Source organism: Dama dama, chromosome 1 (assembly GCF_033118175.1).
Source record: "Dama dama isolate Ldn47 chromosome 1, ASM3311817v1, whole genome shotgun sequence".
Lineage (NCBI taxonomy): Eukaryota > Metazoa > Chordata > Mammalia > Artiodactyla > Cervidae > Dama > Dama dama.
Window position 1 is genome coordinate 80,018,576 of NC_083681.1, and position 144,179 is coordinate 80,162,754.

Consider the following 144,179-nt stretch of genomic DNA (forward strand, 5'->3'; position numbering starts at 1 on the left):
TTATTCACTACCTCTACAATTTTACATACTATGATGACAGAGTTATAGGGTGATACAAGTACATAAAACATGTACAAAAAAACTATTTGACCTACTAATATTCCCTTATTGCTTAGCAACTTTATTAAACCTGTTGTTTAAAAAATGTACTGGAATCATAGGATGGTAATTTGAATTGACATAGGTGGAGGGATTGCTCGGTGAGTGCTATCTCACAGGAGGCTTACCCAAGGAAAGAGGTATAAAAAGACCCTCTCTGAAAAACAGCAAAGTGACCATATTGCTCCCCTTTCTTAGTCTGAAGACATTAAGATAACTGATGACTACTTTCAACACTCAATTTAGGCACAGAGGTAAGTAATTGGGAATATCCAGAAGACTGTAATGATGAGACCACAAGCATCTATCAGTACCTGAGCTTCCGCTCTCAGAATCTTTACATATGTAGTTTCGGTTGAAAACACTGTATCACTCAGAACACAATTTAGTACTGATTACTTTTTCTATGGCAACTTTCACATCCTTATTTCTTAAACTGTAAATCAGTGGGTTTAGCATGGGGATGACAACTGTGTAGAAGACAGAGGCTATTTTGTCTGTGTCCATGGAGTAACTCGAGCTGGGTCTGAAATACATGAACAGGAGTGTGCCATGAAATACAGCCACAGCAGTTAAATGGGAGGCACAGGTAGAGAAAGCTTTGCGTCGCCCCTCGGCTGAATTCATCCTAAGGATGGTTGCTATGATGTAGGTGTAGGAGAGGAGGACAGTGATAATGCTGGTCCCCACAACACAGCTACTGGATATGAACAGCATTATCTCATTGATGGATGTATCTGAGGACGAGAGGGCTAGCAAGGCTGGGAAGTCACAGAAAAAGTGATCGATGACATTAGAACTGCAAAATGATAATCGAAATGTACAACAGGTGTGGATTGCTGAATCTACCAAACCTTTGACATAGACAACAGATATTAGCTGGGTACAGAGTTTTCTGGACATGGAAACTGTATAAAGAAGTGGATTACAAATGGCTACATAACAGTCATAAGCCATGACAGCCAACATGAGACATTCCACATCTCCAAAAATCCCCCAGAAATACATCTGCATGGCACACAAGTCAAATGGAATCCTTTTATGCTCAGAGAGGAAATCAGCCAGCATCTTGGGAGAGACAGCAGAGGAGTAGCAGACATCACAGAAGGACAGATTGCTCAGGAAATGATACATGGGTGTGTGCAGTCTGGGGTCCACCTTGATCAGCAGGATCATCCCCACATTGGCAACCACAGTCACACCATAAACCAGCAGGAAGAGCAGGAAGAGGCCCTGCTGCACGTGCCTGTTGTCTGAAAGTCCTCGGAATGTGAAGTCAGGAGCCACACTGCAGTTCTCAGCAGTCATCACTCAGGTATGTCGGGAAATTCCTGGCTGTGAAAGAGGAAATGGAAATGGAGGGTAAATATATCAATTTACCAGTTTTATAGATAAACTCCTGGTCCTTTTGCAGATTTCAGTAATCAAGAAAAGAGACAGACCTTCCTAGGACTGCATGAGGCCAACAGACTGAGAAATATTCTCCAGTTTTATATAAATGAAAAAATAATGTTGACAACAATACATTTGCAAAGCACTGTACCCTTGCAGTGCCCTTGCAACCGAACTAAATCAGACTGTTTCCAATCCAACTTGTGTAGTATTTATGACCATGTTTGTGGTTTTCCTGATGGCTGAGATGTAAAGAATTTGCCTGCAATGCAGGTGACCTGGGTTTGATCCCTGGGTCAGGAAGATATCCTGGAGAAGGGAATGGCTATCCACTCCAGTATTCTTGCCTGGAGAATTTCATGAACAGAGGATCCTGGTGGGCTCTACAGTCCATGGGGTCGCAGAGTCAGGCACGACAGGGTGACTAACACTTTGCTGCTTCTGTCTAACACTAACAAAATGATGTGCTCTAAGCGAAGCAAGGGTCTAACAATTAGGTGGTTCACATAACTTGTCTTCTGACAAGATTGCTGGGTGTTTTGGTTTGTTTTGTTTTTCAATGATGTAGAAATGTTGTTCAGAGAAGGCACTGGCACCCCACTCCAGTCCTCTCGCCTGGAAAATCCCATGGACAGAGGAGCCTGGTAGTCTGCAGTCCATGGGGTGGCTAGGAGTCTGACGAGACTTCACTTTCACTTATCACTTTCACGCATTGGAGAAGAAAATGGCAACTCACTCCAGTGTTCTTGCCTGGAGAATCCCAGGGACGGGGGAGCCTGGTGGGCTGCCGTCTCTGGGGTCGCACAGAGTTGGACACGACTGAAGCGACTTAGCGGCAGCAGAAATGTTATGTCCTGTGTTAGAGAAGAGTAGTAAGTAAGAAGCACAGGTGATGAATATATTGTTTTATTATTCCCCCTTTGGAGAGGGCAGGACTATAGCCAGTTTCTGAATGTAAGACGTCTTCACTTCCCCATTAACCTCTCAAGTCCCTCCAACCTCAGCATAGGAGGGATAGATGGTTCATGATTCAGGACCTGCTGGGACAGAGAGGGTGGTGATTTTTGGAAAAGAGGGTGCAAGGGTCTCTGTGAACTAAATGCTGAAATGCTGACCATTCTTCTGTTTGGAAGTTGCAGTTATACCAGGGAGATGATGAAGAGCATTTGAGGTCCAGTTGCAGAGATGCTGGTAGCAAGTGTCATAGAGGCGAGAAAGAAGGCTTGGTTTGCTGCATGAGTCCTTTCTGCCCTAACCTACCCTCTTCCACACTTTGTATTCTGCCATAATGGTTTTGTAAGACACATAACATAAATACTGTCATGGTCAGGATTCTGTAACCTCAGAGACATTCACATCTGAGCTGTGGCCCCACTCCAATTCCCTAAAAATTTTAATATTGTTTGATTATTTTACTTGAGCCACATTTCTCTTCAGTATCACTGAGTTCTGCCTTTCTTTGGTTTAAGAATTATTTGTCTTTGGAAGGACAATGGAATTTATGTCCCACTGTTATATTTTACCCAAACCAATTATGTGGTATATAATGTCATCAGTTAGTCAGTTCAGTCACTCAGTTGGGTCTGACTCTTTGTGACCCCACGGACTGCAGCACACCAGGCCTCCCTGTCCATCACCAACTCCCAGAGCTTGCTCAAACTCATGTCCACTGAGTCGGAGATGTCATCCAGCCATCTCATCCTCTGTCATTCCCTTCTCCTCCACTTGTCCTCTTATGTTCTAGGAGAATTTAAAAAATAGGAGTTGAATGTAGATGAGGGATCGAGAAGAGCATTGGAACAGTGGTCTAGTAATCACTGTGCAGGTTTCCAACCCTAGGACTTAACTCGTATATCTGCTTAGAAAGACATAATTAAGCAAAAATACTTTCCTTTAAAGCTTAAAGCATTTATAGAAATATAATAGACATGTTATATATAATGCATAATATAACAGGTAAATTTTTAAAATAGTAAAAACATCTGACCATTTCCATAATGCATGTTTGCTCCTTTTTTATTCCTTATTTATATGTATTTAAAATAAACAAGTTGTACAACTAGCTAAAATAAAAATGTGTGTACTATTTCATATGTTCCTTTGTTTATATAAAATACCTTCTTTCAAAAAAGCATTAAAAAATAAGGAAATCTCAAATATAAATCAAAGAAACAGCAAAGATACCAGTACCTGTCCCAGAACTCCTGACTTGTTCGTTGCGTGCAGTTCTGTCTGCAGGAGGGTTCCGCATTGCCTCCTGCCTGACCCAGATTATATAATCATCTCTGAGTCTGGTCCCTGGGTGGTGAACCCTTAGTCTCTCAGGAATAAGTAACAGATATGATGTAATTTATCATCTGATATTTCATACAAGTGAGCTGATTGCACATGGAACATAGACCTTTAGAGTAGTATGTCTTTGTTCCCCCTCTACCTTAATGCCCCGTATTGTACTTATTCAGAAACAGTGAATGCCTCTGATCCGCAAGCACTCCTAATTTCCAGTTCATCAATCCTTACACAGCCACTTAGTTTTCATTCACTACATTAGAAAACAAATGCACACCCATTCACCCTCACACACTTACACAGACCACACAACCACCAACACTCTCCATTAAACACATTCATGAAACAAAGATTTTGCAAAAACATCAAAAATCTCAACATATGTACATTCCGTAGGGATAACTAGATGCTTCCTACACTATTTCACTTTTAGTTTTTAAATAAAAATGTTAGGATTATGTGTGTGTACAGGGAAGCCTGACGTGCTTAAATGCATGGGGTCACAAAGAGTTGGACACAATGATTGATTAACAGCAAGGCTTTTTATATTATGTCATAATTACAGTCTGTTAGAAATAGTTTTAATAATTATTTAATTGACAGTGGTCACTTCCATTATAAGGCAAGATTCATTAGTATAAAAGCAGATGGAGTCACCATGAAAGAAAGCCCACATAGAGTGCAACAGCAACTTAGAAAACACTAATTTTCAGAAAATTAAAAAAAAAAAAATTAACACATATAAGTACTGAAGAAACACAAATTTGACAAATGAAGAGTCTGAGAATGTTCCACAAATAAGGAGTATTAAACAGAAGTTTAAGATATAAAATGAAACTTGTGGCATTTAGGAAATCATACATATTGCTAGGATTGGAAGATAGGATAAATACAAATGGAATCACACAACATTAGCCAAACCAATTTTGATTTTCATAAATTATTGTGTATACAAGCAAATTTTCAATGGAATCATTTTTTATTTTTACGTTTCATCAGAGCCTCTTTCACATCTTTGATCCATAGGCTGTAAATCAGAGGATTTAACATGGGAATCACAAGGGTATAAAGCAAGGAGGTCATTTTGTCTTCGTCTAGAGAGTAGGAAGTACTTGACCTGAAATACATGAAGAGCAGGGTTCCCTGGAAAATTGCCACAGCAGTTAGGTGGGAGGTGCAGGTGGAGAAAGCCTTGAACCTCCCTTCAGCAGAGTGGATCTTTATCACTGCTAGGATGATGTAACAGTAAGACACGAAGAGACCTGAACGGGTAATTGGTTCAACGAAGCCCCAAATGAGAAATATGACTAACTCACTGACCTGTGTATCTGAGCAAGATAGCAAGAGGAGAGGAGGAACGTCACAAAAGAAATGGTTAATTTCATTTGACCCACAGAAGCATAAGTGGAAGGTTAATATTCTATTTATCAAAGCATCTATAATTTCCACCATATAAACTCCAGCCATCAGCAGTGAGCACACCTTGCCAGACATCCTGACTGTATAAAGCAAGGGGTTGCTAATAGCCATGTACCGATCATAGGCCATGACTGCCAACAGTAGCCACTCAGAACCTGCCAAGGTACAGAAGATCAGGAATTGCAGAGCACAGCCATAGAAGGAGATTGATTTGTTCTTGATGAGGAAGCCTGCCAGCATCCTGGGTTCAATGTCTGTGGAATAGCAGAGGTCACTGAAGGAGAGGTGGCTGAGGAAAAAGTACATGGGTGTGTGCAGCTGGGGGTCTGTTCTAACTAAAACAGTCACACTGATATTTGCAACAAGAATAATGAGATAAACAACCAGAAACGTGGTAAATAGAATCACTTTGATTACAGGGCTACTACTAATTCCCAAGAGAAGGAGTGCAATTTTCCCCATCCATTCTTCTTTATTCTTCTTGTAAAAATGCTCCAGAAATGACTGAGACAATGACAGATCAATGTTTTCACTCCTTTTGAGACAAAGTATTATCTGTAAACCAGATATAATTCATTTCAGTACATTTTATTATGAGAACATAGCCCATACAAATTTCCTCACTGTCTGATTTTATTTATTTATTTATTTTTTATTTTTTTTTTTATTTTTTTTTTTCCCAGTGGGTTTTGTCATACATTGATACGAATCAGCCATGGATTTACATGTATTCCCAATCCCGATCCCCCCTCCCACCTCCCTCTCCACCCGATTCCTCTCGGTCTTCCCAGTGCACCAGGCCGGAGCACTTGTCTCGTGCATCCCACCTGGGCTGGTGATCTGTTTCACCATAGATAGTATACATGCTGTTCTTTTGAAATATCCCACCCTCACATTCTCCCACAAAGTTCAAAAGTCTGTTCTGTATTTCTGTGTCTCTTTTTCTGTTCTGCATATAGGGTTATCGTTATCACCTTTCTAAATTCCATATACATGTGTCAGTATGCTGTAATGTTCTTTATCTTTCTGGCTTACTTCACTCTGTATAAGAGGCTCCAGCTTCATCCATCTCATTAGGACTGGTTCAAATGAATTCTTTTTAATGGCTGAGTAATATTCCATGGTGTATATGTACCACAGCTTCCTTATCCATTCATCTGCTGATGGGCATCTAGGTTGCTTCCATGTCCTGGCTATTATAAACAGAGCTGCGATGAACATTGGGGTGCACGTGTCTCTTTCAGATCTGGTTTCCTCAGTGTGTATGCCCAGAAGTGGGATTGCTGGGTCATATGGCAGTTCTATTTCCAGTTTTTTAAGAAATCTCCACACTGTTTTCCATAGCGGTTGTACTAGTTTGCATTCCCACCAACAGTGTAAGAGGGTTCCCTTTTCTCCACACCCTCTCCAGCATTTATTGCTTGTAGACTTTTGGATAGCAGCCATCCTGACTGGCATGTAATGGTACCTCTTTGTGGTTTTGATTTGCATTTCTCTAATAATGAGTGATGTTGAGCATCTTTTCATGTGTTTGTTAGCCATCTGTATGTCTTCTTTGGAGAAATGTCTGTTTAGTTCTTTGGCCCATTTTTTGATTGGGTCATTTATTTTTCTGGAATTGAGCTGCAGGAGTTGCTTGTATATTTTTGAGATTAATCCTTTGTCTGTTTCTTCATTTGTTATTATTTTCTCCCAGTCTGAGGGCTGTCTTTTCACCTTACTTATAGTTTCCTTTGTTGTGCAAAAGCTTTTAAGTTTAATTAGGTCCCATTTGTTTAGTTTTGCTTTTATTTCCAATATTCTGGGAGGTGGGTCATAGAGGATCTTGCTGTGATTTATGTCGGAGAGTGTTTTGCCTATGTTCTCCTCTAGGAGTTTTATAGTTTCTGGTCTTACATTTAGATCTTTAATCCATTTTGAGTTTATTTTTGTGTATGGTGTTAGAAAGTGTTCTAGTTTCACTCTTTTACAAGTGGTTGACCAGTTTTCCCAGCACCACTTGTTAAAGAGGTTGTCTTTTTTCCATTGTATATCCTTGCCTCCTTTGTCAAAGATAAGGTGTCCATAGGTTCGTGGATTTATCTCTGGGCTTTCTATTCTGTTCCATTGATCTATATTTCTGTCTTTGTGCCAGTACCATACTGTCTTGATGACTGTGGCTTTGTAGTAGAGTCTGAAGTCAGGCAGGTTGATTCCTCCAGTTCCATTCTTCTTTCTCAAGATTGCTTTGGCTATTCAAGGTTTTTTGTATTTCCATACACATTGTGAAATTCTTTGGTCTAGTTCTGTGAAAAATACCGTTGGTAGCTTGATAGGGATTGCATTGAATCTATAGATTGCTTTGGGTAGAATAGCCATTTTGACAATATTGATTCTTCCAATCCATGAACACGGTATGTTTCTCCATCTGTTTGTGTCCTCTTTGATTTCTTTCATCAGTGTTTGATAGTTTTCTATGTATAGGTCTTTTGTTTCTTTAGGTAGATATACTCCTAAATATTTTATTCTTTTTGTTGCAATGGTGAATGGTATTGTTTCCTTAATTTCTCTTTCTGTTTTTTCATTATTAGTATATAGGAATGGAAGGGATTTCTGTGTGTTAATTTTATATGCTGCAACTTTACTATATTTATTGATTAGCTCTAGTAATTTTCTGGTAGAGTATTTAGGGTCTTCTATGTAGAGGATCATGTCATCTGCAAACAGTGAGAGTTTCACTTCTTCTTTTCCTATCTGGATTCCTTTTACTTCTTTTTCTGCTCTGATTGCTGTGGCCAAAACTTCCAACACTATGTTGAATAGTAGTGGTGAGAGTGGGCACCCTTGTCTTGTTCCTGATTTCAGGGGAAATGATTTCAATTTTTCACCATTGAGGGTGATGCTTGCTATGGGTTTGTCATATGTAGCTTTTATTATGTCGAGGTATGTTCCTTCTATTCCTGCTTTTTGGAGAGTTTTAATCATAAATGAGTGTTGAATTTTGTCAAAGGCTTTCTCTGCATCTATTGAGGTAATCATATGGTTTTTATCTTTCAATTTGTTAATGTGGTGTATTACATTGATTGATTTGCAGATATGGAGGCTAAATAACACGCTTCTGAATAACCAACAAATCATAGAAGAAATCAAAAAAGAAATCAAAATATGTATAGAAATGAATGAAAATGAAAACACAACAACCCAAAACCTATGGGACACTGTAAAAGCAGTGCTAAGGGGAAGGTTCATAGCATTACAGGCTTACATCAAGAAACAAGAAAAAAACCAAATAAATAACCTAACTCTACACCTAAAGCAATTAGAGAAGGAAGAAATGAAGAACCCCAGGGTTAACAGAAGGAAAGAAATCTTAAAAATCAGGGCAGAAATAAATGCAAAAGAAACTAAAGAGACCATAGCAAAAATCAACAAAGCAAAAAGCTGGTTTTTTGAAAAAATAAACAAAATTGACAAGCCATTAGCAAGACTCATTAAGAAACAAAGAGAGAAGAACCAAATTAACAAAATTAGAAATGAAACTGGAGAGATCACAACAGACAACACTGAAATACAAAGGATCATAAGAGACTACTACCAGCAGCTCTATGCCAATAAAATGGACAACTTGGATGAAATGGACAAATTCTTAGAAAAGTATAACTTTCCAAAACTGAACCAGGAAGAAATAGAAGATCTTAACAGACCCATCACAAGCAAGGAAATCGAAACTGTAATCAAAAATCTTCCAGCAAACAAAAGCCCCGGACCAGATGGCTTCACAGCTGAATTCTACCAAAAATTTAGAGAAGAGCTAACACCTATCTTACTCAAACTCTTCCAGAAAATTGCAGATGAAGGTAAGCTTCCAAACTCATTCTATGAGGCCACCATCACCCTAATTCCAAAACCAGACAAAGATGCCACAAAAAAAGAAAACTACAGGCCAATATCACTGATAAACATAGATGCAAAAATCCTTAACAAAATTCTAGCAAACAGGATCCAACAAAATATTAAAAAAATCATACACCATGACCAAGTGGGCTTTATCCCAGGAATTTTTTTCTTTTTTATACCATAAAGTATATCTAATAAAATGGGCCCATTTTAGATGAAATTAGTCTTTAGATACTATAATAAATTTACATCATATAGGTGAAAGTTGGTTTTTCACAGCAATCTATTGACATTCTATTTTGCTTGGAATTTAATATACTTCAATGTTTTTCTGTCATATTTTTGCTCATAAGCAGCAATTCCAAAAGAGTTTGCACAAATCAATGAAATACATTAGAGATAGATTTGAAACTTTTATCTGAAACAAGAACTTTCTGTAGGTTTTTATTCACTGTGTGATCTTTGCCTAAAATGCCATAATGTAGAACAAAGGCCTCCCTGAGTAACAGAGGCATTTTTTAGACTTTACTTATAACTAGAATATTTTCACATTATAGGGCAGTTTGAAAACCTAAGACATCAGTGGCTTTTAGCTTTATAATTTTAATAGATAATTAAGAATGTCTTTCAGTCTTGTAAGGTTGTTCAAATATATGACCACATCCACACTTTCTCAACAAAAAGATTTAGCTCTAGCCTTCAAGAAACAAAAACAAAAAGGTCAACACTCAGAAAACTAAGATCATAGCATCTGGTCCCATCACTTCATGGCAAATAGATGGGGAAACAGTGGAAACAGTGGCTGACTATATTTTTGGGGGCTCCAAAATCACTGCAGATGGTGATTGCAGCCATGAAATTAAAAGACACTTACTCTTTGGAAGGAAAGTTATGACCAACCTAGACAGCATATTAAAAAGTAGAGACATTACTTTACCAATAAAGGTCTGTCTAGTCAAGGCTATCGTTTTTCCAGTGGTCATGTATGGATGTGAGAGTTGGACTATAAAGAAAGCTGAGTGCCGAAGAATTGATGCTTTTGAACCGTGGTGTTGGAGAAGACTCTTGAGAGTCCCTTGGACTGCAAGGAGATCCAACCAGTCCATCCTAAAGGAGATCAGTCCTGGGTGTTCATTGGAAGGACTGATGCTGAAGCTGAAACTCCAATACTTTGGCCACCTGATGTGAAGAGCTGACTCATTTGAAAATACCCTGATGCTGGGAAACATTGAAGGCAGGAGGAGAAGGGGATGACAGAGGATGAGATGGTTGGATGGCATCACTGACTTGATGGACATGGGTTTGGGTGGACTCTGGGAGTTTTTGATGGACAGGGAAGCCTGGCGTGCTGCGGTTCATGGGGTCACAGAGAGTCAGACATGACTGAGCGACTGAACTAAACTGAAATATAAAAAAAAAAAAAAAAAAAACAAAGCTAAACCGATGGCATCTAGCCCCATTACTGCAAGGTGAATAGAAGGGGAAAATGTGGAAGCAGTGACAGATTTCCTCTTCTTGGGCTCCAAATCACTGTGGATGGTGACTGCAGCCATGATAGCAGAAGACACCTGAATCTTGGCAGGAAAGCATTGACAAACCTAGATAGTGTATAGAAAAGCAGAGATATTGTTCTGCCAACAAAGGTCCATATGATCAAGGATATGATCTTCCCAGTGGTCACATATGGTTGTGGGAGCTGGACTGTAAAGAAGGCAGAATGACAAAGAATTGAAGCCCTGGAACTGTGGTGCTGGAGAAGACTCCTGAAGGTCCCTTGGACAGCAAGGATACCAAGCCTGTCAATCTTAAGTGAGATCAACCCTGAATATTCACTATAGAAGGACTGATGCTGAAGCGGAAGCTCCAATATTTTGGCCATCTGATGCGAACAGATGACTCATTGGAAAAGCCCCTGATGTTGGAGAAAATTGAGAGCAGAAGGAAAAGGGGACATCAGAGGATGAGATGGCTGGATAGCATCACTGATGCCATGAATGTGAACTTGTGCAAACTCTGGGAGATGGTGAGGGACAGGGAGGCCTGGTGTGCTACAGACCATGGGGCTGCAAAGAGTCGGACACGACTGAGTGACTGAACAACAACAATAATGACAGCATGATGATGCACGATACTAATGTCCTGTCCTTTGGTCTTTATAACGATACTAATGTCCTGTCCGTTGATCCTTATAGCCTTCTTTCCTTCCTTTTATCCAAGCTTTATTCAGTTAAAATTGACAAATAGTATGTATAAGGTATTGAAAATGAAGCTCTGATATATTGTGAAATGGTCACCACAGTATGGTTAGTAAATGATTCATTAATTTATACAGTTAACATTTTGAGTGTGTGCATAATGAGGACCATTAAGGTCTACTCTCCTGGCAAATTTCAAGTTTATAACACAGAATTAGTACCTAGAGTTGTCATATACATTGAATCTCCAGAACTTATTCACTGAATAATAGTAAGTTTGGTCATTACTACTGATTTTGCCCACCTTTGAGACCCTGGAAAAAGCGACCAATCTACTCTCTAATTCTATGAGTTTGAACTTTTAAGATTCAACATATATGTGAAACTCTAAAGTATTTACCTTTATCTGTCTGCCTATTTTAGTCAGCATAATGCATTTATGGTTCTTCCATATGTAGGAAACAAAGCTTCTTGAATTCTAAAAGACACAGTCTTGTCCCTCTCAAGACCCATCTAATTGTCAGATCCTCTGCCCACTATCATTTTATCTCTCAAGTAGAATAATTATTAGATCTAAGACTGAATATATTGATCAAAAGATACACTAGTTTTAGATTTCATCTTGGATTTAAAATCCTCATTTTTTTCTTTCATAATGATTTTGAAATTTCTTATAAGTTATATAGCTATTTAATCAATTAATTATTTTTATTAACATTAGCTTATATTCATTAGTATAGAAAGTACAGTGTATGCCATAGAACATAAAGAGACTCAAAGATTTCTCAGGAAATACAATAATTCTTAAGGTAGCTGAAATATTATTCAAACAAAAGAATAAGTCAGCAAAATTTGACAAAAGTAGAAAATTCTGGAAAATTTTCATCAAAGGGAAAGTGCCATATGCAAATTCTTGATACAAGAAGTATGCAATATTTCAAAACTAAATTATTTCTAAAACTTAGACTTAATAACAACAAATTCTCATCTGAACTATTTAAAACAACTTTGTTTCTCTTGCATCACGCAGTATAAGTTTATAAAAACAAAAACCACAATATGTGTGTACTTGTGACTATAAGAGTGTGTGAAATATAAACCTTTAAAATCATATTTAAAGTTTCAGTTTTTCCAGGGCCTGTTTCACATCCTTGTTCCTTAGGCTGTAAATCAGAGGGTTTAACATGGGAATCACGAGGGTGTAAAACAAAGAGGACATTTTGTCTTCATCTAGAGAGTAGGATGAACTCGGCCTGAAATACATGAAAAATACAGTTCCCTGGAAAATTGCCACAGCAGTTAGGTGGGAGGCGCAGGTGGAGAAAGCTTTGAACCTCCCTTCAGCAGAGTGGATCTTCAAGACTGATAGGATGATATAACAATAAGAGACAAGGACTCCTGAAATGGAGGTCAGTTCAACACAGCCAAAAAAAATGAATAATGCCAATTCATTGACCCTTGTATCAGAGCAGGAAAGGGAGAGAAGTGGAGGTAAGTTACAAAAAAAGTGGCTAATCACATTTGACCCACAGAAACATAAGCGGAATGCTAATGCCGTGTGTATCAAAGTATCTGTCATTCCCAGCAAGTAAACCCCCGCCATGAGCAGGGAGCACAGCCTGCTGGACATGCTGACCGCATAGAGCAAGGGGCTGCTGATGGCCTTGTACCGGTCATAGGCCATCACTGCCAGCAGGAGACACTCACAATCTATAAAGCTAGAGAAGACTAAAAATTGCAGAGCACAACCATAGAAGGAGATTGATCTCTTTTTGGCTAAAAGGTCCAACAGCATCTTGGGGCCAATAGCTGTGGAATAGCAGAGGTCACAGAAGGAGAGGTGGCTGAGGAAAAAGTACATGGGTGTGTGAAGCTGGGGATCCATCCTAATTAAAATAATCATTCCGAGGTTTGCCAAAAGGTTAATGAGATAGATAATAAAAACCAGGATAAATAAGATCATCTTAACTTCAGGCTTATCCGTAATTCCCCACAATATGAACTCAGTTAAGGATGAGCAGTTTCCTCTTTTCATTCTCCTGTCTTCTTGTCTAAACTTTTGAGGAAATGATCAAGAAAATGATACACGTAAGGGAACCACTTCGGGACATTCACAAAATATCTGCAGGGAAGAACACAATTTATTTTTGCAATGGTCTTTTTAAAATATGTTCAGCCTGGTGTTTCTAACATCAGTGTTTTTTGCACACTATTTTGAAGATGTGATGAGATATCAATTCATGCAAATATCCTTCTTGATACAAGGAAGGTAGCGCTCAGAGAAACTGAAGAGCTCATGACAGCAACCAGTCAATCCTAAAGGAAACCGGCCCTGCTTATTCATTGGAAGGACCGACTGATGCTGAAGCTGAAGCTCCAATACTTTGGCCACCTGTTGTGAAGAACCAACTCATTAGAAAAGATCCTATTGCTGGGAAAGATGGAAGGCAAAAGAAGAGGCAGCAGAAGATGCGATGGTTAGATCGCATCACCAACTCAGCTGACATAGATTTGAACAAACTCTGAGAGACAGTGAACGACAAGGAAGCCTAGAGTGCTGCAGTCCATGGGGTCACAAAGAGATATGACTTAGTGACGGCACAACAACAACATAGACAGTAACATACCTCAGAAATCACATCTGGGTTTACACAGAAGTTTCTCAACTGCCTAGCTCGGATATTTTCATTATTATCAGATTGATAGCAATACCTCTTTAGAGAATGCCAGTTGATCAAGTCATTTTCTGAGTGTGTGCCCGCATGCGTTCCCTGACGCTAAACTCTGTTTGACTCGTTGCGTCCTCATGGACTGCAGCCCTCCAGGCTCCCTGTCCACGGGATTTTCCAGGCAAGATTCTCATCCCATGGAGAAGGAAGTCTGGTGAGCTGCAGTTCGTGAGGTCGCAACGAGTGAGACAGGACTTAGCGACAGAGCATACACTCAGAAAATGACTAAGTCAGTGGGCATTCTTTAAGGAGGGATTGCTATCTACCTGATAATATTAAGAAATATCCGAGATAGATAGCTGAGAAACTTCTATTTCTAGATGTTGTTCCTGACTTAACTACTGCCATAAGCTCTTTAATTTCTCTGAGCACTGTATTCTTTGTATTGAGAAGGATATTTAGATGAATTGACATCTCATTGCATTGCCAAGGCAGTGTGGAAAAAAACACTGACGCTAGAGACAGCAGGCTGAAAGCATATGTATAACCATTTACTATGCTGGAAAAGTTCCTTGGATACAAACATTTATTTTCATCATCATATTGCACATAAAACATAATTTAAAATATTAATTATTAGTTTTACAATCTATTAGTACACCATACACTGATAACAATGAAAATAATTGTTAGTGATCCTAGTCTTTAGTATTTAGTGAGACATGAAATAAGTAACATTGAAACCTTTCTCTAAAAATCCATCACTGCTTTGCCACAGAACTTATTATCTATTTATAGAGTTTCTGCTGCCAAAGGAGGAGTCTCTTGAACAAAGAAAAATGCTAAAATGAAGTGAAAACCACAGAATCTAACACCTACTATTGCATCTCTTTGGATTTTAATGGACTTCTGTATTATAAGAGTGGAAATAGTTTTAGGGACAATAAATGCCTCTGTGACACATAGGTTTCTCTGTCTAGGATGTATGCATTATGTGTCTGTCATACATTTGCATGCAGATTACATGTCTCTGATGTATATGAGAACAGTGCGTGCGTAAGGAATTCTTTCTTTTGACCTTAGTAGCTATGGGGCTTCACATGAAGATGAATGTGCACATTTTAATTTTTAAATTCACTCATACATTATATTTTAAATAAAAGAGAACAAATCCACCAAGCTCCCTTTAAATTCACCTATATGCTACTCTGATTATAAAAGGAGTAATATCTTTCCTATAAACCAGAATCAAAATAAATTAATTTAATAGTTATATTATGGATATTAACAAGCACAGAATCTGCCAGCTCTGAGAAGAAAATATTGTTCCTGAACATTAAATTACAGAATGTATTCAACTGAGTAAACAGGTATAAAATGTTTTATTTATAAATTGATTTTCCTCCAAATGGGAATGTTTTTGTCCTATGTTCTTTAAATCAGGACCTCAAAACTTACCTGAGATGAGCTGGTCTTAGGTAGCTGAGCAGTAAGCAGATAGCATTTTATTTTACCAGGTACTTTGGGACTTAAATCCCTGAGCCACTGCCTCTGGGTATTGGTGTTGTACAAACATGTCATTAATTATGTTTCTGCTTCTGCATATTGGCTCATGAATTCAGGGACAAATTTAACACAGGATGACCTTGTATACATCAACATTGTTACTAAATTAATCTAGCAAAAGGGGGGCTTCCCTCATAGTTCAGTTTGGTAAAGAATCTGCCTGCAATGCAGGAGACCTGGGTTTGATTTCTGGGTTGGGAAGATCCCTGGAGAAGGAAATGGCAACCCACTCCAGTACTCTTGTCTGGAAAATCCCGTGGACAGGGGAGCCTGGCAAGCTACAGTCCAAGGGGTCCCAGGGGTTGTAAATGACTTAGTGACTAAACCACCACCACCAAGGATGAAGCAATGTGAGCTAATATAAAGAGAAATGTTTCCATAATATATGAAGAAAATATTTAAAATATTTAGAAACCTTGTATATATGACAAAGAACTTGTATCCAAAATATATGAACTTTAATCAATAGTAAAAAAATAAAAAACAAACAAAAAAAGTGAGCAAAAAAAAAAAACTTGAATAAATACTCAACAAGATAACAAATAAGCAAGAGGTTAATGCTTAAGAATTTCATTCTTATGTGAATCAGTAGGTATTAAGGCAATGGCAATAAAGCCACAATAAGATAAGATGACCTAAATGTTAATGGACTGAAATTAAATACTGATCATAACTAATTTTCTGTTTCATCTGAATTCTCATTTGTGAAATACACAGGATTTCTTATCGGTTTGGGTATTTTCTCAGTTCTTTTCAATTTTTTTGTTTGTTTGTTTTTCTACTTTTTTCCTTATAAATCTGAGAAATTATTTATGCTAAAATCCATAAATGTAGTACATATATAATTTTGTAAAAGTGATTCTTAATGTCAATTTTTAAAAATGCCTTTGTATATGTCATTTTCATTCTTGCCTATGAGGAACTCAACACTAAAATGTCACCTGTAACCTGTGGAGTTTTCATTGAGGCAAATCTCAAACCACAGTATAATTGCTAATAATTTTCGACTAAAATTAAGAAGGGCTCCCAGGTGGCTCAGTGGTAAAGAATCCAACTACCAATGCAGGAGACTCAGGAGACATATGTTCGATCCCTGGGTCAGGAAGACCCCCAGAGGAGGAAATGGCACCCCACTCCAGTATTCTTGCCTGGAAAACTCCATGGACAGAGGAGCCTGGCAGGCTACAATCCAGTGGTTGCAAAGAGTCGGACATGACTGAGCATGCACACACACACACATACACACAGAATCAAGAAACTATGTTTCAAAAGTGTTTTTCTATCATTATTTACTTCTCTGTTACACATATGGTGTATGTGCAGTTGTTCTCAATCCCCTAATTCTACTCCTATCTAAATTAATTTTTCCCTCAGGTACATCCCTGTCTTCAGGGATGCAAAAATCCCTTGGGTTATATTTTGTTCAGCCAGAAGCAAGTGTTAATTTTTTAACAGGCCTGCTCCTCAAAAGCACGTGAACTAACATCCTTTCTATCTTCCCCCATATAACAATTTAAACCTGAGTTTGGGTAGCTACATTATTAATTGCAAGGTGGGTAACCTAAAATAGCTCCCAATGGGATTGGTGCTTCATTAAAAATGGAGATTTTAAGTAATCAAAAAGCTTCTTAAGGAGAAAATGTATGCTTCAGATACAAATGAGGGAAAAAATGGTCATTATTTAGGTTTTTCCTGGTGCCTCTGCTGACATGAAAACAATTTTATGTCAGCCAACACTACCCAAAGATGACCTTTTTCAGAATATAATGGTCAGTTCCTCCAACCTTGAGTAGAATGACAGAGAGCTCACTGCATGGTCCAATACAAAGTCCAGGAGCGCTCCCCGCTGCTGAGAGAGTGACCGGGAGGGTCAGGGGGTGGACGAATGCAGTGCTGTCCTACAAGCAAGGCAGCGCTTTCAGTGATACGGAGATGGAGGATGTCCTGAGATGCTCTGGTGATTATGCTCCACCTCAGTTTCATTGTTGTAGCCACGCGTTCAGGGAAACAAACTCACTCAGAAGGACAATGCAGATCGTGGAGGGCAGTTTATTACACCGGCCGACCCAAGGCAGAGTCTGCTCTTAGCCAAGGGCCCTGACCAGCATTTGTGAAAACCTTTTCTACCCCATGTGTACGTGTCCAAACCCACCAGCCCAAATTCCTTGAGACTTACATAAACTAAGGAAGGGTAAATACAATCCCAATAACCCCATCATTCATGTGCCATGTGCTCAGACAGTTAAACAGTTAGCCAATAATCAATAAATCCAAAGTTACACTCCGATAGGTACAGAAAAATTTATGGCCTGTCTGGAGGAAGGGGTGATTAGTGTATGTGTTCTCTTAGGCGAGGAGTAACCTGGATACGATCTTCAAGGTTCCCGTGTCCGGGGCGGGGGGCTAGGGGTGGGGGGGCGGGTCTTATCTTTCTGTTGTCGTTTCCATAGACATTAAACTCAGAGTTCAGAGTCCATTGGAGAGGTGGCCGAGCATGATCAGCATGGACAGGCCTACGATGGAGGCCAGGCCCTATGAATTCCTTCTTCATCATAAATCTATATGAACAATCATTTTATATAAGAAAATTTTAGACTTAAAAATAAATATAAATGTTTTTTGCAATCTCATAGAGAAAACAATAAAGAGGGTGATTTTAAAGTATAATATACATACAGAAAAAATTTCCATCTAAAAATGTAGACTGCAAAAAATCTTTCAAAAATAGAAAAATTCTTGCACCCAGAACCTAATTAAAAAAAGAAAAATTACTAGAGTCTCAGAAACTGTCCCTACATCCATCAGAAATTGATTTTCCATATGATATGTGAGTTTGTTTATTTTTATGGTACATAGTATTGAGACCATACAGATTTTACACTTTTATGTCTGACACATTTCACTCAAGATTATGTTTGTGTAGTTTTCCCCTGCTCTTGTATGAAGTTATTCTTTCTCATTGCTGTGTACTTTTCCAGCATACAAACTTATCATAAACTCATTTGTCTAATCTAAAGCAGGAGTCAGTAAACTTGACCTGTTAAGTTTTATTGGAGCTGTGACACACCATTTATTCATGTATTATGGATGGCTGCTTTTGTGATAGAGGACAAAACAGTTTTTATGTACCAAGATTTTATGGTCTACAAACCCTAAAATATACACTATTAAGTACTTTAAGAAAAGTATGTCAAGTCTTGATCTAACATGTTAAAAGAAATGAGTTGCTTTTGGTATTACACTACTGTAATTAATACAACATTTCTATACATGTTTTTTGGGTGCATATTCACTCTGTACTCTTGGACATACTTCTAGGAATAATATTTTTGGTCCTAGGACATTTATGTGTCCAGCTATATGAGATTCAGACATAGAATTTTACCAAGTGCAGTGTCAAATCTCAATCTACTGTCAAGGCATAAAAACCAGTTGTTTCACATCCTCAACAGTAGTAGACACTTGTTTACTATTTGGTATGTAAACAAGTACTTTTGCCATTTGGTAAATTTCAACACAACTCTTAACATTTTATTTCACTTCTGTTTACTTCAGCACTAATAAAGTTGGATATCTATCCACTTCTATAAGTGAAAGTTTCCTGTCTGGGGCCATGAGCTACTCCAGGATTCGTGACCTCCAGAGGAGAGGGTTTTGATCTGGAGTCAGAGAGGAGGCTTGATCACTTGAAGTTTTTGTGTCATAAAGTTTTATTAATGTATAAAGGGATGGAGGAAGCTCTGACATAGACTCCATAAGGGGGCAGAAAGAGTGCCCCACTTGCTAGCTTTTAGCAAGGAGTTATATATCTGTTAAAGAATCACCTCAAAACTGAGAGAGTTGCATCAGCCCTCTCTCCCACGACATGCATTTTGAGACAGCACGGGATGCAAGGTGAGTCATCCCCAACCATAAAACAATTGACATGAACCCTAAAGAAAGGCAGATTTCCAAACAAATACATAGCTTCATTAGCATAGCTTAAGAGAACATTTCCATGACTAAGACAGACGGATATGTTGAGCCATTATCAGTTCAAGGTTTGAGAAAAGTTAAGCCCAGGCTGAACCAGGGGTCTTCCTGACAACACAGAATTTAAAACAAACCTTCTTTTAATTTTGTATAGAGAAGGAACAGACAAAACAAACAAACAAAAAGCATCTGCCACTTGTAGTTTATTTCCTCTGCTTGGGGATCCCTAGCCTTCCTGCCTGTTACCCTCTCATAAGGAGTCCATGAGATGTTGAACTTGGATAACAGGGCATGTAAAACAGCTGTTTTTAAAAGTTTTTGGCCTACTAAAACTCACACTGTCTTCATGGCTTCATGTAACTGACAATTCAGATTGAGTGAGTGAGTGAAACTCACTCAGTCGTGTCCAACTCTTTGCAACCCCATGTACCATACAGTCCATGGAATTCTCCAGGCAGAATACTGGAGTGGGTAGCCATTCCCTTCTCCAGGGAATCTTCTCAACCCAGGGATCAAACCCACGTCTCCCTCATTGCAGGCAGGTTCTTTACCAACTGAGACACAAGGGAAGCCCTAAAATACTGAAATGGATAGCCTATCTCTTCTCCAGGTGATCTTCCCGACCCGGGAATTGAACTGGGGTCTCCTGAACTGCAAGCGGATTCTTTACCAACTGAGATACCCGCTTATATGTTCAGATCAGTTCTTTGACTGAATGTAAAGTGACTCTTTTTTCTTTTTTTTCATATTCTTTCCATTGATATAGATGGATTTATGCTACAGTAAAGCCATAGTTTATAGAGGCAGATCATATCACCTGAAAAGAGCCTTAGAGGTAATATAGCTTAAATCCCTCTTCTATACAGGGTGATCTGAGGGATAGAAAGCAAGAATGAGGTATTTAGAGTGGTGTTCCTGTGTGGTTCATAGCATGATTCTAACTAAAGAGAAAGACATCCAGGGTGGTTAAATATTTCTGCCTCTAGCTTTAACCCAGATCCTCCTACTTACTGGTGTGTTGACCATTACTGCTTTTCTACCTGTAACGAGTATACTTGTACAAGTATGAGTGTGTCTGTCCTCTGCATTAGACATTTACCAAATCTAACATTTCTTTGCCATGTTTCAGTTCAGTCCAGTCTCTCAGTCGTGTCTGACTCTTTGTGACCCCATGGACGGCAGCACGCCAGACTTCCCTGTCCATCCTCAACTCCCAGAGTTTGCTCAAACTCATGCCATTGAGTTGGTGATTGCTATGTTTATGCTAAAGAATTTCAGTGGCAAGGATGAAGAAAGAGGTCAAGATACAGGAATTTGACTGTAGTATTAAAATATTACATATGTCATTGATAAATTGCATTTGCACAATATTTTCCATGAGTCATTTGTGCATGTATAAGGATAATGTGATGTGAAGACATTAAAATGGTAAAGAATGAAGAATACTGAAATTTACAGGCTAGAATAAAGTTTTTGATAAATTGTTCCCATTTTTTCACAGATTACTATCAAGAAAGAAGAAACATTTTGCCCAAATTCCTATCTGAGTTAGAAATTATCTAAAAAAAGAAAATTTCCGTAATTTCTCATTAATTTCTTCAATTTGAGGAGAGCAAGCCTACAATTAACTGAATCAATCAGTTCTATTTTAGGAATTCCATTTAATGGGCTAAAAATTTTCTTTTATTTACATATTCCTCACTAGATACAATGAAATGGGCTAGTATTCATGTTGAATTAGTCTTTAGATGCTGACATAAAACTGATCATATATATGAAGATGGATTAATTAGATCCATGTTTATTAATCTCTGAATTAATGGTAGTCCACTGACACCCTATTTTAACTATATTTCTGACTATATTTGCTGCCATTTTGCTGCTCATAAGCAACAAGTCAAAACAAGTCTGAGTGAATTGACAAAGTATGCCAGGAGCACACATATTTAAGTCTTTCATATTATGCAAGAATTATCCTAATTTTTTCACTACGATAATTTTTCTTAACATGGCATAGTGCTTTACAAATACCACCCTGAACAACAGAGGAATTATATAGGCTTTATTTTTCCATTCTGAAATATTGTCACATAAGAACATTTTACAATGGCAGCAAGAAAATTGAAGACCATCAGAGGTTTTTAATTTTATAATTGCAATGGATAATATGCCTCTTTCAGTACATTATGGTATTTTAAATACATGGTCCCATCCTAGCTTTCTTAACAAACTAATTTAGTGCTTTAGCCTTCAGGAAACCAGATCAAAAGCAGATGAAATAGTCAACTAGCAAGAACTTAGAGCTTATTCTTTCTAGTGAAATTAATAGGAATGTCTTATCACTCATGGGAAATAGATGGGGAAACAGTGGAAACAGTGTCAGATTTTATTTTGGGGGGCTCCAAAATCACTGCAGATGGTGATTGCAACCATGAAATTAAAAGATGTTTACTCCTTGGAAGTAAAGTTATGACCAACCGAGATAGCATATTAAAAAGCAGAGACATTTCTTTGCCAACAAAGGTCCATCTAGTCAAGGCTATGGTTTTTCCAGTGGTCATGTATGGATGTGAGAGTTGGACTGTGAAGAAAGCTGAGTGCTGAAAAATGGGTGCTTTTGAACTGTGGCATTGGAGAAGACTCTTGAGAGTCTCTTGGACTGCAAGGAGTTCCAATCAGTCCATCCTAAAGGAAATCAGTCCTGAATATTCATTGGAAGGACTGATGTTGAAGCTGAAACTCCAATACTTTGGCCAACTCATATGAAGAGTTGACTCATTGGAAAAGACCCTGATGCTGGGAGGGATTGGGGGCAGGAGGAGAAGGGGGTGACAGAGGATGAGATGGCTGGATTGCATCACCGACTCGATGGACATGAGTTTGAGTAAACTCGGGGAGCTAGTGATGGACAGGGAGGCCTGGTGTGCTGCGATTCATGGGGTTGCAAAGAGTTGGACACGACTGAGTGACTGAACTGAACTGAACTTATAGTATATTATCTTAATGTTCAAAGCCATTTTATGGACCGTCCAAACAAGCATGTGGATATGTGTTCAATATGTTAACTATATTCTGATATACATTTGTAAGCTACTTATCAAACCCTCATTTAATTTTGCACTACTGACATATAATTAGCAGTGAAAAAGTGTTGTTTTCTATTTTTAGTTTATTATATATTTGTTTATTTGATCTTCCAGAAAACATGTAGTGCTTTGTTTATATAATGCAATGCTCAAAAGCAAAGAATTCTGATAAACAGGGTGATATAAAGTAATCTTTTAAATAGGTGGTTTTTTGTGAACAACAAAGAGACAAAGAGGTGTATTTAACCAGAGCTAAGAGTAAGGAAAATGGGAAGGAAATTGGTATGCAGAGAGTCACAGAAGAATCTACAGCTGATAATGAAGCACAATTATGTACTTTACTATGATTCTGTCCACTGTCCCTTAACTTCTTTTACTCTTTTTTTTCAAACTGTATTCAGATAAAATTGACAACATGCTTATGATATAGGGCATGAAGATTTAATATATGTGTACATTGTGAAATAACTACTACAATAAAGTTAGTTAACACATTCATCAATTTACATAGTTATCATATTGAGTGTGCATACCATGAAAACCTTTAAGAACTACTCTCTCAGCAAATGTCAGTCTTACAATACACAATTTTAACTAGAGTCACAGTGCACATTAGACCCCCAGAACTTATTCATTGAGTAACAGAAAGTTTGTAAACTTTGATCAGCATCACCCATTGCTCCCACTGTTCAGCCCATAGCAATATCCAATCTATTCTCTAGTTCTGTGTGATTGATCAGTTGGATTCTACGTGTTTGTGAGACCCGTACAGTACTTGTCTTCCTCTGTATGAATTATTTCACTTAGCATATGCTCCTCATGGTTCTTCCATGTTGTAGCCAACATGACTTCTTCTAACAGGCATGGACTTGTACACTTCAAGATCTGAGTAACTGTCACATCCTCTGCCTGCTATTTTTTCATCTCCCAAATTGAATCCTTTTCTGATTTGACTGAATATCCAAAAATGCCTTTTCTTTAGACTGGTTTTAGATATTTTTACTTTTGAATAATAGACCACTATGTGTTATCTTATGATGAATTTCAGGCTTATTATGAATTACTTGACTATTTAGTTAATACATTATTAATACTAGCTTATATTTAATTGTATTTAAACTACAAGATGTATTGTAATACATAAAGAACTGAAAAGCTCAAAGATCAATTAACAAAATGCACTATATATCTTAGTGCAATTTAAACAGTGCTTGACTAAAAACTGAACAAAATTAATATATTGAAAAAGTCAGAAAAGTTTTTTCCAGAAATTGATGCCATATACAAATTTGGGAAATATAAAGCAGCATGACAGGTGGGGGAAATAGCAATATACTTAAAATAGAAATTATGTTTCTCATGTAACCTACTATTTAATTTTAATAAATCAACAATCACCATTTATGTATGGATGTGTATGTGTGCACATACACAAAATATAAATTTTTAAAACCACTTATTCTTCAATTTTTTCAGGGTTTGTTTCACATCCTTATTCCTTAGGCTGTAAATCAGAGGGTTTAACATGGGAATCACAAGGGTGTAAAACAAAGAGGTCATTTTGTCTTCATCTAGAGAGTAGGAAGAACTTGACCTGAAATACATGAAGAACATTGTTCCCTGGAAAATTGCCACAGAAGTTAGGTGAGAGATGCAGGTAGAGAAAGCTTTGATTCCCCCTTTGGCAGAGTGGATCTTCAAGACTGATAGGATAATATAACAATAAGAGACAAGAACTCCTGAAATTGTACTCAGTTCAATGAAGCCAAAAACAGTAAATATCAGTAACTCATTGACCTGTGTATCTGAGCAAGATAGCAATAGAAGAGGAGCAACATCACAAAAAAAGTGATTAATCTCATTTGACCCACAGAAACACAAGCGGAAGGCTAATGTCAAGTGTATCAAAGTCTCTGCTATGCTCACCAGGTAAACCCCCGCCATGAGCAGGGAGCACAGCCTGCTGGACTTGCTGACCGCATAGAGCAAGGGGCTGCTGATGGCCTTGTACCGGTCATAGGCCATCACTGCCAGCAGGAGACACTCAGAATCTATAAAGGTATAGAGCACCAGTAATTGCAGGGCACAGCCATAGAAGGGAATCGATCTGTTCTTAGCAAATATGTCCACCAGCATCTTGGGGCCGACGGCTGTGGAAATGCTGAGGTCACAGAAGGAGAGGTGGCTGAGGAAGAAGTACATAGGTGTGTGCAGCTGGGGATCCATCCGAATCAGGGTTATCATTCCGAGATTTGCCAGAAGAGTAACGAGATAAACAAGGAGAAACATGGTAAATAGAATCACTTTGTTCTCAGTGTTATCCGTAATTCCCAGGAAAATGAATTCAGTTAAGGAGGAGCAATTCCCCGTGTCCATTCTTCTTTGTTCTTGTGTAAACTTTTGGAGAAAATGATCAAGAAAATGATACTTGTATGTGTAACACTTTTTGGCATCTACAAAATGTCAAAAGATAGAATATCTTCTCTGTAAGTGTCTTTTTATACTTAGAAAATTATTCAGTCATGCACCCACTCTTTAAAGAGGCATGACTATTCTGCAATAATAAAAATGTACCTGAGAAAGACCTTTGAGAAATTGGATGTAAATCTAGATGTCATTCATGAGGTTTTTTACTTTCTGTAAGCTCTTCTCTGAGTGTTAGTTTCTTCATCCCAGGGAGTAGATTTAGGGAAATTTAACTCTTTACCTCTTGAGAAAAACCTAGAAGAGACACCAGTGTTAGAGAGACCAAACTGTAAGACATAGGACTGAGCATCTATGATGGCTGAAAATAGTCACTTAGATACAAAAACAATAACAATTTTTACGTTTCTCAAAAAAGAATGATTGGTTTCAGAGAATTTGACTTAGTTCGAGAAACAGTGAGTATATCAATGGCTAGTAATAAAAAATAATTATATTCCTGGTTTTAGTTTATGTTATGTTCAGTATTTGCTTAGACATGAATTAAGTATTATTGACCTGATTTTCTAGAAATGTATTCTTGCTTCCCTACAATGCTAATTACCTCTTTGTGGAGAGGTAGCTGTCAAAAGGTAAATCTCTTAACAAGTGGAAAAAAAGAGCTAAAAGGAAGTGAAAACAACAGAATTTATTGTATGATTCGCATCATTTTAGATTTTAAATGGCCTGTTAGTTACTAAAGTGGAAATAAGATGAGGGACAATAATGTTTCTAAAATGCATAGACTTTCCTCTTTGTTATATGTGTGTATGTGTATACATTTTAATGTTTATAAGAATAGAATGGAAGCAATGAACTTTTTTTCCCCTCAGACCTAAGTAAACATGGCATGTGGTTCACATAGAGATGAATTTGTTCATTTTTTATTTTTATTGCAGTACCTACTCTGTTTTAATAAAGCAAAAGATATTTTAAATTCATGTATACATTTTTCCAATGATAAAAAGAGTAAATATTTCCTGTGAAGAAACAGCAAAATAAAATAAATAAACAGTTGCATTATGGATATTAACCAGTTCAGATTCTTGTGATTCTGAGATTGAAATATGCCTAGTCATTGATTTCAGATTTTAATGAAGAGGCAGGCACAATATGGTTCATTTACAATTTTTTTTCCCTCAAAATGTTAAGTATTTTCTTCTATATTCTTTGAGTTAGGAACTGGAAACCTACCTGAGGTGAGCAGGTCTTAGCTAGCTGAACAAAAGGCAGATGGCCTCTTATTTTACCAGGTACGTCGGGACTTAAATCCCTGGGCCACTGCCCCCTGCTTTGATCTGACGCAAACATTTCATTAATTATGTTTCTGCTGCTGTGTTTTCTCCTGAGAATTCAGAAGCCACTTAGCACAGGCTGAATTTTCATGCTTCACTAATGTCATCAAATTGATCTATGGTAAAGAGAAAACTGCAATTTAGTTTTTTTTTTTTGTATGATGTGCTTCACAGTTACCCTGAAATGGTTTCATCCTTCTTTAGGTAAAGAGTAAACCTACTGAAACTCAAAAAGATCCTCCCTCCATTATTTCTGTTTTGATAGATTTGTTCATAGTGTTTTAGAGTCTCTTCACATTTCATTTAAGGATATTACCACACTTGGTTCATGTTTTCTTTTTTACAGAAATGCAATGTGTACCTCATAGAATTCACCCTTCTAATGTATACAGTTCTTTGTTTTTACTATATTTTTAAGGTTCTTAGGTTGTCACCAGTATTTTCTGCCACAACATTTTCATCATTACAATAAGAAATCCATATTTATTAGCTGTCACTTTCCCTTCCTTCCTCCCTGATCCCTGGCAACTACTAATTTACTTTCTGATTCTTTGCTTTCCAATTCTTGGCCTCCTTTTAAACAGAATTATGCAACATGCTTTTTTGTTTGTTTTTTTTGCTTGCTTGTTTTTCTTTTTTTTTTTTTTGTTATTCTTTTCATCAGCCTTCTTGTCTTCATTGAAATATTTTCAAGGTTCATCTATATTGCATATTTATAGTTCTTTGAATTTTTGCCATACTTCATCTGTTTTGACCAACAACATTAGCAGAAATATTGTAAGTCACTTCTGGGTCTTGTCTTGAAGAAGACAATATGTGAAAGCCATGAATTACTATTACAACTAGCCATCTGATTAAACAGTGTGGCACATTCTGAGATTACATGAACTGAAAGGGGAGAATTTGGGTTCATCTTTCTAAACATTCTCATCAAGTGTCAATAATTAAAGAACTTGAAACCTAGCCAATCTTTCCACTGAATATTTCATGCAACCTCAGTAAACACTAGAAAGAACAAAATAAGGAGTCGGTGGTCATTCTCTTAAGTGATTTAGTTTTGAAATACAGTATAGGTAGGAAGAGATAACTAGAACAGTGTGCAAAAATAAATCAGAGAAACAAGCATTTGAAGATATATAAATGCATGTATATTCAAGGGTTTCCCAGGTGGCTCAGTAGGAAAGAATCTGACTGCCTAACAGAAGATGTGAGTTTGATCCCTAGGTCCAGAAGAGCCCCTGGAGTAGAAAATGGCAACCCACCCAAGTATTCTTGCCTGGGAACTTTGGGCAGAGGAGCCTGGCAGGCTACCATCCATGGGGTCACAAAGAGTCAGACATGATTGAGCACACATGGTCAGTGGTCATTCTCAAGTTATCTAGTTTTGAAATGCAGTTTATGTAGCAAGAGATAAGTGGAGCAGTGTGCAAAAATAAATCAGAGAAGCAAGCTTTTGAATATATATATAAGTACATGCATATTCAAATATTGAGGGAAAATGCTTGAAAACTATATATATCTGACAAAGAACATGTAGCCAAAGTATATGAAGAGTCCACACAGACAGTAAGAAAACAAACAATCTAATAAAAATTGAACAAAGAATTTCAACAAATTAAGTCTTATCAAGAAGATATATACAAAGAAACCCACTTCAGACCTAGAGACACATACAGACTGAAAATGAGGGAAAGTAAGAAGATATTCCATGCAAATGAAAATCAAAAGAAAGCTGGAAAAGCAATACTTTTATCAGATAAGATAGACTTTAAAATAAAGAATGTTAAAAGACACAAGGAAAGACATTATACAATGACCACGGGATCAATCCATGAAGAAGACATAATAATTATAAATATATATGCACTCAACACAGGAACACTTCAATATATAAGGCAAATACTAATATCTATAAAAGGGGAAATTAGCAGTAACACAATAATAGTGGGGAACTTTAGCACTCAAATTACACCAATGGACGGATCACCCAGGCAGAAAATTAATAAGTAAACCTATTCTTAAATGACACAATAGACCAGATAGATTTGATATTTGTAGGACATTCCATCTGAAAGAAGCAGAATACACATTCATCTCAAGTAAACATGGAACATTTTCCACAATAGATCATTTCATGGATCACAAACCAAGACTTGGTAAATTTTTAAAAATTGAAATAATAACAAGCATCTGTTTCCAATGACAATATGAGAAATCCATTACAAGATAAAGCTGTAAAAAACACAAACATATGGAGGCTAAACTATATGTGACTAAACAACCAATATCACTGAAGAAAACAAAGAGGAAATCAAAAAATACCTAGAGACAAATGACAACAAAAACACGATAATTCAAAACCTAAGGTGCTCAGTAAAAGCAGTTCTAAGAAAGAAGCTTATGACAGTACAATCTTACCCCAGGAAACAGGAAAAATCACAAATCAACAACCTTACATTACACCTAAAGCAATTAGAGAAAGAATAAACAAAACCCGAAGTTAATAGAAGGAGCCAAAACATAAAGATCAGAGCACAAATAAATGAAAAATATAAAGAAAATAATAGCAAAGGTCAGTGAAACTAAAAGCCGGCTCTTTAAGAATATGAAGTTGATGAACATTCAGTCAGATTCACCAAGAAAAACAAAGAGAAGACTCAAGTCAATAAAATTAGAAATGAAAGATGAGAAGTAACAACTGACATTACATTTTCCATCAGTCATCAGTGATGTGTAAGAGGGATGTGCTATGGAAAGAAGGAAAGTTAGTGATGAAATTAGAAGTGATGAAATTAAGACACTTGCTCCTTGGAAGAAAAGTTATGACCAACCTAGACAGCATATTAGAAAGCAGAGACACTACTTTGCTGACAAAGCTCTGTCTAGTCAAAGCTATGGTTTTTCCAGTGGTCATGTATGGATGTCAGAACTGGACCATAAAGAAAGCTGAGCGCTGAAGAATTGATGCTTTTGAACTGTGGTGCTGGAGAAGACTTGGGAGCCCCTTGGACTGCAAGGAGGTCCAACCAGTCCATCCTGAAGGAGATCAGTCCTGGGTGTTCATTGGAAGGACTGATGCTGAAGCTGAAACTCCAGTACTTTGGCCACCTGATGTGAAGAACTGACTCATTGGAGAAGACCCTGATGCTGGGAAAGATGGAAGCCAGGAGGAGAAGGGGACGACAGAAGATGAGATGGTTGGATGGCATCATAGACTCGATGGACATGAGTTTGGGTAAACTCTGGGAGTTGGTGATGGACAGGGAGGCCTGGCGTGCTGCAGGACATGGGGTCTCAAAGAGCCAGACGTGACTGAGCGACTGAACTGAACTGAAGTGAATCATAAGCTGTGGAAATAGTTTTCCCTACTCTGATTTTACCATTATTTCAAATAATGATGACATGGTCATATTCTTTGTAAGCCAAATTCCAAATAAAATCTGCAAAGTCTGCATGTTCAACAATGCTTTTTAATGTTAAAATTGTATAGAAGTAGCAACAAACTGGATGACAAAATAAAACATTTTTTAAAATAGTAGATATTTGTGCAAAAAAAATGCTCTTAATTATGAAATCCACACCTACAGAAGCATGCAATTCTTTTCTTTAAAATAAGACCTCTTTTAGTACTCTCCCTTTGACACCATCATTATATTAAATTCTTGCAAAGTACTAATGAGATGTTTCTGTAGTCATAGCTGATTATATTCATAGAGGTTCATACATCAGATGAAGGTGTGTTGAATACATACATAGCAGAGGAAAGCACCCTTTAAACATCAAAGTGCTCAATCATAGCACACACATTAAAATATTAAAACTTGGACTTCTGAACAACATTTCCTACCACAAAAGAGCTTCTGCACCAGCTGAAAAGTCACTAAAGAGGTACAATCTACCACCACCAAACACTGTGAAACATGAATGTGTATTTTCTCCTTTAGAATTGTATTCAAGCCTGTGCAATAAAAGTTTTTTTTTTTTTTTTTTTTTTTTAATTTCACACAGCAATACTTCTGGTGGGATGGTGTAGCTAGCCATGTGCTTTTTTTTTTTTTTTTTTTTGAAAATATTAAGAAAGCTTTTATTTTCCTGGCTTTTTTGTTTGTTTTGTTTATCCCTTTATTTTATTTATTTTTTTTTTTGTCATACATTGATATGAATCAGCCATAGATTTACACGTATTCCCCATCCCGATTCCCCCTCCCACCTCCCTCTCCACCCAATTCCTCTGGGTCTTCCCAGTGCACCAGGCCCGAGCACTTGTCTCATGCATCCCACCTGGGCTGGTGATCTGTTTCACCATAGATAGTATAGATGCTGTTCTTTTGAAACATCCCACCCTCACCTTCTCCCACAGAGTTCAAAAGTCTGTTCTGTATTTCTGTGTCTCTTTTTCTGTTTTGCATATAGGGTTATCGTTACCATCTTTCTAAATTCCATATATATATGTTAGTATGCTGTAATGTTCTTTATCTTTCTGGCTTACTTCACTCTGTATAATGGGCTCCAGTTTCATCCATCTCGTTAGGACTGATTCAGATGAATTCTTTTTAATGGCTGAGTAATGTTCCATGGTGTATATGTACCACAGCTTCCTTATCCATTCATCTGCTGATGGGCATCTAGGTTGCTTCCATGTCCTGGCTATTATAAACAGTGCTGCGATGAACATTGGGGTACATGTGTCTCTTTCAGATCTGGTTTCCTCAGTGTGTATGCCCAGAAGTGGGATTGCTGGGTCATATGGCAGTTCTATTTCCAGTTTTTTAAGAAATCTCCACACTGTTCTCCATAGTGGCTGTACTAGTTTGCATTCCCACCAACAGTGTAAGAGCCATGTGCTTTTAAATAAGCTTCATACTCATTTTAATTTTGTTTTTTAAAATAATGAAAGGAAAAAATAATAGCTAAATGACTTGCTTTACATCTGGTAGAGAAGATTGAAAACCAGTGATCGAACTTCTGGGACAGCAGTGTTTCACGATTTTGTAAAACCTTCTTTAGTAAGTAATACACACATATGTAATGTAAAAAAAAATGATACTGATGAACCTTTGCAGGAAAGGAATGGAGACACAGATATAGGGAATGGAGTTACAAAGTGGCAGTGGGAGAGAGTGAGATAAATGGAACAGTAGCATCAACATATTTACACAATCAGGAGTTAGATGGTGGGAAGTTGCTGTGTAGCGCAGGGAGCCCAGTCTCAGGTGATGACCTGGAGGGATGGTGTGGGGGAGGGATATAGGAATAATCATGGCTGATCTGTGTGGTGCTGGAGAAGACTCTTGAGAGTCCCTTGGACTGCAAGGAAATCCAACCAGTCCTTCCTAAAGGAAATCAGTCATGAATATTCATTGGAAGGACTGATGCTGAAGCTGAAACTCCAATACTTTGGCCACCTGATGTGAAGAACTGACTCATAGGAAAAAACCCTGATGCTGGGAAAGATTGAAGGCAGGAGAAGGGGATGACAGAGGATGAAATGGTTGGATGGCATCACCGACTCAATGGACATGAGTTTGAGTAAACTCTGGGAGTTGGTGATGGACAGGGAGGCCTGGCGTGCTGCAGTCCATGGGGTCGCAGAGTTGGATATGACTGCGTGACTGAACTGAACTGAATTGAAAAATACAGTATAAAAAGAAATGGTTAACTTCTAAACTGGGAAATGTGGAGATTTTTAAAAATTTTCTCTGATAACCCTGTGGCCAGTATTTAAAGCATTTTAAAATAAACTCATCACACTACTTTTTCAGTAATAATTTTCTCAGTGCGGCAATCACATCCTTGTTCCGAAGGCTGTATATCACGGGATTGAACAGAGGAGTCACTGTGGTGTAGAAGAGAGAGAGCAGCCTGTCCGTTCCTGCAGAGTGTCTGGATTCGGGCCTTAAGTAGGCAATGGCAGCAGATCCAAAGAATAAAAGCACAACCAACAGGTGAGACGCACACGTGGAGAAGGCTTTGGCTCGCCCTCTGGCTGCTGGCAGCCTCAGAATGGTGCAGATGATTGTGCTGTAAGAAGCAAGGATCAACATAAAAGGTACGCCCACAAACAACAGAGCTACTGCATAGACTGCCAGCTCTTGCACAGAAGTGTCCCCGCAGGCCAGCTTCAGAATGGGGGGCCCGTCACGGAAGAAGTGGATGATCTGGTTAGAATGACAGAAACGCAGAGTGAAGATCCACCACGTTTGCCCTATCTGCACTGGGATTCCGCTGGCCCAGGAGCCCACAGCCAGCTGGAGGCACGTCTTTGGGGTCATGACCAGGGGGTAGTGCAGGGGGTCACAGATGGCCACACAGCGGTCGTAGGCCATCACCGCCAGGAGGAAGCACTCAGTAGCTGCCAGTACAAGGAAGAAGCACATTTGGGCAGCACAGGCCAGCACAGAAATGCTCCTGTCTTGAGTCCAAAGGTTCACCAGGATCCTAGGGAGAGTGATGGACACGTAACAGATTTCCAAGGAGGAAAAATTTGCCAGGAAAAAATACATGGGTTTCTGCAGAGCTGGGTCAATCTAAGTTATTATTATTAAGAGGCCATTTCCAATTAAAATAATGGTGTAAGTGATGGTGAACACCCCAAATAATAACCCTTGTAGGTTTGGAAGATCAGAAAACCCCAGTAGTGCAAATTGGCTGACTGTGGACATGTTGTTGTTTGCTTCCATCTCTTCATATTTCATCTGTGGGAATGATTCAATCAGAGGCACTGTCATTTCATTTTTATTGACTCTTGTTTTTTGTGTATAAACTAGATTATATGTCTTCTTACTTTTCATTTCCCTATAAAAACCAAACTTATAATGCCAGGTGCTCTAGAAGTACAGAGAAGTATACCTTTTTTTTTTTTTTTTTCATTTATTTTTATTAGTTGGAGGCTAATTACTTAACAATATTGTAGTGGTTTTTGCCATACATTGACATGAATCAGCCATGGATTTACATGTGTTCCCCATCCCGATCTCCCCTCCCGCCTCCCTACCTTTATTTATCATTAAACCTATCTGAAATAAAAAACTTCAGTCTCTGTTTTCTCTACCATATATTATTTTATTGCTTTGATTCTGAAGATGCGTGATTGCAGTTTTGCTATTCATCTGAACATTTAAAAATTCAAATTGAAAATTATGTTCAGTTGTAACAATGATTTCATGTTTTCAACTGACATGCTATTTTCACCTCTCTATTCTGTTTTCCATTATTATCAATTCAAAATTAATATTATTCCTGTAAATATTTTGTAAGCCACTTAAAATTGTTTTGGGGATAAAGATAGTTAATTTTTAAAATGATGATCTTCCAGTGGTATTTCTAAATCTTGTTTGTCTTTGACATTACACATATTCAGCTCATTTACTATAAAACCAAATTAATGAGCTGACCATTGAGTATTATGGGATACGATTTATCTTTTAAAAGAGTGTACTTCAATGTAACGTCTATGAAAGCAACAGTCATAGATTTTTTTTTAATATCTAATTTCTCTTTTTATTCATGTATTTGTTTTAGTTTGGCCACATGGCATGTAGGATCCTAGTTCCCAGACTAGGGATCAGATCTGGACCCTTGCAGTGGAATCAGGGAGACTTAACCACTGGACTACCAGGGAAGTTCCAGCAGTCATAATTTTTAATTCAGATTTTCCAACTTGGAGAAAAGAATCATTAAGCTGATCTTTCTGTCCAGGAACACCCAAGAGATAAGAAGTAGGTACATCTGGCACTTAAGTTCCAGCTAGGGGTTCTAACTAGAATGCTCACCTCTCACACACTTCCTGCATGAACAAAATATCACCACAGTTCATCTCTGAGATCTTCCTAACTTACTCACATCCTGGATAATTGCTGTTGTTCTGCTGGCCCCATGTAATTCATTAATTCTTGTGGGTTTTTTTTTTTTTTTTTTTTTTTTGCGTTTTTGTGTATGTTTTTTTATGTGAACGTGAATATGTTGAGTTGAGGTTTCCCATCTTTGTTAAGTACTTGTCCTTTGCTATAGCTAGATCTTAAGCTTCTTGTGATATTCTATACATCTTTCTATGGAGTATATAGTATATTTTCTCACAAAAGCAATTTCTTAATTTATTGAATAAATTAAAATGAATCAACTTGATTGTTTCTTTACAATAGTCCCAAGATGTAAGTGAGGATTTCTACCCAAAATTCAGAACAAGCTCCTGTACCCTCCAGTTTTATTTACTTATTTAATTCAGTGTAGACTGTAGTACTTGTATACTGATTAAAATTGCTTGTTGAAAGAATCATCAATCTTTTTAGACCAGTACAGTTCAAGTGTATCTTCTGTAGAGTGTGTGTATGTCTAGAAATTATACTCTTTTCACCCACTCTTGTAGAAGTTACAAATTACATCATTGTTTTCAGTATATCATGCATAACTTTCATGGTATGTCTTAACTAATTTGAAAGTTCACAAAGACAAAGCCACTGCAAAGAAGAGACAACCTATATCTGTATTCTAACAGTTTTAAGTGAAGATGAGGGTCAGCATTTCAGCTGCAGAAGTGTAGACACACATGTGGGGCGGAAGGAGCAGTCCATCCAAACCTTGAGCATCCCGAGGAGTTCCTTTTCCCTGGGGACGGGGGAGCCGGGTGGGCTGTGTCTTTGGGGTTGCACAGAGTCGGACACGACTGACGCGACTTAGCAGCTGCAGCAGCAGCAGCAGGAAAAGGAAAGCTAAATAGGAGTCTGTTTTATCATCTGCAATATTTCAGACTACTTATATATATTTATATTTTACATATAGTATATATTAAGGATCAAAAGGTATTTAAACTGAACTCATTATTATAGAATTTTCCCAATGAAAATGTGATTTTAAGAAATATAAAAATGCTTTAACTGAGTCTTTAAAATGATCAGAAATGGGGGTCTGATAGGTGACATTATTAAGATATGATTTTATGTGTATAAGACTATGAAACAGTGCCTGTTTTTTTCACTACCTTATCCTGACACCTTTATCCATGTTTATTCACCCATTTAGTTCAATGTAGCGTGTAATACGTGGATACTGATTAAAACTGCTTGTTGAATGAGCTCTCAGTCTTTTCAGTCCAGTATGTACCATGCCCTACATTGATGAGTTAACCTCTGCCTTCAGAAACTACTGTCAGTGGTTTTTGTTGGTTTGTTTGTTAATTTTATTGTATCTTCTTTTGATAAAAGGTCTTCTCTCAATTTTTGGACTTCTATCTAAATTATTCCTTTCTGTTCAAGTAGGATAGTACATTTAAATATCCCTAGGTCAAGAAGATTTCCTGGAGAAGGGAATGGCTACCCACTCCAGTATTCTTGCCTGGAGAATTCCATAAACAGAGTAGCCTGGTGGGTTACAATCCATGGGGTCGCAAAGAATCGGACATAACTGAGCAACTAACACTTTCACTTTTTCACACAGGGTAGTACATTTGAAATCATACTGAAACTCAGGTTCAAAAAACAGCCAAAATAAGTCAAAAAACAGAACTTGCAATCAAAAATACAGTGTTCTTAATTTACTGAAATCTTTTTTATTCTTAACATTGCTTTTCTTTGTCAAATGGAGCAAAATTTTATGAATCTTAAGTGGAATTATCAATGTAAAATCATATTTAAATTAAGAAATATTAAAGTTATTCAAATCCTACCCAAGTTATGCTTAATTTTATAAACTCAATCTCATCAAAATTTTTCTTCTCAAATTTCGCATTGTTGGTTTCCAACTTCCAGAAACCTTTAGAGAGTACTACTGCTACACTCAGAAAGAAGAGCCACTAAATTATTCAGCTTACATAGTCACTTTTGTTTTTATCCAAATAACTCATGTTTGCTTTTCTGGACTTTCCACTGTGTGAGGATTATAATAAGCAAGTACATCATCTATCATTAAAATGTACGTGGTGCTATTGAAAGCAGGTTTGTAAAATCAAATTGAAGATAGGAAGTAAAAGTCTAAAATTGGTGACTCCAGAAATCTAATTCCTTACGTGCTGTAGTCCATGGGTTCACAAAGAGTCAGTCACAACTGAGCAACTGAACTAAACTGAACTGAATTCCTTATTTGAAGTTTTTAAAGATTAAAATGAAAACATACCAAAATCTCTTTCATATTGTCAGATTCAGTTACTATAAAAGTTATTTTTACCAAACTGTATTTTATATTAACAGGATGCAAAATCCTTTTAATAAAGTTCAATTACTATCTTATTCCTTAGTTATATACAATTAATTTTAATGAGATATCCCCAGGTTTAATACATGCAAACTTCTTAAATACATACTTAACACACAGCAATCACTTAATAAAGGTTAGCTTTTTAATGATTATGATAGTGATGCAGAGGTTGGTAAACTTTGGTATAGTGGCCCACTATATTATAAAGTACTTTTGTAATTTTTTATTTGATAATAATGTGCATCAGAAAATTAAAAAGGCTATCTGAATCAGGGTTTTGAAATTAAACAAGAATAACAACAAAAGTTTCCTTGCTAAATTTTCTGAAATGAGTGTTTTTTGTCTGATGTTACATATAAATAGGTACATTTAAAACTAAATTCGACATTGGACAAAAATGAGTCATGCTTACCTGTTTAGATTGAAGTTAAATACAATGCTTACCTTTATTAATTGAGCTTTTGAGTTAAAAGCTGATAGAAACTGTGAACGTTTTGTGTTTTTTTTTTTGGTAGTTAGGTAATTTTTGACACCAAGTATCTGATACCATGCTTAACCACCCTCTAAAATATCTGCTATCTTCATAACAAATAGTGCTATTTAAATTGGAATTATTCTTACTCTTGGGATCAGCTTCTTCCCCAGGTTACTTTCTAATTGAACTAAACCTTTCTGCATGCCACTCAAGAAGTTTGGTACAACAAGCAAAACCATACCTGTCTATACCACGCGTTCTCTAAATTCTCCGTCTCTCCTCCTGTATTTTGTAATTATTAAGAAATATAAGCATTGTAAAGCAATGATTTATGATGACTGATATATTACTTTTATAAAATAAAGATGGTCTAAAAAGATGTAAACATACACTGCCTTACAGGGAATTTTGCTTTTCTCTACGTATTCTGTGGTGAGAAATCCAGGACCGTCGGGGCAGCTGTGTCGTCTTCAATACAGACCTTCCATCTCTAGGTCCACATGGGTCAGGTAGTCCTCAGGGCCTCCCAGACGACAGGAGGATACAAGGGAATGCTCACTCACTCCTTTTTAGGTGTGCAAACTGGAACCAGAATCCTGAACTTCCAGGCATGACCCCTCACATCAGCATTAGTCACAATCTCACACTGAACTGGGAGAGAGGATGCGAACACTTCTAGCTGCGCTGCCATCTGTCCAGCCCAGACTCCCATTTCTATCAGCTGCCCTCACTTGTCACAAACTAGAACTCCAAGAAGTTACTATATCGTCTCCCCAGCCAAGGATGCCCTCAAGTTAATTGTGGCAACTCTCATACAGAGACTACCAGGTAATAGAACAGTATTTTCTGTACCACGCCCTACAAACAAACTCAGACACACTCACAAAATACAATGGAGAAAGATATTAGATTTAACTATAGGAAGTAGGAATAGATTTATACTCTTATGAAGATTAATAAGACATAGTTTAGAAATTTGATGCTCATGCAGTGAAAGCTATTCAAGTGTTATATATGTACACACCAATTTTGAATTATATTATTTTGTAATTTGTTTTATTTTAGTTCTAACAATTGAAATACATGTGTAGCATAATCTCAGTTTTGTTTTTATTTGCATTTTGATAATGACTAATGGCAGTGACTATCCTTTATGTGATTATTTGACTTCTGCTATCCACTTTAGTAAAATATCTATTTAAGAGTTTTGTACATTTAGTGGACATTTAGATTACTTCCATGTCCTGGCTATTGTAAATAATGCTGCAATGAGCATTGGGGTGCATGTGTCTTTTTGAATTACGGTTTTCTCAGGGTACATGCCCAGTAGTGGGATTCTTGGGTCAATGGCAGTTCTGTATTAGTTTCTTAAGGAACTTCGATACTGGTCTCCACAGTGGCTGTATCAATTTAAGTTTCCACCAACAGTGCAAGAGGGTTCCTTTTTCTCTATACCCTCTCTAGCGTTTCTTGTTTGTAGATTGTTTGATGATGGCCAGAGAGCTAGTGGGAACCTGCTTTAAACCACAGGGAGCTCAACTCATTGCTCTGCGGTGACCTAGATGATGGGATGTCAGGGCTCAGAGGGAGGGGGCATATGTATACATATAGCTAATTCACTTTATTATACCATAGAAACTAGCACAATATTGAATACCAATGATACACCAATGAAGGAAAAAAAAACTCATACATTTGATGTTAGATTGCTTCTTTTCTTCCCGTTGGCTTTGAGAGTTATTTGTATAATCTTTCTATATACTTCTTATTTGATATATGCAACTTTCAAATGTTTTCCCTTTTAACTTGTATTTTCTATTTGGGCTTCCCTAATAGTTCAGTTGGTAAAGAATCTGCCTGTAATGCAGGAGACCTCAGTTCCCTTCCTGGGTCAGGAAGACTCCTGGAGAAGGGATAGGCTACCCACTTCAATATTCTTTGGCTACCTTTGTGGCTCAGCTGGTTAAGAATCTCCCTGAAGTGCGGGAGACCTGGGTTCAATCCCTGGGTTGGGAAGATTCTTGAGTTCTTATTCACTTTCTGCCATAAGGGTGGTGTCATCTGCATACCTGAGGTTATTGATATTTCTCCCGGCAATCTTGATTCCAGCTTGTGCTTCCTCCAGCCTACGTTTCTCATGATGTACTCTGCATATAAGTTAAATAAGCAGGGTGACAATATACAGCCTTGACACACTCCTTTTCCTATTTGGAACCAGTCTGTTGTTCCATGGCCAGTTCTAACTGTTGCTTCTTGACCTGCATACAGACTTCTCAAGAGGCAGGTCAGGTGGTCTGGTATTCCCATCTCTTTCAGAATTTTCCCCAGTTTATTATTCAGCTGTTAAAAAGGGTAAGATGATTCCATTTGCAACAACATGGGTGGACCTAGAGATTGCCATATTGAGTGTGGTCAGACATAGAAAGAGAAATATCATATTATATCATTTACTTGCAGAATCTAAAAAAAAAAAAAAAAATAGTGACATGTACCCACTGCTGTATTTAAAATGGATGCCCAACAATGACCTGCCTATTGCATGGGGAGTGCTGCTCAATGTTATGTAACAATGTAAGTGGGGAATTGTTTGAAGCATAAAAGGTACATAATGTGAACTTAGGGGACAGCACTATTTCCATGGGGCTGTGATTCCTGCTTTCCTAAATTTCAGAAACAAAACTATTATTGTTTTCTCCATCTAGATCATCATCTTTGTCATCTTTATTATAATCATCATCCTAGATTATATTACAGACTATATATGAAAGTATATAAACATATGAAACATTAATTAGAAGGTATATATACATATAGACACTATGAATAAAATGTATAAGTAACTAAACCTGGTACACCATATTTACTACCTAGATGGTAAAGCAAGCAAATGGACTGAGAAGTGAAACATAACTAGCTTCAAAACAGGAGCCAACATTGCCTTAAACACATGTGTACAATTATAACTAAAACAACAAAAGAGCATAATTGTCAAAAGAACTTCCAGCGGATGTATTCTCCAAATGAGTTGCTGATTGTGCTTATGTGTGTGTGTGTGCTCAGTCATATCTGGCTCTTTGTGTTCGCCTAGACTGCAGCCCACCAGACTCCTCTGTTCATGGAATTTTACAAAGCAAGAAGACTGGAGTGAGTTGCTCTTCCCTATTTCAGGGAAACTTCCTAACCCAGGGATCAAACTCTTGTCTCTTGCATCTTCTGCATTGGCAGACAGATTCTTTACCACCGTGCCATCTGAATGTAATTGAGAGGATACCTGTTAATGATTCTATTGACAGATACTCATTTTCCTGGTGAATATCAGTTCAAAGGTTTAAATATTATATCACTTGGAGAAGGTTAAAAATATAGAGGATTAGGCAAGGCACACTAATGTAAATGCAATTGTGGAAGCTTTGTGTAATTCTGAAAATAACTTCTAACATTTTCTTCACATTAAAAGCACATATATTTTATTTTTAAAATATGAAATAGCATAGGGGTAGTTTGGAAGGCAGTGATGAAAAGATGAAATAATTCAAAGCAGATTATTTTGGGGCCAAAATTGCTACATAGAATATAGAAATATGTACAAAGTAAAAGTGTTGAGACAAACAGGGAGATTCTTCTACAATGTGCAGTTAGGAAAAGTACTCAGTGCATGAAAAATTTTCTTTTGGTATGATGATTGAAGTAATTCCTCATGAGGGTATAGTGGGCTAAATAAACATACTCCTAGTGACTATTGATTCTTTGAAGTCTCTAGATTTTGCCAGGGCTCTGACATAGGGCATGGTAATATGCATTCGCTCATTCACTTGTTCAATTCCTCCTTCAAATAGTCATTATTTAACTGCTACTGGTCAGTTTCCATGCAACTGAATCAAAAAGTGCTGAAAATAAAAGTGGAAAAATATAAGGAATCTTGCATGTTTTAAGGTATATTTAAGCCAAAAGTCTTAACAACTTGAATTCTCTTTTGTTTTTTCATAAAGTATGTAACAAACATTACTCTTTATTCACAATAGAGGATTATTTAGGTATGAAATATTGAAGACCCTTTCACTAATTAGCTTTCCAGGCTCCTCCATCCGTGGGGATTCTTCAGGCAAGAACACTGGAATGGGTAGCCATTCCCTCCTGCCTGGATCTTCCCAATCCAGGGATCGAACCCAGGTCTCCTGCATTGCAGGCAGATTTTTTACCGTCTGAGCCACCAGGGAAGCCCCAAAAATATTTAAGCAGAGTCAACGGTGGATTATTTTAAACTATCTAAAGTATCTTATAAGCTAGAAATGGTTAAGTTTTTAAGGGGAAAATATTTAAAACCATTCTCTGATAACTGTGTGGCAAGCAGTTAAAACATTTATAAATATACTCATCACACTATACTTTTACTGTTTTCAGTCATTCAGTGAAGTCCAACTCTTTGCAACCCCATGGACTGCAGCATGCCAGGCTTCCCTGTCCTTCACTGTCTCCTAGAGTTTGCTCAAGCTGTTGTCCATTGAGTCAGTGATGCCATTCCACTATCTTGTCCTCTGTGGTCCCCATCTCCTCCTGCCTTCAATCTATATTTTAAGTAACAATTGTCTCAATGCTGCAATCACATCCTTGCTCTGAAGGCTGTATATCATGGGATTTAACACTGGAGTCACTATGGTGTCGAACAAGGAGAGCAGTCTGTCACCTCCTGCAGAGTGAATGGATTTGGGCCCTAAGTAGGTAACGGCAGCAGATACAAAGAATAAAAGCACAACAGGCGAGAAGAACACGTGGAGAAGGCTTTGTCTCTTCTGGCTGTTGGCAGCCTCAGAATGGTGCGATGATTTTACTGTAAGAGGCAAGTATTAACGTAAAAGGCACTGCAGCAACGAGCAGAACTACTACACAGACCGACAGCTCACGTGCAAAAGTGTGCCCGCAGGCCAGCTTCAGAATGGGGGGCCCGTCACGGAAGAAGTGGATGATCTGGTTAGAATGACAGAAACGCAGAGTGAAGATCCACCACGTTTGCCCTATCTGCACTGGGATTCCGCTGGCCCAGGAGCCCACAGCCAGCTGGAGGCACTTCTTTGGGGTCATGACCAGGGGATAGTGCAGGGGGTCACAGATGGCCACACAGCGGTCATAAGCCATCACCACCAGGAGGAAGCACTCAGTGGTTCCATGGATAAGGAAGAAGCACATTTGGGCAGCACAGGCCAGCACAGAAATGCTCCTGTTCTGGGTCCAAAGGTTCACCAGAATCCTAGGGAGAGTGATGGACACGTAACAGATTTCCAAGGAGGAAAAATTTGCCAGGGAAAAATACATGGGTTTGTGCAGTGCAGGGTCAAGGCAAATTATTATTATTAAGAGGCTATTTCCAGTTAAGATAATGATGTAAATGATGGAGAACACCCCAAATAGTAACCCTTGGAGGTTTGGAAGGTCAGAAAACCCCAGGAGAACAAATTGTATAACTGTTGATATGTTGTCTTCTGCTTCCATCTCTTCATATTTCATCTGTGGGAATGATTCAATCCGAAGTACCATTATTTCACTTTTTGACTTTTGTTTCCTTATGTATAAACAGGATTCTATGTCCTCTTATTTTTCCAATTCCCTAAAGAAACAAAACCTATTACTAATAAGACCTGTGAAAGTGTAGTGAAATATATCTTTCATTAATGTTAAATATATTTTTAAGAAAATATATCTCTAATTTTCTTGAAGAGATTCAGAGCTAGTCCCTTAAATCTATTTCTCACTTCCACTGTATAGTCATAAGGGATTTGATTTAGGTCATACCTGAATGGTCTAGTGGTTTTCTCTATTTTCTTTTATTTAAGTCTGAATTTGGCAATAAGGAGTTCATGATCTGAGCCACGGTCAGCTCCCGGTCTTGTTTCTGCTGACTGTATAGAGCTTCTCCATCTTTGGCTCCAAAGAATATAATCAATCTGATTTCGGTGTCGACCATCTGGTGATGTCCATGTGTAGAGTCTTCTCTTGTGTTGTTGGAAGAGGGTGTTTGCTATGACCAGTGTGTTCTCTTGGAAGGACTCTATTAGCCTTTGCCCTGCTTCATTCTGTACTCCAAGGCCAAATTTGCCTGTTACTCTAGGTGTTTCTTGACTTCCTGCTTTTGCATTCCAGTCCCTTATAATGAAAAGGACATCTTTTTTGGGGTGTTAGTTCTAGAAGGTCTTGTAGTTCTTCATAGAACCATTCAACTTCAGCTTCTTCAGCATTACTGGTTGGGGCATAGACTTGGATTACTGTGATATTGAATGGTTTGCCTTGGAAATGAACAGAGATCATTCTGTCATTTTTGAGATTGCTTCCAAGTACTGCATTTCGGACTCTTTGGTTGACTATGATGGCTACTCCATTTCTTCTAGATATTCAGTGGTTTGCTAATGTTTACATATACTTTCAGTATGGAAATCCAATATATGAGTCAGTTATTAATTGATTCTCTGTTTTGTCAAGTATGTTGGCTGTCACAGAATAATGACCCTCAAAGACACATTTTATAAGGAAGGCTGAGTGCTGAAGAATTGATGCTTTTAAACTGTGGTGTTGGAGAAGACTCTTGAGAGTAACTTGGACTGCAAGAAGATCAAACCAGTCAATCCTAAAGGAAATCAATCCTGAATATTCATTGGAGGGACTGATGCTGAAGCTGAAGCTCCAATACTTTGACCACCTGATGTGAAGAGCTGACTCTTTAGAAAAGACCCTGATGCTGGGAAAGACTGAAGGCAAGAGTACAAGGGGACAACAGAGTTCAAGATGGTTGGATGGCATCACCAATTCTATGGACGTGAGTTTGAACAGGCTCCGGGAGATGGTGAAGGACAGGGAAGCCTGGCGTGCTGCAGTCCGTGGGCTCACAAAGAGTCGGACACAACTGAGCGATTGAATAGCAACAACGACATGCCTATATGTGACAACCTTGTGTGTGCATGCTGAGTCACTTCAGTGGTGTCTGCTTGCGCCACCCTATGGACTGTCGATAGCCCGGCTCCTCTATCCATGGGATTCTCCTGGCAAGAATACTGGAATGGGTTGCCATGCCCTTCTCCAAGCTATTGTCCCAATCCAGGGATCAAACCCACGTCTCCTGCAGCTCCTGCACTTCAGTCTGATTCTTTACCCCTGAGACACTGGGGAAGGCTGTATATGACAACCTTAATCATTCTAAACATAATTAGTTCAATGAATCCACCTAGAAAAGTTCACATCTGAGTTATTGCATGCACATACACAAACTCTTTTTATCTATGTATCTATCATCTATCCAAATGCTTTAAACACAAAATATAAATGTACATATATAAATATATATATCTTTTGTGTGCAAAGCTTATTATGGAAAAGTTCAATCATCTTCCTTTTTGAAATTTCAACATCATCTCTCTAAAAGTTTGTTTCATAATTTATATATTTTTTCAACTCTTCCCTTAGACCATATGTTCACCTTCTCTTTATCTTCCAATTCTATTATTCTATTTCCATATATGTTCTCTGTACTAATTATATGATAGTGAAATAAGCTTACATGCTTTCATGTCACAGCTAAAGAAATAGTTTATCGATATAAAGGTTACATACAGCAAAACACTATTCCAAGAAACAATTATACATATGATACCTATATAAATATAAATATACAGATACCTTTAAAAAAAGGAAAGAAAGAGACATCTACCATTATTCCCTGAACTTTCTTTTCCAGCAAAGAATCCATAGCTATTAATACAATCCAGATGCACAGTGAAGACATATTCACTTTTCACTTTCCCCGAATCAGGCTATTAATCTTGGATTTTGCACATATTATTGACCTTCCCATTCTTTGCTGTCAGTTGACTTCAGTCCACAAAAGCAATATTATCCTAAAGTACATTCACACACACAGACAAGCATGTATACCTTCATAAATGAATATCTGTTTTCGTGTTTCTAAATAACAAAATTGTGTTTGCTTAGTTTCTCAGGATTATAAGTGACTTGTTCCAGGAATAGTACAATGCAAAGTAGTAACAAAAGATTATGCTGCTAATAAAGAGATTTGTAATTTACAAAGCATTGGTAGTATTTGCACACATTCATTGTATTTTAAAAACAAGTAATACAGATACAGATTTTTGGCAACCTATTACCACTGAATGTGGTAACTAGTTTAGATATGGTTTGTTAGTTGCCAAGCCAAAGTGAAAATAATTTCTGAAGCTGTCCACTGACATTTTTAGCTTGTGAAACTTCAGTATCTACCCAAAACAGTCACAATGCCCCAAGATATCACTCTTATTTGCCATTCTCTATAAAAAGAGAAAGATTCAATCACATCTGATTGATATATCAGTATTTTTAAATGTTGCCCCCCCCCCATTAGTTATCTCTTTTCCCTAAAAAAGTTTTTTTTTTTTTTTTTAATTATGCAGGAAGGAGAGAAAAAAGAGAGGATTTCTTAATTTCTGTCTCAATCTTTTCAACATATAATAGTTTCAGGATTTATCCAACTTCTGCCTAGAAATGTTTCTGGGATTCTGGTGTTGCTGTTATTACAGTTCTCTTTCTTTTACCCTCCCCTGTATTCAATCATTTCCATTAGATTTCAGTAGGTTATGATAGCCGTATTATCTGCGAATCGTGGTGACTTATTTTTTACTTGGTTCTCAGTAAGAGTCAGTTTTTCCTTCTTCACTTTATTATCAGAATTGCTCACATGTCATCTGGCTGTTTTCTCCCAGGGAGGAAGTGTTACTGAACCTCCCTATCCATGTGGAAGTAGCCAGCGCTGCATAAATGTGCACAGAACTGGCATATATTCTTATGGGAACAAACTTTAAAAGCAACGGTTCAAGCTTCATCATACTTTTTAACTTTGAGTAATGGCGACAGGTCGTATTCCGCAATGATCTATTTCCTGTCTATATGAAGGATTATTATATATACATGGGATTTTGAAAAATATGTAACTACAGAATAGCACACATGACTAATAATTGCGATTTTCCTTGTCCAGAATGAATACAAATGTATTGTTTGCTATTTTGATTACTTGAATAGCACAAGTTTATTGTAATAAACTGCACAATTTCAATAAAACAAAGGGAAGCATAGAATGATTTACTCTGTGATTTCCATAATGAACAATGATGATTATTTTTGTATTGACCATTTTTAATATGTGTATGTATATAAGGTTTAAGGTGTACAATACTTGTGCTTTTATAGCAGATACTTGCTTCTACAAAAATTTAAATCCTTTCCCTTTTACCCTAATTTTCCTATCACTACTATCATCTCTGGGAAAATACATTATATGACTTGTGAATATTCCTATCACTTTTTCCAAGCTCATCTTATTGTATATAAAGATTTCAATAATATCTTTTGTTTTATCAACTCAACAAATCATAATATGGATTTAATCTAATATACACATAAATGATACCTAATAATTACTAATATCATTGTACAGCATCGTTTATTAAACTACATTCCCAATGAGAGGTACTTTTCACTCTAAGAAATTATTTCTCTGTAGAATAATTGCTAGGCCAAACTATACATAACATTTTAATTAATGTCCATTACTGACTTAGTTTTAAAAATTTCCATGACAACTCTATGGAACTGAATAATATGCTTTCCAATAAGTGATAAAACTGAGTCTGTATTACAACTGGGCCTCTTATAGCAGTTCTTGTCTAAAGCTCTTACTACAAAAGAACATTTCACAATAAGGTTATAGAATTCCCAAGCGAATGCTTTGCTATTTGTTGACCCATACACTACAGCATAACTGGAGACAGAAAGGTTTCTCAATGTTACAAGTAATTTTTATTTTGGTAATAACTACCACTTTATAGACAGATAAATTGAGTTTAAGATAAATATCTGTTGAAAATTTGTAACACGTATATAAGAAATCAAGTTCTGAAATACAAGTCACTTTTTCCATGAACTAAGGTGTTTACCTGGCCACTTTCTCAGGGCCATCATGACGTCCTTGTTCCTCAGACTGTACATCATGGGGTTAAACACAGGCGTCACAATCGTGTAGAAGAAGGAACGCACTTTGTCAGTTCCTGCTGAGCCCTGCATCTTGGGTCTTAAATATGTGACAATGGCTGATCCGAAGAACAATGCCACAGCCATAAGATGAGATGAGCAGGTGGAAAAGGCTTTGCCCCGACTTGTGGCTGATGGCAATTTAAGGATTGTGGAGATGATTTTGCTGTAGGAGACGAGTATCAACAGAAATGGAACCAAAACAAACAGCGCAGCAACCCCGAAGATCAACAGTTCATTCAGAAAAGTGTCCCCACAGGCCAGCTTGAGTATGGGAGGGATGTCACAGAAGAAGTGGGTGATGAGGTTAGAACCACAGAAGGGCAGAGAGAAAGTCTGGCGTGTCTGGCCTATTTGGATTGGGATTCCACTGATCCAGGAGCCAGCCGCTAGCTGGACACACACCTTGGGGTTCATAACTAGAGGATAGCGCAGAGGGCTACAGATGGCCGCGTAGCGATCATAGACCATCACAGCCAAAAGGAAGCACTCGGTGGCTCCAAGCGTAAGGATGAAGCACATTTGTGTGGCACAAGCAACCAGAGAAATCGTTCTTCTTTGTGTCCCAAGACTTGTGAGCATTCTGGGGAGTGTAACAGACACATAACAGATTTCCAAAAGGGAAAAATTGCCAAGGAAAAAATACATGGGGGTCTGGAGATCAGGGTCTAGTTTTGTTATCAGAAATATGATGCCATTGCCCATCAAGATAATTATATAGATGAGTAAGAACAGTCCAAATAAAAACTTCTGGAGATGAGGAACATCAGCAAAACCCAGGAGAACAAATTCCATCAATTTAGTGAGATTACCTTCTGGTGCTTTTTCTTGATGTTCCATCTGTGAAAAAGGGTAAATGTATTATCTGCTTTTTATTTTTACCATCAGGGATCAGTGCCTGTTTTATAAACTGTATCAGGGCATCCAGGTTGATTTTCATGATCAATGCAACTGCTTCTAATTTAAGAATTTTATTATTTATGCATTTCCCCTTTCTCAGTTTATAATCCATGTGTTATCACCATACACTCTCCCTTGAAATATCTTTTAGGGCATTCTTTCCGAATACAGTCCAAAGTCAAAAAAGTTAGAGTGTTAGTCGTTCAGTCGTGTCTGACTCTCTGATCCCAAGGACTGTAGCCCACCAGGCCCCTCTGTCCATGGGATTTCCTAGGCCAGAATACTTGAGGTTGTCATTCCCTTCTCCAGGGGATCTTCCCGACCCAGGGATCAAACCCAGGTCTCCTGCTTGCAGGCAGATTCTTTATCGCCTGAACCACCAGGGAAGCCCTGAATGCCCCACTCAGCACAGACATTGGACAAACTGATAGTTATTGAAGATAGACCCACGGTGTTGTTATGTGATCTCAGTTTTAAATACTGACATTATTTTGTGGCCATGTTTCACTGTTTGTGGGATCTTAGTACCCCAACCAGAGATTGAACCTCAGGCTCATGGCAGTGAAAGTACAGAGTCCTAATCATTGGACTGCTAGGGAATTCCCTCAAATATCTACATTTTTTGACAAGTTTATTGTATTTCTCTATGACTTTACATACTTCAGTAGCACTATTAATATAACAGAAGTTATCTCCCTTATATATTTTCAGCTACATATTTCAACTCTTCATTTCCCTCCCATCACTTGATGATCTTGATCATATGTGTTCTTATATACAATTCACATTATTAGGCAGTTTATAAAAAATATGAGAGAATATTTCATTTTATTGTACATAGGGGAATAAAATACATATATTTCAGTAAGATGCTATGTGGGGGCTATCAGAGGGTTTTATTCTGGAAAAGTTGTGTGGGAATAGATAAAGAGAGAAACAATTCAGAGGGTCACTGTGGGAAAAGAGGGGTCACCTGGAATGTGTTCACTAGCTGTGTGAGATACTTCCTGTCACGCTTTACCCCATGGTCTGTGTGCATCTCTGATGTCTTTGGTGTTCCTCTAATAATAATAATAGTAATAATAATAATAATAATTCAGATAACAGTTTCTAAACTCACTTTTCTTGAGCTAGGATATTGAGATTTAGCAATGATGGATACATTGCTCATTTGCACATTGGTTTTGTGATTGCAAATCAGTGCCTATTTTTTAAATCATACTTAAGTTTGAATCCTAACTCTGTTATTTATCATTTGTATATTAAGTAATTGTTTAAACTTTCTGTTTGCTTTCTTATTTGAGATAATTAAATATGATATTATTGATAAAATTACCTATCACTTTTAATATGTTTAAGTCATAGTCCTATAATTATAATTATTAACATGGTATAATGTTCTTAAATCTTTAGTTGCCAGGGTTGTAACACACTCCCTGGAAAAATTGTTTTTGGTACAGGTATTGAGTTACTCATTGATGGTTACTTTTTTCCATTTTTTCCTTTAATCAGGGCCAGGAGTAGGATACAGTCTTACCTAAATAAGGGATGAGACTCCTCCAGTACAGAATCTAAGAGCACACACTCAGTTTCAGGGCTGGTTCTGCATTGCACCGTTGTTCAAGTGACCGCCTCCTTAAACATTACACTCCAGGCATCACTTGACTCAACATGAGTCTCAGCCCTGCTTCTCAGTTCCCCACCCTTTATGTTTCAAGTTTTTCCACCACGCACAGTCTAAATATAGTGTCATGGACAAGAAATACAATCCTGACAAGACGGCCTGCGATTGAACCATGGCTTCACTTACCAGCTATGTGACAAGGACAAGCGCTTAATCTCCCTGCCCGTGGTTCACGTGGCTGCAAAACCGACTTAACGGCTGTACCAGCAGTTAGCACTGCTACGTGAATTAGTTCATTTGACACAATAAAGGAACGTAAAGTTGTTTTGGCATCCATAGAAAGTCTATTTGAAAGCTAGCTATTAGTGTTTTTATTAAAAGCTAAATTTTATTCTAAATTTCACTCTCTGCTTTAACAGTATGAAAAACTGCTCTCTAATTTACCTTGGCTTGGTATCACATGGTTAATGTGGGAATGAAATAAGATATTAAAACAATCATCACAGTTTTATAAAAATCCCGGACTTTTAGATGTGAATTCTCCACTAAATTTCTGCCAATAATTTAATAATATTATCACCTCTACTCTAGAACTAATAGGGAGAGCATACACAACTTTGTAGCACATAGTGTTGCAATTTGGCTAATTCCTTTCATATACCTTTTTTCTTTCCCACTGATATTACATGATCTGGGATCTAAGGACTGAGATCTAGGAAAATAGTTATTGCATGGTCTAGGAAAATAGTCCTAGTTTTCCTGCTTGGAAGCAATATAGGTCTTAGAAAATGCTTCTTTACTTAACATATTGTTCATTATTTGATACTGAAATTGAGTAAAGGAACAGACACTTTTATTTTAAAATTGTCAATCTTAAAAGAGAGGAAAAATTAATATACAAAAGAATAGAATTGCAATCTTTATCATTTTTATGAATAAAAGCATTTGGTATTTCACTCATTACCTGAATAAAATTATTTCCAGTACTATATAAAATAGAATTTTTAATTGTACAGATACGACATTTTGGTGATGAAATCTTGTATAACATGAAATAGGTAAGATTTGAGTTTGAATTTCTGAAGAGTAAAACAAGGTATACTTCAAATACGTTTGTATATTTGATAAAAATTGGTAACCCAATCCTTGAAAATAATTTAAAACATTGTTGAAACTAAAGCTATCTTTATTATTTTATAAATCCTGAATTCTATAATTTTTTCAAAATAATTGTCCTTTGAATTCCAATGGTTAAAACTTTATGTATTACTTTCTTTTAAATCTCTCATTATAATGTCAAACAGAATAGACATATGTAACCTTTTTTTGTTACAATATGTGGGCTCAAGCGAAGTTTTCTTTAATACTATCTATACCTAGACTTTAGCTATTACATACTTTACATGTGTAATATTACATGTAATACTACATGTAAAATATTACACATTTTACAAAGTGACTTAATACCATTATTTGTTATAATTATTTGATTGCATATTTTATTTAATAGAGTCAGAAATATATAGAAGTTGCTTTAATGAACAAAAATATTTGCTACCATGTGTAAAATTAATAATTTACACATTAAAAATCTGTGTACATGATTAATTTTAATTTTAAAATAAGAATTAAGCCTTACTATCATTTTCATATTTACCTTTCTTACTTGAAATGTTGCTGATTTTTCTCACTAGAGAGGCTTTGAATATTTATTGTAAGTGGAATTACTTGTTTCATCAAAGTAATTCAACTGGCCTTTAAATATTCTATTCTTTCTAAACATAAAGTGCTCTTAAATAAAGGTAGTTATCACTACTCAAGGGATCTCTGCAACTTGGCACATTTAAATTTCTAATTAAAATCATCACTCTTTGAATTCTCTGATTTGTTCTATTTATTTTTTAATTTTTCCCAGAAAGCTCTCACTACTCAGAATATTTTTTTTCTTCAGCCTCTCTAGGGAATAGAGGACACAGTGCATTTTATTTCTCAGATGTGAACAGGGTGCTAAGTAATATTATTTGTGGGCTCCCCAGGTGGTACAGTTGGTAAACAATTGGCCTGCCAATGCAAGAGATGCAAGAGATGTAGGTTTGATCCCTGGGTCATGAAATTCACATGGAGTAAGAAATGACAACCCACTCCAGAATCCTTGCCTGGAGAATTCCATGGACAGAGGAGCCTCATGGACTCCAGAGTTGGATACGTCTGAACACACACACACACACACACACACACACACACACACTACTATTTTGTTTGATCAAATAGACACGGATTCAATTCTTACCTTAACTGTTAATCGTAGTAGGAGAAAGGTTAATCGTAGTAGGAGAAAATTTTTCCTCTCTTTTGCAGCCTACCACCAATTTTTCCCAAACTTATTTTACATCTTCAAGATGTGACTACTTTCAGCCTCTAGTTACAATAAAATGAGAATCTGAAATAAGTCCAGCTGAGATCATAGGAAAGATGCTAAGCAAACTTTGTGAGTTACATATTTCAACAGTGGAGAAATTTCTCCAACATTAAGATTATTTAAATATCTTGGCTTAGAGCCAGTTTCTCATGACCCCAAAAATTGGATGTTGTTTCCTATTATTTAGTAAATAGTGATTTCTTGAGGTTTATGATTATGAAGAGAAAATATTTACAAGAGAGGGAACACATAGTAATGTGACAGTGGGAGTGATCTGGAAGGTTAATTAAAAAGTATCAGGAGCCTTGTGGCACAGATCCTGAGTAGTGGGGGGCGGGACAGGCTTCTCACGGGGACCGGATGAGATAAAGGACAGGAAGGGAGTGAGGCCAGCCAGGCTGAATCCTGCGGGGGCTCCCCCAAGACACAGCTGCTGCTGGGAAGGAGTCACAAGGCCCGTGGATCAGCAGGGGCTCAGTGGTGACGAGCCGGCCTCCCAAGGCAGCAGAGGCCAGCGGAGCCTCGAGGGCCGTCGTCCCCGGGGTCGCAGAGTCTGACCCAGCGGAACGACTGAGCGCAGCGCAGCGCAGCATCATGCATAAATAAAGACCTGCTGCCGGGATAGAACAGAAACTCCAGAAAAGGCTCAAATACACACGAAAATCTGTCATTGACTGAAAATAGCCTACCAAATTGGTAAAGCGTGGACATTTAAAATAACTGTCATTCGGACAACTGGGCAGACTTGGAAAAAAAAACAGTGTATGTATTCTTGATAACTATCCCACAGCAGAATAAACTCCAAATGATACACAATTTTGTATATTTTAGAGCGAAATGATGAAAGTATTCTAAGAAATTATAAAAAGAGGTTTTATAATTTTGGAGTAAGGAAAGTTTAACTCATTAAAATTTAAAATGCGGGACACACACACACACACACACAAATGTGTAAAAATAAATGATTCTAGATGCTAAAAAGTGGCAAGCCCCATAAGAATAAAATATAATTAATATAACAGAAAAAATTGTTACAACTGATTTGGAATAAAGGGATCTTGGCTCCTTCTTTAATACAGAGGAAAAGTCCAAAGTATAAATTTAAAAATGGCTAAAACAGATGAATTAACAATTCACAGAAGAAAATTTTTCTTTCAATATACAGAAAACAGCTTCATTTGTTAAAAAAAAAAAAGTAAATTGTAATCTGAACAATGATACAGTATTAAAAAATCTGAGACATTTTCCTATGTGCTGTGTATGTGTGGAGAGAAATATCCAATCAACCAATATCACAACTGTGCTCATCCTTTGAATTAATCAGTAAGCATGTGCACATAACTAAGATATGTAATAGCATGATTTTGCAACAAGTTTGTGACTTGAAAAAGTATGAATATTCTATGACTTAATGAGCCCTGATTTTGATATTGCCATCTATTCTTTTTTCTCCCACAGTTATATGATACCTTTAAAATATGTTCTATAATTTCTCCAAAATTTCTAGTGCTTGAAACTAGACTGGCTTGTTGTGACCCAGTGCCTCTTAACCACAAATGAAAGTTATTTTTTGTTATTGTTTTAGAGGTTGGAAAATTAAACTTGGCTTTAAGTATACCCTTTTATAAAGATGTTGATTTATTTTTCAAAGCAATTCAGTGGCATCACCAGTTTTGAATCATATTTTTGTTGCTTGATTACTACTTTTTTATAATAAAAGGTAATTCATTTTTCTGAATTAGTTTCAGAAAAAATAGAAGCATAGCCAAAAATAAGAAAGAGTAGTATGCTTTTTTCCATGATATAATTTGCTCATTAAATAAAATTTAAGAAATAGAGGAAATTATATATATACATATGGTAAATGGTGTTCTAAATACGGCTTTTTAGCTTAACAAAAAGGATATGTACAGTATGATTATGATTTGGTTTGCTTAAAAATATGCTTAATACATGTTGTACATAATTGCATTTTATTCATTTCTATAACTCTTTGGTTTTCCTCTGTGTGAAATTGTCACAATTACATTCAATTCTAGTTTGATAAAGATTTGACATTATGAATGATTCAAAATGAGCATCCTCGGATGCGTCCCTTGGCACACATGTGCGCACATTTCTTCTGGTGCATGGCTGAGGGTAAGATTTTCTTGATGAAGGCAGGCTGTGTGCCAATACACTGTAAAATTCACACCCCAGCATCAGGTGAGAGCTTTCATTACTCCACACCCTTTACGTATGTGATGGGGTGAGTCTTTTCGTTTATTTCATCCTTGTAATGAATGTGTCATAGATATCATTTGGTTTTAATCTGGTTTTAATTTGCATTTACTGGTTGCTAATGAGTTATTTTCTTCTTTTTTTCTGGGCATTTAGATTAGTCTCTTTTGAAATGCATCTTTAAGTCTATTGTCAATTTTTCTCCTGAATTTTTGATGCTTTTGATTTAGAGCACTCCTTTAACAACAGTGTATTTAAACCTTTTATATTGAAAAATTCCACTCTGAATATCAGTATTTCTTAGTCCAGGAAGTTCAACTGATTAATGTTTACAATATGACTCATAATTTTATCAAAAACACTTTTCTTGCACCAATGTCATGAAGTTAATAAACATTATCTTGGAAAAGATTCGTTGTTATGCATTTTTACTTAAGTTTACAAATTATCTGAGATTACCTTTTAAAATAAATTTTGTGAAGTGAGGGTCAAGCTCTCTTTTTTTGTACCATTATATATATTTAAATTAATATAGTTTATTAAAAGACCATCTCTTTTTTTCCTGCAGTATGAACTTTTGCTTATTTAAGTATGCCCATGTTCTATAGTCATTCAACAAGTATTCTCTAAAGCTTTCCATAAGCAGTAATCTTTGCTAGCTGAAATCTTTTGGTTTTAAGTAAATTATAACAATATAGAGGGAGACAAACTAGAATATACATTATGAATTTTGGATAAAAATATCGGGAGACCAATTGCTAGATAAAATATACTATATTGTTGTAGCACTTTGGCCACCTGAGGCAGAGAGCCACCTCAATGTAAAAGACCCTGATGTTAGTAAAGATAAAGGCAGAAAGGAGAAGGAGACAGCAGAGGATGAGATGGCTGGATATTAATAGTGTCGCTGACTCAATAGACATGAATCTGAGCAAATTCCAAGACATAGTGGAGGACTGAGGAGCCTGGCATGCTACGGTCCCTGAAGACACAGAGTCGGACATGAATTACCAACTGAACAACAACGAACCAAATAAGCAGTGAATTTTTGCTGACAGAGACTAGTCCATTAAATATGAGATCAGCCAAAAAATTAATTTCTTATAAATAGAAACACTAGGGAGATAACCCTGATATCAGAAAGTCAAGCATAAAATGGCAAGATCATGAGGATAACCAATTTATATCAATGCAGGAAGCAAAATTCCAAATAACGTCTGATTAAAACAATAGCAAAACTAAGTGGGGAAGAAGGTCACTAGCTAAAAGCAGTGGATAAGACGTTAAACATTAAAGCAGTCATTTTCTCAAGGCTATCATGACGGCCTTATTCCTCAGAGTATATATCATGGGATTAAACATCGGGGTAACACGCTATAGAAAGCAGAGAGAAAAAAATCTTTCCTGTAAAAATGTTTGGAATCATGTCATAAGTATGTAATGTTTCTGGGTCCACAAAATAAAGGCACAACTATGGGGCTTCCCAGGTGGTGCTAATGGTAAAGAACTTACCTGCCAATGCAGGAGATATAAGAGACGCAGGTTCGATCCCTGGGTAGGGAAGATCTCCTGGAGAGGGGCACAGTGACCCATTCCAGTGTTCTTGCCCAGAGAATCCCATGGACAGAGGAGCCTGGTGGGCTACGGTCTACAAAGTTGCAGAGTCGGACACAACCGAAGCAACTTAGTTCACACGCGTGATATGAACTGAGCAGGTGGAGAAAACTTTGGCTCATTCCGTTGCTGATGGCAAACATAGGAAGGAGAAGTGATTTTACTGTAGAAGCCAAGTATCAACTGAAATGGGATCGTGACAAACAGCACACTAATGGTGCAACTGTAGAGACTGATGTCTCATGTCATCTCACTCTAGAAATCATCGCCACAGGCCGGCTTGCAGTTAGAGCCAAAAATGACAGAGAGAAAATCTGGCATGTTTGCCTTATCCTGACTGTGACACCACTGATACAAGAGCCAAGAATCATTAGTTGAACACAGAGCTCCTGGTTTATAACTAGAAGAGGTTACGGAAGGTTACAATTGGCCACATGGCAGTCATGGGCCATAGCTGTCAAGACCAAGTATTCTACGTTCCCAAGAACAGAAATAAAATAGATAAAATAAAATATACCTTTGTAGTGCAGGCAAATATATATACATATATATATATATGTATATATATTTTTTCTGACTGGGAAAATTTATGAATATTCTAGAAAGAGTGATAGATACATAACAGATTTCCAGGAAAGAAAAGTTACTGAGGAAAAAATACATGGGAATTTGAGAACCTGGCCAACTCATTATGAGAGTATTGCTGTTGCTTCTCACCAGGATAATCACATATAAAAGAAAAATATTCCAGGAAGAAACACCCAGATTGGGAACACAGAAAAATCCCCAAATAACCAATGTCATCACTGAAGTGAGATGTGCTTCTGGGTTTTGTGTGTGTGTGTGTGTGTGTTTGATGTTCTCTCTGTGAAAAGACTGAAATCAGTCATTTTAATTTTTGTATAGCTATACGTAAATATATATTTGCTGTTGTTGTTCAGTCTTCCAGTCATGTCCAACTCTTCATGACCCCATGGACTGCAGCACTCCAGGCCACCCTGTAGCTCACCATCTTCCGGAGTTTGCCCAAGTTCATGTCCATTGCATCCGTGATGCCATTCAGCCATCACATCTTCTGATGCCCTCTTCTTCTATCTTCAATCTTTCCCAGCATCAGGGTCTTTTCTAATGTGTCAGCTGTTTATATCAGGTGGCCAAAGTATTGGAGCTTCAGCTTCAGCATCAGTCCTTCCAATGAATATTGAAATACATATGTTTATATTATATAAAATATATATTATACCTATGGAAGAGTGCCTATGTACATATATATCCATTTCATAATCTTAAATTTATCTCTATTTGTAACTATTATGAAAGCTATCTTAGTCCGTTTTTTAAAAGAAATGATCAAATATTATATATTTTGATTTTGTTTAGTTCACAAAAAATGTTATTTATTTCAAATATCAAAGATTATTTGGCTGATATTAAAATTACCCTGTTAGCTACTAAATATTCTGTAAAATGTTGGGAGGCAATAAGAAAAGAAGATATGCAGTAATTTTCTTCCACATGTATTTTATTGTCTGAATAAAATTTATGATTTTTGTGATGTGCACATTATTCTCTTCATAATAAATCAATACTCCAAAAAATATAAATAAATAAGTCAGACATTATCTGAACTCCCTTCACTGTAAAGAAGCTCATTCTCTCTTTTAATACACATCCAGATACCGCTGACATGTATACACACCAACTACAAAGATGCCCATGTGAAATGTTATATGAATATATGGATGCTATCTCCCTTTGTTTTACAAAAATAGAGTTATATTTTACACATACATTTATGTACTTATTACATGTCTCAAAAGCTTGGGATTTCTTCACTGGAGTGTCCCTAAAGCATTGTCTTGAGAGACTATGTGGCATCACATGGTAAACGGGCGCCCGTGTCTAATATGTTCCAACTGAAAGCAGCTTCCCTTTGCTTTGCTAGTGCTGTCTTTTGCAGTATTAAAAAAGCTTTTAACAAACATCTTGGACAAGCACAGGTAGCCATCATTCTTGGGCAAATATTTTTATGAGGTTTCATTGATATAGTTTTTAAAGTTAAAAAAAAATCCTACATTTTTTTAAAATCGCTGTTCCTAAAAGATACAGAATTTATTCAAGATGATTAGAATAAAAACACCTTAATAAAAAGACTGCTTACATAGTGTATTTGTACACTAGATCTTTTGTAGCTCTATTGTAACAAATTATCACAAATTGGGTGGTTTAAGCAACAGAAGTTGACTTTCTCACATCTTTAAAAGCCAGTGTCCCAATCACAGTCCTGGCAAGGTTTCCCTCCACAGGGTCTGAAGGGAGAGTCACTCCTCGCTTCTTTCAGCTTCCGGTGGTCCTTGGCCTCCTTTGCTTCATGGCTGTGTCACTCCCGGTTGCCGCCTCCATCTTCACGTGATATTCTTTTATGTGTTGCTGCATCTCTAGTCTTCACTTAATCTCTCTTCCCCACTTATAAGAACTAAGAACACTGGATATAGTGCCCTTCCCTTAAATTAAGATAATCTTGTTTGAAAGTCCTTAACTGAATTACATCGGCAAAGGCTTTTGTTTTCCTAATAAGTTCATGTTTGCAGGCTATAACCTGACATATCTTTAGAGGGATCAACATTCAACCCAATGCCCTTTATACTTTAAATTCCCAATATTCCTAATACTAAGGAGACACTGCCAAAGCAAAACATGAAGCTACAAGCCAGAGGAAATAGTGTCACTAGAGAAGAGTCAGCATTGAGGTAACAAAGGATCCTTCAGGGTTTGTACTCTTGAAAAACAGAGAAAGAAGGAAAAAATGCTAGAAAATTCTAAGATTCCACTACTCCCACCAACTTGGATGTGGTTGTTCTTTTCTTATCATCTAAATCCAATCCTCAGTACAGAAAAGGACAGTGAATATGTCTGAAGGAATGGGAAGTTTCAAGCAAATTTCTTATAAGACATGACCCTGATCATTACTTTTATAGCAGTTAACTATCATTTTATTGCTCAGGAAATCTCTTAACTTACTCTTTCCCAGTGAGAGGAAAGATAGGTCTTCAGAATAGATCATTGCCATGAAGATAATGTGTGCTTTGATAACCCAGAAACTCTTAACTCTTTGGAACCAGGGTCCTCTTACATAATGTGAGATGGCAGTTATGATATTAACTATCATTTCATAGGAACATAGAAATAATACTAGATGATATTTTCTGGTGTATTTCATGAGAAACATAGAAACAAATTGCTTCTGCAATTTCAAGCCTTTGAGTCAAGTTGACAATTTTCTTAGTAGTTTTCTCAGTGCCACGGTGATATCTTTGTTCCCCAGCGTATATATAATGGGATTCAACGTTGGGATCAAAACTGTGTAGAAAAGAGAGATCAGCTTCCCAGTTTTTTCAGATTGATTCGGTTTGGGTTGTAAATAGGTGGTAGAGGCTGTGCCGTAGAATAAGACCACCACCGTGAGGTGAGACGAGCAAGTGGAGAAGGCTTTAGCCCTCCCTCTGGCGGATCGCAATTTCAGAATGTTGGAGATGATTTTGCCATAGGAGACAACAATCAACAGAAATGGAACCATGATGAACACCACTGCAACTACATAGACTGCTATCTCGTTCACAAATGTGTCCCCACAAGCAAGCTTGAACACTGGGGGGAGGTCACAGAAAAAATGATTAATTGTGGTAGACCCACAAAAGGGCAGAGAGAAAACCTGCCATGTTTGCCCAATTACAACAGGAACTCCACTGACCCAGGGGGCAGTGACCAGCTGGACGCAGACCTGGGGGCTCATGATCAGACCATAGTGAAGAGGGTTACAGATGGCCACGTAGCGGTCGTAGGCCATCACGGCCAGGAGGAGACACTCTAAACCTCCAAACAGAAGGACCAAACACATTTGTGTAGCACAGGCAATGAAAGAAATGCGCCCTTTCTGGCTCAGGAGGTCTGTGAGCATTCTTGGGATAGTGACAGTTACATAACAGATTTCTAAAATGGAAAAGTGGTTGAGGAAAAAGTACATGGGGGTCTGGAGAGTGGGGTCAATTCTTGTTATCAGTACAATGACACTATTGCACATCAGGATGGTCAGATAGAGGACTAAAAATATCCCAAAAAGAACCCATTGGAAATTGGGAATATCAGAAAACCCCAAGAGGATAAATTCCATCATTGCAGTGATGTTTGATTTTTCTGTTCTCAATTTGTACTCCATCTGTAGATGTGGTAAATTCAAGATGGTTAATTCATTCATGCTTTTGAGCAGCATTTCCCTTCTGTTAACTGAATTAGATGCATGAACTTATTTACATAATCCGTGTAAGTATTGTTGCCTTTGCCTTGCTCAGCTTCTAAGAAATGAGATTTGAAACCTCAGCAATAAACTGACGTGCAGTTAAAATCAGTTAGAGAAATAAAATCTTCATTTTTTACACTTGGATGTAGTGATACCAGAGGCTTCCCTGGTATCTCAGCAGTAAAAGAATTTGCCTGAAATGCAGGGGATACAGGAGATGTAGGTTTGATCCACGGGTAAGGAAGATTCCTTGGAGCAGGGGACGGCCACCCACTCCAGTATTCTTGCCTAGAGAATTCCATGGACACAGGAGCCTGGTGGACTATGGTCCATGGGATCACAAGGAGTCAGACACGATGGAAGTGACTGAGCAGCAGCAGTAATATACCAGAAATAATAAGCTGCATGCATTTTTATTTAGAGCTTATTGTGCAGCAATAATATTAAATTATTTCACCCCCTTTAAGGGTGAAATTATATATGACACAGGCTTCCTATTGTTTTTCTTTGAGTTCATCAATTTCATTTTCTGTACCTCTTGACTTATTCCATCTCCTCTCAATTCAAAGATTTTCACTTAAAAATTTTGCCTAATTCTTATTCAAAACATTTTAAGCCCTCCCATTTCTACTTCAATGAGAACTGACTTTCTTAAGCTTATTCCTTGTTACTGGGGGAACAGATATGTGTAATCATATTGTTCTTCTCTGTGTACTTCACCCATCAGTTATGCTACACATGGAAAGCAGTAGTTACATCATGGGGTCCAGTAACTTCCCCTATTAATACCCATTGTACCTTGCATTACAAATACCAATTAATCTTTAACTTAGTCCATAAATAAGACCCATTCTTCATGATATTTAGGGTTTCCTGATAATTCCAGTCGGTAAAGAATCTACCTACAATGCAGGAGACCCCGGTTTGATTCCCAGGTCAGGAAGATCCACTGGAGAAGGGAAAGCCTACCCACCCCAGTATTCCCCGGCTTCTTTTGTGACTCAGCTGGTAAAGAACCTGCCTGCAAGGTGGGAGACCTGGGTTTGATCCTTGGGTTGGAAAGATCACCTGGAGAAGCGAAAGGCTACCCACTCCAGTATTCTGGCCTGGAGAATTCTATGGACTGTATAGTCCATGGGGTCACAAAGAGTTGGACACAACTGAGTGACTTTCAGTTTCATGATATTTTAGTATAGTTTCTTCTTAACATATGTGATTCTCTGATTCATTGTCATCTACTTCTCTTACAACCAAATAAAATATGTCCTATATAATTCTATTACAATTTTATCTAAGAAAGGTAACTTTATTTAAACCCTTTGATTATTTATTTTAGAAATGCAAATGGCAAAAGCATATGAGTGGGACTAACACACACACAAAGGCCCGTTATCTTGCTTCACTTCAAGTTCATGTAATCAGATATCAGGCGGTCAACACTTTGACAATTCTCATAACAGTTTATCAATGTTTGTTCTTCTAACTGTGTTTTCATATTTCATTAAATCTACTATATCTGTTCCCATCTTCCAGCCTCACAAACTATTGTTTTTGCATTAATACTTTGATAAATAAAATTGAGTCAGCAAATATTCTCTCATATTTCTCTAGTTCCACTAGAATTAAGTTTCAAAATTACCCTAAGTGTAAGTTTTATTATAAATACTATTACTATTACTGTAATTTCACTTATATCTAATTTTATTTTATCATTAAAAAAGTTAATAAACACATTGGTTAATTTAAGTTATTAACTAATTTTCAGATAAAGATCTCAGAATTTCATATTTTTCTGTTTTATCCTTTGTATCTTTAAACCTCAAATTCAGAACTATTTTTAAATAAAACCATCTAACATCTTACCTTCATGGATTTACATGAAGCTATCTATGAGAATATAGATGTTTTGACCCTGTAAACTTTTATAATTCTTTTGAGTCAGGAAGTCACTGTCATTCTGGAGTATTCTTCAAAAATCAGTTGCTCTTAAATAGGAAGTAGTCACGCTCACCCTGGGGGACATTTTCTCTTGAGTGTCAGTTTAATTTCTAGAAGACTGCTTCTGTTTGCTGATTATCTGGGTTTAAGTTTTAAAACTACTTTTTCTGTAGATGGCTTGTCCTCTGCAGCTCCGTCTTGGCACAAAGGTTCCCCTCTGTGGGGGTAGAAACTTAGAAAAATGGCACTCTAGTATCAACAGTACTTTCTGGAAAAAAAATTAAAACTTTCAATTTATTGCATTTCAGGCCATTAGTAATTGCTGTAAATTTGTCTTCCTTAATTTTAATCCCATAATTCATCCAGATCTCATCTTTCACATCTTTAGAAAAATGTGCCCCTTAATAATACATGAACATGGTATGTTTGTTCTTTCCAACCCATTTTAGGTAGGGTTAGATCCTTTTTCAGAAGTGGAACACTCTGTTCCTAGACTAACTTTTGTGGAAATTAAGGTATGTTTTATCTGTTGATAAAAATCTGGATGTACTTATTCATGTTAGGATATCTAGTCGGTCATCAGCATAGGTGTCTAACAGATTAAAAATGAAATGCACCTTAAAAATAGCCTAGAGCCTGTTATGCAGAGTGAAGTAAGTCAGAAAGAGACAGATATCATATGTTAACACACACACACACACACACACACACACACACACACACACATATATATATGCTCGAGAAAAATGACACTGAAAAACCTATTTGCAAAGTAGGAATATAGACACAGACATAGTGAACAGACTTGTGGACCCAGCAAGGAAGTAGAGGGTGGGGTAAATTGAGAGACTAACGCTGAGACATACACACCACCACATGTAAAACAGAGAGCTAGTGGGAAGTTGCTATGTGCATAAAACACAGGGAGCTCAACCTGATGCTCTCTGACAAACTAGAGGCGGGAATGGGGTGAGGTGTGGAAGACAGGTTTAAAGACAGAGGGGACATGTGTACACTATGACTGATTTACTTTGTTTTATGGCAGAACCAATACAACATTGTAAAGCAATTATCCTCCAATTAATATTTTTTTAAAAGAATAAACATTTAAACCCAATTATTTAAGATAGCAAAAAAAGAAAAAGCAAAAAACAAAACAAAAAATCCTCTCCTACAAAATGCTTTTTCTATTTCAGCTACTTCCAGACAGGTATGTAGGTAAAATTGTCAGGAATGAAGTCACAAGACCAATATCAACTTCTGCTCATAAGCACATTTTTTTTTCTTTCTATTTAGAGATTCTTTGACAATTTAAAACACTATGAGTGTTTCAAAAATTGCATTTCTTTTTTGTTTTTTAAATTTGCTTCTCTTTATTACAGCATGGTCCTAGTAAATTGGACCTATGCATTCTTTTTTAGGATTGATGAGGTATCCACGTCATTTAGTGTCATGCTTATTTACAAATGAGAATTACACTCATTATTTGTTTCAGCTAAGTTTTACTTACAAGATGGAACAAACTGAATGTCCATCACCCATGTGAGTAAACTGATCTAATTCCTAATTCTATTGTTAGGATAGTGAAATGAATATTTCTTTGTTCAATTCAGTATCACCATCACTCGAAAACAAATCTACAATCTGAGACAATACCTCAAATATATCAGTGTAACAAAATAAAGAAACATCTTACAATCATATTACAGCACAAGTTTGCAGTCAGTGATGAAGAATCTCTGGTTGTTTTCATCCAAGGGTCCCACTATTCCTACTTCTTCTTTGTAGTTTTCTACTGGATCTTCAGCTTTTAGAAACCTGAGATGCCAGACAGACAAGACATAAGGAAACAAATACACTATTCAGAGACTCTATACATAATAAACACATCACTTCTACCCATATGTCATTGTACAAACTAATTACCTGGTCCAATGTAGTTCTGAGAAGGTTTAGGGAATGATATTCATTGTATGTCAATAAAACAGATGTATTTGAAAAGCATAAAGCCAGACTCTGCTGCAGTCCTCACTTTTGGTCACTAAAAAAAAGGGTGTTATAGCATGCTGCAACATGTATACCTTTAGACTGAAGACTTAGCGTGACACATAACGGATTAAGTATTTATGGTACATTTTATGCATATTAATTTGTTTTGTAGATATATTTGAACCTAACAATACAATGTCATTATTATTTTCATTAGGCTTTGATATTTAAATTAGCAATAGTATTGAGGCATAATTTACATAACATAAAGCATGACCTTTAAAATTCAGTCAGTGATTAGTTGAGATATACTTGACTTATAGCACTATATTAAACTCTGCTGTACAACATAAATAAACTTTAAATGATCATCACAATGTCTTGTTAATATCCATCACCACCCAAAGTTATGCATTTATTTTTCCTGCTATGTGAATTTTTAAAAATTTCTATTCAGTTCAGTTCAGTTCAGTCACTCAGTTGTGTCCGACTCTGCGACCCCATGAACCGCAGGACGCCAGGATTCCCTGTCCATCACCAACTCTCCATTTAGTCCATTTAGTTCCTTATCTTAAATTTCCCTCAAATTATCTTCTAGTTTACTAAATAAACTTCCTACAGGGTTTTCATTTCCATTGCTTTTTAAATGTTCATATCTTGTTCCTATGTAAATAGTATTTTCGGTCTACTTATTTTGCTTTTCGATGTGGAAATAACGGCTTCACAGGTGGCGCTAGTGGTAATGAGCCTGCCTGCCAATGTAGGAGACATAAGAGATGTGGGTTCCATTCCTAGATCAGGAGGGTCCCCTGGAGGAGGGCATGGCAGCCCACTCCAGTGTTCTTGCCTGTAGAATTCCATGGACAGAGGAACCTGTCAGGATACAGTCCACTGGGTTGCAAAGAGTCAGACATGACTGAGTGACTAACACTTTACAGTGTTCACATATACATTTTATTCTCTCTCTCTCTCTCTCTTTTTTTTTCCCCCCACTATATAGGCTAGTATCTCTAGTAAAATGTTGAGGAAAAAAACCCAAAACTGTAAGAGAAAAATCCCTTTCCTTGGTTCAAATTACAGAAAGACATGTTTCAACATTTTTTAATTTAATTGTTTTGTTAACACTATTGCTGAGATTAAAAAAAAAATTGCTTAAGTGTCATCCTTTACTGAAAGCATTCTTTAACTTCTTATTTCCCAAACTTAAGTTAAATACTATTCTATTATTACAAGTTCAATGTGGATCATTTTACTGTATGATTTATTTTATGCTTTTATGCTAAATTATTATTTAACTAGTAACAGTTTGTTCCCCTAGAGTGTGAAATTTAAGTGAAAACTGGACTCTTCTTCTCTGTAATGCATCATTGTAACTACACGATATAGTTATGTGAAGCTTTTTTAGACATGAAAACCAGTCAGTCACCATACGAATTCTCTTTAGTGATGACCGTCAGTGCTTATGGAAGAGCACCAGCATGCAGCTGACCCTGCCTCAGTACTGGACAACGCATGTGATACAATCAAATGATATTATTCTAAACCACTCATGTCGGATATAATTTGCCGTGCAGCAACAGAATATTGAAACAAAGGACTTCAAAATGGCTTTGAAACCAAGTTTAATATTTTACTTCCCTCAGTCCTTTCAATGGGTAATTTGTAATAGCCACGGTTGTCATCTGTTACTGTCATCTGCACATTATCTCTTCTGAAATGATCGCTGTAGTTTTTGTGTGCTTTTTAGATGTCTTTTTTGATAACATGATACGGCTCAAAGAAGAGAACTAGCTGGTAGATGAATTATGGTCTTATGAAAAATAATTTAAACACATAGTATAATAAGAGAAAGACAGATTTAAAAAGAAAATATAAGAGAAAAAACCTTCCTCGGATTGCATCATTTCCCAATCAGTTTGACTGAAAATGATCCAGTGTACTGTCTGTAGTTCAACTCTTTCTATCTGAAGAAATACAAGATCTTTTTAATAGTAATTTTTTTTTAGTTTAATATAGTGATTCTGTCTTATCAAGTATCATCCTTTACAACCAGGAAAACTTGGGAAAATAATGTACTAAATATCCCAAGTATTTTTATTTTAATTTCAATTATATACTTCACCAAAAGAATTAAAAAAAAAAAAAAAAAAAAGCAAGAGATCTTAGAGAATGGATAACACTATATGGGTGAGAAATGATTGAATCCCATACATCTTATATCTCTGAACAGCAAACATGCATTCATATTTTTTGCATTAGTAAAAATTAAGGTAACAAATTATCTAGATGCTAGTAGCATGATTTGGCTACATAAAAAAGGCATATCTACAAAGAAGAATTCAGAGAGAAGCAGAGAGTAAAAATATGTTGCCACACTACAAAATGTTAAGGGTTATTATGCAGAATTTTATTTTTAATCTTTACAGATGGATCAAATCGAAGTTACTGAAAGGTAAAATGTCTAAAGTCAAAAGCACATAGATATTTAATGATTGTTCTCCAAACTTTTACCATCTGTATTATCTAAAAACATCATGAAAAGGAAAAAAAAAAAGTGCATGATAGTTACATGAACAGGAAAGTACAAAAATATCTGTGGTTTTAGGGGGAAAGGTAGGTAAGTAATAGACTATATTTTCTCATAAAATTGCAAATCACCACTAAATTTGTGGACTGAATATAAGATTGCCTAAATACATAGTTTCTTATCAGCAAGGCACCATAATATAATCCTGATATTAGAAAATCCAGCATGAAACAATAAGGCCAGGAATGAATAAATATAATAAATATATTAATCATATGGTAAAAGCAAACTATTTCTGATTATACACTGACAAAATTAAATAGAGAAACAGAAAATGAATTTAAATCAAGCAGCTAATGCTTTACATTAAGGGAGCAGTTTTCTCAAGGCTGTCAAGACATCTTTGTTTCTCAGCATGTATATTAGAGGTTTAAACATCGGGGCGATGACGGTAGAGAAAAGCGAGAGAAATTTGTCTGTTCTGGAAGAATTTTTGGATTTAGGTCGTAAATATGTAACAATCGCGGATCCAAAGAATAAAGTCACCACCAGGACATGAGATGAGCAGGTGGAGAACGCCTTTGCTCTCCCTGTTGCTGATGGGAACTTCAGGATGCTGGAGGTGATTCTAACGTAGGAGCCAAGAATCAGCAGAAAAGGGGCCACGGCAAAAAGCACAGCAACTGTAAAGACCTGCATCTCCTTCAGAAACGTGTTCCCGCAGGCCAGCTTCAGTACTGGGAGGATGTCACAGAAGTAGTGACTGATTTGGTTGGATCTACACAAGGACAGAGAGAAAACCTGGCACATCTGCCCTATCTCAGCTGGAACTCCGGTGACCCAGCAGGCAGCCACCAGCTGGACACAGACCTTGTGTCATGACCAGAGGATAGTGCAGGGGGCTACAGATGGCCACGTAGCAGTCAGAGGCCATCACTCTATGTTTGCAAATATAAGGAAAAAACTCATCTGTGTTGCACAAGCAAGCAAAGAAATATGTCTTTTCTGAGTCCAAAGGTTTATGACCATTCTAGGAAGAGTGGCAGACACATAACAGATTTCCAAGAAGGAAAAATTACTGAGGAAAAAGTACATGGGAATCTGGAGAGTCTGGTCTGTCCTGGTTATGAGAATAATGATGCCATTTCCTGTCAGAGTTATCACATAGATAAACAGAAACATCACAAAAAGAAACATTTGGAGATTGAGAATGTCAGAAAATCCCAAAAGAACAAATTCCATCATTGAAGTGAGATTCACAGTCACTAGATATTTTTGAGGTTCCATCTGTGAAAATAGTACAATTAGACATTTATCTTTTTTTGCTTTGTAATTCTATAAATTAAAGGGATTTAGGGGAATCATTAATATTACATAAGATTTCTATTTTCTATTAATGTCTAGTATTTTATATCCTTGACTAAACATAACTGAAGCTTAATGAAGAATATGTATGCTAAATTCTAAATATAAAAGCATAAGTTGCAATTCAGGGTTTAACTTTAAATAAAAGTGATATGTTTAAAAATTATACTCTTTCATTTTGAATCTGTTTGTGTGCAGAGCAAAATCTATCCACTTTACTTTGATTAAGGAAGCAAAATTCTGAAGCAGAAATATTTGCATCCCACTTTCTCAGTGGTAGGGCACCACCAAATTCTGTAATGCATTTTTCAGGAATTTCCCAACTCTTCCATTAGAACTTTTTCAATAATAAAGCATGCCTTTCCTTTCATATTCTTCAATGATAGCTCTTACTTCTTGTATGTGCACTTTATTTAAGGCCATTCTGACTGCTTTTATCTACTTAAATAAACAACATAGCCATCAGGAATTATAAAGCAGGAACATTTATTTATCTTTTACTGGGATGCAGCTTATGTTTGACAGTGTTCTTGACTTATCGGTTATTTAATTAATAATGACAAACTTGAAGGAATTACATTGATGATATAATTTCTGAAACTCTGCCTGGTAAATCTATTCTAAAATCTCTTACGATGTGCCAGAGGCCACTTTCATTTAAAAATTATCATGCTAATAATATACATACAAGATGCAGCACATGAAAATTAAAACTGAAAACTATAAATTGTTTAAAATATGGCTAATACACAATTGTCAACAATATCAGAAGCAGAGAATATATATTTTAGCTAGTAGGTAGGTGAGCAAATATAGTTTAGTGAGTAACTGGTGAGACCTACAGACACTCAAAGTGTGTTGAGATATCTTTAGAAAATATAAGAATTTTATAAGAAAGGTGATTAGTAAACTGTAGCTTTAAATAATATCTAGGAAATTGGAAAACACAAATTCCGTTGTGCTACTTTTGTGTTAGTAAGCTACTTGCAATAGCAGATTACTGAATTGTGTTAACGTCAGGTTATATTGATATTATAGATGGAGAAACTAGGGCTCAAAGGTTTACATGATTAAACTAAGAAAAAAAAAAGGTGTCCTCTTTGACTTCCAGGACTCATGAGCCTGTGAGAAGGCTAACAGATCCATAGCTATTTCCCAGGAAAGAACTGACAGAGAAAGAGCACATAGAGATGTGGGGCCAAGACCTATCTTTGTTGTTAGAATGATGGTTCTGTTGCCCATCAAGGTGATGATATGCCTAACTGAAAGCAACCCAGACAGAAGCCACTGGAGATGGTGAGCATCAGCAAAGAGCAAGGGAAGAAATTCCTTCAACTGAGTTAGACTTTACTCTGGTATATTTCTTCTTGTTTTTATTTTCTCATTGCTGTTCTTTTTTTGTTTTTTTTTTTTCTCTTTTTTGTGTTTTCTCTATAGAAAAAGCAGATTTAGCAATTGCTTTTACTCCTTCATCCCCAACATTTCTTGTTCTTCAGTGCTAAATAAATTATAATTTCTAATTGCACAAGTCCAGCATTGTGATAGTTAAATTTTCAGCATATGCCATGAACAAGATTCATGGTAAGATGAAATTTTTGCATGTTATTCTCAACAGTAAGCAATTTAGAAAAAAAAACTACTGTGTGCTGTCTCTAAATTATCTATACTATACCTCTTTCTTGTAAATGTTTAAGTGTTTATTATTAAGGGAAATAAATATTAATGCTTTACTACTGCCATCTTTGAACTCAAGTCTCCATTACTTTGAAAAATTCAAATTATTAAGAAGATGTATGATAATATTCCATATCAGTTTGTCATTGGTCATATCACCATCTCTACCCTATCTACTTCAGTTAGGTCTGTATATGTAATATTAATTAGCAAGCTAAATCATGTAAGTAATTTAAAATCAGTATTGAACTCAAAATCACTTCATTATTTTAATTTAAAAGCATTTATTTTTTTCTTAAAATAGATGCTCCTTGAATTCCCCAGAACTTGCATTTGTATGAACTAGATGGTTTTATATTCGTTTCAGTTCAGTCGTTCAGTCATGTCCGACTCTTTGGAACTCCATGGACTGCAGCACACCAGGCTTCTCTGTCCATCACCAACTCCCAGAGTTAACTCAAACTCATGTCCATTGAGTCGGTGATGCCATCCAACCATCTCATCCTCTGTGCTCCCCTTCTCCTCCTGCCTTCAGTCTTTCCCAGCATCAGGGTCTTTTCTAATAAGTCGATTCTTCACATTGGTGACCAAAGTATCGGAGCTTAGGCTTCAGCATCAATCTTTGTTTTATATTAAATCTCTTCTTAAAATATCATCAGGAATCTAATTAACTTAAAAATGCCTATTAAAATATACTGGCTCAAAACCAAGTTTATCTCCCCACATTATATAAAATATATGTTATTCAAGTCTTTAGCATTTCAAATAATTTAATATTATTATTAAATATTTTAACTGTAAACTATATTTGACCTAGTCAGAAATACATGGAAGTTCCTTTAACATATCACTCTTGCTATTATATATTAGTATTAGATTTTAAAATAAAAGTTATAAACTAAAGCTTACAAGAATATAAAATAGTTCATATTTACCATTCTTATATAAGATGATGCTGATTTTATCTCACTGTAGAAGATGTAAATAATTATGTTAGTTTACATGAAATCACAATTTAATCAGACATTCAACTTAGCTTTAAAATATTCCATTCTTTCCAAAATAAAGAGCTCTTTAATAAAGTTTCTCTACCCCATGAGATCTCTTCGACCAGTCATGTTACATTTCCAATTAAAAGCACCATTTGGCACTCTATGATTTCTTTTATTTTTCCCAGATAGTTCTCACTCTATCCAGAATACTTTCTCTTCAGCCTCTCCATGGACTAGAGTGCACAGCACGCTTTTTATTCCTTAAAATTGAATAAGGTGCTGAGCAGCGTACCTGGAGACCATCTAAAACTGACACACAGCCAGTTCAAACGCTGTCAAGATCACTCAGCTGTGAGGCTCTTTCTATTAACACTGAGCTTGCAGCACAGTTTCCTGAACATGTTTTTCTTATATCCTCCTATATTATATTCTTAATTGATATTTAGGGTCCTGAACATGTAATTGCCCAGATGATAAATATTATTTTAATCTTATATGTTATTGATTCTTCCCCAGGCACCAGGGAGACCTAAGAGATAGATGTTGTATTATTATTCCTAGAATGAAAAAAAAAATTAGCACTGATAATACAGGTTTTATTTTCTCGGTTTAAAATTTCTAGTGTGAATGCAGTTGTAAGAGGAAATAATACCAAAACTTTGTATCAGATAAAGTAACTTGAATTCTCCAACTGAGATAGTGTGGAAACACATAGGCTGTGTCTACTGGGCTTCAATTCTGGGAAAAAAACAATTATTCCCAACACCTAGATTGTTTAAAAAATGTTGATTTGTACCCAGTCATGTTACTTATTAGTAAGCAGTGGCTTCTAAGGGTTTATGATTACAAACAGAAAATATTTCCTTGAGAGGGAGCTCTAATGATAGTGTCATAACAGAGAGTGACTATGAAGATAATAACAGAGTATCAGGGATCATGTGGAAGACACCACGGAAGGTGAATGAAGAGTGGGTGATGTGAGAAGCCAGCCGGAACTGAGCTACTGCAGGTCCATAACCAAAAAGCAACAGTGCTGGAAGGGGTTCTAAAGTCTCATAATTAGCACAGTGTAGAATTATGCATGGAGAGAGAAAATTTCTGATGCCATAGAAAATAAAATTCAGAGAAAAGACACAAATTTATCATTCAATACTAAAATACCATAACACATTTGCAAAATATAGACTTTTAAATTAATGTTATTGGAACAGCACGGTAGCTTTAAAATAGGAAAGCTTAAAATGATGCATATGTTTAAATAGTGTAGAAAGTAAGTGAAACAATGAAAGCATTCTAAATTAAAATTTGTATAATCTTGAAGCAAGAAAACTTTAACTTTGGCTCAAAATTAGAATTCAGGACACAGAACCTGAAGAAAAATTAACTATGTAAATGTAGGTAATTCTACTTGATGGAAATGAGCATGCACCAAAAGTAAAGTTAAACTAGTTTGGGTAAAGTTTTGGAAAAAATATGTCATATCTCAGATAGATTTTTATTTTCAATTACAAAAAAGATATTTTTTTTAGTTATCAAGGAAAAGTCTAAAATGAAATTCGAAAATGATACAAATAGTTTAAGGAACACTTCACAGAAAACAGAGGGAAACAATTGTTTAAAAATGGGAAGATACTCAACTTGTTAATGAATAAGGAATAAAATTTAACTCTACAGAGATTTAGTTGTGAAAAATAATCTGATATTTTTCTATGTAGTTTTTTGGGAAAGCACATTAATGCACTAATAATATTGAGAAAAACTCTGATAGAAATTAAAATTTATCCTATAATAAAAATAGCATACCAAATTGGCAAAATATGAGCATTAAAAAAAAAATACCTGCTATTGGACTAGGGTTTAACACATCTACGTATTTTGAAAGTTAAATAGCGAAAGAGTTGTAAGTACATGTTTCTATACTGTTAAAGTAGAGAGAGTTTTTCTCGACTGACTCAGAATTAGAATGCAGAACACAAAAATCAAAAAATCTACACAGAAATAAATGACTCTACTTGGTACAACCTTACACTAAAAGTAAAATTGAAATGTTTTGATAAAGATGACAAAATATAATTCCTCACCTAAAGTGCTATTTGCTTTTATTAATAACCTCCACTTAAATATCAGGAAGTCAAAATAAAACAAAAGTAGAAAAATGAACCAAACAGTTGAAGTGACAGTTCACAGAAAAGGGAGCAAAATCATCATTTAAAAATAGGGACAAAATCTCAATGGCATTCAAGAAAAAGGAATGAAAAATATATATTGTGTAGATTTAGTACATAAAGCAGTCTAAGATATTTCCCCAACCAATCTCTTGGGAAAAATATACTTTTTACACTCTTGAGAATGCAAATACCTAAACCTGTGGAGAACTGGGCACCTTCAATTACTCTTTGAATCAATAAACATGCGTTAAGTACGATTTTACACCATTTTGCATTTTTCAGCATTGTTTGTAAAAGATGATCAGTTACCCAATTGTGAATGATCAGGTAGACTGTCTCTCTCTGACGTAATGAGCCTTCATTTTGATGTTGTCATTGACTTTTTACTTTTTCCATAGCTATCTGTTTCCTTCAAAATAGGAATTTTGTAATTTTTTATCTAAATTTGTCTAGTGTTTTCAGTAGGAAGAATGTCTTGCTGTGACCCTCTATGTCACAATCAGAAATGAAAGTTACTTCTTCATTGTTTAAATGTTCCTAATCATGCAAGGAGATCCAACCAGTCCATCCTAAAGGAGATCAGTCCTGGGTGTTCATTGGAAGGACTGATGCTGAAGCTGAAACTCCAGTACTTTGGTCACCTCATACGAAGAATTGACTCATTGGAAAAGACCCTGATGCTGGGAGGGATTAGGGGCAGGAGGAGAAGGGGACAACAGGGGATGAGATGGCTGGATGGCATCACCGACTTGATGGACATGAGTTTGAGTAAACTCCGGGAGTTGGTGATGGACAGGGAGGCCTGTCGTGCTGCTATTCATGGGGTTTCAAAGAGTCGGACACGACTGAGCGACTGAACTGAACTGAACTGAATTATATTCAACTTGATTTTACTACATAAAATATTGTTTTTGTGTACTTTATAATCCCTCCTTCAATAATCTTATTCATTTACTAATATATCTCCTCTAAATACTGCCATGAATTTTATCTCTTTACCCCTTTGTCCCTTCATAGTGTAGCACTTTAAAATTTAAATATCTACAGTAATCTTTATTTAAAGAGAATGAAGTCTATTATAGGTACTTTCATATTATTTTGTTATCTAATCATTTACAAAATTTTGAGAGTAGTAGCAGGTTATATTCCCAAGTAGAGGAAATTGGATTTCAGAGTAATTAAATCACCAACCCAAGGCTTAGCTATTGAACATCAGAGCTTGTTCCATGTCCTATATCATTAGATGTCATTCCAATTCTGTGCATATTTTTCTTCCACTGAGAGATCATTTTACACAAGAGGCCAGAGTGCATTCACATAATCATTTAGCTTTGTTGTTCATTGCTCCTGAAATCAAGTATTTTTTTTTTTCATCACTAAGAAGAGGAAAAAAAAAATCTTGTTACTTTTCTATCCCAGAAGAGAATTAGTGTTTTTTGTCCCGAGATATCCCTAAAGATTTCAAGAGCCAGAGATTCTGGTATAAGAGTTCAAATGCTTAATACTCATAGCATATTTTAACTGAGCACGCAATTCATTTTCACAGGTAATATGAAAGGATTTTCATTGATTACAAGATATTTTAGAAGCCATAAACTTAAATCTCATACTAGATTCTATGCCTTAATTATTAAGTCTTAGATAAATTTTTCTAGTTAATTCAGAACTGAATTAAGGATTGAGTGAGGAAATTTATTAGAACATAGTAGGGGAAACAAAAAAAGACTCCCTGAATTTTTAGCCCAATGTGGCTATAAATTAGAAAAATTTTTAATTTCCTAGATGGAAGACAGCAGTCAGAATAAGGTATAAATAAATGGCTATATTTAAACTTTAGGAAAATTATTAAATGGAAAGAAAATTATTTATTAAACAGCTGTTGGGTATACGCCTTTTGAAGATCATTATTTTTTCTCATGGGGGATATAAATTAATTTTAAGTTTATTTCACTAGTTAGTTGATGAATCTAGAAGCTACAGTAAGATTTTTGTTTCATTTTATTTTCATAGTCTACTTAAGCTTGATTTAAAAAAGATTCAGGCACATAAGAATGTTAATTTGTACTTCTAGGAGCATAGCAATTCCAGAATTGTGGCATGTTACAATTAGCTTGTGATATGTTGATGGTAATAGCATGGGGTCTGGCAACAGAGAAATTTGTACTTCAGCCTTGGCACCTCTAGTAATTCACTGTGTGAGCTTACTCAGTTCATAGGTCTAGCTGGTCCTTCAGTTGTCTAATCTATAAAAGAATTCCCATTTATTTTGTTGCAGTTGCTATGTAGACTCTTTCTCTCAAAGTGAAATCAGCTAGATGGAAAAACAATTAGTTTTAATTTCCAGACAGAATCGCCTGTTTGATGGGCATCCTGGATGAAGTAAATGACCCCATACTTTTTGTCTGTGTGTGCTACGTCCTGTCTGACTCTTTGCCACCCCATGGTCTGGCCCACTAGGCTCCTCTGTCCATGGACTTTTCCAGGCAAGAGTACTGGGTTAGATTGCCATTTCCCTCTCCAGGGAATCTCCATGATCCAGGGATCAAACCCACATCTCCTGCATTGGCAGGTGGATTCTTTACCAGTAGCACCACCTGGGAAACACTTTTTGTTTATCATTCCTCATTTCTCTACAATGAAATAGGCAATTGCTCTAATGAAGCATGATTAAGAATAATATATGCCTTCATTCATAATCCACCTTTTGTACCTATGGCTGATTAATGTTGAAGCTTGATAGAAAACAACAAAATCTGCAAAGCAATTATCCTTCAATTAAAGAATAAATAAATTTAAAAAAAAGAAAAAAATGGAGTCCAAAAAAAAAATAGATCAGAGATATAAAGGTTTATGAGAACGTTGTAAAGTACAAAATTATCGGGATATTTAAGTAAACATACTATTATTTTATTGATATACCCAACATCAGAATGTAATGAAAGAGAATTTTTAAGATGATTGATAGGATTAAATACTGGAATTCAGTTACTTTAATTTCATGGGAATGATATTTTTAATTTATATTAAGTGTCATGCAACACATAAGTTTAACTAAAAGAAGAGCTACTTAGATTTGGCTTTGGAGTCCATTTATTATCCAATGCTTTGACAAAAATTTGATTTCCTAGCTCCCTATTTATTTATAACCGTCCCATCAAGTTAAGAAAAATATTTGATAACCCAATATGCAGGACAGAAAAAGAGACATAGATGTATAGAACAGACTTTTGGACTCTATGGGAGAAGGTGAGGGTGGGATGATCTGAGAGAATAGCATTGAAACAAGTATACTATCAAGGGTGAAACAGATCACCAGCCCAGGCTGGATGCATGAGACAAGTGCTCAGGGCTGGTGCACTGGGAAGACCCAGAGGGATGGGATGGGGAGGGAGGCAGGATGGAGGATTGGGATGGGGAAAACATGTAAATCCATGGCTGATTCATGTCAATGTATGGCAAAAAACACTACAATATTGTAATTAGCCTCCAACTAATAAAAATAAATGAAAAAAAAAGAAAACATATGAAACAAATTATAGCCATATTTAATATGTATGCATCCTCACATATAATTGATACTTGAATAAAACATTTTAATGCATCTCATAAATAAGAAATCTGTTGTCAGACCATGTTCATGTAGTTGAACAAAATATGCACCAAAATTTTGATCAATTTTATTCTTTTATTTGAAGACTCGAGTTATTTTGGCTAAATCACATTAGGGGCTAAATCTGCAATCAATATTAAGGTTCTAGAGTTAGATTCAATATTTTTTGTCTTCCACAACTGTGCTGTCTCAAACACACCAGTTAAATAAAAATTAGAATAAAATAAAGCTAAAGTTTCCCTTGTGAAGGTTAGTGAACATGTATTAAGAATTCTTTATTAGACAATCTCAATGTAGTCTTCAAAATTTGCCTCATATTTTTATTATCTTTACTGTATTTTTTATCTGTCTAATTCCTATTTTGAAACTGATTCTTGTCGGTCAATATTTTTGTGTGTAATATATGGATTCTTGAAGGAGAAAGATTGATAATAATGAATTAAAAATGACGATATTGTCAATACTCAAATAATACATTTAGTATGCTTAATACCTTTAATGTTAAAATAAACTTGAAGGTTTTATAAAATACCTTATTAATATATCCATTCAAACTAAATTGGAATTTTTATAAGACATTTGTTTGTGTATACATGCTTTCAAGAGTAATATGTGAGTTCTTTGAATTAAAAAAGAGATAAATATTTGATTTAATTATATATTATATTTGTACCATATATATTTCTCTAAGGATTAAGTAATATTTTCCTTTTTGATTTGACAACTCCATAGTTGAAAAATTATTTAAGAAAAGTTTTCAAGTGAATGGTGGAACTATCTGGGAAAATGAAGATATGAGACTTTGTTTTCCTTCTAAAAGTGATTTTAAGCTGATTTGCTCATTCTCTATTTGATGTATGCATGTCTCATTATAACAAAGATATAGTTTCATGTTAGTAATTTCATGTTAGTAATATAAGCTATTAGTAGGTCACTGAATTCAGCTCATTTCCACCTACAGCAGATTTTTCATTCTTTCAAATAAATGTTGATCTATATAGCACACTGAAGAAAAACAAGAGTCATGATACTGAAATCTTGGTCCTATACACAGTAAATGAAATATCTAATTGCTTCAATGCTGGAGACTTTAGGTACAGATACTGATGACCTTTTAACATTTTGCTTGTTTGTTATGCACTTTGCTTTCTTCATACTCCACTGAATAAGCAACAGTCTGACATCATAGGGAAATATGAGCCATAATAAAATACTACATTGTGATTTATACATTCATGTGCTTCTTTTAGCAATACCTTTTCTAAAGAGTTTTATTATTTGTCATCAGGAGATATTTACAGTTAGTGCTATTTATATCCAAGGGTTCTACTTCCCTGGATTCAATCAACTGCAGATCCAAAGTATTGTGAAAATAAAAATTTGCAGAGTTCAAAAAGTAAAACAAATTTTCAGCACATCAACAACTATTTTAAAAGCATTTAAATTGTATTTACAACCTTTTAGACAACATGCACATTATATTAGGTTTTATAAGTAATCTATAGATGGGTTCAAGTATGTGAGAAGAGGTGTGTTGCTTATATTGTAAATATCTCCCCATTTTATATAAGGAACTTGTGCCTCTTTCATTTGGGTATGGGGGAGGGGAAATATGGAACTACATGCCCCCCTCCGAGGGATGACTGTATTTTATAGTAATTGTAGAAAATTCAGGTACCAGAATGTCCAAGTGGTTAAGGCATTGGACTTAAGATCCAGTGGATTTATATCCTTGTGGTTTCGAACCTTACTTCTGGTACAAGTGGATCTGCTTGGGCTTCCCTGGTGACTCAGATTATGAAGAATCTGCCTGCAATGCAGGAAATCCAGGTTCGGAAGATTCCCTGAAGGGAATGGCCATCACGCACTGCAGTCTTCTGCCTAGATGGAGGAGCCTGGCGGGCTGCAGTCCATGGGGCTGCAAAGAGTTGGACATGACTAAGTGACATCACAATAATAATAATGATCCCATTTCCTAGTAACCTGGGGACATGATAAAGTTAAGTAATTTTCACATTGGTTTTTAACATTTAAATTTAATACTATCTTCTGATGTCAATGTATTTGCTCACATTTTATAAACTGTAAACTTCATGCACGCTGTAGAAAATCTGGGATTAGCACTCAGATGTGTGTTTTCTACTATAATAATTTTGGGATTAAAAACTCCTATATTCATTTGTCTTTGTGAATTTTTAGATGACATAATATGAAAGTGAGCAGTCATAAATTTAACAGAAAATAGATTGGAAATTAAAACATATAAACTGGCATTATTTTTAACATGAAAAATTATTAATTTTTTAAAATTATTTATTTTTAATTTATTTTTATAGAGTAAGCATCCACTTGGACTCAACTTTTAATCACTGGACTATTCCCTCACTGAAAAGGATTTCTAAGAAACAGATGTGAGAATATAATTGGTGGACTCTATTTTTGCCATATATTGCTTTTGGAACTTAAAAATGAAAACTGAGATATCAGGGTCACCATCAGATTTAGATTTATACAGGACTCAGATAAAAAATAGGACTGAGGTCACCATGTTCATACTGATGGGCTTTACAGATGATTTTGAGATGCAAATCTATCTATTTTTACTATTTCTAGCAATCTATCTTTTTACAATGATCGGGAATTTGGGGTTGGTTTTCTTGGTCATTATGGATTCTCGGCTCCACAACCCCATGTACTATTTTCTGACAGCATTATCATTCTTGGATGCCTGCTATTCTTCTGTTATCACCCCCAAAATGCTGATCAATTTCCTATCAGAGAATAAAACCATTTCCTTTCTTGGATGTGCCACACAGATGTTTCTCTTTCTTACTTGTGGGACCACAGAATGCTTCATCTTGGCCGCAATGGCCTATGATCGCTACGTAGCCATCTACAACCCTCTCCTGTATTTAGTTAAAATGTCACCCAGAGTCTATGTGCCACTCATAATTTCCTGCTATGCTGTTGGTATCTTGCATGCTACTTTACACACAGTGGCTACTTTTACCCTCTCCTTCTGTGCATCCAATGAAATCAGACATGTCTTCTGTGACATCCCTCCCCTCCTCGCTATTTCTTGCTCTGATACTCGCATGAACCAGCTTCTAGTTTTCTATTTTGCAGGCTCTATTGAGATATCCACCATATTGATTGTTCTGATCTCCTATGGTTTCATCCTGTTGGCCATTCTGAGGATGCGTTCTGCTGAAGGGAGAAGGAAAGTCTTTTCTACATGTGGCTCTCACCTAACTGGAGTGTCCATTTTTCATGGCACGGTTCTCTTTATGTACGTGAGACCCACTTCCAGCTATGCCTTGGATCATGACATGATCGTGTCTGTATTTTACACCATCATAATTCCCATGTTGAATCCCATCATCTATAGTTTGAGGAACAAAGATGTCAAAGAAGCAATGAAGAAAGTGTCTGGGAAAAATTGCTTTATCAACAAAGTATATTTTTCACACTAAACATTAAATGAAATAAATTAAGACTGATGTTTATTGTTTTCAAATCAAAAATTATAATTAAAATATTTTCTATTAGTTTATTTATGTCTACCTTCTATTCTTAGATGTTTAAAATAAAGATTATAGTCAACCCACCACACATGCAGTTTTTGCACATACAGGAAACTGTGACATCTATATACATCTATCTCCACATAACATGGGTATGTAATATGTATTTTATTATCATATTCAAATGAAGACTTTATATATATATATATATACACATATATGTATCTACAGATAAACACATACACATGTATACACACATACACACATATGCATATATAGATACTGGTTGTTAATTTCTGGAACTCTCTTGCTTTTTTGATGATCCATCGGATGTTGGCAATTTGATCTCTGGTTCCTCTGCCTTTTCTAAAACCAGCTTGAACATCTGGAAGTTCATGGTTCACTTATTGCCTAAGCCTGGCTTGGATAATTTTAAGCATTACTTTACTAGCGTGTGAGATGAGTGCAATTGTGCAGTAGTTTGAGCTTTCTTTGGGATTGCCTTTCTTTGGGATTGGGATGAAAACTGACCTTTTCCAGTCCTGTGGCCACTGCTGAGTTTTCCACATTTGCTGGCATGTTGAGTGCAGCACTTTCACAGCATCGTCTTTCAGGATTTGAAACAACTCAACTGGAATTCCATCACATCCACTAGCTTTGTTCCTAATGATGCTTCCTAAGGCCCATTTGACTTAACATTCTAGGATGTCTGACTCTAGGTGAGTGATCACACTATTGTGATTATCTGGGTTGTGAAGATCTTTTGTGTACAGTTCCCCTGTGTATTCTTGCCATTTCTTAATATCTTTTGCTTCTGTTGGGTTCCTACCATTTCTGTCCTTTATTGAGCCCATCTTTGCATGAAATGTTCCCTTGGTATCTCTAATTTTCTTGAAGAGATCTCTAGTTTTTCTCATTCTGTTGTTTTCCTCTATTTCTTTCCATTGATCGCTGAGGAAGGCTTTCTTATCTCTCCTTGCTATTTGCTGGAACTCTGCATTCAAATGGGTATATTCTTCTTTTTCTGTTTTGCTTTTTGCTTCCCTTCTTTTCACAACAGAACATCTATTTCTGCTTCATTGACTATGCTAAAGCCTTTGACTGTGTGGATCACAATAAACTGTGGAAAATTCTGAAAGAGATGGGACTATCAGACCACCTGACCTGCCTCTTGAGAAACCTCTATGCAGGTCAGGAAGCAACAGTTAGAACTGGACATGGAACAAAAGACTGGTTCCAAATAGGAAAAAGAGTACATCAAAGCTGTATATTGTCACCCTGCTTATTTAACTTATATGCAGAGTACATCACGAGAAACACTGGGCTGGAGGAAGCACAGGCTGGAATCAAGATTGCCCGGAGAAATATCAATAACCTCAGATATGCATATGGCACCACCTTTACGGCAGAAAGTGAAGAAGAACTCAAGAGGCTCTTGATGAAGGTGAAAGAGGAGAGTGAAAAAGTTGGCTTAAAGCTCAATATTCAGAAAACTAAGATCATGGCATCCGGTCCCATAACTTCATGGCAAATAAATGGGGAAACATTGGAAACAGTGGCTGACTTTATTTTTCTGGGCTCCAAAATCACTGCAGATGGTGATTGCAACCATGAAATTAAAAAGACTCTTACTCCTTGGAAGGAATGTTATGACAACCTAGACAGCATAGTGAAAAGCAGAGACATTACTTTGTCAACAAAGGTACATCTAATCAAGTCTATGGTTTTTCCAGTGGTCATGTATGCATGTGAGAGTTGGACTATATAGAAAGCTGAGCACCAAAGAATTGATGCTTTTGAACTGTGGTGTTGGAGAAGACTCTTGAGAGTCCCTTGGACTGCAAGAAGATCCAACCAGTCAATCCTAGAGGATATCAGTCCTGGGTGTTCATTGGTAGGACTGATGTTGAAGTTGAAACTCCAATACTTTGGCCACCTGAGGCGAACAGCTGACTCATTTGAAAAGACCCTGATGCTAGGAAAGATTGAGGACAGGAGGAGAAGGGGACGGCAGAGGATGAGATGGCTGGATGGCATCACCGACTCAATGGACATGGGTTTGGTTAGACTCCGGGAGTTGGTGATGGACAGGGATGCCTGCGTGCTGTGATTCATGGAGTCGCAAGGAGTAGGACACGGCTGAGCGACTGAACTGATAATAAATTCACTTTGCTGTATAGCTGAAACTAACAGAACATTGTAAATCAACTATACTGCAATAAATGTTTTTAAAAAAATATTTTCTCACTATCTGGAGTCTAGATGTCTGAAATCAATGTAACAGCAGGGTTGATTACTTTCTGATGCCTCTCTTCTTCATTTGTAGTTGGCAGCCTTTACCCTCTGTCTTCAAGTTATCTGTTTCTCTGAATTTCAGTGCCCTAATCTCTTCTTGCTTGCTTAGTCTCTGGGTTGTCTCCAACACTTTATGATCACATGGACTGTAGCCCAACAGGCTTCTCTACCACGGGATTCTCCAGGCAAGAATACTGGAGTGGGTTTCCATTCCCTTGTCCATAATCTCTTCTTAAAGGGTCAACAATTATATAGGATAAGATGTGCCATAAAGGCATCATTTTCAGCTAATTGCCTCCTCAAAGACTGTCTGCAAAACAGTTACATTCTGATATCCTAGGGACTAGGACTTCAACATGGAAATATTGGATTTATTTGCATACACACACACAAACACATACACATGCAACGTTCACATTAAATGTATATTGTCACCTTCTGTCTCCATATAACTCAAAATGGATAGATTCCCATTATAATTACAAGTGATCTGGCTAGCTTGAGCAAATACCAACTCATGTAGAGTGAAACCACACCTCACATATTCCAATCCACTTTCCATGGAGTCAATGGCAACTAACTTCAAATTAAAGAACTCTGCTTCATCTACACATATGCAGCAAACTAAACCCAGGAAACTAAACCCAGCCTTTAATTCTGAGAGCGCAGATGATGGAGCAAATTCCTGATGTCACTACATTCTGTTTAAGAGGGTACATTTCTTTTGCTTTTCCTTTTTTTTTTTTCTTTTCTTTTCATCCAAAGCATGGACACTAAACCCACACTTTATTTCTTCACAGTATACAGAGACTGTGTGCATGCTTGCTAACTCTCTTCAGGCGTGTCCTACTGTTTGCGACCCTATGGACTTCAGCCCACCAGGCTCCTCTGTCCATGGAATTATCCAGGCAACAATACTGGAGTGGGTGGCCAAGCCCTCCTCCAGGGCATCTTCCTGACCCAGGGATTGAACCCGTGTCTCTTATGTCTCCTGCATTGGCAGGCAGGCTTTACTACTAGTGCCACCTGTGAAGCCCATACTTTGACATTAGCATTTATCAGGAGTATACTTAAACTCAAGAATGATAGAAGATAAGCACAATTCAGAGTTAATGGCCACCTGACTGGCACGCAGCTCTCTCCAGCCAGTCGATAAGGGTTTCCCTGCTGACCTGGTCCTGACCCGGCTTTGGGTCCCTTTTTCAGTGACCTTTGCCACCCTGTGATGCTTTGGCATGAGTGTGTGCTTAGCCGCGCAGTCGTGTCAGACTCTCTGAGACCCCGTGACTGCAGGCCGCAAGCTCCTCTGTCCAGCAATTCTCCAGGCAATGATACTGGAGTGGGGTGCCATGCCCTCCTCCAGGATGCTTTGGCAGAAGCCCCATTTTCACCCCTAGACCCAAGAACCAAGGTACAGAAGAGAGTCTCTTTGTGTTTAGGACTGTTTTGACAGATCTCATTTGCACTGAAAAGATAGAGTCCTTCAAAGTCGATTGAAAGTGGAAGTGCGTTTCCTGTTTCTCTCTCTTCCTTTCTTCCTTCCCTCCATCATCATAATTACTGCGTATGTTTTTGTGTTATGCATGTGCATACATGGGTGTGAAACCTCTACTTCCAACAGTACAATCTCAACACAACAGAGTACAACCCAAGGATATTTCCCTAAAGTGGAATTAATGAATTTAAATACTACCTCAACAATAAAAATATAGAGCATCTCTTACCACAATATATTCTCCACACATTTTTTTCTGTATTTCTTTCCCCCTGTTTGCAAGGCTCTCCACAAAGCTATTCACATGATTCCTTCTATTAAATGTCACTTCTTAGTAAGGATCTCTTTGACTTTGACTGCGCTCATGCTCAGCAGCTCAGTCATGTTTGATTCATTGCAATCCTACGGACTGTAGCCTGCCAGGCTCCTCTGTCCATGAAATTTCCCAGGCAAGAATATGGGTTGCCATTGTCTCCTCCAAGGGATCTTCCTGACCCAGGGATCGAACCCAGACCTTCCACATCTCCTCCATTGCAGGAGGATTGATTATTTACTTCTGAGCCAGCAGGGAAGCCCTCGACAACTTTATGATAATACAACTTACCTCCATGTAGTCCTCCTATTCCATCTCTCTTAAAATGCATCTTTACATTTTTCACTATTTTATATAATATGTCCTTTAAATTCAATTTATTGTTGAATCTACGTTTACAGTCCAGAATAATTTTCAATACATATTGTTGCTTAATAAATATTCCTTCATGAGTGGATATATTAGGGAGACAACTGTCAAAAACAGTTTATTTAATTCAATTAAAAAACATATAAAATAGAATAACACTGTTATTTATTTCATTTTCACTATCTTTACAAAGGGCTTCCCAGGTAGCACTAGTGGTCAAGAACCCTCCTGCCAATGCAGGAGACATAGAGATGACGTTTCGATCCCTGGGTCGGGAGAGTCCCTGGAGGAGGGCATGGCAATCCACTCCAGTATTCTTGTCTGGAGAATCCCACGGACAGAGGAGCCTGGCGGGCTACAGTCCATAGGGTCGCAGGAGTTGGATGGGACTGAAGTGACAGCACTCATGCACGCACATCTTTAAAAAGTTCTAGTTTATGTTTTGCTTTTAATTTTTATAATTCTATTAGTTTATTTTGCTGTTAATTTCTAATTTCTTGATTCAAATATGGACTTTTCAATGAACACCATGTCAGTGCATCCCACATGATTTAGTAAAGCAGAACTTTCTATCAATACCAATATTTCTGTATTTTTTTTCTTTCTTTGTCTTTGGATTAGGGTTTAATTTTTAATTTATTTTTCAATGCTTAAATAGAATAGCTTCAGGAGCTGTTTTTTAAAAATTGTGGTTTATTTCAAAACAGAATGTGGTATGCTCCTGTGTTGATTGCCATGCATGCGAAGTCACTTCAGTCATGTCCAGCTCGTTGCAACTCTATGGACTGTGGTCCACCAGGCCCTCCCCCCTCTCCCACCTGTAGGGTTTCCTAAGATGATTGCTGGGTCATACAGTAAGTGTATGTTTCATTTCATAAGATACTGTCTGATTATTATTTGAAGTGACTGCTCCACTTTGCTTCCTGTCAGCAATGGATGAGATCTCCAGTTACATAGCATCCCTGTGAGCACTTTGCATTGCCATTTACTATTATATTCTAGTCATTCTAATATATATATGGGATAACACAGTGATTTTATTTTACTTTCAACATGGTGATTTTAAACTATATTTCCCTAATTGCAAATGATGTTGAACATTTGCTTTTTTTAATTTAAGCTTCCATCTGTGTATCTTCTGTGATAAAGTAACTGTACTTTATATCCATGCTGTACTGTTAATCACTTTATTTTCACATTATTAAGATTTAATAGTCTTTTAAGCTATTATCCATATTCAGCATCATTATTTTGAAAAAGGGCTATTCCTCTTCTATGTATTTTCCTTAACAGCTTTGACAAAAATCAATTGACTATACCGTATAAATTTATTTCTGAAAAATCTATTTTGTTGCAGACTTACATGTCTATCCTCTCACTAGTGCCACAATATCTTGGTTATTTTAGGTTTGTGTTAAATCTCTGAATTATGTGAGGCCTCCAACACTTTCAAAAATGTTTTGAATACCTTAGCTCCTTTACATTTTCATAAAAATTATATTTTATTACCTTGTCTTTTCTGCAAAAATGCTTGTTTAATTTTAAGTAGGGTTCCTCTGAATATAGAGATCTTTTGGGATTGCATTTAATTAATAGAGCCTGTGTTCACAGTTGGACTGTTTACAAAATTCCTCCCTTCTTTCTTCCTTCCTTTTCTCCTTTCTTCCCTCCTTTTTTTTTCTTCCTGTTTCTTTTCATTCTTTTCTTTGCTTTTCTCTTCCTTTTTCTCTCTTTGGTTTAGTCCTTGGACTCTATCACCAGCACTTCTTAATTACTGATTTAGAATCTCTGGATGTAGACTGGAAGCAAGTATGTATTGTTTCACAATTGTTTGAAAACAATTTAAATGCATTGCTAGGTACTAATTTATGGAATGGTATATGGCACACTCCAAAACACAAGTCTCCATGCAACTCAAAAAGCTTGGAATTTATCTGCCATATCTCTAATTTAAAAGGTTCTACTACACAGAATATTAAAGTTATCTGTATACAGCACCATGTCTCCTGTCAAACTACCTATTCATATATTTATATCTTACCTCTTCCATTAAACTATGCACTAAAATTTAATATATCTAAACTGTTTATTTAAACAATTTGTCTCTCATAATACTCAGAAATGTAGCATGTTTAAGTTTAAGTAACTATAATAATCATCACTAAATGATTATGAATTCTGTCATAGCTTATGCTTTCACAAAAATTCATTATGTGTATGTATAAAGAATTTTGAGAGAAGTAACGCCATATACTTCTGCGAGATAAAGGTTATACTTCTTGGTACATAGGTATTTAGTGTCAGAATGAGGACTATGTCCTATATCATTAGATTTAATTTCCAATTCTATGAATATCTTTTTTCCACTGAGGGATCATTTTATTCAGAGGCCTACTGCACTTATTTAATTTTATCTATAATAAGAGTTCATTGCTACAGAACCAGCCACTCATTTACTATGGGGGGAAATAACGAAATCAGGTTGTTACTTTCTGTCCCAGAAGAGAATTAGTGTGTTTACCCCTTCGAGTTTCCCTGTGGATTTCAAGAAGAGCTTGGCAATCTGATGTAAGACTCCTAATGCCTAGTATTCGTATATACCCTAACTGAGCAATTAATTTCCACAGGTAAGAGGAAAGGTTTTTCATCGCTTATAAAACATTTTAGAAGCTTTAAGAACTCCAGGGAACATTGTAGAGAAGTAGAACCCACTCTTACTATACTTAGGTATATAGAACTATAGATTAGAACATTAATTTCCTCAATGGAAGATAACAGAAGGAGGATGGTAGAAATAAAAGGTTGATTTAAACAAGACAAAATATTAAATGGGGAGATAGTTAACTATCGACCAGCAACTTGGTAAGTGCCATTTGGAGATTAAAATAGTTTTCTCATAGAGAGATAGAAATAAATTTGAAATCTATTTTGCTAGTCAGTTAATTGCTCTAACAGCTACTTCTAGTTTTTGTTTTGTTTTGCTTTAATGTCCTGATCCCTAAACTAAGGGCTGTATAAATGAATTCAAATATGTGACGATATTATTTGGCATTATTTCTGGGGTATGTCATTTCCAGAACTATGGCATACCACAAAGAGTATGCCATATGGTCAAGTGGAAATAGCTTAACGTGCTCGACAGAGACTACTGAGTTTGAATCCTGGCTCTGCTAGTAACTTACTATGTAAACTTGGCTAACCTTCGGGTCTAGCTGGTCCTTAGGTTTCTCCTGTATAAGATGCTGGATTATTTAACTGCAGGTTGCTATGCAGATCACATAAGATGAAGTACACAAAATTTCTAACACCTAGTAGCCACTTAATAACACGTGGTAACTGCTATCACATCTTTCCTTCAAGACTGGTGTTTGTAGTATTTTTTCACAGATGTTAAGTTTTCTCAGTGTATGAGAGTTGAGGAGATTATTTGATTTTAGTTTTCCAGAATGTGGCTATTTTGTTAAAAATTTGGAATCTATATTTTTGGTTTTCAGGCTCTATCTCTTAAAGTAGTATTTGCTGGATATAATCAGTTCTAATTTCCTTAAATATTAGTTGGTAGAAGTGCCTGTGCTGGAGCACCTTGGATGCAGGAGATAAACTCCATACATTTTATGGAATATGATATTATAGTCTTATTCATAATACAGTTAGTGGAAACATCATTACCTTAAAAAAAACACCTACAATGATAGGCCAATACACAGGTTTCTCCATTTAAATGAGAGAAGCATTCTGTAAGGTCAAGTAATTCCTCTAATGTAAAATTGTAAAACAGTGAGTAAACTAACAGATTATTAATTTTATATTAATGCCTGTGTAAAGATAGACTGGTATTTATATGTGTTTTATGCATTCATGACATACTTAAATAATCTTTAATTTTTTTCAATATTTTTAGGCTACATAGTTCTACAAATTTTTTCAAATTGTTGCAAATCTCCAAATTTGGATCTACACAGTTCAACTCCTGTTGGTCAAGGGTTGATAGAGAACTATTGGTGCATTTTTCATATTTTGCTTGCATAATTTTTTCTTCTTTTCACTGTGTTTTTTTTTATTTGCCTAATTCCTGTTTTGTATCTGGCACTCTCTAGTAAATACTTTTGTACAACTATACTTCCTTTCTTGAAAGAAAGAAAAGAGAGATAAGAGAGAGACAGAGACAGAGAGAAATAGATGAGGGTAAAAGAGAGAAAATGAGAAAATTTTAAAATATAAATATATTTTTGTGATACTCAAGCTATACATTAATCTATTTCATATTATTATTATGGTTTTATAAGTTATTTTATTAATGTATCTTTCAAACTAAACTAGTTCATTCTAATACTTTCATGCATTGTGCTATTATTGGGGCTTCCCAGGTGGCACAAGTGGTAAAAATCCCACCTACCAATACTGCAGACATAAGAGCCATGGGTTCCTGCAGTGGTCAGAATAGAACAGCCTGGGTCAGGAAGATTCCCTGAAGGAGGGCTTGGAGATACACTCTAGTATTCTTGCCTGGATAATCCACAGACAGAGGAGCCTGGTGAGCTAAGGTCCATAGGGTTGCAAAGTTGGACAAGACTGAAATAACTTAGCACACACATTATGCTATTATTATTATTATTATTACTACTACTACTTGTTATGTGTGTTAGAAAAATTATCCATGTGAATCTAGAAGGAAGTTTCTGGGAAAACGAAAACATATAACTTTTTTTTTTTTTTTTTTCCTGATAATCATTTGCTTCTCCTCTTGATATATGAAAGTCTTAACAAAACAAAAATATAATGTTTCATGATAAGAATATAAATATTTGTAAGTCATTGAATTCAGTGCAGTCCTCTGCACTACAGATTTTGCACACCCTAAATGCATATTGGTCTGTGGAACGCCGAGGAAGAACAAAAGTCAACAGGCTAAAATCTTGCTCCTATATTACAGATGCAATACTTAATTATGTTTCAAAGATAGAAGCTGTAGGTCCAGATCCTGGTGACTCATTAACATTTTGATTATGTATTATACATTTTCCTTGTTTTCATATCCTTTGAATAAGCAACACTGCCAGCATAGGGAAATACAGCAGTGATAAACTCTCCATTGTGATTTCATCAGGATGTTATGCTTTTATCAACACATTATAGGAAGAATTTATTATATGTCATCAAGTGACATTTATTTTATAGTATTTATAGAAACTCCATATGCAACTATAGTATATGGGATGAATGTCCCTTAGTTTATTTTTGCCAAGAATATGTCTCAAACACACATGCAAGGACTTTGCAGAGATAGAGTACGTGTATAGAAAAATTTTAGTTGGTAGCCAAGAAAACATTAACAGTATAATAGGTTGTGGGGGAGAAAATGAACAAACTGAATGTTATGTTTTTCAAAGAACGAAAGGTGAAATGCAAAACCATGAAACAACAGCTTGCTGTTTTCGTTGGCATACTGCATTTACCCGCAGAAGGATGTATTCTGTTCCGTTCACCACTGTTCCAGCAGTGCTAGTTAAACAGGGCAGTAGTCAGAGAAGAGGACGTGAAGTGGCTTGGCTTGGAAAAGCTGCCTCCTGCGCTAGTTGTAAAGTAAGTCTAGCTTATCCCGTTTAGTCATCTGGGCATTCTTTGAAGCTTAATAATTTTCACATTGATTTTTTTCATTTAAATTCAACACAGTCTTATGATGTGTGTTTGCTCCCATTTTATAAGTTGCAACATTAAGGAGAGGTATAATCACTGATGAAAATCTAAGATTAGCACTCAAATGTGTACTTTCCAATATTTGCTAATTTAAAAATTCCTATATTTATTTGCATTTGTGATTTTTAAAATGATGTAATGTTAAAATAGTAAGCAATAAATTTAACAAAAAGTAAACTAAATTAGCCAAATTTTTAATGGGACAAATTTAACCAACAATAATTAATTTATTTATTTTTACAGGGTAATACATCCACTTGAACTCAATGTTTAACCCCTTCTCATCCCCTCACTGCAAAGAATTTTAGGATTTCAATATACCCTTCTAAGAAGCAAATAGGAGGGTATAATTGCATGGACTCTATATTCACCATATATTGCCTTTAGACAAAAAAATAAAAACTGAAATGTCAAGGTCACTGTCAGATTTAGATTTATACAGAGTTCAGGTAAAAAATGTGACTGAAATCACCATGTTTATATTGATGGGGTTTACAGATGATCTTGAGGCTCAAGTTTTTCTATTTCTACTGTTTCTAGCAATCTATCTTTGTACACTGATAGGGAATTTGGGGTTGGTTTTCCTGGTCACGGTGGATTCCAGGCTCCACAATCCTATGTACTATTTTCTCAGTGTGTTATCACTCTTGGATGCCTGCTGTTCTTCAGTTGTCACTCCAAAAATGATAGCCAATTTCTTGGTGGAAAGTAAAACTATTCCATATCTTGCGTGTGTAACACAGACATTTCTCTTAGTTACTTTTGGGACCACGGAATGCTTTCTCTTGGCTGCAATGGCGTATGATCGCTATGTGGCCATCTACAGCCCCCTCCGGTATTCAGGCAGCATGGGACCCAGGGTCTATGTGCCACTCACCATTGCTTCCTGTGTTGGTGGTGTCTTGCATGCTTCTGTACACACCGTGGCTACTTTCAGCCTCTCCTTCTGTGCCTCCAATGAAATCAGACATGTCTTCTGTGACATCCCTCCCCTCCTCGCTATTTCTTGCTCTGACACTCACACAAACCAGCTTCTGCTCTTCTACTTCGTGGGCTCCATTGAGATAGTCACTATCTTGATTGTCCTGATCTCCTATGGTTTAATTCTGTTGGCCGTTCTGAGGATGTGTTCCGCAGAAGGGAGAAGGAAAGTCTTTTCAACATGTGGCTCTCATCTAACTGGAGTGTCCATTTACCATGGAACCATCCTCTTCATGTACCTGAGACCAAGTTCCAGCTATGCTTTAGACCATGACATGATTGTGTCAATATTTTATAGCATTGTGATTCCCATGCTAAATCCTGTCATCTACAGTTTAAGGAACAAAGATGTCAAAGAGGCAATTAAAAGAGTTTTGGGAAAAAATTGGTTTGTTCATAAAGTACATTTTCACACTAAACACTGAGTTGAAGAAATTAAGATTTATGATATTGTCTCCATATAGGAATGTCATGGTACAAGTTTTTTTTATTTTTAATTTTATGCCTTTTATTTCTTTTGGATATTTCGTAAATGAAGATTATGTTCAACAACCAACTGTGTAGGTTTTCCAGATGTGGATAATGATCATCCATTGGTTTCTTAATGAGTTTATAAATATATGCGCACCCCAATATACACATATACACTAACATACATATACCTGCTGATAACTGGCGATATATTTTTGCCAAGGCTGCCGTAACAAACTACATAACACTGTGTGGCTGAACAACACAAATGTATTTTCTCACTGTCCTGGATGCTTTGTGTTTGAAATCAAGGTGTATCCAGGGTTGTTTTCTTCTAAGGCCTCTCTCATCAACATCCACAATCATCTTGAATTAAGGCCCCACCTTATAATTGCTCCTCAAGACCCTATTTCTAAATTCAGTGACAGACTGAGGTAAGTAGTTTGGGACTTCAACAGGCAAATAATGGATTTACTTATACCCACACATATACACATGGAAGCATGTATAAACCATTATTTTCTCACAAAATACATAGTCTTGATGTTCAGTTCAGTTCAATTCAGTTGCTCAGTCATGTCCAACTCTTTGCAACCCCATGATCCACAGCACACCAGGCCTCCCTGTCCATCACCAACTCCCGGAGTGCACCCAAACCCATGTCCATCGAGTCAGTGATGCCATCCAACCATTTCATCCTCTGTCATCTCCTTCTCCTCCTGCCCTCAATCTTTCCCAGCATCAGGGTCTTTTCAAATGAGTCAGCTCTTTGCATCAGGTGGCCAAAGTATTGGAGTTTCAGTTTCAACATCAGTCCTTCCAATGAACACCAAGGACTGATCTCCTTTAGTCTTGGTGTTAGCATTTATCAATAATGTTCATGAACTAAAGAATAAAAAGAAAAAAAAAAAAAAAAAAAAGGCACAATTCCAGAATAAGATTACAAGTATCTGCTAAAAATATCTCTTACCCCACTAAGCCACAGAACATCTATATGGGTTTCTCTCCGTTTCTGGTTCTGACTCAGCTTTGGCTGAGTTTCCCCTTGACACCCCTACCTTCTACTAATAAAGGATTCAAATTCCCAACTTGAGTGCTGTATAAATGACTTCAAATTTTCTGTCTGACCTTATCTCCTATATCTACAGAGATGAGTTTGCTGAAAACACAACCGATATCAGCTGACCTTGTATAGTACCTACTGTTAAAAGAGAGGGAATTGACTGGGGAAAATTTTTTAAAAAGGCACCTAAAAATTAAAAACAGTAAATCTATATGACCAAGAGAAGTGGTGTTACCGTTCTGATCTTCCCACTGGAGATGAGCATGCAGACAATGCAGATTAACCTGGCATTGCCTGAGGGAAGGGTTATGGCCTCTTCTGAGGCTGCCATTGTCTGCTTCACTGCAGATGCTCATCTGGACCCACCCTAACTGCCTCTCTTTGCTTCTAGACCTGTATACATGGGTCCCAGAAGGCCCTAAAAGGTGAGGCCCAAGTGGAGTGACCCATGAACTGTGACCCGTGTGTAGGTATACCATACTCTGTCAGTACTAACTGAGTCTCTGATTTTTAGAGGTAGTCATATGGGGAGCATGTGTGGATATTAAGAGTGAGGAGTAATTGTGGAAGGAACATAATATTAGATTAGGCCAAACATTGGTATAGACCAACTTAGCAGAGATTCTTATTTTAGACCACAGTTTCAGGAGTTAAAAAGGACTGTAACAGGTTTGATAGATGAGTTGGCTAAAACATGGAGAAAAAGGTGGCCAACAGTGAGATATATATAGTAATGGTCAATCTGCTTTGTTTGATGTAGGGAAAGAGACTCACAGTCTTAAGGTGGGGTTGGAATATTTAAGTGGATTTGTCACTTAAGATCTATTAATTCACACTGGGACTGTGCAAAAGGCATCCTTTTCACCAACATAATGAGAAACATATTTGTGAAGGGAGCTCTAGCTCTTGAAGATCTCCATATGTGGTCTTCTCTAAGACCAAATCTTACAAAGGGAGCTATAGCCACTAAATTGAAAAAATACAGTGATATTTATTGGATCTCAGAGTGGCAGGTGCCAACTGGCAAAAATCAACCACCAAAAGTACAGTGGTCCTAGTTACTGTAATGTACAGCAGCATCAGAATAGTATGATTCATATAGACCTATGGCATTGGCTAGGTAATCAGAGTTTCCTTAGAAGTAAAATAGATGCTTATTAAATTCTTACTTGATCTCTGTAAGCAGAAAAGATTTAATTCAAGGGAACCAAAATCTAACTAAAATTATTAAAATAGATAGTCATGGCTCCTCATTAATTCCCAGAATTGAGCCACTTTACAGCCCCAAGAACCATTCAATGAAGGGGAGTCTGGATCCTCTAAAGAAGGACTTGCTACAATAGCCAGAATTTTTATTTTTTATATTTATCCCACCCTCCCTGAAATATTTTGTGAAGGTGAATACACTGGGGAAAAGGAAATAATCATAATTTTCTGTAACTACTGGACACTTTATTTTTTGGGCTCCAAAATCACTACAGATGGTGACTGCAGCCATAAAATTAAAAGACACTTGCTCCTTGGAAGAAAACCATGACAAACCTAGACAGCATGCTAAAAAGCAAAGACATTACTTTGCCAACAAAGGTCCATCTAGTCAAAGATATGGTTTTTCCAGTAGTCATGTATGGACGTGAGAGTTGGACTGTGAAGAAAGCTGAGCACTGAAGAATTGATGTTTTTGAACTGTGGTGTTGGAGAAGACTCTTGAGAGTCCATTGGACAGCAAGGAGTTTCAACCAGTCCATCCTAAAGGAAATCAGACCTGAATATTCATTGGAAGGGCTGATGCTGAAGCTGAAACTCCAATACTTTGGCCACCTGATGTGAAGAACTGACTTATTTTTAAAGACCCTGATGCTGGAAAAGATTGAAGGTGGGAGGAGAAGGGGATAGCAGAAGATGAGATGGTTGGATGGCATGACCGACTCAATGGGCATGAGTTTGAGTAAACTCCGGGAGTTGGTGACAGACAGGGAGGCCTGGTGTGCTGCAGTCCATGGGGCCACAAAGAGTCGGACACGACTGAGCGACTGAATTGAACTGAAGCTCTCCATCTCTCTGTCATAGTTTAGCTTGTAGAGCTCTTCATCATCTTTCTCTTCCAAAGAACATAACACTGGTCCTGATATTGATGAAATGATGCTGACTGGACCGAGGGAACGAGAAGCAGCGAATGCTCTGGCTTGTTGGTGAAGTACTTTCCTATCACTGGGTAAGAAATGAACATGGCTAAATTTTAAGGGTCTTCTGACTCAGTGAAATTTCTACAGGGCCAAGTGGAGCATGCTGAGATGGCTTTTCTCAGATGAATAGTCATTGCTGCATCTGTTGTCTCCTAGAGCAAAGAAAGTAGGATCAGATATACCCGGCCTTTTTAGATTTGGGAGGCAACATATTCCTTTTTTAAGTGTGTTCCTATGGCCCATTTCCCAAGTGACCCAGAAGCTGCTAGTTTTGAGTGAAGCCTAGGACAACAGAAGGCTCTGCAACAGGTCCAAGCTATTATCTAAGCTGCCCTATCACTTGGTCCATATGCTTCAGTGGATCCAATGGTGTTTGAAGTGTCCATGGCAGATAGGGATGCTGCTGGAAGCCTTTGACTGGTCCCCAAAAGGGAATTACAGCTCAAGCCTTTAGGAGTTTTGAATAAGACTCTTTCATTCTCTTCAAAGTGCTCTTCTTTTTAATACTGAGCTCTTGACTTGCTACTGGACATTAGTAGAAACTGAACACTTGATCATTTCCTACCAAATTACTGTAAGACTTATGATACCTTTTATGAAATAGTGTTATATAATTATAATATTAAAATGCTTGTTTTAAAGACACATATGTATTGAAAATAAAATAGAAACATAATATGTGATGTTTATTCCTATATTTACCATAATTTTTTTGTATATTTCTGATATGAAATTACCAACAGTTTATGTTACTACAGGCTAAATATTTGTTTGAGATTGTTGATAGATCAAGACTGATAGTAACAATTCTGCTTTGTTTTCTTTTACTGAAAGTTTCTAGTTTAAATTCCAACCTTTTAAAAATTTCTTTGTAACATTTTGCTAATGTGTAAAGTGAAAGTCGCTCAGTCGTGTCGGACTCTTTGGGACCCTATGGACCATATAGTCCATAGAAATCTCCAGGCCAGAATACTGGAGCGGATATCTGTTCCCTTCTCCAGGGGATCTTCCCAACCCAGGGATCAATGTCAGGTCTCCCAATTTCAGGGGGATTCTTCACCAGGTGAGCCTCAAGGGAAGCCCAAGAATACTGAAGTGGATAGCCTGTCCCTTTTCCAGTGAATCTTCCCTACCCAGAAATCAAACTGGCGTCTTCTGTATTGCAGGTTGATTTTTTACCAGCTGAGCTGCCTGGGAATCCCTAATGCATGAAGTGTAATAAACAGTGAATGTTGAAATCTTATAATTAGACATATTTTGCACATGTGTACACCAGTGAAACCACCATTTAAACCAAGATAAGGAGCATGTCTATCATATGTAGAAATTTCCTCATGCTCCCTCCCTTCACCATTCCCCACAACTCACAAAATATCATTTAAATTTAATGTCATTGTGTTACGTATGAACATAACCTAACTTGTTTGTTTGGGTTTTGTTTATTTGTTTAGTTTTACATTTTTGGTATTTTTTGGTAACTTTTTCCTTAAAAAAGTAAAGATGCATGTACCATTGTGTTGAGAACTGTAGACTTAAAAAAATTAGGTGGTAAATTTTTATCCTCACTCCCAGTATCTAACAGTGTGTGCCCTACTCCTTTGTAGTAATACTGAAGGTCATTCAAATTATGATCTACAATACTCAGCAGAGAGACTTTTATTTTCAGTTCAGTTCAGTTCAGTTGCTCAGACGTGTCCGACTCTTTGTGACCCCATGAATAGCAAAACGCCAGGCCTCCCTGTCCATCACCAACTCCCAGAGTTTACTCAAACTCATGCCCATCGAGTTGGTGATGCCATCCAGCCATCTCATCCTCTGTCGTTCCCTTCTCCTGCCCCCAATCCCTCCCAGCATCAGGGTCTTTTCCAGTGAGTCAACTCTTCGCATGAGGTGGCCAAAGTATTGGAGTTTCAGCTTCAGCATCAGTCCTTCCAATGAACACCCAGGACTGATCTCCTTTAGGATGGACTGGTTGGATCTCCTTACAGTCCAAGGGACTCTCAAGAGTCTTCTCCAACACCACAGTTCAAAACATCTATTCTTCGGCGCTCAGCTTTCTTCACAGTCCAATTCTCACATCCATACATGACCACTGGAAAAACCATAGCCTTGACCAGACGGACCTTTGTTGGCAAAGTAATGTCTCTGCTTTTTTAATATTTTCTTGTAGACCAAAGATATTAACTTTGTGAAGTACATTTTCAGACATGAAAGTACTTAGAAAATTTAACATATGTGAGTCTTCCAAAACAGTAATTAGAATGCACATTTTAGTATAGAAAGAGACTGAGAAAATTTTAACATCAATGAATAATATACACTTTAAGGAACATGTAAAGAATTCTGTGTAATTGATTCAAAAACCCTTAAAATAGCAGATTGCAAGTCTGTTGAGATTGATTCCATCTTTATATCATTTATACGTTGCTGTAGCTTCTTTGTATGTGCTCTTTAATTGTCCAGGAGTCTAGACTGAGCTTTTTAACACAGTGATGAAAAGATTTCCATTGTTAGAGAGGACAAATTCTAATGTCAAAGTGCTATTCATATTTATTAAAATTTCCTTGCCAAAGGTAATCATATGGCTAAACAAAGGGTCAGTCTAGGAAGGAATGACAAAAAACATGGATATAAGAATAAATGATTTGTTGGGGTCCCTTACCGTATAGATATAATGTGTTTTATTAATGACTCTATATTTTTCTACTATATTTATGCACAATATTTATTAAAACCTTCCTCAATATGAGCATTCATTTTCCTTTTTTTTTTCCTGCTTAGAAAAATAGTGCTGCAATAACCGTTACACTGCACATTATTGTTTTTATAAGTACGTCTCATACTTATACCCTTACACATTCAGGCTTTTTTTTTCCCTATGAGGAAATCACTTAGTAATGATTCTGTAGCATCTGAGGGTGTTTTATTTATTTAATAGAGTATATAAAAGTAGAGTATAGAAAGGCACAAAAAAGGGAAAATGGCATAATTTCAATTATAGCACATCCTGAATATCACACCTTCTTGTTTACTTAGACATCTCTACTTACTAGTTTACAGTAAGGAGAAAACTGATCTTAAAGAGTAAACCATTGCTAAGTAAATGAACACAATTGCCGTAAACGTGAGGACATAACTCTCTACTAAAAGGAAATTACAGCATGAGCTGCATTTAAACATTTAGGACAATACTGAACAGTAAATTTCAATTAAGTCTGTGAGCAAATTACATACCTAAATGCAGCATAATTTCTGTATTACTTCAAATGTCTCATAATCCTGATAATCAGGGAAGAAATTTTCTCATTGCCTTTCTGACGTCTTTGTTCCGCAGACTATATATGATAGGATTGAACATTGGAGTCAAAATGGTGTAGAAAAGCGATATCAGTTTGTCTAGTCCTTCATGCTCATTTGATTTAGGCTTTAAGTAGGTGACAGTGGCTGATCCATAGAATAAAAGTACAACGGTGATGTGGGAAGAGCAAGTGGAGAAAGCTTTGGTCCGCCCTGTGTTTGCTGGCAACTTCAGGATAGTGGAGATAATTCTGATATAGAATCCAAGTATCAGCAAAAAGGGAACAGTGACGAACAATATACCGAATATATAGACCACCATCTCATTCACAAAGATGTCTCCACAAGCCAGTTTTAACAATGGCGGAATGTCACAGAAGAAATGATTGATTGTGTTGGAGCCACAGAAAGGCAGAGAGAAAATCTGGCATGTTTGGCCTATCTGGACTGGAGCACCGCTGATCCAGGAGGCAACCACCAGCCCAACGCAGACCTTGGGGTGCATGACCAGGGGATAGTGCAGAGGGTCACAGATGGCCACACAGCGGTCATAGGCCATCACGGCCAGGAGGAAGCACTCAGTGGTTCCAAGGATAAGGAAGAAGCACATTTGTGTAGCGCAAGTGAAAAAAGAAATGGTTCCTCTCTGGGTCCAAAGGTCCATGAGCATCCTGGGAAGAGTGACCGATACATAACAGATTTCTAGGAAGGAAAAATTGCCGAGGAAAAAATACATGGGCGTCTGAAGAGTGGCATCTACTCTGGTTATTAAAATTATGATGCCATTCCCCAACAGGATAATCACATAGATGACTAAGAATATCCCAAAAAGAAACCATTGAAATTGGGGAATATCAGTGAAACCCAAGAGGACAAATTCCATCATGATAGTGAGATTTGTTTCTGTAATTTTCAAATGATCTTCTCTCTTTAAATTTACATTTCTTGACTGCATTTTCTTTTTGCACAATTGGACTAGCACATGGGCTTTAGTCTTAATCAGTTCTCAGATACTTTCTTACACACTTGTGTTCTGTGATTTGGGGAGATTTGATTTGAAATCAGGAGGTATAAACTCATCTGCAAAAAAAAAAAAATCTTAAATGATTTATAATTTTACATCTACATTCTAATAAAATCCATATGTCTCATCATTTTAATTTAAATGATGGCAAAATGGAGAATGGAGAAAGCAGATAAACTACTACTTACAGTGAAACCGTCAACTAACTATTAATTGTCTAACTTCCATGATTTTTATTACCCAATCAATCTCATCTATATCTGGTCTAAAACATCTAACACACTTTTCTATTGGCTATTTATGTATCCTTTTTACCCTTAACATTATGTCTAATAACTCATTCTATAAAGATATGGCATAAGGCTCTGCCTTAATTTACTGCTTCATAAATGCTTCTGAATTAACTTAAAAGTAGAAATCATTATTAGAAGTGGTTATTTTCTAAGGAGTGAGAAAGTGAAAACTCTTAAGAATGTAAGAGACAAAGCTTTTATATTCAAGATCATAAGGTTCCAAGGATTAGAATTCCAAATTACTGTATTAAAACACATCTCATTGCTTAGAAACACAACTTTTTGACATTTGACTGTTTTTAATCCTAGTAATTTTGCTGGAGAAGGAAATAGCAACCTACTCCACTATTCTTGCCTGGAGAATCTCAGGGACGGAGGAGCCTGGTGGGCTGCCTTGTATGGGGTCGCACGGAGTCGGACACGACTGAAGTAACTGAGCAACAGCAGCAGTAATTTTGGACATTTAAATACTTTTTCACCAAAATTAAACGTTCCTAGGGAAAAGAAATATCAATATATTTAAAAGTTTCACAAATGTAGTCAGATATTGTGTCCAATTCCTTCCCTGTTTGCAGTCTAATTTGATTAACATAAACAATAATAAAAATCAACCAAAAAGGTTAAGTTAAATATTCTTTTTTAGGAAATTATAATTTGGCTGTGAAAAATGCTTCATATATTCCTCTATAGAGGGAAGTGCTCACATGTTCAGATGTGTCCAACTCTTTGCGACCCTGTAGCCTGCCAGGCTCCTCTGTTGATGGGATTCTCCAGGCAAGAATACTGGAGTGGGTTGCTATACCCTCATCCAAGGGATCTTCCTGACCCAGGGATCGAACCCATGTCTCTTATGTCTCCTGCACTGGCAGGCAGATTCTTTACCACTGGTGCCACTCAGGAAGCTCTATAGAAGGAAACTCACTAATAAAAGGTGATTCTTTCTCATTAAAATTATTTTAGTTGTAATGGCAACATTTACTTTATTGACAGTTTAGCAAAATATGTTTGATTAATTTGAATGCAATATAGCATTCTTTGATTACAGTTTTCTTAATAGATTATTTCTAGAAATGAATAATATTAATGTTAGTATTATGTTAACAATAGACACATTAGAAACATATATTTCAAATGCTTCAAGCACATTATTTAACTTTTTAATGCAGGAAGTAAGAAATCTAACCTAAATAAGGCTATCTTAAAGAATAAATAGGTGTTCAACCCATATATACTGATGATTTCAGTTGTTTGAAATGTGTGTTAGTCATTCAGTCAGGTTGGACTCTTTGTGACACGATGGAGAATAACCTACCTACTCTGAAATTTTCCAGGGAAGAACGCTGGAATGGGTAGTCATTCCCTTTTCCAGGGGACCTTCTCAATCCAGGGATCGAATCTGGGTCTCCCGCATTGCAGACAGATTCTTTACTATCTGAGCCACAAGGGAAAGCCCATATTTGTTTGATATTATTTATTAAATCTTGATCTTGAAATTTAGAAACAATGTTGAATTAAAATAGAATATTAGTACAGAATAGTTTATATTTACCTTTTTCAAATTTTTCTGGCTACTTTATTCCTGTTGATGAATTTTTAAATATATTTTAAAATGTTACATTGTTTAAGATCTATAAGATTTTTAAACAAGAACTTAACTTGCTTTTATAAAGCAAGGCTTTTTATGGAGGAAATCCTCACTTCTTCCTCAAGGGAATATTTCTTTTCCCTCTATACATCTAAATTGCTAGTTAAATGGAAATTGCTAGTTAAATGCTCCTGTTGGCAATTAAGTTGGTGTGTTTTTGCAAACAAGTCTTCCATGATAGACCAGACTTTCCTTCAGGTCTCCCACAGAATATAATTTCATGCCTTCTCCATTTCCTAAATGCAGTCAGTGGACAAAGATGTCCTAGAAGAAGAAACACTTTGAATGGCCCAACAGTACCTGCAGGAAAATGTTCAAATTCTTTATCAACTGGTTTCTTACCTGTGTTATTTTAGTCTCTATAATTCCTCTGAATAGTCTTTTTTCAAAAACCAAGCATCATTATCATCTGAACATGCTCAATTATTCTCTCACCTTTAAGTGAAACTAAGATTATTTTATTCAAAGTATGATTATCTCTCAAGCACACTGGGAATCCCTGAATAGACACATACAGCTCATTAATGACATCTATAAACAAAGATTAAGAACAACTATATCATTTGAAGTTTTTTTTTTTTAATGTGGATCATTTTTAAAGTCTTTATTAAATGTGTTTCAATATTGCTTCTGTTTCATGTTTTCTGGTTTTTTGACCAGGAATTGAACCCGCGTCCCCTGCACTTGAAGGTGAAGTCTTAACCACTGGACTGCCAGGGAAGTCCCAAGAACAACCATTACTTATAACATTTTCTAAATTAAAAACTCCTCTTTCTTATTGAAACACTTAGTAGTTTACATTTCTCTTTTTCAACCCACATGCATGTATTTTGTGGAGAGAAGCACTTTAAGCATGAATCTAATATTTACAGACTAAGTTTTGCTATTGTTTCTGTAACAGAGTCATTTTCCACGCCTGAGTTTCTGCTCATCTACACTGTATTAGGAGACTATTTCTTCAAATTTTGAGTCTCAGCGTTTTTCCTTAGTCTGGAGGTTTTACTCCCTTGCAATTATTTTACCACACTTTTATTAGGGGAAGTTGGGTAATTTCAAATAGTCCCTAACACTGGCCTCTACCGGCTGGATCCCACTTTCACTGCCAAAAATGTAGGATTAGACTCTAAAGCAATATGAGAGTCCACACAACTGAGCGACTTCACTTTCACTTTTCACTTTCGTGCATGGGAGAAGGAAATGGCAACCCACTCCAGTGTCCTTGCCTGGAGAATCCCAGGGACGTGGGGAGCCTGGTGGGCTGCCATCTATGGGGTCGCACAGGGTTGGACACGACTAAGGTGACTTAGCAGCAGCAGCAAAAGAATAGAGACTGTTTTCTGACTCTAAATCATGTGCCCCTACCATCCCTACAGGTTTTAGGGCAGGCACTTACCACGCAGCATGTGCCAGCAGGAACCTCACGACTGTGTTACACACAGAATTTGGACCAGGAATCTTGTGACTCAAACCACTTTATTCCTGGAAAAGGATCCCTAAATGCCCAGTGTGCACACAGTGAGAACTGATGGTCATGGCTAGGCTCTGACACAAGCTCCCTGTAGCCAGAAAAGAGAAGATGCGTCTTCTATCCCGCCCCCCTCGCCCCGCGTACACACACACAACACTCACCCCTGGGAGTAATTCTTACAAAAATCTCCTTGCTGAAGCTGGAAAATATTCTTATTACCAACAAAAGCTGTATTTGTTTATGGAACTTTATGGATGAAGCAGGGAAGTGAGATAAACGACATATAGTACACACAAATGTCTGATATATTGTTCCCATCTTACTGCTGCTTAAAAAATGCTTTCCTATTTCAAAAGTGTTCTTTGAGAGCTGTCTTTGCTTCTGATTTTGACAGATTTGCTTTATACTCAGAACATACTCTCTGGTAGCTCAGACGGTTAAGCGTCTGCCTTCAATGAGGGAGACCCGGGTTTGATCCCCAAATTCCATGGACAGAGGAGCCTTGTAGGCTACAGCCCATGGGGTCACAGAGCCGGACGCGACTGAAGGACTTCACTTCAGAACATACTCTAAGTGGCGCTGGTGCTAAAGATTCCACCTGCCAATGCAGGAGATATAAGAGACACAGGTTCAATCCCTGGGTTGGGAAGATCCCCTGGAGGGCATGGAAACCCACTCCAGGTTTCTTGCCTGGGAAATCTCTGATGTAGGAGCCTGGCCAGCTATAATCCATAGGGTCGCAAAGAATCTGATGCTACTGAAACAATTCAGCCCCCCCTACACACACCCCCATGCTGAACATACTTGCATGATGACCTCTTTAATATCTAACAAATATACATTTTTCTTATACCTTGTTTCCCTGGTGATTCAGATGGTAAAACATCTGCCTACAATGCGGGGGAACTGGGTTCGACCCCTGGGTCTGGAAGATCCCCTGGAGGAGGGAATGGCAACCCACTCCAGTACTCTTGCCTGGAAAATCCCATGTACTGAGGAGCCTGGTGGGCTACATTCCTGTCATGGCTGAGAACTAAAATCTGCATTCTTTGTTAATATGCATTTTTGTTGCTGATTCACATACATGGCATTCTCATTGCTTCTGTTGGGGGAAACACATTAACTGAAACTACCCACCCTGGCTAGAAATCTTAGTACATATTCACATGAATTATTTTACCACAGGAAGTCCTGGTAAGGAACTAACAAGACACCATCAACAATCTGGGAAAAGTCAGATTTTCCACAGTCTGAGAAAAGCCAAATGGAGACTCCATGTATCCTACCACATCCCAGAAGCCTTCTCGTTGACATCCACCTTGGCTGAGCAATGCATGCACCACCAGGAAAGATCCTGAGTCAGAATGACCAGCCAAGGACAACCTGGAAATCAATTCCATCAACATAAAACCATGGATTGTGAGTCACGAGGCAGAGCAGTCCTCCTGGGTTCCCTCACCATCCTGGCCTCTGCCTGGGCATTCCTTCCCAATAAAGTCTCTTATTTTGTCAGCAAGTGTGTCTCCTTGGAAAATTCATTTCTGAGTGTTAGACGAGAGTCCCCTTTTGAGCTCTGGAAGGGGTTCCCCTTCCGCAAATTTCCTGCTCCTTCCTCCTGACTTGACCACAGAAACACAAGGCCATAAAGTCAGCAAAGCAAGAATTATCAAAGGAGGAGCATTTGGACCAGGACCAGGGGACCAAAATAAATGGCTGAAGAAAATGTCGTGGACACAACTGGCCTCGAGAAAACAACCAGCCGTACGTGACGGTTATTGTTCCGTCACAGTTGTGTCTGACTCTGCGACCCCGTGGATGCAGCACAGCAGGCGCCCCTGCCCTTCACTGTTGCCCTGAGTTTACTCAGACTCATGACAACTGAGTGATGCCATCCAACCATCTCATCCTCTGTCACCCCTCCTCTTCCTGCCCTCAATCTTTCCCAGCATCAAGGTCTTTTACACTGAGTCGGCGCTTCTCATCAGGCTGAGTATTGGAGCTTCAGCTTCAGCATCAGTCCTTCCAGTGACTATTCAGGGTCAGCTGCTGTCTGAATAAAGTCATTTTCCTTGCCTCAACACCTGCCTCTCAGATTCATTCCCTGGCCTGTCGTGTGGAGAGCAGAGCGAACTTGGGCTCGGTAACAAGAGGACATCTCCTAGAATTCCGCTACTGACTATTTTGGCTGCAAAGTCACAAAATGATGCCAGAAGCCAAGGAAGTCACCAGTGGGAAATATCAAACCCATCTGCCCCTGAATGACTGTTTGCAGTGAAGCTTCCCCCTGAATTAGGATGGGTATGTGTTTGTCACTCAGCAGCATCCAGCTCTTTGCAAATACTCTGCTTTAGAGCACTCAGATCTTAGAAATGCAGGGCTTTCCTATCTTTATCAGAGTTGAACCAAGTTAGCACAGATGCGCTACTTTTTTTCTGCTCTCCCTCTGCATAAATTATCTAAGAACATTCTTCACACTCATCTCCCACATTCCACATAGCCATTGCACTAACATGTGAATGCACTCACCTGGCCACAGGTGACTGAGTCCACAGTGCCAGTTATACAAAGATGGTTCAACCAAACTATTTATTGCAGCTGTTCACATAAGAAGCAAGAGAAAGCATTCATCTCTCTTTGTCTGTAGTTGTGCTTTTTTTTAGACTGGGTATTGTTTTCTATATCTTCCTCAATATTGACTGGAGAAAATTTAAAGTCAGACATCAGGGAGATAGAGGACAATCAAACAGATGTATAAAAAGTATGTAGGCATTTTTCATCTTTGTTTTCCTTTACCCATGAGTTAATGACTGACACACACAAAGCAACCATGACTAATAAATTATATTTTTTCATCTTATTTGTTTTATAGCAAAGGGAAACATGATAATACAATTTCAGGAGATTTAACACTTTGAGACCAATTCACAAATTTAGAGTTTTTGACATAGCAATGTGTCTACAGAAGGGCTAGTATCACAAAGTTTAAAGAGAACGCTAATATAAGTACACATCAATTTCCAAACCAAGGCAGTAAATTATATCTCAGTTTAGCAAAAAATGACCACATTTCTGTTTTCTGGTGTTGCACTTTCCATTTGACATACATCCCATATAGTTTCAATAAAGCTATTTGTTTTAAATTATTTCTATAAGGCTACACATTGGCAATAAAGCTATCTAATTGCAATAAGTTATATATTTGCAACCTATTCCAGTATTCTTGCCTGAAGAATCCCTCAGATAGAGGAGCCTGGTGGGCTACAGAGTGTGGGGTGTCAAAGAATTGGATGCAACTAAGCAACTAACATTACCACTACTACTACGTATTTGCAGTAAAGTTATGTGCACATTAACCAATACAGCTTACATATTTTCACATAAAATCAGCTACTTTATATCGGTGTTTTTATTCTTCTACACTTAGCCATTTGCATTTTACCTTCTTTACATTATACTGTTTATTTTCCTTTGAAACGTGATTAGCTGAGTATGTGTGCATGTGTCTTTGTATTTCTGTAGTAATAGCATCTGGAACAGAGTAAGTGAGAGGAGGCTAGGGAACTTGTGAGAAGAAAACAGAAATAGAAGAAAAACTACCATAAATTTGTGCATTCAAATCAGACAGCAGTTTTGTAAACAGCACTCTTTTACACCAATTCATATTTTTTTTCTTTACCAGATATGTGTGTTTTTCCAGGGATAAAGGAAATGATAGTTGGCATGTTTACTGTTGCTATTAAAAGGATATTCCTGAATTTAGACTTAAGCAACTCTGCAGGAAATAATTCCATAACTGGAATCTATTTTAAAGTTTAAAAAGTTTGATATATGCTGTAATTACATTACAAACTATAAATTGTGAAAAAATATGCGTCAGGAAAAAATAAATTGACCACTGCAAATACTCTACTTGGCTAGTTTCATGTGATATTGTCACTTTTGACTCTAAACACTGAATTGCTTATTTCCATAACCCAAATTTCTTTACAAGTTATCCCTATTTCTGAGGACGCAAAGGAAATATAGAATGATTAGATGACACTTCCATAGGTTTATATATAACTTCAGTAACTTTGCTTATATCTAATTGGATACATGTATATGAATATGAATGGACTTAACTAATTAGAAAATACTCTAATGAGAAACTAACTTACATCAAGCTTTTCAAATTTCAATGTACTCTATTTAATGCAGAAAATTCACGAAACAATCCCAGAAATGAAGGGACCCTTTCCCTAGTAATCACATTCCATAAAGCCTTCTTTACTTCCTTATTCCGGAGGCTGTAGATCAGAGGATTCAACATGGGGATCACCACTGAGTAGAACACAGAAGCCACTTTGTCCTGATTCAGAGAGTAGCTGGAAGTAGGTCTCAGATAAGTGCAGATGGAGGTGGAGTAGAACAGGATGACGGCTGTCAGGTGAGACGCACACGTGGAGAACGCTTTGCGCCTCCCCGCCCCTGCATGCACACGGAAGATGGAGAAGAGAATGTAGCAGTAGGAGGTGAGGGTCACCAGCAGACTTGCAACGATACTCACACCAGCAAAAGTGGACACGATACTTTCATACAGGCGTGTGTCAGAACAGGAGAGCATAAAAATTGGAGGAGTGTCACAGAAGAAGTGATGGATGGCGTTGGAACTGCAGAATGGCAAGCTGCTTACATAACCTGTGTGAACCATGGAGTTCACCAGGCCCGCTGTAAAAGCCCCTGCGGCCATTTTCAGGCAGACCGTCCTGGACATGATCAAGGAGTAAAGGAGAGGGTTGCATGTGGCCACATAGCGGTCACAGGCCATTAACCCGAAAAGGATGCATTCAGTTGTGGCAAAGGCTATAAAGATGTACATCTGAGGAAGCAACCAGCAAAGGAGATGGACTTCTTCTCTGATAATAGATCTACCAGCATCTTTGGGGTGATGGTGGATGAATAACAAACATCTACAAAGGACAGGTTAGCCAGGAAGAAGTATATGGGTGTGTGAAGTCGGGAATCAGCTCTGATTAAGAGGATCATCCCAACATTCCCCACAACTGTCACTGTGTAAATCACATAAAAAAAGAAAAAGAGGACAACCTGCTGCTCCTGTGTGTCTGCTAATCCCAAGAGGATGAACTCAGTCAGCAGAGTAATAATTTTTTCTGGCCATTTGTCACAGGTATAGTATGCTTAAATTTACATTAGGCCCAAAGTTTACAGGAAATAGTACAAAGACGAATGAGTTTCAGTGGTTGGCATGTAGAAAACCTAACCGCTAGGGTCATAAAGCATAGTAAATACTGAAACTGACATAATAGTTAAGTTAGTAGAAAAAATGAATGACCGTTGGAATTTATTAAGCAGTTGTATCACATTCGGGTTGAGGGATTAAAAAATGACTGGTCAAGGTCCACATATTTCATTTCAGATTAATTTTTTTTGTGTGGCAAATCCAGTATCTATGTTGTATTCTTTCTCTTCTAGCCCACATACAAAATATAGAATATAGACATGCCCTTGCTGAAATCTCTCCCATATCTTCTGAACAGACACTTAACTTTAACTCAAATACATTTTTTTTCTTCTCCTCAAGATCATTCTGCGTGTTCTTCAACCCATTGATTCATGCTTCACCACTTGGAAATTGCTTTTGTGTTCTCCAAGCAGCAAAAGCAGCCCATTTCAAATAACCAAAATTTGGGCATGCATTATATTGTTAAGAGGAGGAGGGCAAGGCAGCCCGCTCCAGTATGCTTGCCTGGAGGATTCCATGGACAGAGGAGCCTGGTGGGCTACAGTCCATGGGGCCGCAAAGAGTCAGACATGACTGGGTGACTAAGCACAGCACAGCATGTTGTTGAGAATGATCTTGTAGTAAAGCAACAACCATTCTCGTCCCAAACCACGCTGTCAAATGAATGACAGATCGTAACAGACACTGTGCCTGTCCACGGCAGTGAATGACATACCAAGCTCTTACTGCATTCTTCCCAGAACTAACTTACTTCGTCAAGTATTTTCTTTTTTGTCAAAATCTCTAATAAATCAGCTCAGGCACAAAAATAAAAAGACAGTTTTCATGTTTTAAATGAAATGAAAATCAGTGAAAATTTGAATTAGCTCTTTGTAAAAATTTGAGACAACTTCTAAGTATATACACATTGCTGCCTCTTTATTTTGTTCTCCTTAAAAGGGGTTGGGTACACTTGGGGACTGGCTTATAGATTTTGATTGTGAAATCAATCCTCTAAAGGCAGAAACTGCAGTCTCAAAAGTAATTAAAATGTGATCACACCCAGAGAGATGGAATCAAACACTAGTGCGATCTTCATTATAACACGGTTCCTGATCTCTGTCTTTTTAAAGTTTTTGCTTTATTTAAAAAATGGTTATTTAATTGCCTCTTTCTTTGTAGTGTTAGCAGCTTAGTCCAAATGGGTATATAACCTACAACCATACTACTGTCCTTCCCTGTGTGAAGTTTGTGTGTATCCCTCCCCTCAGAAGAGTAATTTTAACTTTTATTCCACATTTGTTCGTGAGTTAAATTAATCAGAAGGAGAAAATAACTACTAACCGCATGCCTACATGAATACCTATTGACCGAGATGAACACCATGGACCACAGCTGGTTGAGGCAGATGACAACTTTAGGAGAGAGAATGTAGGAGCAGGAGGTGAGGGTCACCAGCAGAGCTCCGACCATATTCACACCAGGAAACGTGGGAAAGATGCTTTCATGCAGGCCTGTGTCAGAAAGGAGAGCTTAAAAAGGGGGGGGCTGTCACAGAAGAAGTGATGGATGACATTGGAACTGCAGAAAGGAAAGCTGCTTATACAACTTGTGAGAACCATGGAGTTCACCAGGCCCACTGTAAAAGCCCCTGTGGCCATTTTCAGGCAGACCGTCCTGGACATGATCAAGGAGTAAAGGAGAGGGTTGCATATGGCCACATAACGGTCACAGGCCATTAACCCAAAAAGGATGCATTCAGTTGTGGCCAAGGCTATAAAGAAATACATCTGCAGAAAGCAGCCTGCAAAGGAGATGGACTTCTTCTCTGATAATAGATCTACCAGCATCTTTGGGGTGATGGTGGATGAATAACAAACATCCACAAAGGACAAGTTAGCCAGGAAGAAATACATGGGTGTGTAAAGTCGGGAATCAGTTCTGATTAAGAGAATCATTCCAACATTCCCCACAACTGTAAGTGTATAAATCACAGAAAAAAGGCAAAATAGGGTAATCTGTAACTCCAGTGAGTCTGCCAAACCCAATAGGATGAACTCAGTGAGCAAAGTATAATTTTTTCTGGCCATTTATTACAGAAATTTTATGCTTAACCTTGAATTCACTCTTAATATTTTCCTCTCAAAAGGTTACAGGAAGTAGTAGGCCTAATAAAATTAGTTACACATGAAAAAAAATTCTAGGATAACAGAGCATAATATATAGAAAAAGTGAAGCAAGAAGAAAATTAGTGAACAGATGAATAAGCATTGTTCTTAGCCGCTCAGTCATGTCCCACTCTTTGTGACCCCATGGACTGTAGCCCACCAGGCTCCTCTGTCCATTGGATTTTTGCAAGCAAGAATACTGGAGTGGGTTGCCATTTCCTTCTCCAAGAACAAGCATTGGAATTTATTAAACAATTCTCCATGTTAAAATACACCTGGGTTGAAGGATTCTCAAATTATTGGGCTAAGTACACATATTTCACTTCATTTTCTGCAAATGCAATATATATATATTCTATACTTTCTCTTCTAGCCTACATCCAAAATGCAAAGTACCAAACTATTCTAGCTGAAGTCTCTCCCATGGTCTGAACAGTTATGTGAGTTTAACTTAATGCAAATTTTTCTCCTCAGGACCATTCTGCATATTCTGCAACTCTAAAATCTATGTAAAGTAATTAGCCTCCAATTAAAATAAATAAATTAAAAAAAATCTGTGCATCAACACTTGAAAATCACTTCTCTATTCCCCATGCAGTAAAAAAAGTCCATTTCAAATAATCACCATTTTGACATTTACCATATTCATAAACATGATTTTGAAATGTTTTAAATTAAACCAAACAACTCTTTCATTACAAAGCACACTATCAAATTAATGCCATGTATTAATATTAGTACACACTGTACCTGTCCCCATCAGTCAATGGCAGTGCCAAGTACCTAGCAGCATCCTTCCCATTACTAACTTGTCTAGTTTATTGTTTTCTTTTTTTATTAGAAGGCCAAATAACTCAGTTGAGGCACAAAAGTGAAATGAAGATTTTCATTTTCTAAATGAAATGAAAAGCAGAGAAATTTGGAATTACCTCTTCGTAAATATCTGAGACACTTTCTCAGCATATACACATTGCTGCCTTCTATTTTGTCTTCCTTGAAGAGGGTTGGGTAACCATGAGGATGGGATTACAGGTCTTGATTGTGGCATCAGTCCTCTAAAGGCATAAACTCTAATCTCAGAGGTAGTTAAAATAAGATCACAGGCAGTTAGATGCAGTCAAATGGGATGTGGATCCTGCATCCTCATGTGATTATTGATCTCTTTGTTACCTTAATGTTTCCCCAATGTTTATAAGATATTAATTTTAATTGGCTGTTTACTTGCTTCCTTGTAGCTGTAGCATATTCCGAAAGGGTGCAGAGCCCACTAGCAAGTTATTATTTTTCCTTTTCTGTTTGAGTTTATGTGTGTTCATATGTGTGTTCACCCCTCCCCTTGTCTCAGTGAGTTTAACCTTTATTCCAACTCAGTAATTGAGTGAAATAAATAAGAAAATGACACTCACTTCAACCCTTTTTAAAAACCCTTTTAAATACTCTACTCTGATTAAATAAGACAATATATTTAAAAAAACATACTTTTAAAATTCTGTAATTACATTTTTTTGTTGAAATTGTCTGTGATTCTGATCTTACAAAGATCAGAATAAACTACAAATATTCCATACCAAAAACACAAATCACAAAGAGAAATGAATCACACTGGGTGTCCATATGAAGAGAGTCTGTTTGCATAGAGAAATAAATAAATCATGGCAACATATTCTTAGTTCAATCTCCAAGGTAGTAGAAATAAAAATTAAAATAAATAAATAGGATCTAGTGAAACATATAAGATTTTGCCAGCAAACAAAACCATAAGCAAAATGCAAAGACAACTTAGGACTGGGTAAAATCTTTTGCAAACCATGCAAATGACAAGGGCTTAATTCCCCAAATATACAAACAGCCCATATAACTCAATAACAACAACACAGCAAAATAGCAAACAATCCAAGAGAAAATTGACAGGACCTGATTAGACATTTTTACAAAGAAAACATGCAGATGGCCAACAGGCACGTGAAAAGGTACTCAACAGCAAGAGTTGTTAGTGAAAGGTAAATCAAAACTACAATGAGGTGTCACCTCACACCAGTCAAAATAGCCAACATTAAAAAACAACAACAACAACAAAAAATCTACAAATAATAGATGCTAGAGAGCTTATGAAGAAAAGGGAATCCTAGTACATTGTTGGTAGGAATGCAAACTGGTACAGCTACTGTGGAAAACTTATTGAAGTTCCTTAAAAATCAAAAATAGAATTACCATATGATCCAGCGATCACAATCCTGGGTATCTATCTGAATAAAACTATAATTCGAAAAGATATATGCTTCCTTATGTTCATAGTAGTACTATTTACAATAGCTAAGGCATGAAAGCAATCTTATTGTCTGTTGACAGATGAATGGATAAAAATATTGTACGTATATACAATGGAATATTAGCCACAAAAAAGAATAAAATAATACCATTCACAGCAACATGGATTGACCTAGAGATTATCATATTAAATGAAGCAAGTCAGAAAGAGAAAGGCAAATATCCAAATATGGTATGATATCATTTATACATGGAATCTAAAAAATGAAACAAATGAACTTATTTACAAAACAAAGAGACTCACAAACATAGAAAACACATTTATAGTTACCAAAGGAAAAAAAGGGTAGGGGGGACAAATTTGGAGTTTAGGATTAGCAGATACAAACTATTATTTACAAAATAGATGACCAGCAAGGTCCTAGCATGTGTGTGAGTGTGTTCCCGCACGTGCATGTGTATATATACACACAAGGAGCTATATTTAATATCCTATGTTGTTGTCCAGTCACTCAGCTGTGTCTGACTCTGCGACCCATGAACTGCAGCATGCCGGGCTTCCCCATCCTTTACCATCTCCCAGAGTTTGTTTAAACTCAAGTCCATTGAGTCCGTGATGCCATCCAACCATCTCATCCTCTCTTGCTCCCTTCTCCTCCTAAAAGCGATCACTTCCAGCAACAGGGTCTTTTCCAATGAGTTGTCTCTTCCCATCAGGTGGCCAAAGTATTGTAGCTTCAGCTTCATCATCAGTTCTTTCGATGAATATTCAGCATTCACTTCCTTTAGAATTGACTGGTTTGCTCTCTTTGCATGCCAAAGGTCTGCCAAGAGTCTTCTTGAGCACCACAATTAGAAGGCATCAGTTCTTGAGCACCTAGCCTTCTTTATGGGCCAACTCTCCCATCCATACATGACTACTGGAAAAACCATAACTTTGACTATATGGACATTTATCAGCAGAGTGATGTCTTTGCTTTTTAATACTTTTTCTAGGTTTGCCATAGATTTCTTTCCAAGGAGCAAGCATCTTTTAATTTCATGGCTTCAGTCACCATCTCAGTGAGGGAAATAAGGATATCTCAAAGCAAATAATAATAGACAGAATGTTAAAAGGCATATTCAGAGCAAATCACCCAGTTAAAAATAAGATTTTTGAGCCTGAATAAGTGTTCAAAACCAGAGAATCAAATTTGGGAAGGCTTTGTTTGCATGTTATGTTGAAGGAAATCTCTGCAGGAGTGATCTTGCATCCAAGAGGTCGGCGAGTCAGCCATGGCTGGAAAATCTCTCTTTGCCACCCTTTATCAATCAGAATAATGGTTCTCCTAGAAACTATATTCTTCTCATGCAGGTAGTATGTTCTGACATGAAAACTACGTCTAGAAACCAGTATCTGAAGATGCCCTACCAGCATATATGGAAAATTTGGAAAGCCTTTCTCAAATTCAATGTAACAAATGATCTTTGCTTCTTCCCATTGTTCTCTACAGTCAGCAGAGGTACAACTGCCAATGAGTTACCATTTTGGGTCTTGAATATGATGCCTCAAATATAATTTTTTCTCAAACACTCATCTTTTAGTGAAACTATCAATACCAGGCCTGCTACACCATGCTTTTAGTCTTTTCATCTGATAAAGCTAATTTGATGCCTGTTAGTTTTCAGGCTATACATTGGGACTAGAGAAAGAAAGTTGAATAATCTCATTGGAAAGAGAAAACATAGGCAATGTTCTGCAAAATTAAAAAGCAACAACAGTTCACAAGACCCATTAATGAATGTTATGTGTTATATCAAACTTTTCAATACCCTGAATAGAGTTTGAGATTATTTTTTTATTTAAAATAACATTAGAGTTTACGTGATATAAAAATAACAGATCATTTACCTATAATATGAAGTCACAGCTAATGGGAAAATAACAGAAATTGAGTGGAGACTGTAATGAATAAGAAACAAATTTTATGAATTAATATTTTTAAATCACAGTCCAATTTTAGTAGGAATTTTCTCAAAGCCACCATAACATCTTTGTTTCTCAGACAATATACCATAGGGTTAAACATTGGTGTGGCAATGGTGTAAAAAAGAAAGAGAAATTTGTCCCTTCCTATCAAATGACTGGACTTTGGCCTTAAACATGTAATGCGTCCTGATCCAAAGAATAAAGCCACAACCATGAGATGGGAAGAGCAGGTGGAGAAGGCCTTGGCTTGCCCAGTGCTGAAGGCAGCTTCAAGATGGTCTCAACTATTCTCATATAAAATCCAAGAATCAACATAAAAGGAATAGTGACAACTAGAACAGCAATCACATAAACTAATATCTCAATCATAAAAGTGTCCCCACAGGCAAGGTTAAACACTGGATGTACATCACAGAAGAAGTGATTCAACTGGCTAGAGCCACAGAAGGGTAGAGAGATCTGGTAAGTAAATTCTATGTATGTAGTAATTCCACTGACCTAACTGCCAGCGGCCAGTTGGACACACAGCCTACTGTCCATGAGGAGAGTGCACAGGAGTGGGTTGCAAATGACAACACATCTGTCACAAGCCATTGAAGTCAGAAGAAGGCACTCAGTGACCCCAAACACCAGAAAGAAATACATCTGAGAAGCACAGGCTAGAAAGGATATATTTCTAGTTTGTCTACTGAGATCTGTTAATAACCCAGGGACAGTGACTGATACATAGCATATTTCTAAGGAAGAAAAATTCCCTAGGAAAAAATACATGGGAGTCTGGAGGGAAGGATCCATCTTGGTTATTATAATAATGAGACTATTTCCCATCAGAATAATCATATACATGATTAAAAGCATCCCAAAAAGAAATCCTTGTAGGTCAGAAGTATCAGAGAAGCCAAGCAAGATGAACTCCACCAATGTAGTCTGTTTCCACTCTGGTGGATTTTACCCTCTGGATTCCATCTGTGAAAAAAAGACCCAATCAAAAAGTGGGCCAAAGAACTAAACAGACATTTCTCCAAAGAAGACATACAGATGGCTAACAAACACATGAAAAGATGCTCAACATCACTCATTATCAGAGAAATGCAAATCAAAACCACAATTAGGTACCATTTCATGCCAGTCAGAATGGCTGCTATCCAAAAGTCTACAAGCAATAAATGCTGGAGACGGTGTGGAGAAAAGGGAACCCTCTTACACTGTTGGTGGGAATGCAAACTAATACAGTCACTATGGAGAGCAGTGTGGAAATTCCTTAAAAAACTGGAAATAGAACTGCCATATGACCCAGCAATCCCACTCCTGGGCATACCCACAGAGGAAACCAGAACTGAAAGAGACATGTACACCCCAATGTTCATCACAGCACTGTTTATAATAGCCAGGACATGGAAGCAACCTAGATGTCCATCAACAAATGAATGGATAAGAAAGCTATGGTACATATACACGATGGAATATTACTCAACCATTAAAAAGAATACATTTGAATCAGTTCTAATGAGGTGAATGAACTGGAGCCCATTATACAGAGTGAAGTAAGCCAGAAAGAAAAACACCAATACAGTATACTCATGCATATATATGGAATTTAAAAAGATGGTAACGATAACCCAGTATGCAAGACAGCAAAAGAGACACAGATGTATTGAATAGTCTTTTGGACTCTGTGGGAGAGGGTGAGGGTGGAATGATAACGGGAGCATGGCATTGAAACATGTAAATTATCATATGTGAAACAAATTGCCAGTCCAGGATCAATGCATGATACAGCATGCTCGGGGCTGGTGCACTGGGATGACCCAGAGGGAGGGGATGAGGAGGGAGGTGGGAGGGGGGGTTCAGGATGGGGAACACATGTGCACCCATGGAGGATTCAAGTCAATGTATGGCAAAAAAAAAAAAAAATACAATGTTGTACAGTAAAATAAATAACTAACTAAATGTTTAAGGTCACTCAGATGCACCGTGTCCAGCAGCAAAACTGGACAAAATAATTCGATGATTTCAAATCAATTTACATGATAGCTACCCATTTTTTTGTTGTATTTTTGTTAATACATCAAATCCAGCATCCTAAAATACCACAGTGTAAAAATAAAAAACAATCTTAGACTCTTTCTTTTGACTCACATTAAAGATTATGAGTTTATGAGTAACAGTAAAACAGAAAACAACAAAAACAAAAAAATATGTTGTGTAGCCCATTTTCAGGATAAGAATTGCTCTAGGTAATGGAGGGCACTTTCTTCTGAAAAAATGCTTCTCTTTCCTGATCAGTTTGGTTTCTATTAGCTTTTGATTTGTATTTTTCAGCCTTGAGCTTCTTAATTTTCAATTTTTGTATGTGTTTGTTTTCATGTTTTCTTTGCCGTTTCTCTTGTGAGCTGCATCTCAGATAATGAAAGGGCAGTGTGATCAGTAAGGCTCCACTGCCGGGCGCAGCTCAGCAACACCCTCCCCCAACACCACCATTCTCCAGACCACTCTGCAAGAGAGGCTTAAACTTCCATCAGAAAAATAATACGTTCTTGTCATCATCATGCAAATTCCATGTGATATACCACAGAAGTTTATAGTACAAATAAAACACCATAGCAAGTCATATGTTCACATGAAGTTCAGAATATGAAATAGATAAGGATTTGATGTAATGTGTCCTTAACCTCATTATGGCCCTTAACAATCTTAACAACTCTACTTATATTTTACATGTTAGACCTTGAAAGGTAATTAGATAATTTTGAGGTCTTTAGCAGTAATTAAATAAGAAAAAGGGAAAAAATGGGTAAAGAAATTTGATCATAACAGTCACAGATCTGACAACAGACAAATGCAAAGTCAGCTTTTGCATATGTTTCTACCTTCAGATATATATGTGTATACATATATACATACACACATATATATATATACATATATATGAATATGCATGTATACTTATGAAAATATATAGATATTGTGAATATGCAAAATGCATTATAGACATGTGAAGGTCATGTAATATCTATTTAAAATATCTATATCTGAATAATTATCAGAAAGCAAGTGCGAAATGCAGTATCTCACTCACAGTCATAGAAATGAGAGTCTGATTTCTTGTGGTTACAGTCTGCATATTTCAAGTTCAGGAGATTTATCTCATTAATGAATTTGACTGAAAGGAAGTTTTTTATTCTTTTTTTCATTCCTTAATTATAAAGAATACACTACTATAAAATAAGCTGCTTAAAATACTTGCTGCTTACCTTTTTTTAAAAATGTTGTGAAGAAGTCAATATGCCTTTCTCTTTTATAATGAATATTGCCCTATATAATATACATGTCTGGTTTGAATTATTCAAGTAACTAATTCAATCCTTACTATTTTCCCTTGAAGCTCATACCTTAAATCAATCAGTGCACTTAAATAGAAATGGTCTGTTTTTACCGTGGAGACATCTCTTCACAACAAACTCTATTTTTAAACTCAATAAACTGTTTATTGAGACAACTTAAGAAATAAACACAGCCGCCTCCAAGTCAGTTAGTGCTGCAACAGTTTCCCTCTCTATTGAATATGGTCTGGGGAGCACTAGCTACTTACCCACGCCCCTTTATGTGTCTCCAAGTGCTCCACGTCTTTGGAGAGTAGGGTAATTGTCCTCCTAGGAAAAGCTGTTTAAGATATTCACAGTCTTAACTTGGGCAGTATCTATTTATGCAATCAGTGCATACAAAATTTAAAAGTATTAAAATACCATTCTTTAACCACACAGAAAGGAATTTGAAAATTATCTAGAATTCACCCATCATCTAGTCTGTTATGAGTTAAGGTCCTCCCTTCACACCATATATAGAATTTATCTTTAGTTGAAAGTTACATACATATGAGAGATTGTGGTATTACTCTTTTGCACTATGAATCTTTGCTAAACTATTTAAAATAATTTATGCATTCAGCCTTTATTTATTGAAGCATTCAGTAAAACTTAATCATCTCAGTTAGATTAACTGTAACTCAATGATGGACCATAGCCTTGCTTAACTCAATGAAGCTATGAGCAATGCGTTGTATGGCCATCCAAGATGGATAGGTCATAGGTCAGAGTTCTGACAAAACGTGGTCCACTGGAGAAGGGAATGGCAAACCACTTTGTCTGGAGAACCCAATGAAAAGTAAGAAAAGGCAAAAAGAGAGGACACTGAAAGATGAACTCCCCAGAACGGTAGGTGATCAATATGTTACTGGAGATTAGTGGAGAAATGACTCCAGAAAGAATGAAGAGACGGAGCCAGAGCAAACACAACACCCAGTTGTGGGTGTGACTGGTGATAGAAGCAAGGTCCAATGCTATAAAGAGCCATATGGCATAGGAACCTGGAATGTTAAGTCCATGAATCAAGGCGAATTGGAGGTGGTCAAACAGGAGATGACAACAGTGAATGTTGACATTTTAGGAATCAGTGAAATAAAATGGATTGAATGGGTGAATTTAACTCAGATGACCATTATATTTACTACTGTGGGCAAGAATCCCTTAGAAGATGGAGTAGCCAATATAGTCAACAAAAGAGTCTGAAATGCAGTACTTGGATGCAGTCTCAAAAACGACAGAAAGATCTCTGTTCGTTTCCAAGCAAACCATTCAATATCGCAGTAATCCAAGTCTATGCCCCGACCACTAATTCTGAAGCTGAAGTTGAACAGTTCTATGAAGACCTACAAGATCTTCTAGAACTAATACCAAAAAAGATACTATTTTCATTATAAGGGACTGGAATGCAAAAGTAGGAAGTCAAGAAACACCTGGAGTTAACAGGCAAATTTGGCCTTGGAGTATAGAATGAATCAGGGCAAAGGCTAATACAGTTTTGTCAAGAGAATGCACTGGTCATAGCAAGCATCCTCTTCCAACAATACAAGAGAAGACTCTACATATGGACATCACCAGATGGTCAACACCAAAATCAGATTGATTTTATTCTTTGCAGCCAAAGATGGAGAAGCTCTATACAGCCAGCAAAAGCAAGACCAGGAGCTGACTGTGACTTGGATCATGAACTCCTTAATGCCAAATTCAGACTTAAACTGAAGATAGTGGGGAAAACCACTAGACCATGCAGGTATGACCTAAATCAAATCCATTATGATTACACAGTGGAAGTGAGAAATAGACTTAAGGGACTAGATCTGGTAGACAGAGTATCTGATGAACTATGGACAGAGGGTCATGACATTGTACAGGAGACAGGGATCAAGACCAACCCCAGGAGAAAGAAATGCAAAAATGCAAAATGGCTGTCGGAGGAGGCCTTACAAATAGCTGTGAAAAGAAGAGAAGCCAAAAGCAAGAGAGAAAAGGAAAGATATACCCATTTGAATGCAGAGTTGCAAAGAATAGCAAGGAGAGATAAGAAAGCCTTCCTCAGAGATCAATGCAAAGAAATAGAGGAAAACAATAGAATGGGAAAGACTAGAGATCTATTCTAGAAAATTAGAGATATCAAGGGAACATTTCATGCAAAGATGGGCTCAATAAAGGACAGAAATGGTATGGACCTAACAGAAGCAGAGGATATTTAGAAGAGGTGGCAAGAATACACAGAAGAACTATACAAAAAAGATCTTCATGGCCCAGATAATCACAATGGTGTGATCACTCACCACACCAGACATCCTGGAATGTGAGGTCAAGTGGGCCTTAGGAAGTATCACTACAAACAAAGCTAGTGGAGGTGATGGAATTCCAGTTGAGATCTTTCAAATCCTGAAAGATGATGCTGTGAAAGTGCTGCACACATTATGTCAGCAAATTTGGAAAACTCAGCAGTGGCCACAGGACTGGAAAAGGTCAGTTTTCATTCCAATCCCAAAGAAAGGTAATGCCAAAGAATGCTCAAACTACTGTACAATTGCACACATTTCACATGCTAGTAAAGTAGTGCTCAAAATTCTCCAAGAAAGGATTTAACAATACGTGATCCATGAACTTCCAGATGTTCAAGCTGGATTTAGGAAAGGCAGAGGAACCAGAGATCAAATTGCCAACATCTGCTGGATCATCAAAAAGGCAAGAGAGTTAGAGAAAAAACATCTATTACTGATTTATTGACTATGTCAAAGCCTTTGACTGTATGGATCACAATAAACTCTGGAAAATTCTGATAGGGATGTGACTACCAGACCACCTGAACTGCCTCTTGAGAAGTCTGTATGCACATTAGGAAGCAACAGTTAGAACTGGACATGGAACAACAGACTTGTTCCAAAATGGAAAAGGAGTACATCAAGGCTGTATATAGTCACCCTGCTTATTTAACTTATATGCAGAGTACATCATAGGAAATGCTGGGCTGGATGAAGCACAAGCTGGAATCAAGATTGCCTGGAGAAATATCAATAACCTCAGATATGCAGATGGCACCACCTTTACGGCAGAAAGTGAAGAAGAACTAAAGAGCCTCTTGATGAAAGTGAAAGAGGAGAGTGAAAAAGTTGGCTTAAAGCTCAACATTCAGAAAACTAAGATCATGGCATCTGGTCCCATAACCTCATGGCAAATAGATGGGGAAACATTGGAAACAGTGGCTGACTTTATTTTTCTGGGCTCCAAGATCACTGCAGATTGTGATTGCAGCCATGAAATTAAAAAGACTCTTACTCCTTGGAAGGAATGTTATGACAACCTAGACAGCATATTGAAAAGCAGAGACATTACTTTGTCAACAAAGGTCCATCTAGTCAAGGTTATGGTTTTTCCAGTGGTTATGTATGGATCTGAGAGTTGGACTATAAAGAAAACTGAGTGCTGAAGAACTGATGCTTTTGAGCTGTGGTGTTGGAGAAGACTCTTTGAGAGTCCCTTGGACTGCAAGGAGATCCAAGCAGTCCATCCTAAAGGAGGTCAGTCCTGGGTGTTCTTTGGAAGGACTGATTTTGAAGCTGAAGCTCCATTATTTTGGCCACCTGATGGGAAGAGCTGACTCATTTGAAAAGACCCTGATGCTTGGAAAGATTGAGGGCAGGAGGAGAAGGGGACGACAGAGGATGAGATGGCAGGATGGCATCACCGACTTAATGGGCAGGAGTTTGGGTAAACTACGGGAGTTGGTGATGGACAGGGAGGCCTGGCATGCTGCAGTCCATGGGGTCGCAAGGAGTCAAACATGACTAAGTGACTGAACTGAACTGAATCACATATAATGTGTACTGTTCCATTGTTAGTAGTAAGGAAAATGTCTGAGAGATGTTATGACAGAGCAACACAATATACTTTAGTGCACATAGTAGTGGAAGCAGAACACTTAAGATGTGGTTGCAATAATCCATGTGGGAAACTAGGGTTGATATGGTACGTATGTTGTGAGAAATGGTCACAATATCTACATACAGTTTCTTTCCAAACTTGTTCCTCTGTTTTCATTCTCAATTTTATCATACCTAAAATCAACCACAAGAGAAAATATGATCTATTTATATTTCTTCATCTATTTAACCTACATTAGTCAGTCATCAAATTATGCTTACTGTTTCTTCTAAATATTAATTAATTTCACTCATTTCCTTCTATTTTTATGGGAATTTAAAAAATTTATATTTTTGTATACTTTTTATATTGAAATATGCTTTATACAATGTTATTTTTGATACTTCTTCACTTTCATCAATCTTTTTTTTTCAAAGACAGTGTTTTTTCTATGAGGTAGATAAAATCATGTCATTTTTCTCCTTGATTCCCTTCACTATCTCTTCTTGGTACACCATGAAAGAGACTGAAACACCACTAACAAATGCAGTTCTCCTTCATTTATCTTTTTCCATAGAAGCCCAAATGTTCTTCCAGTTTCTCGTTCCACTTGCTTGACTCAGTTCTTGGCAATGAAATAGGAAAAAACACATTCAGAATGATCCCAGAAACTATGGAACTTACCAGTATCAAAGCCACCTGACCCTGAATGATTGTTAACGGTGGAGTTGTACACCGGAGAAGACATGAGTCTGAGAAAACTCCGGGAGATAGTGAAGGACAGGGAAGCGTGGTGTGCTGCAGGCCATGGGGTCACAAAGACTTGGACACAAGTGAGCGACTGAACAACAGCATCACAGTGAGCTTCACCCTGAACCTGGGATGTTGTCTTGGAATCCCTTCTTCAGAGCCCTCAGGTCTTAGAATTGTAGGAGTTTCTTATCTTTGTCATAGTTCAACCAATTAGTGTAGAGGCATTGTTTTTGTTCTCCTCTCTCTCTGCATAAATTATCCAAGAACATCCTTCACCCTTACCTCCTCATTCCACATGGTCATTATATACCACATAACTGCACTCACTCAGCTCCAAGTCACTGATTCCGCAGTGCCTGTTATACCAAACAGTTCAACTAAACTATTTCCTGCAACTGTTTGAAAAAGAACCTGGAGAAAATCTTTCTGTCTTTGCCTCTGTAGTTGTAATTTTTTTACACTTGGGAAATTTATTCCATTTCCCCCTCCATACTGAATGGACACAACTTGAGCTCTGATATCAGGGACATGAAGTAGAATCATGCATATGTGTAACAGATCTATGTACTTTAATCTCTCTTGTGTTCCTTTACCAGTGAGTTAATGATTGACACACACAACACAACCATAGTTAATAAATTATATTTAAAAATTCTATTTTTTACAATGCAAGGTTTAAGTGGTGAGACAATGTCAGGAGATTGAATGTTTTGAACCCAATTTATTAGCTCAGAACTTTTGCTATGCTCATCATCAGATTGATCTCTTGTTTGCAAAACTTTGAAATCCCATGGCCAATAATTACTATCTTTTTTTTTTTAGTAACAAATCTAAGGAGAATAATATTTATTCTATAACTAAAATATCCCAGGGACTATTTTGAGACTTAAGGGTGGTGGCTGGGTACATGCAATGTTTCCATTTTAGGACTAATATTACAACATTTAAAGAGAATTTGAGCATTTTCCCACCAAAGCTATAAATTGTATCCCACATTAGTAAAAAATGACCAAATTTCTGTTTTCTGGTGCCACAGTTCTATTTATCATATATTCCATATAGTTTTAATAAAATTATTTGCCTTAAGATTGTTCTTATAAAGTTATATACATGTCCAATAAAGCTATATCTTTGCAATAAAACTACCTATTTTCATTATCGTTATGTGTACATTAATCTCTACAGATTGAATATTCTCACATCAATTCAATTAATTAATATTAGAATATTTTCTGTACACCTAACTATTTACATTTTACCTTTTTGACATCATATGTTTTCATCTCTGTTCATTGAAATGTGATTATGAATTAATACACTGTGTTTAATTTAACTTGAGCAGTATGAAGTGAAATAAGATTATTTCTTCACTTAATCTCAGTACTAACCTTTACTTAATCATTGCTTACGAAATGTATAATTTTCAGCTTTCAGTAGACCCATGAAAATTCTGTTGTGAAATTTCTGTTTAACAAACTAAATTTAAAAAAATCATCATTATATATTAATATCAAACACTTTGTGCACATTTTTTTTTTGTCTGAATTCAGGGCTCTGTTTCTTAGTAATATCCCCCTTTTTAGTTATTTATTTGGATCCATGTGGTTACTGAATATGGATTATGTCATTCCTTCCAACTTGTTTACTTACTTTTTGCCATCTTTTCCAAACTGTGACATTCGCAGGTATTATAAGCCTGATTTATCTGACCTAAACACTAATTAATGTAGACCAAAACAAAGCCAAAGGTGTAGGTTTCAAACTTCACTACTTTCAGTGAATAAATTACTCATAAACAGTTGAATAAGGCAAAACATGTATTGATAACTGTATATTTGGAAAAGGTGGTAACATTAAACATTCAAATGAGATAAAGAACTTGGAAAATTAGACAAACAGGAAGTAGTGTAGAGTATAGCAAACAGGCTCAAACAGGCATAAAGGCAGGGTGGCGGTTTAGTCACTAAGCCGTGTCCGACTCTTGTGACCCCAAGGACTGTAGCCCCTCAGGCTCCTCTGTCCATGGGGTTCTCCAGGCATGAACACTGGAGTGGGTTGCCTTTCCCTTCTCCAGCGGATCTGCCAGACCCAGGGACTGGACCCAGGTCTCCTGCATTGCAGGCAGATTCTTTACCAACTGAGTTATGAGGGATGCCCTAATAAGAAAGAACATACAATAATTTTAAAAACACATTTTACAAAAATTGCAGGTTAAAAATTAGCCTAAATGTATATAAGGAGCTGCTGCTGCTGCTAAGTCACTTCAGTCATGTCTGACTCTGTGTGATCCCATAGATGGCAGCCCACCAGGCTCCTCCGTCCCTGGGATTCTCCAGGCAAGAACACTGGAGTGAGTTGCCATTTCCTTCTCCAATGCATGCATTCATGCTAAGTCACTTCAGTCGTGTCTGACTCTGTGCGACCCTATGGACAGCATCCCAGCAGGCTCCTCTGTCCATGGAATTCTCTAGGCAAGAATACTGGAGTGGGTTGCCATTTCCTTCTCCAGATATAAGGAGCACACATTCATTAATTTAAAAAAAAAAAAAAAACTCCCTCAGTTTTAAATATTTGCAAGCTTAATTAAACAAGATTAATTAAATGTAGAAGGCTGAGTTAGAGAACAGTGACATGACCTAAATGCAATATGTCAAAACACCCAAATCTCAGAATAACTATATTTCATCCTGAACACAATGTTTCTATTCCTAAGTTTTACTAGAAAGTAAAACATTTAGTGGAAGGAGAAGAATATTAGTATTTATCAGTGAACTATCTTGATCCCAGAAGTACCTACGACAGAGAAAGTAGAAAGAGACCAACCAAAGAGCAGCTGGCTGGTGCAGCGGAATGCAGGTGAGTCAGTTAGTGAAGGAGTGAACCTTTGCTGAGATCAGCCTGATGAGCTTGTTGCAGGGCTTCCAGGAACAAGGCAAAAATATGGACCGAGAGCACAGCCCAGGGGTGCAGAGACAAGACGAATTACTCCATGGATGTTCTTCAGACCACAGAGGGCCATGGGCGCTTGACCTGAATGACCTTTTGTGACAGATCATGACCTGTTCTGCCTCATCCCAGATGACTTGAGCATCACAGCCTCTATCAGACACAACTTTGGCAGAAAGAGGAAAGGAAGGCCATGGAGAATTTTCCTTCAAAAATTATATGTGAATTGATCTTTTGAGCAAACCCTGAACCCCACTAACTTTACTCTAGAGTTCTAATAAGCCAATTCCCATTCCACCTTCATATTATTGCTTAGCTTTAGTATTATGATTAATTGATTACTTATTGTTAATTGATATATTTTCATAATATGTATGTTACATCCATTCAATGTCAACGTCTATCAGTAGAACTAATTAAATTCTGGAGTAGCTAAATGTGTGTGAGGTAGCTTTGAGTGTATAAATCATGTGGAAGAAAGAAAGTGAGAAAAGAATAGGAAATTTTTGAGAAGGAAAGAGGGCAATAGAAGAAAAACTATTGTAAGTGGTGCACTCTAATCAGAGAACAGTTTTCTAAATTCATTCTTTTATACAAATTCATAACTTCTTTATAATGAATATGTTTGTAGAAATAACAGAAATAAAAGTTGATGTGTTTACTATTAAAATGATATTCCTGAATTTTGATTTAAGCATATTCCCAGGAAATTATTCCATGAAATAAAATGGGAATCTATTCAAAACTAAAAATATGTCATATGTGCTATATAAGAATCTATCACAAAACATAAATGGTGAAAACGTAAGCATTGGAAAAAATAAACTGAAAATTCTAAGTTCTTTACTTGGCTAGTTTCATGTGATACTGTTATTTTTGTCTTTAAATACTTAATAACCACTTCTCTAACCAAGATTACTTTATGAATAAGCACAGATTTTGATAACGCAATGGAAATATAAAATAATCAGGTGAAAGTTTATAATTTTGTAACAGTCTGATACACATTTAATATCAGTTAGTTTATACCCAATTGGATACAAGTATGTGAGTAATAATAAAACACTATTAATTAGTGTTTAGAAATTAGAAAATTTCTAAATTAGAAAATATTCTAATGAAAAACAGTAAACTTTATCCACACTTTAAAACATCAAAACATGCTCTCTTTAGTCAAGAAAATTAAGGCAACAATCCTAGAAATAGAGGGACTATTTTCCTAGTAATCACATTCCATAAAGCCTTCTTTACTTCCTTATTCCGGAGGCTGTATATCAGAGGATTCAACATAGGGATCACCACTGTGTAGAACACAGAAGCCACTTTGTCCTGATTCAAAGAGTAGCTGGAAGTAGGTCTCAGATAAGTGTAGATGGAGGTGGAATAAAACAGGATGACGGCTGTCAGGTGAGACGCACACGTGGAGAACGCTTTGCGCCTCCCCGCCCCTGCATGCACACGGAAGATGGAGAAGAGAATGTAGCAGTAGGAGGTGAGGGTCACCAGCAGGGTCCCAACTATATTCACACCAGCGAATGTGGAAAAGATGCTTTCTTGCAGGCGTGTGTCAGAACAGGAGAGCTTAAAAAGTGGGGGGCTGTCACAGAAGAAGTGATGGATGACATTGGAACTGCAGAATGGCAAGCTGCTTACATAGCTGGTGTTTATCGTGGAGTTCACCAGGCCCGCTGTAAAAGCCCCTGCGGCCATTTTCAGGCAGACCGTCCTGGACATGATCAAGGAGTAAAGAAGAGGGTTGCATATGGCCACATAGCGGTCATAGGCCATTAACCCAAAAAGGATGCATTCAGTTGTGGCCAAGGCTATAAAGAAATACATCTGCAAAAAGCAGCCAGCAAAGGAGATGGACTTCTTCTCTGATAATAGATCTACCAGCATCTTTGGGGTGATGGTGGATGAATAACAAACATCCACAAAGGACAGGTTAGCCAGGAAGAAATACATGGGTGTGTGAAGTCGGAAATCCATTCTGATTAAGAAGATCATCCCAACATTCCCCACAAATGTAAGCGTATAAATCATAGAAAAAAGGCAAAAGAGGATAACCTGTAGCTCCAATGTGTCTGTTAATCCCAACAGAATGAACTCTGTCAGTGAAGTATAATTTTTTCTGGCCATTTATTACAGATATATTATGCTTCAACTTGCATTAGATGGAAACATTTCACGGTTCAATGTTTACATGAAGTAATAGGAATGTTAATGAGGTTAGTGGCATATGCGGGGGGGGGGGGGGGGGCGGTGATGAAGGCTTTGGATAAAAGAGTATAGTAAATAGAGCAACTGAAATAATGTAGAAATTCATGAAAAAATGAATATATGTTGAAGTTTATTAAGCAATTCTCTGTATTAAATGTAGGTTGAAGCATCCACAAATCCTTGGTCTAAGTCCATATGTTTCTCTTCAGTTTTGTGCAAATGCAACATTCATGTTCCATTCTTTCTTCTATTGCCCATATCCAAAATATAAGTTTCAGAACTAACCTTGCTGAAGTCTTTCCCATTTTCTGAGGAGGTTTTTGTTTAACTCAAATGCATTTTTTTCTCACAAAGACGACTCTATATTCCCTCATCTTCAAAATGTATGACTTGCCATCTGGACATCACTTTTATGTTCTCCAAGCAGCAAACATAACCTGTTTCAAATAACCAGTATTTTGACACCTATTATATTCTTGAGAATGATTATGTAGCATTTTAAAAGTTAACCACACAACTGTTCTCATTTACAAAACACATTATCAAATCAGTGCCCTATAGTAGCAGTCACTATACCTGTTCTCAGCAGGGAACAATAGAGACAGCAGCATGTACCCAGTAACATCCTTCCCAGTACTAATTCATCTGGTCTGTTATTTTCTTTCTTATCAGAATCTTCTCTAATAACTCAGTTGAGGCATAAAAATTATAAAGAGACAATTTTCATGTTTGAAGTGAAATGAAATCAGAGACAGTATGGATTCTTTCTGTGTAAAAATTTGAGACATGAATATATACACAAGCTGGATTTTTTTTTTCCTGAAAGAGGGTTGGGTAACAATGGGGACTAGACTATAGCATTTAATTATGAGTCAATACTCTAATGGCAGAAACTCCATTCTCAAAAGTAATTAAAATATGATCACGTACAGGTAGATGGAATCACACACTGTGCAGATTTTCATCATAACTTGATTACATATCTCTGTGTTACTTTGAAGTTGCTTTCCAAAGAGAAAAAAAAATTTTAATTGGCTATTTACTTGCCTATTTTTTTTTTATAATTTTAGCTTATTGCAAAAGGGTTATATAACCCACTACAAAATTATAATTCCCCCCCCCATGTATGCATATGTGTGAGTGTGTATCTGTGTGTAAATGTGTGTGTATGTAACTCACCACATTTCTGGGTAAGTTTAACCTGAAATCCACCACTGTTTGAGTGAAATAAATTGGAGAAGATGCTGACTACTAAGCCCATGAATATTCTTCCGACCAATATGAATTATGTGGGCCGCAAAGGGACCTAGATGTATGAACTGGATGACAGCTTTATGACAGGTCATGAGGTCAGCTTCACCACATCCCAGCTGACCTGAACATCACAGCTTCTATCAGGTGCCACTTCAGCAGCAAGCTCAAGGCAAGGGACATGGGGAATTTCTCTCCAAAAACTATATAATAAAGTTATCATCTTAACAAGAGCTGACCCCCTCTCAATTTCCTCCTGAGTTCTATTAAGTCACTCCCATTCCACTTTCATATTAAGGCTTGCTTTTAACATTGAGATTAACTTTAAAGGATTTTGTTGGTAGTTGACAGATTACCATAAGCAGGAAATCCATGAGTCTGTTATAGAGAATATGTCAGTTTCACCCATTAAACACCGATATACCTGTTTTGGAACTATGCCCTGATTAAACATAACTGAGTGTGTGTTCATGTGGCTTTGTGTATATGTATCACTCTGGAGGAGAGACTCATAGAAGAATAGGAAATGTTGGAGAAGAAAAGAAAAGAATAGAAAAAAACTGGTCTAATTGTGCTTTTTAACCAAACAGCTGTTTTCAGTATAGAACACTGCCACAAAATTTATATTTATATATTAGTGAATATGTATGCATTTGTGGAAATAAAGGAAATAAAAGCTGAAGATTTTACTTTTAAAATAACATTCTTGAATTTTATTTAAGCATATCCCCAGGAAATGATTCAGCAAAATAAAATGGAAATATATTATGAATTTAAAATATTTTGCCACCAGTAATATATATCACTTACAAATCATAAATGGTGAGAACAAACACATCAAAAAAGGGAAAATTCATTGAATGGTTCGTTTCATGTGACCTTGTTACTTTTGTCTCTATATACTCAGTCCTTTATTTCCCTAATCTAAATTTCTTTATAATCTCTATTTTAGGGATCTAGTGAAATATACAATGATTAGAAGAAAGTTCTATGCTCTTACCTAATGGGGATAAATTACATAAATGCTGTATAATATTAACTTATATGCAGAGTATATAATGAGAAATGCTAGACTGGATGAAGCACAAGCTGGAATCAAGATTGCAGGGAGAAATATCGATAATCTCAGATATACAGATGACACCTCCCTTATGGTAGAAAGTGAAGAACTAAAGAGCCTCTTGATGAAAGTGAAAGAGGAGAGTAAAAAGTTGGCTTAAAACTCAACATTCACAAAACTAAGATCATGGTATCTGGTCCCATCACTTCATGGCAAATAAATGGGGAAACATAACAAACTATTTTGGGGGGCTCCAAAATCACTGCAGATGCTGACTGTAGCCGTAAAATTAAAAGGCGCTTACTCCTTCTAAGAGAAGTTATGAGCAACCTAGACAGCCTATTAAAAAGCAGAGATGTTACTTTTCCAACAAAGGACTGTCTAGTCAAAGCTATGGTTTTTCCAGTAGTCATATGTGGATGTGAGAGTTGAACTATAAAGAAAGCTGAATGTCAAAGAATTGATGCTTTTGAACTGTGGTGTTGGAGAAAAGTTTTGAAAGTCCCTTGGACTGTAAGAAGATCCAACCAGTCCATCCTAAAGGAAATCAGTCCTGAATATCCATTGGAAGGAATGATGCTGAAGCTGAAACTCCAATCCTTTGGCCTCCTGATGTGAAGAACTGACTCATTTGAAAAGACCCTGATGCTGGGAAAGATTGAAGGTGGGAGGAGAAGGTGATGACAGAGGATGAGATGGTTGGATGGCATCACCAACTTAATGGACATGAGTTTGAGTTTACTCTGGGAGTTGGTGATGAACAGGGAAGCTTGGCATGCTGCAGTCCATAGGGTCGCAAAGAGTCAGACACGACTGAGCAACTGAACTGAACTGAACTGAATTGAGTATTAACAGAACATGATTACATAGACAATGCTCTAATTAAAATAAGTTTGACCAGTATTTCAAATTTCAAGACACAGTATTTAGTCCTGAAAATGAACCACTCACAAAATAAAGGAACCCTTTTCCTAGTAATTACATTTCATAAACCCTTTTTTTTTCATCCTTATTTCTGAGGCTGTAGATCAGAGGATTCAACATGGGAATCACCACTGTGTAAAAGACAGAAGCCAACTAATCCTGAGTCAGGGAGTAGCTGGAAGTAGGTCTCAGATAAGTGTAGATGGAGGTGGAATAAATCAGAATGATATCAGTCAGGTGAGGGGCACATGTGAAGAATTCTTCGCACTTTCCCTCCCCTGAATGCACACAAAAGGTGGAGAGGAGAGTGTAGGAGTAGGCAGTGAGGATCCCAGTGCGCTTCTGGCTGTGTTCACAACGGCTCCTACACACGAGGTGATTTCATACAGACATGCGACTGAACATGAGAGCTTAGTAATTGAAGGGAAGTCACAGAAGTGATGGGTAACGTTAGAACTGCGGAGTGCGAAGCTGCTTCTTCAACTAATTTGAAACATGGAGTTTAGCAGTCCTACAGTGAAAGCCCCTGCGGCCATTTTCAGGGAGACTGTCCTGGACATGATCAAGGAGTAAAGGAGAGGGTTGCATGTGGCCACACAGTGGTCATAGGCCATTACCCAAAAAGGATGCATTCACTTGTGGCCAAGGCCAAAAAGAAGTACATCTGCAGAAAGCAGCCAGCAAAGGAGATGGTCTTCTTCTCTGGTCATAAATCTACCAGTATCTTTGTAGTCATGATGGATGAATAACAAACACCCACAAAGGGACAGGTTAGCCAGGAAAAAGTACATGGGTGTGTGAAGTCAGTAATCAGTCCTGATTAAGAGGATCATTCTAACATTCCCAACTGTAAGTGTGTAAATCACAGAAAAGAGCAAAAAGCGGATAACCTGCTGCTCCAGTGTGTCTGCCAATCCTGAAAAGTGAAATCAGTCAGTGAAATATAATTTTTTCTGGCCATTTATTATAAATAAATTAGTGTGTCTGCTTTCCGTCGCTAAGTTGTGTCCGACTCTTTGTGACCCCATCTGCACTGTAGCACTCCAGGCTTCCCTGTCCTTCACAATCTCCAGCAGTTTGCTTAAATTCATGTCTATTGAGTCAGTGATACTATCTAACCATCTCATCCTCCACCACCCTCTGCCTTTTGCCTTTAATCTTTCCCAGCATCAGGTTGTTGTTGTTGGTTTTTTTTTTTTTTCCTTTTCCTAGTGAATTGGCTTTTTGCATCAGGTGGCCAAAGTATTGCAGCTTCAGCATCAATCCGCCTAGTGAATATTCAGGGTTGATTTCCTTTGGAATTGACTGGTTTGATCTCCTTGGAATTACCTAGTTCGATCTCCTTGCAGCCTAAAGGACTCTCAAGAGTCTTCTCCAGCACCACTCAGTCGTGTCCGACTCTTTTGACCCCATGAATTGCAGCACTCCAGGTCTTCCTGTCCATCACCAACTCCCAGAGTTTACTCAAACTCATGTCTATCGAGTTGGTGATGCCAGCCAACCATCTCATCCTCTGTTGTCCCCTTCTCTTCCTGCCCCCAGTCCTTCCCAGAATTATTGTCTTTTCCAATGAGCCAACTCTTCGCTTGAGGTGGCCAAAGTATTGGAGTTTCAGCTTCAACATCAGTCCTTCCGATGAACACCCAGGACTGATCTCCTTTAGGATGGACTGGATGGATCTCCTTGCAGTCTAAGGGACTCTCAAGAGTCTTCTCCAACACCACAGTTCAAAAGCATCAATTCTACAGTGGTCAGCCTTCTTTATGGTCCAGCTCTCACATCCCCATACACGATTACTAGAGAAACCATAGCTTTGACTATACAGATCTTTGTCAGCTAAACGATGTCTTTGCTCTGATACACTGTTTAGGTTTATCATAACTTTTCTGCCAGTGAGTAACATCCTTTAATTTCAACTTAAACTTACATTAGGTGTAAATATTTCCCTTTAAAAAGTTTGCTGGACATAGTAGAAATAGTAATAAATAATATTAATAAATTATTGATAAAAATTAACAAAGTACATTAAACATGAATAAAAACTAAGGACAACAGAGCATACCAAATAAAGTAACCAAAGCAAGAGGAAAATTAGTGTACAAATGAGTAAGCATTGAAATTTATTAAGCAATTCACTGTGTTGTATCTCGGTTGTATGACTCTTAAATAATTAATTTAAATCCACGTTTCACTTCTGTTTTTTGCAAATGCAACATCTGTGTTCTATCCTTTCTCTCTTAGCCCACATCCAAAGTACAAAACCATCTTTGCTGAAATGTTACCAGGTATTTGAATTAACTCAAATGGATTTCTTTTTTTCTCATAAAGACAGCTCTCTAAATTCTTCAACCACAAATTCATGTATCACCACTCTGAAATCACTTCTGTATTCTCCAAATAGCAAAAATAATCCATTTAAAATAACCACTTTTTTGACATCTTTCATGTTCTTAAGAATATTTCTGTAGTGTTTTAAAGTAAATCAAACAACTGTTCTCATTATACAGCTCACTACAGAATTAATGCCATATACCTGTCCACAGCAGTAAGTGACCAAGACAGCACCACATACTTAATAGCATCTGTCTCAGTACTAACTTGTCTAGTCTACTGTTTCCTGTTGTATTATAATCCCCAATAACTCAGCTGAGGCACAAAAATAGGAAAATTGTCATTTAAAATTAAATTATCATTTAATTTAGAGAAAATTTGAATTATATCTTTGTAAAAATTTGAGACACCTTTTGAATATATGTTCATTGCTGCCCTTTTATACTGTTTTTTTCTTAAAGAGGGTGGGGTAACCATGGGGATTAGATTATAGGATTTAATTATGGAATCAACCCCCTAAAGGCAGAAACTCCATTATCAAAAGTAATCACATATGCTCACATGCAGGCAGATGCAATGAAACACCATATGGACCTTGACTCATGACGTAGTTACTGTTCTCTTTGCTACTTTAGTGTTTCTTGCCAAAGTTTAAAAACTATTAATTTTGATTGGTTATTTAATATACCTTTTCTCTGTAGTCTTAGCTTATTCCAAAATGGTACACATCCCCAATCAAGTTATTATAGTTTCCTTAGTGCAAGGAATTTATCCCATTCCTGTATTAATCCAGCTCATTTCTTGAGTGAAATAAATGAGAAGGGAACACTAACTACATCCACTGTTTGAAGAAATACTCCACCTGAGCAAGTAAGGCAATAAAGTGAAAACACACAATTTTCTATGGTTTCAGAATTGCATTTTTTTTCCTTTTTTTAAATTTATTGATTTTTTTTAATTGAAGGATAATTGCTTTACAGAATTGTGTTGGTTTCTGCCACATGTCAACATCGATCAGCCACAGGTAAACCTGGAAGCTTATATTACCATATGTAAAATAGATAGCCAATGGGAATTACTATACGCCTCAGAGCACATATGCATTTGTCTTTTTTTGAAATTGTGATTCTTAACTTACATGGAGATTAACTACAGATTTTCCATATCAAATACACAAGTCACAAGGTGAAATAAACTACATTGGGCGTCCATATGAAAGGAGGGAATATTTACATAAATAAATAAATTATAGGAACATTTTCTTTGGTCACTTTCAAGGCAATAAAAATAAAATAAAAAATAAATGAATGGGACCAAATGGAACTTAAAAGCTTTTGCACAGGAAAGGAAACTATAAACAAGATGTAAAGACAATATTTCAACTGGGTCAATATTTTTGCAAACAATGCAACTAACAAGCACTTGATTTCCAAAATATACAAACAGCTCAATAACACCACCACCAACAAACAGCCAATCCAAAAATGGACAGGTGGCCTAAATAGACATTTCTATAAGGAAGACATATAGATGGCTAACAGGCACATGAAAACTTCTCAACTTTCTTAATTATTAGAGAAATGCAAATCAAAACTACAATGAAGTGGCACCTCACATATCAGAACAGCCATCATTAAAAAGTCTAAGTAAGTGAAAGTCACGCAGTGGTATCTGACTTTTTGCGACCCCATGGACTATATAATCTATGGAATTCTCTAGGCCAGAATACTGAACTGGGTAGCTGTTCCCCTTCTCCAGGAGATCTTCCCAACCCAGGGATCAAACCCAGGTCCCCGACATTGCAGGCTGATTCTTTACCAGCTGAGCCACAAGGGAAGTCCATTAAAAAGACTACAAATAGTAAATGCTGGAAGTGTGTAGAAAAGGGAACCCTCTTATATTGTAGGTGGGAATGCAAATTGATATAGCTACTATAGCAAAGAGTATGCGGGTTCCTTTAAAAACTGAAAACAAAGTTGTCATATGGTCCAGCAATTTACTTCTGGGCATATATCCAAACAAAATTATAATTGAAAAAGATATATGCAATCCTATGTTCATAGCGGTACTTCACTTCTAAACAATCTTCCCTATAATTTATCTACTAATTAAAAGCTCTGAATTCCTTTGTAAACTATTGGTCTGTGTAATACATTTTGTTCTCATTTTAAAGAAATTTAATTCTAATAATATTCATAATATTTTTCATATAAGTCTATTTTTACAAAGCATCATTGAAATTTCCCCTCTAATATCAGAGGAAAACAGACCTCTTCACTTGCTGATGTTGACCTGGGTATTTGAGGAAGGATAAGGATGTCCCAGGGGCTTCCCCAGTGACTCAGATGGTAAAGGGACTGCTGCAATGCAGCAGACACCGGTTAGATCCCTGGGTTGGAAAGACCCCCTGAAGTAGAAAATGGCTACCCATTTCAGTCTTCTTGCGTGGAGAATTCCTCTGACAGATGAGCCGGGTGGGATACAGTTCATGGGATTGCAGAGTCAGACATGACTAACACTAGGAAGTATGTTCCAAAGCAAACAATAATACATAGAGTGCTAAAAGGCATATTCAGAGAGAAATGCCCAGTTTAGAATAAGATTTAAGTGGTCAAAACCAAGGAACCAGTTCGGGAGGCTTTATTATGCATGTGACTCAGATGACAAAGAATCTGCCTTCAGTGTGGGAAACCTGGGTTTGATCCCTGGGTTGGGAAGATCCCCTGGAGAAAGGAATGGCTACCCACTCCAGTATTCCTGTCCAGCAAATTCTACGGAGAGAAGAGCCAGGCGGGCTACAGTCCATGGGGTCACAAAGATTGGACACGACTGAGCGACTTTGACTCAGTGGGACTCAGTGGACTCTGTGAATGTTATGTTGAAGAAGTGATCTTGTACCCAGGAGATCAATGAACTGGCCATTGCGGAAAATCTCTCTTTGGCACTGACACTGACCAAAAAAATGATTCTTTTCCTATAAAATAAGACAGTCTCTTCATACCCTCAAGCAGGTAGTGTGATCAGAGATGAATACTATATTCAGAAGCCAGTATCTGAGGATGCCCTACCAGTGTATAAGGAGGCATCCCCAGATTCTTACCTCTCTAATTCTTGTAGAAACAGGGGTATGTGTAGGAGCATCTACATTGATTCTCGTTCCTGTAAGACTCACAGCTATCTATCCACACTTAGAGTGATTGACAAACATACGGGTACCACCCTTTTTCATCACGGTGGTCACATCTATACTGGCAGCTTTAGGGGCTATCTCCCAGCAGTGTCTCATTTCCTCACTCTAGAAACTGGTTTCCAGTGTTGTCTTCATGAGAGGTGTTTTATGGTGAAAAAAAACCAAACTTCTTGACCTGCCTTGCCACATTTCACAAGGAAAATCTGGAAAGACTTTCTGAACTCAAATTCAACAAGCTATAATTTCTTCTTCTCATCATTTTGTGAAGTCAGCAGAGGTATACCTGCCCCAAGTTAACATTTTATGTCTTGAAAAATGATGTCATATTTTCCGTTCAAGTGCTCATCTAGATTCAAATGGGGCCGAAAGTACTAGGCCTGATATACTTTGCTACAAGTCATTATTTTAGTCTAATACAGTAGATTTGATGCCTATTCTTTTTCAGACAATATGTTGGCACTGGAGATATAAGCTTGAATACTCTCATTTAATCAGAATATGTAGGCAGTGGGACTTCCCAGGTGGCTCAGTGGTGAAGAATCTGCCTGCCAATGGAAGAGACATGGGTTGGATCCCTGGGTCAGGAAAATCCCATGGAGGAGGAAATGGCAACCCACTCTAGTATTCTTGCCTGGGAAATCACCTGGACAGAGGAGCATGGGGGCTGCAGTCCATGGGGCTGCAAAGGGTCAGAGAGGACTGAGCAATGGAGCATGCATGCACACATGTAGGCAATATTCTTGAATGTTAAAAAGCAACAACACTAACAACAACCATTAATAATTGCTATGAGAACAGTTATTATTCCCTCGTAACTCAATTGGTAGAGAATCTGCCTGCAATGCAGCAGACCCCAGTTCAATACCTGGGATGGGAAGATCACCTGGAGAAGGAAATGGCAACCCAGTCCACTATTCTTGCCTGGAGAATCCCACGGACAAAGCAGCCTGGCCACAAGAGGCGGACAAGACTTAGCGACTAAACCAACACCACCATGTCTTTTTTTTTTTTTTTTTTCTATTTCAAAAGCTACTGAGTGCATTTTTTTTTTTTTTTTTTTTTAGTGATTTTTGTCATACATTGACATGAATCAGCCAGCCATGGATTTACAACTATTCCCCATCCCGATCCCCCCTCCCACCTCCCTCTCTACCATGTCTTATTTCAGAGATTTCAATACCTCGAACTGAGTTTGGGATGAATTCGTTATTTAAAAATAGCAGGAGGCTTTATTTAATCTAGACATATGATATCACTTATTTATAATAATTAAGATTCATAGAAAAATTGGAAAAGAGCAGAGATTAGTGCATGAAGACTATAATAAATAAGAAACAAATTTTATGAAGTGATGGTTTTGAGTCATATTACAATTCATTTCAGTAAAAATTTTCCCATTGCCACCATAACATCTTTATTTCTCAGACAGTATATCATGGGGTTAAACATTGGTGTGACAATGGTATAAAAAAGAGAGAGAAATTTGTCCATTCCTATAGAATGACTGGACTTTGGTCTTAAGTATGTAATGAGTCCTGATCCAAAGAATAAAGCCACAACCATGAGATGGGAAGAGCAGGTGGAGAAGGCCTTGGCTTGCCCAGTGGCTGAAGGCAGCTTCAAGATGGTCTCAATTATTCTCACATAAGATCCAAGAATCAACATAAAAGGAATAGTGACAACTAGAACAGCGACCACATAAACTAACGTCTCAATTATAAGGGTGTCCCCACACGCAAGCTTAAGCACTGGAGGTATGTCACAGAAGAAGTGATTCAACTGGTTAGAGCCACAGAAGGGTAGAGAGAAGATCTGGTAGGTTAACACTACATGCACTGGAATTCCACTGACCCAACAGCCAGCGGCCAGTTGGACACACAGCCTACTGCTCATGAGGAGAGAATACAGCAGTGGGTTGCAAATGGCGACATACCTGTCATAAGCCATCGCAGTCAGAAGAAAGCACTCGGTGGCTCCAAACACCAGAAAGAAATACATTTGAGCAGCACAAGCCAGAAAGGATATAGTTCTGTTTTGACTACAAAGATCTACTAATAACCTGGGGACAGTGACTGATACATAGCATATTTCCAAGGAAGAAAAATTCCCTAGGAAAAAATACATGGGAGTCTGGAGGGAAGGATCCATCTTGGTTATTATGATAATGAGACTATTTCCCATCAGAATAAGCATATACATGATCAAAAACACCCCAAAAAGAAATCCTTGTAGGTCAGGAATATCAGAGAAGCCAAGCAAGATGAACTCCATCAATGTAGTCTGGTTCCACTGTGGGGGATTTTGTCCTCTGGATCCCATCTGCGAACAAAAGGTTTAGAAGTCACTTCAATTCACTGGACCCAGCAGTGAAATGGGTTAAAATAAATTGATGATTTTAACGTCACTGACAGAATATAGAGAACCTGTCTGCCAATGCAGGAGATGTAAGAGACACAAGTCCAATCCCTGGGTTGGGAAGATCCCCTGGAGATGGGCATGGCAACCCACTCCAGTATTCTTGCCTGGAGAATCCCATGGCCAGAGGAGGGTGGGGATTCATGGGGTCGCAAACAGTCAGACATGACTGAAGGGAATTAATGCATGCTCACACACAAAATAATATATATACATTTAAAATTCTATTTGTCTTGTGTTTAAGATATATGAAATCCAATATCCTCAAATTCCACAATGTAAAAACAAACAAAAAAAACCTTGAGTTCTATCCTTTGACTCGTGTGAGGGATGCTGAATACATGAACAACACAGAGAGACAGACAGCAGTACAACAAGAGCAGACGTGGAAAGCGGCCTCCGCTCAGGACAGAACAGCTCTCGGTCACTCGAGACATTCTCTGAAGAAACAACTTCCCCTTCCTGCTCTGTTTGCTTTTTAGCTGTATTGTTTCTGCCTGGCACCTTCTAATTTGCAATTAGTTTATAAGAGTCTTTCACATCTGATTTGAAGTGAGCTCCATCTCAGATGACCAAAGGGCATGGTGATCATAACACTCAACTGCAAGATGGAGCTCAGGTCAGCCTGGGTCACTCACTCACTGGGAAAGAGGCTGAGATCCCAGATAGGAAAAAAATTAGAACTCTTTTCTTGCCTCCATCATAGAGGACAATATTCCACTTAATATATCATAGATATTAATATTAGAAATAAAACATCATAGCAGGTCACACGTTCACTTGAACTTTAGAACATGACATAAAGTCAATAAAAACTGTTGGAATATGTCCTCACCCCTACCATGGCCCCTCAAAAATCCTAATGACCAATAAACCTGTTTACCAAATTTTAGACCTTTAGAAGTAATTAAGTAAGATTATGGGGGTTTCCAGGCGGCTCAGTGGTAATGAATCTGCCTGCAACGTGGGGGAGATGCAGTGAACGCAGGTTCGATCCCTGAGTCGGGAAGATACCCTAGAGAAAGAAATGGCCACATGCTCCAGTATTCTTGCCTGGGAAATCCCACGGACAGAAGAGCCTGGAAGGCTACAGTGCATACTGTCTAAAAGAGTCAGACCCGACTTAGTGAGTAAACAACAAAAACTAAAAGATTATAGCCTTTACAGGGTAACTAAATAAGAAAAAGGGAAAATAAAATGTCTAAGAGAATTTAATCTCAGAGTTCATGCCAGACAAAATGTAAGATGTCCGTTTGTATGTTTTCTTATCTTTAAATATGAGTTTCTTAATATATGCATTATATTATATGTATGTATAATGCATTTTGAATAAGTAATATATATTCTAAATATCTCAATCTGAATAACTATAAAATACACAGTGCTAAATGCAGTGTAGCATTTCTCCAATCAACTCATTTTAATATTTAAGCATTTTCATCAAATAAATTTAATCTCCCCATCACCAGACTGCTTCCTAGAAATCATTTTTTTGTGATTTCCAGCCCACCTTCATTAATGCTAAACTGTGACCTTTTTCACAGATTGCTGCAGATTCCTAGATCCACATTGTCATGCATTCTTTTTAACTTTTACCTTCATTTCCCTAATTTGCCTTTGCTTCCTTTAGAGCACAACTCCCCTCGCTTCTTTTAAGGAGCTCTCCAGTTTCCCACTGTTGACACAAAAGCCAGACAACTCAAATATTTACCATTTCTACTTTAATTTCTTAGCTCTCATTAATTTCAAGTTTTCCCCTTCTTATTGTAGTGAATTATCCTTAAGTCAGTGATTAATTTTTCAGAGTGAATTCTAAAGGCAGAAGTTCCCACCTGTGTCATCTCTGTCTACAGCTCAAAAAAGTGTCAGGACAAAGGAGAAGTTCTGAGAAGTTCTAGTTCGAATATTAGTGATATGCCGCTCAAACTCAGCCTTGGTGCACCTCTCTGAATCCTCTCTTGCCATCTCTATCTTTACGTTTTCTGATCTCTTTGCTCTTTATTTCCTCTTTTCACTTTTAGGTGGCTACTTTTTCATGTTATCTCATCTCACATTTTCAAGATTTTATACCTCTATGTATGTATATATGTTTTATTTTTCTTCAGAAATGATAGCATTTGAAAACCAGCTGAGGAAAGGGGGGATTAAATTTTCAGCGACACAGATGTTTGTGTGAATGTGTGTGTGTGTGTCTTCATTTGCTGAGTCGTGTCTGACTCTTTGTGACCCCATGGACTGTAACTCACGAGGCTCCTCTGTCCATGGGATTTTCTAGACAAGAGTACTGAATGGGCTGCCATTTCCACCTCCAGGGAACCTTCCCGACCCAGGGATCAAATCCGCGTCTCCTCCCTGCAACTCTTGCGATGGCAGGTGGATTCTTTACCACTGAGCCACCTGGGAAACCCTTGTTTGAATGTATAAGACAGTAAATCAATATATATTTTGTCATATATATTTTGTCATATATATTGTAGTTTATTGGGGAAAGCTGTGAATACTAAGCATGTGCTAAATAAAAAGTGTATTATATACTATGGACACTAAGCATAAATAATGGGTTTAGTTTCTGTCATTACAAAATCATAAACTAGTGTAGCTTCAGGCAGATGAGTCAGGCAGAAACCTGGGATGTATAGTCTGTGCAGTGACAATTAAAAGGTGTTATGGGAGGTCCAGAAAATAACTTGAGGAAGACTGTCATATTTTAGAGTATCACAGAATTATTCTTTTATTTTTACTTTTAAGAAAACACAGTAAAATATTTTCCAGGAAAAAAAATGCACTCATTTACTTAGTTTCATATTCCAAAAACTGGTCAAGCACTTACATAGGTGAGTAGCTTATATATAAGGATTTCTTGACAGGCAACTGCATGCATGTAGATTTTCTACTCATCTCAGCAATCATGGTCCATGTAAACAAATTCAAGTACTCACTGACCAAAGATTCCGACATTGAGCAACTTAAAATTAAACTTAGATATATTCTTATAATATATCTTTACTTAACTTACCAGAGCTTGTGTTTTCTTGGTTGAAAATATATACAGTAATAATAAGATGTAACTCAGTTGTTTTGAGGGGCAAGTAGCATCAACTGTGTTAACTACTTGATTTGAATGGATGGTTGTAGTCCTATAGGGCATTCTTTTTGTGATAATCATAATATTTATTGTATTTATCATTATTATTTTAAAACTAACTTTTGTCTCTTTTGGAAATTAGCTATATGTATCCGGCCCTGGAGTGGACTTTTTCTCAACCTGGGAGAGACAAGAATGTACAAGGCAGTGTTTTGTCAGGAATACTGAGTTAAAATTAGTACATTACTTTATGCTGGGTAGGTATACACCAAAAACAGTATCTTGGGAAAAAACATTCTAACTTTCAGGACTCAATGCATTTTTTCTCTTATCTATGTCAATTCTAATGGTTGTACTAAGAAAACATGAGACAAGAGGACTATGTTATAGAAAGCAAAATTAAATTAAAAATCTAACTCAAATCCTATTTAATATCTGAAACACCCCCATAAATAACTTTCTTTGATTATTATCTTTCCAGAAGTTGATCCTTTCTCTCCATTAACAATTAATCATTGTTGGCAGATCCAACATGGGAACTTCAGTCCATCCTTTACCAATTTTTTCTATTTTGGCAGAAACAAGTATAGCAATGGGCTTCCCTGCTGGCTCAGTGATAAAAAATTTACCTGCCAATGCAGGAGCCACAGGTTCGATCCCTGGGTTGGGAAGGTTCTCCAGTAAAGGAAATGGAAACCACTTCAGTATTCTTGCTTGGGAAATCCCATGGACAGTGGATGTGGCAGGCTATATTCCATGGGATCCGAAAGAGTAGGACATGGCTTAGTGACTAGACACAAGAACAATCATAACAATGGAAAGGAGAGAGGTGTGGTTATCTGAAATAAATGTTTTGTTGCTAACAACATTTAAACAGATTGTGTGCTAACCTTGTTTATCTTTGTTACCTCATTTATTGCAATATAAATGAAATAGATACTCTAATGATTCACATTTTCATAAAAAGCCAGAGACATGGAAAGATTAAGTAACTTGTACAATGTCAAGAAGCTAGTGTGTGATTTAAATGATGTCAAATTCAGCAGTGTAATGCCAGAGTCCATTTTGTTAATCAAAATTCAATGGGCTTCAGAGTTCATTCCATGGTAGTTATTCTGAATTTAATATTCTGAGCAATATCAATAAATAAAGTAAAATAAAATTCTTCACAGCAAGTTGATATAATATCCATTTAGTATTTCACTTATCATTTTAAAAATAAATGACCTTAATCAGTTACAGTCTGTATATCTCAAGTTCAGAAGATTTATCTCAAATGAATCTTTTTGGGAAAAAAAAATTTTGTATTTCTTTTGATTGTTGAATTAAAAATATGCTATAATAAATTAACCAGGGTAAAATTATAGCTGCTTACCTTTTGTTTTAAAAATCACCACATGTTGCTCTTTTACAGAAAATATGGTCTTTTTAATACAAACATCTGATTTGATGTATTCAAGTAACAAATTCATCCATTCTTAACTTTCCTTGAAGCTCATAATTTGCTTAAATCAGTACAACTTAGGTATAAAAATTACCCTCTGACTTGTTGAGGAGAATCTTCTCTACATGACTCGCTGTATTTTTAAACTCAATAAACTGCTTATCAAGTGGTAACTTAAAAACTAACTCTGACAGCCTCTGGGTCAATTAGTGCCGCCTCGAAGTTTCTCTCTCTATGGAATATGGTCTGAGGAGCTCCAGCCACCTGGCCACGCCCCTGTCCCTGTCTCCCCATCCTCTACATCTTAGGGAAATAGAGCAATTCTCCTGCTGGGAAAGGCTACATGAGACATTCAGAATCTCAAATTTGATCTATATCTGTGTATGAATTCATTGGATGCTCAATTTCCAACTATTAATGCATCATTTCTTAACTTCACAAGATATATCTTGCAAATTATCCAGTGTTCATGGATCATCTGTTTATGAGTTATGGCCTTCTGTTCATTCCATGTATAGGATTTTTCTTTAATTATAAGTATATATTTAAGAAAAAATAAGCTTTAACAAGAGGATATAGTACACAGGGTTTCAAGTTTTCTATTGAAGTTGGTCAAGTTGGAAAATGACATAAGGGCTTTAAACTTAATAAGAGAGAAAGATGGATTGAATTTTTATTGCTGCTCTGAGACTTTGGTAGGTTGTGTCAGTTCAGTTCAGTTCAGTCGCTCAGTCATGTCCAATTCTTTGCAATGGACTGTAACCCCCAGACTCCTCTGTCCATGGAATTCTCCAGGCAAGAATACTGGAGTGGCTAGCCATTCGCTTGTCCAAGGAATTTCTAAACCCAGGTATTGAACCCAGGTCTCCTGCATTGCAGGATGATTCCTTACCATCATGTATTCAGCCTTTACCTATTTATTTACTTATTGTTGTTGTTGTCTAGTTGTTGTGTCTGACTCTTTTGGGACCCCATGAACTGTAGCTTGCCAGGCTCCTCTGTCCATGAGATTTCTCAGGCAAGACTACTGGAATGGGTTGCCACCTCTTTCTCCAGGGGATCTTCCTGACCTAAGGATTGATCTTGCATCTCTTGTGTTGGTGGCAGATTCTTTACCTCTGAGCCTCCAGGGAAGCACTTTATTTATTGCAGTGTTCAATAAAAATCTAGCTTTATCAGGTGTGGTGCTATA

The 144,179-nt window shown here is 37.1% G+C and overlaps 10 protein-coding genes and 8 pseudogenes across 10 annotated transcripts; 2 read left to right on the top strand and 16 right to left on the bottom strand.

The window, feature by feature from the left end:
* Positions 1-457: 457 nt before the first annotated feature.
* On the bottom strand, positions 458-51,890 carry LOC133056503 (olfactory receptor 5W2-like). Its single transcript, XM_061141873.1, has 2 exons — positions 51,864-51,890; positions 458-1,434 (listed from the first exon to the last, which is right to left on the bottom strand). Exon 2 carries the CDS (start codon positions 1,405-1,407, stop codon positions 469-471), a length of 939 nt encoding a protein of 312 aa, XP_060997856.1. The 5' UTR covers positions 1,408-1,434; positions 51,864-51,890; the 3' UTR covers positions 458-468.
* On the bottom strand, positions 4,753-5,661 carry LOC133056469 (olfactory receptor-like protein OLF2). Its single transcript, XM_061141796.1, has one exon. It carries the CDS (start codon positions 5,659-5,661, stop codon positions 4,753-4,755), a length of 909 nt encoding a protein of 302 aa, XP_060997779.1.
* On the bottom strand, positions 12,385-16,079 carry LOC133056474 (olfactory receptor 5W2-like). Its single transcript, XM_061141811.1, has 2 exons — positions 16,067-16,079; positions 12,385-13,316 (listed from the first exon to the last, which is right to left on the bottom strand). The coding sequence occupies exons 1-2, from the start codon at positions 16,077-16,079 to the stop codon at positions 12,385-12,387; spliced, it is 945 nt and encodes a 314-aa protein (XP_060997794.1).
* On the bottom strand, positions 23,965-24,945 carry LOC133056481 (olfactory receptor 5W2-like). The gene has a single exon (XM_061141824.1). It carries the CDS (start codon positions 24,937-24,939, stop codon positions 24,010-24,012), a length of 930 nt encoding a protein of 309 aa, XP_060997807.1. The 5' UTR covers positions 24,940-24,945; the 3' UTR covers positions 23,965-24,009.
* Positions 32,072-33,016, bottom strand: LOC133056498 (olfactory receptor 10AG1-like; annotated as a pseudogene).
* LOC133056485 (olfactory receptor 10AG1-like) lies at positions 41,550-42,507 on the bottom strand (annotated as a pseudogene).
* Positions 46,417-51,920, bottom strand: LOC133056490 (olfactory receptor 10AG1-like). Its single transcript, XM_061141849.1, has 2 exons — positions 51,864-51,920; positions 46,417-47,889 (listed from the first exon to the last, which is right to left on the bottom strand). Exon 2 carries the CDS (start codon positions 47,887-47,889, stop codon positions 46,927-46,929), a length of 963 nt encoding a protein of 320 aa, XP_060997832.1. The 5' UTR covers positions 51,864-51,920; the 3' UTR covers positions 46,417-46,926.
* Positions 51,921-59,091: 7,171 nt separating this feature from the next.
* LOC133056512 (olfactory receptor 10AG1-like) lies at positions 59,092-60,060 on the bottom strand. Its single transcript, XM_061141884.1, has one exon. The coding sequence runs from the start codon at positions 60,040-60,042 to the stop codon at positions 59,092-59,094; it is 951 nt and encodes a 316-aa protein (XP_060997867.1). The 5' UTR covers positions 60,043-60,060.
* Positions 60,061-66,943: 6,883 nt separating this feature from the next.
* On the bottom strand, positions 66,944-67,819 carry LOC133071809 (olfactory receptor 10AG1-like; annotated as a pseudogene).
* Positions 67,820-78,809: 10,990 nt separating this feature from the next.
* Positions 78,810-79,859, top strand: LOC133071892 (olfactory receptor 5T1-like; the record flags this gene model as incomplete). Its single annotated transcript, XM_061164771.1, has 1 exon — positions 78,810-79,859. A coding segment is annotated over one exon (1,050 nt), but the record flags the coding sequence as incomplete, so codon positions are not given.
* Positions 79,860-90,477: 10,618 nt separating this feature from the next.
* Positions 90,478-91,485, top strand: LOC133072004 (olfactory receptor 5T1-like). Its single transcript, XM_061164828.1, has one exon. The coding sequence runs from the start codon at positions 90,487-90,489 to the stop codon at positions 91,483-91,485; it is 999 nt and encodes a 332-aa protein (XP_061020811.1). The 5' UTR covers positions 90,478-90,486.
* Positions 91,486-98,066: 6,581 nt separating this feature from the next.
* Positions 98,067-99,032, bottom strand: LOC133056517 (olfactory receptor 10AG1-like). Its single transcript, XM_061141898.1, has one exon. It carries the CDS (start codon positions 99,030-99,032, stop codon positions 98,067-98,069), a length of 966 nt encoding a protein of 321 aa, XP_060997881.1.
* A 7,649-nt stretch (positions 99,033-106,681) lies between these two features.
* Positions 106,682-108,827, bottom strand: LOC133072071 (olfactory receptor 5F1-like; annotated as a pseudogene).
* A 182-nt stretch (positions 108,828-109,009) lies between these two features.
* LOC133072129 (olfactory receptor 5F1-like) lies at positions 109,010-109,818 on the bottom strand (annotated as a pseudogene).
* A 4,256-nt stretch (positions 109,819-114,074) lies between these two features.
* LOC133072184 (olfactory receptor 10AG1-like) lies at positions 114,075-122,116 on the bottom strand (annotated as a pseudogene).
* Positions 122,117-126,362: 4,246 nt separating this feature from the next.
* On the bottom strand, positions 126,363-127,206 carry LOC133056522 (olfactory receptor 5F1-like; annotated as a pseudogene).
* A 3,370-nt stretch (positions 127,207-130,576) lies between these two features.
* Positions 130,577-131,483, bottom strand: LOC133072239 (olfactory receptor 5F1-like; annotated as a pseudogene).
* A 5,934-nt stretch (positions 131,484-137,417) lies between these two features.
* On the bottom strand, positions 137,418-138,362 carry LOC133072299 (olfactory receptor 10AG1-like). The gene has a single exon (XM_061165443.1). The coding sequence runs from the start codon at positions 138,360-138,362 to the stop codon at positions 137,418-137,420; it is 945 nt and encodes a 314-aa protein (XP_061021426.1).
* Between the last annotated feature and the right edge of the window lie 5,817 nt (positions 138,363-144,179).

Bases quoted from the DNA above. Each gene is read 5' to 3' on its own strand.
- LOC133056503 (XM_061141873.1), bottom strand. From the start codon at position 1,407: ATGACTGCTGAGAACTGCAGTGTGGCTCCTGACTTCACATTCCGAGGA.
- LOC133056517 (XM_061141898.1), bottom strand. From the start codon at position 99,032: ATGCAGTCAAGAAATGTAAATTTAAAGAGAGAAGATCATTTGAAAATT.
- LOC133056512 (XM_061141884.1), bottom strand. From the start codon at position 60,042: ATGGAGTACAAATTGAGAACAGAAAAATCAAACATCACTGCAATGATG.
- LOC133056490 (XM_061141849.1), bottom strand. From the start codon at position 47,889: ATGGAACATCAAGAAAAAGCACCAGAAGGTAATCTCACTAAATTGATG.
- LOC133072299 (XM_061165443.1), bottom strand. From the start codon at position 138,362: ATGGGATCCAGAGGACAAAATCCCCCACAGTGGAACCAGACTACATTG.
- LOC133056469 (XM_061141796.1), bottom strand. From the start codon at position 5,661: ATGGGGAAAATTGCACTCCTTCTCTTGGGAATTAGTAGTAGCCCTGTA.
- LOC133056481 (XM_061141824.1), bottom strand. From the start codon at position 24,939: ATGGACACGGGGAATTGCTCCTCCTTAACTGAATTCATTTTCCTGGGA.
- LOC133072004 (XM_061164828.1), top strand. From the start codon at position 90,487: ATGTCAAGGTCACTGTCAGATTTAGATTTATACAGAGTTCAGGTAAAA.